This window comes from Chiloscyllium plagiosum, unplaced genomic scaffold, assembly GCF_037043375.1.
Source record: "Chiloscyllium plagiosum isolate Xiang-an unplaced genomic scaffold, Cpla_swu_hap1 HiC_scaffold_2, whole genome shotgun sequence".
Classification (NCBI taxonomy): domain Eukaryota; kingdom Metazoa; phylum Chordata; class Chondrichthyes; order Orectolobiformes; family Hemiscylliidae; genus Chiloscyllium; species Chiloscyllium plagiosum.
Window position 1 is genome coordinate 113,314,199 of NW_028270140.1, and position 144,179 is coordinate 113,458,377.

General features: G+C 41.7%; 1 protein-coding gene across 1 annotated transcript; it reads right to left on the reverse strand.

Annotated features, from left to right (window-relative positions):
• Positions 1-6,902: 6,902 nt before the first annotated feature.
• Positions 6,903-114,084, reverse strand: LOC148151964 (uncharacterized). The gene is made up of 2 exons (XM_087994001.1): positions 113,262-114,084; positions 6,903-7,042 (listed from the first exon to the last, which is right to left on the reverse strand). Exons 1-2 carry the CDS (start codon positions 114,082-114,084, stop codon positions 6,903-6,905), a joined length of 963 nt encoding a protein of 320 aa, XP_087850127.1.
• Positions 114,085-144,179: the final 30,095 nt, after the last annotated feature.

Below are 144,179 nucleotides of genomic sequence, written 5' to 3' on the forward strand. Positions count from 1 at the left end.
CTGATCCTACAGGGAAAACAGAGCCAGCCTATTCAGTCTTTCCTTATAGCTCAAACTCTCCAAACCTGGCAACATCCTTGTAAATCTTTTCTGAACTCTTTCACGTCTCACAACATCCTTCCTATAGGAAGGAGACCAGAATTGTACATAATATTCCAAAAGTGGCCTAACCAATATCCTGAAACATGACTTCCCAACTCCAATACTCAATGTTCTGACCAATAAAGGAAAGCATTCTAAATGGCTTCTTCACTATCCTATCTACCTGTAATTCCACTTTCAAGGAATAATGAACCTGCACTCCAAAGAATAATTTAGATTAATTCTGATTGATACAATGGTGGTGGTGTAGATCATTATGACATAATACTGATAAGCAAATGACTTTGGCTTCCTTGTGTGACACATTGATGAAAAGGCTAACAATGTTAACTGCTGACAGAGACACAGCTTTGTTATTGGACTGCAAGTATTGTATGGCCCTCACAAATATGCAGAAATAGTTCAGCCTACACGGGGAAAACCTGCTCAAAATTGCTTGTAGTAAATTGCTCAACAATTTAACCCATTCATGTTCAGTATCAGTCGTAGATAAAGAGACACAACATCTGTGTGTTTTAGGCAGTCCATATACACATGGACCTAGTGAACCATGACAATGAACTCTATCATATCTGTCTCTCACCCAACAGCTCATGCTCTTACAAAAGCAAAAAGCATGCTTTACAGATTGTTTCAAGCAATTTGAACAACAGGTTTATGAATATGTATTTGGACAATTCATTAAGAATAGTACGCATTTTGTTGAGGATGAAAATTCTTGTCCCATTATTAGGTTTGCAGATGTGTATCTCAATGCTAGGCCTTGAGGCTTCACAATGTTTCCAGACATTCACATCACATGTGAAAGTTGGACAAGCCATTATCAATTCCACAATATGCACATGTTAGATCAGCTAGACTCAATTTCAAGGATTCAGCAAATTTGGCAAATTTGGGTTTGTGGTGGCATAGTCCATTAGATATTGGCTGAAGGTAGAAGAACACATTCCTCGCTTTCAGAGAGTACATGCTCAGCCAGCTTGATTAAATATTTAGTGTTATTTTCCACTTAAGTGAGTATAGTATGTAGAAGCGATTCATGCAGGTACTGTTTACATTTTGGCTATATATTCAGGCAATACAGTAGAATAAACTAATCAAATTGAAAACATGAAGGAAATTTGCACATTTCAAACCAAATATAAATGAATGCCCTTTTATCAACTTGTTCAATCTCATCTCCCATAAGTACTTCTCAGTCATAGGACTGTATTTCATATTAACATTACCAATATGCTTAGAAATGAAAACTGTAACAACCTTGGGCTTAGTACATTCTTGGAGAAAATTGATATTTGCCTTACCTGTTCCTCACTTAAATTGTATACACCGAAGGAACATTAACACAAATTTTACCAGTTACAACTTAGGAAAATAAGCGTCAGCTGTTCTTTGATTAATTTTTAGGACAATGGTTAATCAAAGTAAACCTGCCTGGTTTAAATTTAAACAAAGTTTGTCTATTAAAAGTCATTCATCATTTAATTTATGCATTTTCCATGGCAATACCACTACAGATCAGAGTGTACTTGCCAACCAAGGAACACTCTTTTCTCATATAGTAAAATGTTGTTACATTGGTTTTCTTACAATTGTCCAGATGAGTGCTGGACACAAAGCTTCAACAAAGTGTATCCTTTTACAGCATCATTAAGTGAAATTGTTAGCTAACACAAAACATATTAAATTCTGAAAATCAGAAACCAAACTTTAACTTAAAAGTTAGACTTCACCAAAATATAAAATTCAGTTCTATTTTGTTAACATTTATTGAAAAACGGATACAATAATGGTTAATCGTTATGAATCTTTATATGCTTTCTGTGAAAGTTGTGGAATTATCTTAGGTTACGACTTTCAGAGTCCTCATTAAATTGCACAACAGATCCTCAAAATAATATCAGAACACTCATGACTATTCTTCGCAAGCTCATTATTTCATGTCTTAACAAAAATAAATGATGGGATAACAAATGGTGCCAGTGTTAAACACAGGCAGCATCTTGTTAACAGACATGATAAGTTTGTGAAGAGCAAATGTAGGCCAAATGTTAGGAAGTGCTTCTTTACATAGAAAATGATCAACAGATGGAATGCTTTCTGACTGAACTAGCTGAGACAAGCATGTTGGACTTATTTAAGATGCTGGAATGAGATGATAGAGTTTGTCCCCTACAAGTGTGAGATCAAATGAAGAGAAATGTCTCATTCATCCATACTCTTTTAAGAATAACATCATATAAAGACATATTTTCAACAACACCCCCTCTCTCCTCAAGCATTGGGACATCTATGAGGAGTTGAATGTTGGGAGATGGGGTCAGAGGTTGGAAAATGCATAAAGTCTCCCAAATAAATGACCTTTATTTTTTGGCCAACAACAAAGATATGGATTTTGCTATGGATTTCAATGAAAACTGTTTACAAATGTCTACTGATGTCTTTGGCATGGGTTTCCCCTTTCCTGATGGTAACTTTAAATTTGGTGCCAAGTCAAGAAGCCTCTTGGCATGCATCAGCAGTGATGTCAGCAAGCAAGTAAGCAGCCAATCACATTAAAATATTTACACAGAGTAAAGCAGGAAGTTAAAAGCATGTTAACATCAACTAAAAGTGAAGCATATTTCAAGTAGCAAAATAAATGCTTCGATTGAGATAGAAACTAGAATAACAACTTCAAAAAAATTAAAAGGGAGAATTTGTACACCCATTGAAATATGAGAAGTTATTTTATCATAACAGTGAAATTTGATATTCCACAAACATAAAATTAGCTCAGTCACTGTCATTAACAAAATAGAACTGCCTTATCCACTTCCATTCTTATCTGTCTAACTGTAGCCAGAGAATAACTATCAATAGATTCTCTTCCTATTCCTGCACAGTTACCCGGTGTTCCAGAAATCCATCCTCAAGCCCCTACTCTTTTTCACCTATATTCATTGTCATCACCCGCTTTACACAACTTCTGAAAATATAAACATTTCCAAACCTAGAACAAAGAACAAAGAACAGTACAGCACAGGAACAGGCCCTTTGACCCACCAAACCTGTGCCAACACATGATTCCTTTCTAAACTAAAATTCTTTTTCCTCTACATGGTCTATATCCCACTGTTGCCTGCCATTCGTTATATATATAATATATATATATATATCAAGATTACTCTTAAACATTGCTATTATCACTGCCTCCAACACCTCCTCTGGCAGCACATTCCAGACACTTACCACCTTCTGAGTAAAAAACGTGCCTCTCATATCTCCTTTAAACTTTCCTCCTTTTACCATAAACCTATGTCCCTGAGAAATTAACAAGTCTACCCTGGGAAAAAGACTCTGACTGTCCATTCCATCCATGGTTTTGTAAACTTCTACCAGGTCTCCCGTCATCCTGTGACATTCAAGTGAGAATAAACCAAGTTTCCCTCATAGCTAATACCCTCCAAACCAGGTAATATCCTTGTAAACTGTTTCTAAAGCCACATCCTTCTGGCAATGTGGCAACCAAAACTGTACAGAATATTCCAATGTCAACTAATTAAAGTTCTATCCAGCTGCAACATGGCTTGCCAGGTTTTATACTGTATCCGCAGACCAATGAAGGCAAGCATGCCCAATGCCTTCTTGACCACCTTATCAACCTTTGTTTCCTCTTTCAAGTAATTGTCAACCTGTACTCCTAGATCCCTCTGTATGTTGATGTTACTAAGGGTTCTCCATTTACTGTATACTTGCCTCCTGCATTAGATCTCCCAGAATGCATCACTTCACATTTTTCCAGATTAAACTCCATCTGCTATTTCTCCACCCAAGTCTCCAGTTTACCTGTATCCTGCTGTATCCTCTGGTATTCATTCTCACTATCAGCACAATCCCCAGATTTTGTGTTATCCACAAACTTACTAATTAGGCCACATACTTTCTCCACGAAATCATTTTTATATATTTCTATACATTACAAACATCAGAAGTCCCAATACTCCCTGCAGACCATCACGGGTCACAGGTCTCCTGTCTGAAAAACACCTTTCCACTGCTACTCTCGATCTTTTCTGACCAAACCAGTTCTGTAACCATCTTACCAGCTCAGCATGGATCTCATGTGACTTCATAAGGGACCTTGTCAAAAGCCTTGCTAAAGTTTATGGAGACAGCATCCCCTGCGCTGCCCTCATCAATCATCTTTGTCATCTTTGTCACTTCCTCAAAAAACTCAATCAAATTTGTGAGACATGACCTCTCCCACACAAAGCATACTGCCAATCGCTAATCAGTCCATATTTTTCCAGACGACAAAATTTTTCAAAATATAAGTAAAACCTACTCTGGCAACACAATTATTATGACATCTACTTTTACCTCATCAACAACTCTTTCAATCCCACAAATGTCTCTAAATTAATTGCATATTCAGAACACTGAAGCAATTGACTTAGATCTGCACCACAAATGGTATTCTTCTTTACCAACACCATCCCTCTTCTTTCCAACTGTTTGAGACAGATCCAGACTACTGCGATACTTGATCCCAAGATGGGCTTTTAACTGTACATCACATTGTCATTCAGACCACGTCTTTCCCTAACATCATCCATCTCTGCACCCATCTCAGCTCTTCTGCTGCTGAAGTATGGAGCCATGAATCTGATACTCATAGATATGACTATTCTAATGCTTTGCAGGCAAGCATCTCACATCATTAAGGCCACAGAACCATGGAAATGACAATGCACAGAAGGGGGCCATGCAACCATGATGGCCCAAAGACACCCAGACGCCTTTTCTAATCCCATCTTCCTGCACAGAGCTGTAGCCCTGCAGCTTACAACACTTAAGGTCCAGATCTAGGTACTTTGTGAAAGAGTTTAGAGTCTTTCCTTCCACCACCAACTCAGACAGTGAATTCCAAACACCCACCACCCTCTGCAGAAAAATATTTTTCCTCACGTTCCCTCTAATCCTTTTGCCACTTCTCTTGAATCTATGACGCCTCATTTTTGAACTGTCTGCTAAGGGAAACAAGTTCCTCCTGTTTACTCTATCTCTACTTCTTACAATTTTGTGTACCTCAATCAAGTCACCCCTCAGCCTTCTCTGTTTGAAAGAAAATAGTCCCAACCTCTCCTCGTAACTATAATTCTCTAGTCCTGGCAACATTCTAGTAGATCCTCTGTGCACTCTCTCCAGAGCAATTAAGGTCTTCCTGTAACGTGGTGACCAAAACTGCACACAATATTCCAGTTGTGGTCTCACCAGTGTCTTATACAGCTTTATCATTATATTGCATTCTTTGCCTCTGTCAATGAAGGAGAGCATTCTGTATATCTACTTTACAATCTTATCTACCTGTATGACTACTTTTAGTGATCTGTGCACTTCATCTCCCCTCTCGGTATATTCCTGTTTATAGTACATTCTCCTTTACTGTTCAACCTCCCCAAATGCATTACCTCACACATATCAGAGTTGAACACCATCTGCCACTTTCCTGCCTACTCGACCAACCTATCTATATCGTTTTGGAGCTTACAGCTATTTTCAATATGGCCAATTTTTGGATTGTTTGCAAATTTCCCAATTGTGCTTCCAGCATTCAAGTCCAAATCATTAGTGTACAAAACAAACAGCAATGGTCCCAACCAAGATTAGAGTAGTGCTGGAAAAGCACAGCGGATCAGGCAGCATCCGAGGAGCAGGAAAATCGACGTATCGGGCAGAAGCCCTTCATCAGGAATGAGGCTGGGAGCCTCTGTGGTGGAGAGATAAATGGGAGGGGTTTGGGGCTGTGGAGAAAGTAGCTAAGAATGCAATAGGTGGATGGAGGTGGGGATGAAAGTGATAGGTCAGAGAAGAGAGTGGAATGGATAGGTGGGAAGGAAGATTGACAGGTAGGACAGGTCATGAGGATGGTACTGAACTGGCAGGTTGGAACTGGGGTAAGGTGGGGGGAGGAGAAATGAGGAAACTGGTGAAGTCCACATTGATGCCCTGGGGTTGGAGAGTTCCAAGGCAGAAGATGAGCCATTCAGCTTTCCCCTAGCAATGGTCCCAACACTGAGCCCTGCGGAACACTACTTGAAATAGTTATCTCTTCATAAAGACAGCCATTGGCCTTTGTTTCCTGTTAATAAGCCAACATTGGATCCACTTTAACACATCATCCTGTATTCCATGGGCTTTTACCTTTTTGACCAGTCCTCCATGTGGGACCTTGTCAAATGACTTACTAAAATCTGTAGAGGAAACATCCATGGCAATACAAAAAAACCAGAAGAACTGCAGATGCTGAAACTCTGAAACGAAAGAATAAAGTTGGTGAAAAATCTAAGCAGGTCTGGCAGCATCCGTGGAGAGAAATTAGAGTTAATTTTTCGGGTCCACTGACTCTTCTTCAGAACTAGTGTTACCCTCACTGATCCTCCTTGTTACTTCCTCAAATAATTCAATCTTCCCTTAACGAAGCCATGCTGACTATCACTGACCAGCCCATGCCTTTCTAAGTGATAGTTTACTCGATCTCTCAGTATTGATTCTAACAATTTACCCACCGCCATAGTAAGACTAATTGGCCTGTAATTGATTGGCATTTTCTTTGTAACCTTTTTAAGCAATGGAACCACATTTGCATTCCTCCAGTTCTTACCTGTGTCTAGTGACGATTGGAAAATAATCCTCAGAGCATCTATTAGGTCCTCCCTGACCTCCTTCAACACTATAAGTTAAAACTCACACAACACCAGGTTATAGTCCAACAGGTTTAATTGGAAGCACACTAGCTTTCGGAGCGACGCTCCTCTCTAGGGAGCATCCAGCAGGCCTGGTGATTTATCCATCTTCAAGGATTCCAACTCCTCTAACACTTGCTCACTCAAGGTGATTATTTTCTCTAATATTTCACACTGCTCCTTTTGGATTACTATATCAACTTCATCCCTTTCTTTTGTGAATATGGAGAATAAAAATTGATTTAAAATTCTTCCCATACCCTCTGCTTCTCCACATAAGTTCCCCTCTTCATCTCTGGTAGGTCCCACTTTTGCCTTAACTATCCTTTTGCCCTTTATATACTTGTGAAACATCTTTGAATTTTCCTTTATCTTGCTTGCAAATATTTTTCAAAAAAGTCCTCCATTTTATTTCCTTATTTCTTTTTTTAAAATTTGATCCCTGTACTTTCTCTACTCTTCTAGGCTATTGCAGCATTGAGTTTTTTGTGACTATCATCAGCTTCCTTTTTCTGTTTAGTTTTCCTCTGTATTTTTCTAGACAATTATACGGGTCTTTAGTTGTCAGCATCCTTCTTATTTTTGGAGGGACCTGTCTGCTTTGTGCACTAAGGGTCTCACTTTTTAGTGTGTCCCACTGGGTTACACAAACTTACCCTTTAGCAGTCTTGTCCAGTCCACTTCAGCCAGATCTCTTCTCAGGTTTGTAAATTCACCTTCCCAGAGTTTTAAACTTTTACTCTATCCTTTCCATAACATTATTAAATCTAACTGAGCTGTAGTCACTATCCTGTGATATGATTGCCCACTGTCACTTCATTCACTTGCCCATCATTGTTTCCCAAAACTAAATCCAGAATTGCATTACTTCTCATTGAGCTTGTCATGTATTGTTTAAAGATGTTTCCTGGACAGAGACCTTGAATTTTTCATCATCAATGCCCCTTATATTGTTTAAAACTCTGTCTTCTACTATTATTGCCCTCTTTTCCTACAGGCAGAAATTTACATCCTTGCATCTCATGCTCACTAGTTAGGTATCTATAGTGTGACCCTGGTCGTGAGACTGTCCCTTTTTTATTCCTAAACTCCACCTGTAAAAGCCTCATTTGTTAACTCCATTAGTATATCATATCTTACCACAAGATAATTGATTTTTTAACCAGGATGAGGACATTGCTAGCTGGCTAAGCTAACATTTATTGCCCACCCATAATGGCCCGGACGGCAGTTAAGAATCAATGACGTGTTGTGGGTCTGCAGTCACTTGTAGGCCAGACCAGGTAAGGATGGCAATTTCCTTCCCTAAAGTGAACCAGATGAGTTTTCCTGACAGTCATCAACGGATTTGTCAACAGCATTCGACTCTTAATTTCACATTTTTATTCAATTCAAGTTACTCCATCTGCAGTGCGAGATTTGACACCGAGCCACCAGAACAATAAAATTATTTTAAAATTCTCATCCTTATTTAAAATTTATCGATGACTGGCCCCTCTTTCTTTCTGTAATCTCCTTCATTCCTAAAACCTTTGAAGTATTTTCACTGTTCTAATTCCAGTCCCTTCAGGATCCCTGATTTTAATCATTCCAGCATTGTTGACCATGCCATCAGCTGCTTTAGAATATTTTCCCTCAAATTCTCTTCCTCTCTAGCTCCCTGTCCACATTCCTTAAAATAAATTATTTGACCAAAATGTTGATCAATTGATATGTGGCTCAGTATCATAACACCTTTGTGAAGCACTTTGAAATTCTTTATTACATCAAATGTGTCATGTAAACACAAATTGTGAAGGTGTTTATCTATAATTCTAAAGTTAACATGCTGTTAAGATCTGGACGGACACCTCAGCACCACACTCTACCGCAAACCCACAGACAACCTCACAATGCTACACTTCTCCAGCTTCCACCCAAATCATATTAAAACAGCCATTCCCTATGGACAAGCCCTACGCATACACCGGATCTGCTCAGATGAGGAGGAACGTGACGGACACCTGGAAGTACTCAAGGATGCCCTCACAAGAACGGGGGACGATGCTCAACTCATCGACCGTCAGTTCCGACGGGCCACAGCAAGGAACCGTAATGAGCTCCTCAGGAGATAGACACATGCTGCAACTGACAGGGTACCCTTCGTTGTTCAGTACTTCCCAGGGGCTGAAAGATTACACCATGTTTTTCATGACCTGCAACACATTATCAATGAGGATGAGCATCGCACCAAGACCTTCCCCACACCTCCACTACTTGCCTTTAAACAACCGCCAAACCACAAACAGATTCGTAACTCATTGTTCGTAGCAAACTGCCCGGCTCTCAGGACAACTCCATACAACCCTGTCACAGGGGACGCTGCAAGACGTGTCAGATTGTGGACATAGATACCACTATTACGTGTTGGAACACCTCCCACCTTGTACATGGCAGGTACTCATGTGACTCAGCCAACGTTGTCTATCTTATACGTTGCAGGCAGAGATGCCCAGAGGCATGGTCCATTGGGGAAACCGAGCAAAGGCTACGACAACGGATGAATGGGCACCGCACAACAATCAACAGACAGGAGGTTTCCCTCCCAGTTGGGGAACACTTCAGTGGTCCAGGACATTCAGCCTCGGACCTTCGGGTGACCATCCTCCAAGGTGGACTTCAGGACAGGCAGCAGAGGAAAGTGGCCAAGCAGAGGCTGATAGCTAAGTTTGGTACCCATAGGGAGGGCCTCAACTGGGACCTTGGGTTCATGTCACATTACAGGTTATCACCATTGCACTACACACACACACAGATATTCCTACAGACACACACTCTCACATACACACAGACACAGGTACACACAGATGCACACACAGACACCCACACACACCCTTATAGACACACACACTCCCACATTCTCACATGCACCCCCTCACAGACTTAAGACACTCTGCACTCACTAAACACACATACACACACACTTTCTCACACTCACAAACCCCAACCCAGACAGACACACACAGACAGACAAAGACCCACATGCACACATATATTTTGTGGGGTGAATTTGTACTTGCAGAGTTACATTGCACTTTGTTCAAAAACTGCATACATTCATGTAGAACTCTGAGCTCAAAAACTGCATGAATTTATGTAAAACTCTGTTATCTCACTTTTTAGATTAGAATCAATCTAAACATCATGGCATAGACAGAGAACACAGGGGACTAACACCTTCAACATATTGTCTAGCTATCACCATTGTTAACAGTTAACCCAAGAATGCAACTTTTAAAAAAAGGTTTTGTGAATTACACATGAAAGAAGTGAAACTATCACTGTATTCTAACAGATGAAAGGCTTAACAGACAATCAATTTTTCAATGTATAATTTCAGTTACATCACACTGCAAATTTTTGCTATAAATTCTGTGTTACGATCGAGCCCTCCACTATCACCTGATGAAGGAGCGTCGCTCCGAAAGCTAGTGTGCTTCCAATTAAACCTGTTGGACTACAACCTAGTGTTGTGTGATTTTTAAGTTTGCATCATGTTATCATTAACAATTTGGGAAACGCACAAGATTGAAATGCTCTGCTTTCCTTGCTGTGGCTGCATCACAAGCTTTGCCTTATTTCTCATATCAGAATTGCACACTATACATGTACAGTGTCCCTACTCTAATGTTCCTTAACCAATTTCTGTACTTTATCAATGTAAACTTTCCACTTGAAACCAGCAGAAGCATTTAATGCTTCAGAGACAATGGGGAATGGAGAAGAAAGAACTGTATTGTTCACTGTGGGAACACTCAGAAGTGGAATCATGCACCATTGGAAATCTGATAAATTATTTCCCATTTTGCCTTTTCATACCTCATTTCCTTCCTTTCACAACTGAATAAACCTAAAACCCAGGCCCAGTTTTCAAACAGTCATTCACTTCAGTGCAACAGAATCCACACAGCTTTATTACAGCTATTGATATATTGAGACTGAGGATTTCCTTTCCTATTAACAAATTGCCCAATTTCTTGGTCCATTATGCTGCAATGCTTCACATTTGCAGTAATTTGTGAACTAGGCATTAGATTCCAATATTGGCTTAAGGTTAATTTAAAAATATACATCTTCTAGATTTCTATGTCACTGTCATTGTTAAAACCCTATCATTTTTGAAACACCTAAAGCTCTTCCATCAGCATCAACTTGTATTTATTTAACTAGGCAAAAGTGAGGACTGCAAATGCTGGAAACCAGAGTTTAGATCAGAGTGGTGCTGGAAAAGCACAGCAGGTCAGGCAGCATCCAAGCAGCAGGAAAATTGACGTTTTAGGCAAAAGCCCTTCATTAGGATTAGAAGCCTCCAGGGTGGAGAGATAAATGGGGGGATGGCGGGGGTGGGGGCGCACGGGGGTGGGGTGGGCTGGGGAGAAGGTAGCAAAGAGTACAATAGATGAAAGGGGGTGGGGATAGAGGTGATAGGTCAGAGGGGAGGGTGGAGCGGATGGTTGGGAAGGGAGATTGGCAGGTAGGATAGATCATGAGGACAGTGCTGAGTTGGAAGGTTGGAACTGAGGTAAGGTGGGTGGAGGGGAAATTAGGAAACTGGTGAAGTTCACATTGATGCCCGGGGTAGAAGTGTTCCGAGGCGGAAGATGAAGCGTTCTTCCTCCAGCCGTCAGGTGTTGAGGGAGCAATGATGGAGGAGGCCCAGGACCTGCATGTCCTCGGCAGAGTGGGAGCAGGAGTTGAAATGTTGGGCCACGGGGCGGTGGGGTTGATTGGTGTGGGTGTCCCGGAGATGTTCCCTGAAGTGCTCTGCGAGGAGGCGTCCAGTCTCCCCAGTGTAGAGGAGACCGCATCAGGAGCAACGGATACAATAAATGACATTGGTGGATGTGCAGGTAAAACTTTGATGGATGTGGAAGGCTCCTTTGGGGCCTTGGATGGTGGTGAGGGAGGAGGTTTTGCAATTCCTGCTTTGGCAGAGGAGGGTGCCAGGACAGGAGGGTGGTTTGTTGGGGGGCGTGGACCTGACCAGGTAGTCACAGAGGGAATGGTCTTTGTGAAAAGTGGAAAAGGATGGGGAGGGAAATGTATCTCTGGTAGTGGAGTCGGTTTGGAGGTGGCGAAAATGTCAGCTGATGATATGGTTAAAGCGAAGGGTGGTAGGGTGGAAAGTGAGGACCAGGGGGCTCTGTCTTGTATTTATTTAAGTTGTCACAGCAACAATTTAATTTGCCTATTAAATTGGTATTGCCAAATATGAAATTGGAGTCCCCTATAAAACTGAATGCTTTTAGTATTCCTAATTAGTATTTCTTGTGTAACAAGATACTTCATTTAACTGTTACAGTCACAGCTAGCCTTCTATAAACATAAACAAAACAATTATCAAGCTCCGCAGTGAAGAGTAAAGTTGCCATAGTCTTACCATTGTGCTGCTCTCTCATTAGAGAGAGAGAGAGAGACGATTGGTGGCAGTTTAGCTGAGGGTCACCATGGCACAGTGGTTAGCACTGCTGCCTCACAGCGCCAGAGACCTGGGTTCAATTCCCGCCTCAGGCGACTAACTGTGTGGAGTTTGCACGTTCTCCCCGTGTCTGCGTGGGTTTCCTCCGGGTGCTCCGGTTTCCTCCCACAGTCCAAAGATGTGCAGGGTCAGGTGAATTGGCCATACTAAATTGCCTGTAGTGTTAGGTAAGGGGCAAAATGTAGGGGTAGGGGTGGGTTTTGCTTCGGCGGGTCGGTGTGGACTTGTTGGGCCGAAGGGCCTGTTTCCACACTGTAATCTAATCTAATGACTCAGGTGAGATTGAGAAGGAGAGTCCTTCAGGTAACCTCATTTATGCAGGAATTGAACCCTAACTGTTGGCATTGCTCTGCATCACAAAGGACCAACTAAAGCTTGGGGCAGATACTGCCAAGGCTCTGTGGAGAAAGACCACTGTCTTAGGTCCTCCTGATGAAGTTAAATGGGGGACTGTTCAATTATCAGACTCTCCTGTTGCCTCAAATGCCAGTAAATATAGTCCTTTACAAGTAAGAGATGCCTTTGGTTAGTTTGTTGGATGGAGTCAAACTCCATTGTTTACTTGGTTTCGCCATATTGTACAGAACCGAGCTGTGTTTGTGACTGTGTACGTAAAGATTTTGTTTATAATAAAGCATATTTTGAAATGAAAAAAACCCATCCAGTCAGCTAGCTAACTGATTTCCCAATCAATTATCAATGCGGTATTTTACAAAATAGGATGCTTTGGTCTTACAAGGAATGACTTTGACAGTAAGGCAACCAACTTTCCAATGGAAGTGGGTGAAAGGACAACAGTCATCCTGCCATTAATGAGTAGCTGCCCATGGTCATTGGCCAAGATGATTCAGGCAGGTGATTGGCAAAGCAAGGTATATTAGCAGTTACAGGTAAGAAGTAAGAGAGGGAAGGGATCCAGAGCAATCAACATCTTGGGAGAAGACTAACGGTTTGAGTGACAAACAATGACTGTTACCAGCAAAGACCAACCACAAAGATTTCAAAACATCATTGTAAACACTCCAACACTCCAAACCTTCGGGGTCCATGGCCTCCGCTTCTCCATTCTACAGAACAGCCGTGGGATCAGGAAAACGTTCTCATTTGTAACAGATCACATACTTCTTTGGGCGTTAGTTTGCTCAGTTGGTTGGATGGCTGGTTAGTAACACAGAGAGATGCCAACAGAGTGGGCTCACTTCCTGATACCAGCTGAGGTTATGATAAAGGACTGTCCTTCTCAAATGCTTCCATAACCTGAGGTGCAGTGACCCTCAGGTTAAACCATCACCAGTGTGCTTGTCTCTCTCTCTCTCTCTAATGAGAGAGCAGACCTATAGTGTGGTAAGAGTATGGTGACTTTGCTCTTTATATTTCTTTTCTTTGTCTAATTAAATATATATCAAATTAAACTTGCTTCTGAGCAAGCTCGATAAACTATCTGACAATTGCTTACAAGTGGTCGCAAATTCCCAAAATCTGACAACATTAATAATATTTTTTAGATAATGGCATTGTATTATCAAATTGTTTATGAGATGTCTATCTAAGATAAATTAAAACAGCCAAATACTTTTGGTGACAATATGTCCCTAAGGTAAAACCATTAGTTTAATTATAACAAATAAGCAGGAAAAAACAGTCTGATTAGAATCAAGAGAGAACACAAAAATATATTGAAACAAAAAAAGTAAATTGCCAACTGATTTATAGATTGACTGGGCAATTAATATTTTTAAATGATTCCGAACTTATGGAGACAGCACTGATGTTAACTGTAAGGCCTATAGGGAGTAATGGTTTGGTCTGCTATTGTATGAGAAAATAGGAGATTCATTTGTCTCATGTGTCAGTGATGTTTAAGTACTAAGGTAGCTTAAGGAAGCCTATTATCATTTTATTCCCAATTTTGCTATCATATGGATGGAACACTGGCAGAATGTTGTCCAGATGATGACATAATCTCAGCTGAGTTATTTAAAGTACCAAGGAATTTAGAGTTAAAAGTAAGTGGGGGGTGAATGTGAGAATGAATTCAGGATAGTCTCAGTTTGTAATCTTGGTTTAACAATATTTCCCTTGATGGAGTCAGGAGGAAAATTGTCTTTCTCCAACAAGAGGAAGCAGAAAACTGCAAATTGTGTGCTTTGCACAGTTTCAGGTCTGTTAAGAGCAACGATTGCTTATCTCTTTGTTAAGTAACTGAAGTTGTTAGGATGGTGTAGTGGCACTACTGCCATTTTAACCAGATGAATTCCCTACAGAGTCAGCAAGTGGAAAAAGGAGCTACAGCAAAAAATAAGCTCAAAAAGGTAAATGCTGTTTTAAGTAAACTTGTGAAGATGTGAGGATCAGGATTGCTCCTCAGGGGACATACATGTCTTGGGTGTACTCTACCTGGAGCATAAAGCTCTCTTCATTTCTTTCTTAAAGTGTGGAGAAAAACGTGTTCCTGCCTGTTCATTTGTATCACATGTTCATCATTTCCTGCCAAATTCATGAAGGAGGCTGACTGAGCTTATATGGATGGGTCCCAGGGGTTAAAACAAAAATCAAAATTGCTGGAAAAGCTCAACAGGTCCAGCAGCATCTGTGGAGAGAAATAAGAGTTAACATTTCAGATCAAGTTTCCTCAGAGTTAAAACTTCTGGTGTGTCATATTGTAAAAGGTCCTGTGGTTTTCTGTCTGTTTCAGCTCCAGATTTCATAATTTCTACCTCAAGTTAAAAAATTAGCTATTAAACAATCAGACAATTCAAGTAGGTGCACGGACCTGCTTTCTCATGCTTTCTTGCAATTTTTCAGTGTTCTCCATTTGTCTCCAATAGCACAATTGTCACTAACATTGCATGAGTACTACCTCTGCAGAAATGCCAGGATACATTTCGATCTTGTTTGACAATGTTTTGACTTTTAATGATATACTAATTGGGAAAATATAATGTAGCAAATATCCCATTAATCATCTGCCTCATGTGTTTGTATGCCATTAACTAGTGGTCTTAGATATCTCCTTGGCAGATCCCAAGAAAGACCAAGTGCCAAAGAGGTTCATTTTCACTTTTGTAACTGTTAGTGATCCATGGCCATGATTCTGGAAGAAGCAGGAGATCTCTGTCACACAAAGTCAAAATCGACTCCATTCCATTGTCGTTATGCTTTAATTTTAATTTAATGAGATAATAAATGGGGAATTAAGGAATTAAAATCAGTACATCTGTGAGTTTAAAACATTTATCTTATAATTATATAATGACCCTAGACAGGCTATCAGACTAATTTTGAAAGCATGTTTCTCTGTAAACCACTCAGATCAGTGATTTATGTCTTGTAACATTTCTGACCACATGTAATTAGTAAAAGAAATGATTACTGCACATTTATCCTATAAATTTCACAAGGCTTTTGTTGATCCTAAATCATTATTTTATTTCACTGGACTGTTTGCAGATTTATAATGTGGTGTTGAGGTTTCTAATGCATTTAAAATTAGACCCAACATTTTTGACCAATTTTGAAGCTTTGATTTAGGGAGAAGATATTGATAAGACCCTATGGCTGCAAGTGACAGTTCTTTGATTAAAAAGGGGCCAATAACTCAGAATTAATTTGTCATTAATGAGCTCCCAAAATCTTCTTCTTGATGGTTACATTCTCATGTAATACTCAATTAAAATCAGAGATGTTTGAGTTTCACCTTACTACAATAATAAACTTCACTTTGAAATATTTATAAATATTATATTCCGATTGTTTGTTTCTCTCTCTTTTAGTTGCAGTCAAACTCATTTTGTTCTTTTGGCATTTTTAACTTAAATTCAAATCTCAAACTTGAGCTTTTATTTTCAATTGTCGATTGCCTTTCAGAAGTAGCATTTTCATATAGTACGACAATTTTTATTGTTTCTTTTAGCTTGGACTTCTACTAAGTTGGAAAATATTCAGGCAGGAATTATTGCATCTAAAATTGGCACTCATAGTATGTTTGTCTAAACTTAAACTTTTCTAAATTGTTGCTGGATGCTGGAAGCCTGTGTTACCTCACACACTGCATGGGAGAGGTATGAGTGATTAGCTAATGGGAGAGGTCAGCATCTAACTGTGTATTGTATGGTGGATTTGGTCATGTACTTGCCTAAATTCTTGGCAAAATTCATGGACAAGACTGACCCTTTGCGGAACAGCGTAATAACAGTTTCTACCAGGTCCACTGACCTAGATATAACTGTTACTCATTTTACTGGGGACCAATCCTATAACAGAATGGGTTTCCTCATGTGCTCCAGACAGTCCCTGGTGGCAAACCAGAGTCCATTCACAAGTCGATTTGTACACAAGTGGAAACACAATGTAGGGCATTTTCAAGGAGCAGTTTGTAAATACAGGAAATGTTTATATGTCATGTCTTTAAAGTTAGACTCATGTAAGATCGCATTCATAAGTCGGATATTCGTAAAACAGGAAATCCATTGTAGTGTCGCCAACTGAAAGTCCATGACTGCAGGTCTGGAATATGAGACTTTGCTGCAGTGGGACTACCACATCAGGCTGAAAGACCAGGCTGTGAGTGTCTCAGAGGCCATTTGGAGAAATGGGAGTCTTACATTAAGTCCTTGCCCTCCACTTATTGAAACTGGTGCTACACCCACTTTCCAGCAGACAGTCTCAAGAGTAAGGGAGTGCTTACCCATCCAGAATGTCCAGCAATTTCTGCTATCCATGTTCTTCCTCCCTGGGGGCTGCTTGCCTGCAGTTGCTATTCCTTGCTTCGGGTCATGCCAAGAATCATTCAACTACCAGCCAACCCGATTGATCGACAGCTCTCAGTGGTGGAACCACCTTTACTTGAGAGGAGGATGTTCTACTCTCACCTCATGAAGGACTATATCTTATTACAGCAGAGCAGCTGCATTTGCAGTCATTGTGGGTATGGACCAACTTTCTAAATGGGGAGAGTCAGAGGTTGGTTGGTGAGGAATATGTCCCCCTGTAAAATGTACACCCAACCATTTTTTAAACATCTGTGGAGATCCTTCTGAATAATGAAATACTTTCTCAGATTCATTTCCTGAAAAGCTTTCCAATAATGCTTCACCTTGCCAAGAACCTGTCTTTTTATCTTGGGAATGTACAAAGCATCCTTGGCCATCAGCATAAATTGAAGTTAATGCTAGGGTCAGACCAATTAGAATAAATACAATAAGCTTGAAGGATCTCTCTAATTGGGAGCTCAGCTGCTCCAGGACGGAAAATATCAACTCCTGCAGGATTTAAAGGTTACAAGGGAAGAACACCACATCCACTTTTACTGTGAGAAACCAAATCACTGTTGTCTAAATGCTGGCAAGGTCTAGGACAGCTGTTGAAGTGCTGTTACAAAAGTAAGATGCAGAGGTCTATTTTAGAATGGACATATAGAAGATTCTACAGAAAACGTTTGAGCTGTTAGATAAATAGTGTGTGTAGTCAGTGCCAATACAAGCATCCCTGAGGCTGCCATTCCGATGCTGAGAATCCAGCCATTCCAACATCCTGTCCATGTTCTCCTGAAGCATATTACTATTGTCCTTATTTCTAAATTGTGTTTCATCTTCAGATTTTAAAATTGTTCTCTTTAATCTCTAAGGTCCAAGTCATTAATATATTTCAAACACATGGTCCTAGCAATGAGCCTTGGGAGAATCTATGATAATCCACCCTCTAGTCCAAAAAAATTGATCATAACTCTGTTTTATGTCATTTAGCCAATTTTGTACCCAGAATGCTTTTGTCCATTTTATCCCATGAACTTCAAATTGCGGACAAGCAAAATACTTAACACAAACTGAACATTAACATCAAATGGGATTTTCACTCACCAATTCTATGTTGCTCTCCTTGAGCAGTCTATGCTTGGACATATGATGTTAATATGTTGCCTGAATTATTGTTTCTATATGCTTCTCACTATCTATATTAAACTGACTTATCTATAATTGTCAGGTTTATTGTTTCATTTATTGAACCGATATAGCATTTGCAATTGTCAAAGCTTGGGTACCATTATTGTATGTAAGCAAGGTTGAATAATTACAGACAACATTTTTATAATTTCCACTGTTACTACGCTCAGCAATCTAGAACGCATCTGGACTATCTAGACCAGGCAACTTAAGTACTATAAACTATGTCAGCCTTCCAAGGAATTCCGCTTTATCTGTTTTTTATCTTATCCAGTGTCCCTATAACCTCCTTATTTATAATAGGTTTGTCAAACTTCTCTTCAGAGAGTCATAGAAGTTGTTGTGGTTCTGTTCGCCGAGCTGGGAATTTGTGTTGCAGACGTTTCGTCCCCTGTCAGGGTGACATCCTCAGTGCTTGGGAGCCTCCTGTATTATACCACTATATACCCTGAGGAAACATCACAGAAGCGCTTCACAGGAGGCTCCCAAGCACTGAGGATGTCACCTAGACAGGGGACGAAACGTCTACAACACAAATTCCCAGCTCGGCGAACAGAACCACAACAAAGAGCACCCGAGCTACAAATCTTCTCACAAACTTTGAAGTCATAGAAGTCTATAGAACAGAACAAGGCCATTTGACCCAACAAGTGTTCAGGGATAGACAGGACTGGCAGCTTAAATGTTTCAGGATACAAATGCTACAGGAAGGACAGAAAGGGAGGCAAGAGAGGAGGGGAGTGGTATTTTTGATAAGGGATAGCATTGCAGCTGTACTGAGGGAAGATATTCCTGGAAATACATCGAGGGAAGTTATTTGGGTTGAACTGAAAAATAAGAAAGGGATGATCACCTTATTGGGATTATATTATAGACACCCTAATAGTCAGAGGGAAATTGAGAAACAAACTTGTAAGGAGATCTCAGTTATCTGTAAGAATAATAGGGTGGTTATGGTCAGGGATTTTAACTTTCTAAACAGACTGAGACTGCCAAAGTGTTAAGGGTTTAGATGAAGAGAAATTTGTTAAGTGTGTACAAGAAAATTTTCCGATTCAATGTGTGGATGTGGATGTAGCGAAGATGCAAAACTTGCCCTACTCTTGGGAAATAAGGCAGGGCAGGTGACTGAAGTGTCAATGGGGGAGCACTTTGGGGCCAGCAACCATAATTCTATTTGTTTTAAAATAGTGATGGAAAAGGATAGACCAGATCTAAAAGTTGAAGTTTTAAATTGGAGGAAGGACAATTTTGACGGCATTAGGCAAGAACTTTCAAGAGCTGATTGGAGGCAGATGCTCGCAGGTAAAGGGACGGCTGGAAAATGGGAAGCCTTCAGAAATGAGATAATGAGAGTCCAGAGACAGTGCATTCATGTTAGGGTGAAAGGAAAGGCTGGTATGTGTAGGGAATGCTGGATGATTAGAGAAATTGAGGGTTTGGTTAAGAAAAAGGAGGAGGCATATCTCAGGTATAGACAAAATAGAAAGTGTGACTCCTTAGAAGAGTATAAAGGCAATTGGAGTATACTTAAGAGGGAAATCAGGAGGGTAAAAGGGGACATGAGATAGCTTTGGCAAATGGGTTAAGGTAAATCCAAAGGATTTTTACAAGTACATTAAGGACAAAAGGGTAACTAGGGAGAGAATAGGGCCCCTCAAAGATCAGCAAGGCAACTTTTGTGTGGAGCTGCAAGAGATGGAGGAGATACGAAATGAGTATTTTGCATCAATATTTACTGTGGAAAAGGACATGAAAGATATAGAATGTGGGGAAAAATGTCCATATTACAGAGGAGGAAGTGTTGGATGTCTAAAAATACATAAACGTGGATAAGTCCCTAGGACCTGATCAGGTGTATCCTAGAACTCTGTGGGAAGCTAGGGAAATGATTGCTGGGCCTCTTGCTGAGAAATTTGTATCATCGATAGTCACAGGTGAGGTGCCGGAAGACTGGAGGTTGGCTAACATGGTGCCACTGTTTAAGAAGGGTAGTAGGGAGAAGCCAGGGAACAATAGACCAGTGAGCCTGACCTCGGTGGTGGGCAAGTTGTTGGAGGGAATCCTAAGGGACAGAATGTATATGTATTTGGAAAGGCAAGGACTGATTAGGGATAGTCAACATAGCTTTGTACATGGGAAATCATGTCTCACAAACTTGATTGAGTATTTTGAAGAAGTAACAAAGAGGATTGAGAGGGCACAGCAGTGGACTTGATCTATGTGTACTTCAGTAAGGCGTTCAACAAGGTTCCCCATGGGAGACTGATTAGCAAGTTTAGATCTCATGGAATACAGGGAGAACTAGCTATTTGGATACAGAACTGACTCAACGGTAGAAGACAGAGGGTGGTGGAGGATTGTTTTTCAGACTGGAGGCCTGTGACCAGTGGAGTCCCACAAGAATCGGTGCTGGGTCCACTACTTTTCGTCATTTATATAAATGATTTTGACATATGCATAAGAAGTATAGTTAGTAAGTTTGCAGATGACACCAAAATTGGAGGTGTAGTGGATAGCGAGGAAGGTTACCTCAGATTACAACAGAATCTTGACCAGATGGGCCAATGGGCTGAGAAGTGTCAGATGGAGTTTCATTTAGATAAATGTGAGGTGCTGCATTTTGGGAAAGCAAATCTTAGTAGGACTTATATCCTAAATGGTAAGATCGTGGGGAATGCTGCTAAACAAAGAGACCTTGAAGTTCAGGTTCATAGCTCCTTGAAAGTGGAGTTGCAAATATATAGGATAGTGAAGAAGGTGTTTGGTATGTTTTCCTTTATTGGTCAGAGTATTGAGTACAGGAGTTGGGAGGTCATGTTACGTCAGTACAGGACATTGGTTAGGCCACTTTTGGAATATTGCGTGTAATTCTGGTCCCCTTTGTATCAGAAAGATGTTGTGAAACTTGAACGGGTTCAGAAAAGATGTACAAGGATGTACCAGGGTTGGAGGATTTGAGCTATAAGGAGAGGTTGAATAGGCTAGGGCTGTTTTCCCTAGAGCGTTAGAGGCTGAGGGGTGACCTAATAGAGGTTTATAAAATCATGAGAGACATGGATAGGATAAATAGTTAAAGGCTCTTCCCTGGGGTGGGGATGTCCAGAACTAGAGGGCATAGCTATAGGGTGAGAAGGGAAAGCTATAAAAGAGACCTAAGGGGCAACCTTTTCACGCAGAGGGTGGTGCATGTATGAAATGAGTTGCGAGAGGAAGTGGTACAATTGCAACATTTAAAAGGCATCTGGATGAGTAGATAAAGAGGAAAGGTTTTGAGGGCTATGGGCCGGGTGCTGGCAGGTGGGACTAGATTGGGTTTTGATATTTGGTCAGCATAGACGAGTTGGATCGAAGGGTCTGTTTCCGTGCTGTACACCTCTATGAGTCCCTGTGACAAATAGTTAGCTACCTAACTATTCTAATCCCATTTTCAACAATTGGCCAATAGCCTTTATGCTTTGGCATCTGAAGTGCACATCTGAATACTTCTTAAAAGTTATGAGGGGTTCTGCCTCTATCACCCTTATGGTGAGTTTCAGGTTCCCATCACCTCTGGGTGAAAATATTTCTCCTCACACCCCCTCAAAACAGCCCTTCCTTTACCTTGAATTTATGCCCCTGATCATTGATCCCTCCTCCAAGGGAAGAATTCCCTTCCTGTCTACCCCGTCTATGCCCGTCATAATTTCATGTGTCTAAATCATGTCCCCCTCAGTCTTCTCTGCTCTGAGGAAAACAGCCCAGTCTGTCCAATCTCTCTTCATAACTAAAACTCTCCAGCTCAGGCAACACCCTGATAAATCTCCTCTGCACCCTCTCCAGTGCTATCATATCCCACCTATAATGTGGATTCCAGTACTGCACAAAGAGCTCCAACTGTGACCTAACCAACATTTTATACAGTTTCAATATAATTTCCCTGCTCTTAAACTCTATGCCTCAGCTAATAAAGGCAAGTATCCCATATGTATTCTTCACCACAGTATCCATATGAAGGAACTGGTGGACATGGACTCCAAGGTGCCTTTGATCCTCAGGGCCTACTATTCATCCCTTGTCTTTTTTGTCCTGCCCAAGTGCATTACCTCATACTTATCCTCATTGAATTCTATTTGCCACTAATCAGCCTACCCGACCGGCCCATCCATATCCTCCTATAATCAAAGGCTATCATCCCCATTACTGACCACCCTGCCAATTTTTGCATCACCTAAGAAGTTACTGATCAACCCTCCCATATTCAAGGCTAAATTCATAATAAACACTTCTTCACTGATTTATTGCTTGCCTTAGTTGCCCTTTGAGAAGGTAATGGTGAGGTGCCTCCTTGAACTGTTTCAGTCCATGTGCTGCAGTATGCTGTTAGTTAGGGAATAGCAGGATTTCATTCAAGCGGCACTGAAGGAATGGTGATATATTACAAATAGTGAGTGGCTTGGAGGGAATTGTGCATTTAATGCCTTGGTGGTGCCTTCTGTCTCTACCAATATTTCCCCACTTTGGTCCCTAATTGTGCACACTGTTCCACTGACAATTCTTTTATTGATAATGTGCATATGGAAAGTCTTTAGATTGTCTTTTATGGTACTCATATTTTAATGAGGACAATTTATGATGTTGCATGATATCATGATATGTCTTCTTTCCTGCATCATGCTGCTGGCCAATTTTTTGTGATCCGGAGAACTCTAGTTTTGGTTGTACTCCCTTTGCCCCTTGTGGGAACGTGGCAAGAGCCATCCTCTCCTTAACGGTACCCATTTTGCTTTCCAGCACTTGACTCTTATAAACCCTGCAAGATCACTTTCTAATTCACAAAAATGATCTTGTTCCAGTTGTATATTTTTATTCTTGACCGCTTCTTGCCTTTTCCATCACTTCTTTAATCCAGTTCTATGATGACTTTTTCCAAGATAGAAAACCGTGACATTTTCCAATTGACCTTTTTCATTCCTCAGGACCAGATTTAGAAATGCTTCATCATACCTTTTTTGAAATTAAACACACTGATTGAAGAATTCTCCAAAGCACACTTCAGAAATTTTCCTCTTCTCTACATTTAGCACAATTACTTCTCCATTCAATATGGTAATGTCTCCTATTGCACTGCTCAATAATTGCAAACTTTCCTTCCCTGTATTTCAGTGCAAGTAAAAATATTTCCTTTACTGTTTCTTCCAAACCAAATCAATTCTTTGACTCCTCAAGGACAATTTGTTTTACTTAACACTCTATTTTCCTTAATCTGCTACCTTAACAAACCTGTGCTTCAAACCTAGCATAGATTGGATTTTCTTTCTATTTTTTGAACAACTTCTGTTGATCAGTTGCTGTATTATTTCCGACTCAGTCTCTTCCAGTTCTCTGCAGACCTTGTTTTTGCTTTGTGTCACCATAACTCATTGTCAAACCCACACAGCACAGCCTGCAATGATATTGACCACACTTCAATTCAGATGGATCTTGTCCATCTTAAAGAGATTGATCTTCCAACAGACAATTCTCAATTTCTGTGGAATCTGAAGCCATCTCTTCAGCATCATGTCTTCTGCCACACAGCTCCAGCTTTACTTTATTCTTACTAACACACGTCACTGCAAGTAGTCGAGAGATTATCCCTTGTGAGACTTATTTTTTGATTCCTTCCCAACCTTGTTAAATGCTGACAGCTAGACCTAAACACTTTTCCTTCCTACCACAATAAGTTTCCCTCCAAGTCACACCATTTTGATTTGAAAGTGTATTGCCATTCCTTCCCTGTTCCAGTTGAAGTACTGGAACTTCCTTCCTAACAACACTGTGAGCATATCTACATCCCAAGGACTGCAGCAGTCCAAAATGTTTGCTCATGACCTTCTTCCCAAGGGAAATGAGGGATGCACAGTAAATGCTGACCAAGCCAGTGATACACAGTGTAATGATGAATACAAGAAATGTTGTTTGTCTCCCACATTGGCCATGACCTCTAACTCTCCCCCTTCTCCTACAGAATGTTCTGCAGCTTTTCCATGATGTTCCTTTCCCTGTAAACTGGGAGACAACATAAGCTTCATCTTGACAATAGTAAACCTGCCTGTCTGGCCACCCGTTGAACTGCTATGATCCCACACTTTGCTGAACTCCTGTACATTTCTTTGCATCAGTTTCAGACTCAGGACTACACTCCTTCAAGATGTTAGCCCCCAACCACCCCCATCCTCCACCCCTCTGCCTTCCCACACTTCATGAATATTTACCGCTGACTGCCTGTTTGTAGTGACACAATCCCAAAGCATATTTGAATTGCCCTTGTCTTTTTATCTTTTCAGGAGCTCACCTATTTGGCTGTGTGGTGTCTGCCTCCTGGAACCTACAGTCCAGGAAACATACAGCCACCCGTATGCCCTGCAGGCAATTCAGCTGCCCCTCAAACTCAGAAACCCTCACCTAGAGACACCCCCTGAATGCATGAGCCTCCTGAACATAGGAGGCATTTGGAAGTTACCCTGTGCTACACCATCTGCAGGATATAGTTGCCCTTCCACTTGAATATCAAAACAATTAACACCTCCTCGAGGGGATGCAATGGATCTTCTGATTCCATCGGAATAGATGCAACTGAAGATTACTAGCTTACCTGTCAGTGATTTTCACAACTGAACTTCCAAGCCTGGCTTGCCCTGGACACAGGAAACCAGCTAGGAATCCATTCAGTGCAGGTTCACTCAGGGGGCCTTTTTGTGACAGTAGCTGCCGTATTCAGTAAGAGAAATGTTTGAAGTTCTCACAGCTGCTGAGACAAGGTAGGTGCATTAGCTAAGTGGCTGAGGCAGTAAGATTGCAGGTGGATGAAAGGTCAGGTTATGAAGCAGTGCAGATGGCAGGGAAATCAGTGACAGAGGGGGTCAGGTTTTGGTTTGGGAGGGTGGGTGTTCTGTGTCGAGGATGTTTGGGATGTTTGAGGAGGCAGGATTGGCAGTGGCAAATTTCATTCTTAAAACAAAAGTTGAAGGAAGTTTTAATTCCTGTAACTTTTCCTGGCTAACTACTCAGGTAAGTAAGTTGGAATTATTGAAATGTCCAACCCTATTTCAGAGCTGAGGACTTTTCTAGAATGTTCCAAACACCAGGTAATTGCCTATTATAAATTTAAAGATGCCAGGCAATTATTGCATTGTCAGTGAGTTGAATTTCCAGGATGTATGCATCTAGCAAGGTAAACCTTGTTGCTGACTATGCAGAGACCAAAAGGTCTGGTATATTGCAATTATTTAGTTAATTGCTGTTAAGTCTGTCTAAACTACACTGTGCTTGCCTATTTGCTCCTTGAAGTCAGGCAATCTAGGGTGTTATTTTCTGTATTCTTGCAAACACACTGTTTTTAATAGAATACAGACACTGAAAATGATATTTGACTTTCAGGTTTTAGTCTGATCTGAATCAGAGGTCTTATATTGCACCCCAATTCAGGCTTCTTCCCAAAAGAAAGTATGACTTTCTGCTCAAAATGTTGGAAAGTGACAAGGATAAACCCTATCTTCTCATCCTGAGATATCATTACAAGACCTGTTTCAAATTAAATTAAATCAAATTCCAAAGGAAGACTCAACTGAGGGTTAGACAGGCAATATTGTATGTATCCACTTAAGGCATGTCTTTGAAAATTACTTACTCCCAGCATGACTCAACAGTGTTTGCAAGCTGCAGCATGTGGAATCATTTTTTGTTCAGGGTCTTTTTCACTTTCCCAACCACTCTGCTCAAAACATAAGGCATAAGAAACACTTTGACATAAAACCAATTAGCTCATCTTGATGGTAATCACTTTGTCCTTGCTTATCTCCCTCAGGCTTACATTTACTGGGCTGGATCCAGACATCTGCTGGTGTTACTTTAATCCATTCTATGTGATTTTGTACAGTGGACTAATAAAGCTACAAAACATCTGGAAAACTAAAAAAAAAACTTTAACTGTCTTTTCACTATAATGTATTCATTCTGAGAAGGAATGATCAGATCATAAAAATGTACAAAATCAGAGCAGGAGCAGAGACTAATCAGCGTTTCAAACCTGCTCCAGCTTTCAACATGATCATGGCGGATCTTCCATCTCAGAATCTCCGTGTCCCTGCTTTTACCCCAAACCCTTTGATCCCTTTAGTTATAAGAACTGTATTATCTCTTTCTTGAAAATATTCAATATTTTGTGCTCAACCAATTTTCTGTGGCAGAGAATTCTATAAGCTCACCAGTCTCTAGGTGAAGTAATTTCTCCTCATCTCAGTCCTAGATAGTCTAGCTCATACTTTTAGACTGTAACCCATGGTAACCATGAACTCTCTGGTCATTCGTAACATCCTTCCTGCAGTTACCTTGTCTGCTCCTGTTAGAGTTTGCTTTGAGATCCCCCTCATTCTTCTAAACTCCAGTAAATATAGTCCGAGCCAATATAAGCACTCTTCAGGCTGCAGTCCTGCCATCCCAGAAGTCAAACTGGTAAACTGTTGTTGTGCTCCCTCCATAGACAGAACAAATCTTCCTCAGATAAAAAAAAACCAACATTGCACACACAATGATCTAGCTGTGATTTCACCAAGACCTTGTACAATTACAGTAAGACATGGAATGTCTGGTCCTGTGCTAAAAATTTCTCCATAAATTTCACCATCTGTATTCACATTTCCTTTTTGCTTTAGAAATTAGTAAAGACAGGAATTTTGGTCTCTTATTGATTGAAATTAAAAAATGAATTGTTCATTTTACAAACAGCATAATCTTCAATGTTGGGCATTTGGGACCTAACCTTTCGTGTGGTGGTAAAATTAATAATAAAACAAAAAAATTGTGAAATACTCAGCAGCCCAAGCAGCACGTGTACAGAGAGAAATAGAGGCCAGAATTTCACTGGGGAATTTGAGTGATTTTGGAAGCAGTGTAGGTGAGTCAGAAAATGACCATAAACCCATCTCAAAAGTTTATTAATAGCAACATTTGTGGATGAGGGACATTAGGCATTGAAGTAGCAGGGCATGAAATTAGATAATTAATTGTAAATTCAGGCTTTTCTAATTTTCCTGATAACATTTAGACCACAGGGCTTCAGAACCTTGTCTGATTAAGCACGGCAGCAAGAAAGTGGGGCTAAGTTCCACCTTTCTCTGAAACCTAGCAGTGGCAGGAACAGTGGGACATGGAGGGAACTGTTAGACATTGACAGAAGATAGGGAACAAGGTGCCAGGACTGTGGGGTCCTGTTGCCAGTCTCACATAGATGCAGTGATAACTGGTCTGAAGAAGGACTCTGAGAGCAAGAAAAGGACACATGGATTGAAGGCCAAGGAATAAGAGAGACCACGTCCCATGTGGTACATCTACTCAGAAAATAGGTGCAGGAGTAGGCCATTTGGCCATTTGAGTCTGCACCACCATTCAATATGATCATGGCTAATCATGCCATCTCAGTATCCCACTCCCTCTTCCTCTCCATACCCCTTGGTCCCTTCAGCTGCAAGGACCATGGCCAGCTCCCTCTCAAATATATCTAATGTACTGGCACCAACAGTTTCCTGTGGGAGACAGTTCCACAGGTTCACAGCGCTTTTAATGAAGAATTTCTTCCCCATCTTAGTACTGAATGGCTTACCCCTTATTCTTAGACTGTGACGCCTAGTACTAGACTTCCCCAACATCAGGAATGTTCTTCCCGCATCTAGCCTGTCCAGTCCCATCAGGATTTTAGGTTTCTTTGAGATTGCCCCTCACTGTTCTAAATTCCAGTGAGTGCATACCCAATTGACCTAGTCTTTACTCATCTATCAGTCTTATTATCCTGGGAATCAGTCTGGTTAGCTTTCGTTGGACTCCCTCAATAACAAGAATGTCCTTCCTCAGACTAGGGGACCAAAACTCATCAAGACCAGCAAGAAAGCCAGCTTAGGGGTGAGCATGGCACAGAGGGCACAAAGGGACACCCCTCGAAGTGAAGAGTGATTGCATGCAAATAGTCAACCAGGCTCCAAGGAGAAGCCAGTGATCTTGATCAGCATTTGGAGCTCCCATCCTATCAATGCATAACCGATGTGCAAACACTGAAGTTGCATTATTTAGGAACCCAACACACATACTTCCAAATGAGAGATGCAAGCCTTACTGGGGTCCAACCTAGCTTACTGTATCAGGTGCTCCCAATGTGGTCTTCGGAGATTCCGGAGAACCAACATAAACTAAGGGAACATTTCGCTGAGCATCCCAGCTGGGGCCACAAGGGCCGACCTGTCTTCCCAGTCGCCACCCATTTTAATTTCCCTTCCCACATGACCATCCTTGGCCTCTTCCATTGCCACAACAAATCAGACTGCAAGTGGGACGAACAGCACCTCATCTTCTGCCTAGGCAGCCTACAGCCCAAAGAACTCAACATTGAGCTCACCAATTTCAAATAACCTCCCATCCCTTCCATCTCCCTTCCCAGCCCCTCCCCCTCTATTCAATTCCTCTCATTGATCATTCCTTCTAACCACCAACCAGATCCATTGCTCCCATTGATCTACCAACCTCCTCCACCACCCCCTTAATCTGCAGCTACCCTTACACCCATCACCAGTGCTGAAGAAGGGTTATGCCTGAAACATTGACTTCTCTACCTCCTGATGCTGCCTGGCTTCCTGTGTTCTTCCAGCTTTCTGCCTGTCTACAATGGATTGACTAGAGCAGGGCAGATATGATATTTTTCTAATCAATCTGTTTGGAGATGTTATTTCACATCTGGTGGGAATTGACTGGGCCCCCTGGTCCAGAGCAAGGGACAATGCCACTTTACCTGTAGGCCTATCATGGTCGTATACTTAAGCAATTCCATACATCTGTCCTTGTGAACTGTCAGAAAATCTTTGTTGAGATAATGAAGACAATTTAAATTACTGCCTCCTCGAACAATGAGGGTGGAGAGAAGATTACTGAGCAGGTAACGTAAGATGGGGGACTGTGTTGTTTATGGCGAAGTACAAGGAAGTATATACAATGGAATCTAGTGATGACCTAATACAGAGCCATTTTCTAAAACCCTGGGTCTCAGAATAGAGTCATAGAGATGTACAGCACGGAAACAGACCTTTCAGTACAACTCGTCCATGCCGACAAGATATCCTGAATTAATCTAGTCCCATTTTCCAGCACTTGGCCCATATATCTCTAAATTCTTCCTTTTCATATAACCATCCTGATACCTTTTTAAAGTTGTAATTGTACAAGTCTTCACCACTTCCTCTGGCAGCTCATTTCAAACGTGCACTGTTGCATGAAAAAGTTGAGGAGAAAGTGAGGTCTGCAGATGCTGGAGATCAGAGCTGAAAATGTGTTGCTGGAAAAGAGGAGCAGGTCAGGCAGCATCCAGGGAACAGGAGAATCGACGTTTCGGGCATAAGCCCTTCTTCAGGAAACTGAAGAAAAAGTTTGCATGAAAAAGTTGCCCCTTAGGTCCCTTTTAAATCTTTCCCCTCTCACCCTAAACCTATTCTTTCTAATTCTGGACTCCCCTACTCCAGGGAAAAGGCCTTATCTATTTAGCCTATTCATGCCCCTTATGATTTTATAAACCTCTATAATGCCACCCCTCAGCCTCCACCTTCTGGAAAAATTCCAATGAAGCCTTGCCTTTAACCTGTTGTCCCCTTCATATTGCAATCCATCACCCAGCAGCGAGTGCACAGTGAGCAAAACTGAGAAAGGTTGTAGATAAGATTGATAGGACATCAAGATTTGGAATGAGAATCAGAAACGGTGATTTACTGAGCTTAACAATAGAAAAGAAACTTTACATCTAAATTGTGTAATAACCCCAAGTGCAGCTCTTCTTAACTTTCGAGTGCTATCATCACACTTGCGGCTGAGCTAAAAGCAGATTGCTGATCAATTTAAATCTGGTGGTTGTCCCCTGGCTGCCTTAACATGGAGACTCCCAGAAAACTGAAGAACCCCAATTCAGATACATGACCTTTATCTGTTATGGAGGAAACTTGAGATATCAATGTCAGTAGTCCATCAGGAGGGTGGAAGAACACAGGAAGCCAAGCAGCATCAGGAGGTGGAGAAGTTGACGTTTTGGGCATCGTTGTCAGTGGCAAAGAAGTGGAAGACAGTCATCCTTCCAGCCTTGCCAGGAATAATTGTACCTCTGCGCTGATCTTAGATAGACATGGAGCCTGATGGAGACTCTAGTTGCCTCATGCCAATCTTCTCTAACCATTTCTGGATAAACAGAGCTAATAGTATACACTGCTGTGTGCTATCTGCCATCCACTGAGTGGTTTGTTGGATTAGAGTCTCCATGAGGGTCACCAGTCTCTGCAGAGGAAACATAGAGCATACATCTATAACAGAAATAGCAGCAAGCATGACATCATTGTCACCACATGAGTGTGCAAAGTCTCTGGAGCATATATCAAACTATAATCCGTGTTTGGGTAGTTTAACCAATTTATGTATTAAAAACACTTTACCCAAACACACTTGTCCATGACGCGGACAATGGAAATCAGAATTCAGTTTGTGATTCAACTCAATTTTATTAACAAAATATTCCTTATTAAAATCACCATGTGAGCATTTCCCAAAATCCCACAATTTAACCTTTATCTAATTCTATCAATCTGAGGAGGTCTGAGATAGGCCATTAGAATCTCCTTCCTCTCCAATGTATGCCTAGCTCACTTCCACAAAGGTGGGGCTCACAGATTAGGGAGGATCTTCTCCTGAGTTTTCTTGGATTGCTGCACGTTCATCTATGACGAGTCTTGATGCAACGAAGACAGGCAAGAATGGTAAGGTGAAGATGCTTTGAATGACAAGAGCAGAGGAGCTTCTCATCAAAATGAAGAAGGAAGCTTACTTAAGGTTGAGGAAGTTAGGATGTGGCACAGCTTTAGAGGATTTGGGGTAGCTAGGAAAGACCTCAAAAATGGATTGAGGAGAGCTAGGAGGGGGCATGAAAAAGCCTTGGTAGGAAGGATTAGGGAAAACTCAATGGCATCCTACACATACTGAGGAAGAAGAGAAGGATCAGAGAGATGGTAAGGCCGATCAGGGATAGGGGAGGGAACTTGTGCCTGGAGTCTGAAGAGGTAGGGAGACCCTAAATGAGTTTTTTGCTTCAGTATTCACTGGACAGAGGGACCTTGTTGATAGAGAGAACACCATGGACCAGGTTAATAAGCTTGAACAGATTGATATTAAGGAAATGGATGTGCTGAAAATTCTGGGAAGCATCAAGATAGATAAGATCCCAGGGCCGGACCAGATATATCCAGGTTACTATGGGAAGTGAGGAGTGAGATTGCTGCACCTCTGGTGTTGATCTTGGTATCCTCACTCTTCATGGGAGCAGTACCGGCTGATTGGAGGGAGGTGAATGTTGTTCCTCTGTTCAAGAAAGGGAATAGGGAAATCCCTGGGAATTACAGACCAGTCAGCCTTATGTGGTAAGCAATGTACTGGAAAGGATTATGAGAGATAGGATTTATGACTATTTGGAAATACATAGTTTGATTAAAGATAGTCAGCATGGCTTTGTGAGGAGCAGGTCATGCCTCACAAGCCTTATTGAGTTATTTGAGCACGTGACAAGACACATTGACGAAGGTTGAGCAGTGGATGTGATGCATATAGATTGCAGTAAGACATTTGATAAGGTTCCCCATGGTTGGCTCATGCAGAAAATTAAGAGGTATGGGATAGAGGGAAATGTGGCTGTCTGGATACAGATTTGTTAACTAAAAGAAGACAGCGAGCGGTAGTGGTTGCAAATTATTCCACCTAGAGGTCAGTGACCAGTGGTGTCCCACAGGATTCTGCCCATGACACAAATGTCAGTGGTGTTGTATATAGTGTTGAGGGCGGATGCAGGCTATGACAAGACATTAACAGGATGCTGAGCTGCGAAATTGCAGATCGAGTTCAAACTGGAGAAATGCGAAGTGATTCATTTTGGAAGGTAAAATTTGAATGCTGAATACAGGGTTAAAGACTCTTGGCAGTGTGGAGGAAAAGTGGTATCTTGGAGTCCACATACATAGATTCCGCAAAGTTGCCATCCAAGTTGATAGGGTTGTGAAGAAGGCGTATGGTGTTTTGCCTTTCATTAACAGGGGGAATTGAGTTTAAGAGCTGCAAGGTTTTGCTGTAGCTCTATAAAACCCTGGTTAGACCACACTTGGAATATTATGTCCAGTTCTAGTTGCCTCATTATAGGAAGGATGTAGATGCTTTAGAGAGGGTGCAGAGGAGATTTACCAGATGCTGCCTGGATTGGAGGGTTTGTCTTATGAAGAGAGATTGAGTGATCTATGGGTTTTCACACTGGAGAGAAGAAGGAAGAGAGGTAACTTGATAGACGTGCCCAGGGTAATGAGATAGGCAGAGACTTTTTCCCAGGGCATAAATGGCTGTCATGAGGGTTCATAATTTTAAGGTGATTGGTGGAAGTTATAGGGGAGATGTCAGAGGTAGGTTCTTTACACAGAGAGTGGTGGGTGCATGGAATGCACTGGTAGTAGAGTCAGAGACATTAGGGGCCTTTAAGCGACTGCTGAATAAGCTCATGGACAGCAGTAAATTGAGGAGTATGTAGATTAAGTTGATCTTAGATTAAGATAAATGCTTAGCACAACATCGTGGGCTGTACTGTGTTGTACTGCTCTATGTTCTATGTTCTATGTTCTAAGTCTTCACTAAGTTTTCGCTGACAGGCTTCCAGGTGTGTGTTTTTTATCCCAGCTCACCCCTGACTTTCTTGAATGTTCTGTGGTCTTTGGCCAATGAGGTCATGAGCTGGATTCATAGTATGAAATGAGGTCATGCTAATACCCCTCATTGTTGCCATGTCGGGAAGGTGTAAAGTGAACGTTCTCAGACACTGGCTGGCAGTCAAAGGTGCTAGAATGTCTGATCGATATTTCCCTAGTACACAACCCTCAAGCTGGTTGTTGCTGGTTCCACCGGGACGTTTGTGACCTCTTTGAACTTGGTTTCCACTGTTGTCTGTAGCCAATAGCGACTGGCTGTTACCTAATGTAGTTTGACCAATTTTCTGTCAGGCCCAATTTCTCAGGCTGTGGGTCAATTTAGAATGTCCAATTTTGGACTCATGGTCATGTGACCACAAAATGCTCTCTAATTCTTGGTGCAGCTACAGTAGTTAGTGTGTTGATGGCCCTCTGGGACTCAGCCTGAGCCTGGCCTCTGACTGTCACATTCAAAGCCTTTATATGTTATAACATCTGTTATTCCTTCTCCTTCTCAGAAATGGTTAGCTGAGCCCTGGTCTCTCAAGCTCTGCCTGTCTCAGTTTGACCCTGAACTGTGTGCGAGAATATTCAGCATTAAGATCCAGAGTCTTCTCATTAACTCATTCCATCTTCTCTTTCTGTGGTGCCCTACTTGTCCAGCATTGGTCACCATGCATACACAAGACACTATGCCCATGTGGACCCTTTCATGTCTGCACACATTCTCTCACCATGTCTTACTGTCAACAATTGCACAGCCAGATTGGTGCCCAGTTAATTTCCATACCTCTTCATGAAGTCAGAAAGAGCAGGTAAGGAGCCTGTCAGCCAGCTTGGCCTCTCTTTGTTATTTATCATCTCCTCCTACAAACACAAGGAAACCTGCTAATTTTGCTACCAAAATAAATACAGTGGGCATAGTGGTCTGTGATGGGGGCACATTACTTGTCACCTGCGTACAATCATTCTGGAGAAACTTCCATGTGGGTCATCAAAGATTAACAGGCACCTCTCATCAGAAAGTAACCTGTCTTCTTATACGTTGATACCTCACCCCATTGCCAGCGACTGACTGGTTGCTCCCTCTCCAAATTTACTGCATTACCATATAAATGTCCTTTAAGATACTTAATGGCATCTATGAAAAGCAACATTTACTGCATACAGTTAAACATAAAAACATATTTCACAGTGAAAACATTCAGTCTTTGCAATACAAAGCAGAAATATTTTAATCAATATAAATCTGCAAGATGACATGAAACATACATCAGACCTTATTATACGATGTTAGTGTTCATGGCCATTCCTGTAATATGTTTTCACATAGCTTGTAATTAATTGTCGCATTTAGATGTTGATTTTATTAGTTTTTTTAATCTATAACTAAAAGTAGTTTCTGATTCTTAAAAGTCAATCCTTTTTCTTTTTCCTGTCAGTTTGCTAAATTGCTGCTTATGTGCCTTGGTACTGGAGGGTCTGAAGTGCACTACATCCAAAACAATCAGGTGGGCTGCTTTGGTATGGATGGCATCAGGTCTCTTAAGTTTTGTGAGATCCATCCAGGCAAGTATCCTGACAGTCCTGACTTGTGTCTTGTCAATGGTGAACAATCCAGGAGTGACTCTAAGGCGGCTGACTTTCTCTGCAATATCTGTTCCGGTTTGCTGATTTAGATGGACCCTCGCCACACCCTGTTCTGAGAAAGAGGACCCCTATTTTGTCCTGACAGCCTGGATCAGATTGTGCAGGGAGGCATCACTGAACTGTGTGGCCACTTGTGGTTTTCCTTCATGCATTCCTGCTGAAAAATAATTGAAATAGGTAAGAAAAACAATTTTGACTATTTGGAAAGTCTAAGACTAGCCAGAGTCTAAGCCAGAGTAAAAAAAAAATTAGACACGTTTTGGAAACTTTATTTCTATGCACGAAAGGTGGCAGAATGTTGGAATTGCCTCCCACAAAATGCAATCAGAGCTAGATCTATTGTTGATTCTAAAAGTAAGATTGATAGACTTTTGCTCACCAAAGGTATTAAAGGATACCAGCCACAGGGTATCATATGGAGTCAGGTTGCAGGTCAACCATGATCTCACTAAAAGGCAGAACAGGCTTGAGGGAGCAACTCATGTTTTTCTGTTCTTATGTTCATAAATCTTGTGCGATTATAGGTGCTCCCAATCTATATGTGTCCCAGCTGTCTTGAATGTACAAACAAATCCGACTCATGTGTAGTTAAAGCTATGCTCATGTCCCTTCCTGAATGCTTTCTTTAAGGACTGTATTTAATTACTACTCTTAATTACCATTGCCACATAAATGTACTTTAAGATACTTGTACATCTATGAAAAGCAACATTTACTGCACACAGTTAAATATAAAAGAATATATAACTGTGAAAACATTCAGTCTTTGCAATACAAAGCAAAAATATTTGTATCAATGTAAATCTGCAAGGTAACATGAAACATACATCAGACCCTTTTTTACAATGTTAGTGTTCATGGCCATTCCTGTAATATGTTTTCACATAGCTTGTAATCAATTAAGTCACATGTAGGTGCTGATCTTATTAGTACTTTTCATCTATTACTAAAAGTATTTTCTGATTCTTATAGGTTAATCCTTTTTCTTGCTATAATACATGGTCTTGCCCATAGAGGGTGGAAAGAGAGACTTCCTAAACTTACTTATACGTTAAATTCTCTCACTTAGAGTTCCTTAAAAATTGACATTTTGTTGGGCTGACAACATGGACGCCATTGATCACATAAAGCCAATTGAGCATAATTTCTGGAAGATTCTTGCACCGTTCACCTGGAATGTCACACTCCTCACATTGTATTAACATCGCAGCCAAGCCAACATAAAAGAATACAAAATGAGATGTCCACCTTGGACAGTTCTGAACAAAGGTGACCATCAAAGGTGAAACACACATCAGGTTTCAACCTGAATATCAAACTCACACCTGGCGAAGTTAACTACACCACAGCCCCTAGTCGCATGACCGAAACTATACAATACTCTGTATGCTGGAGATCTGCAATACCAATACACACTGCAAGAAAAACTGGACAGCATCTGCAGAGACAGAAACAGAGTTGATGCATTGAGTACAATAACTCTTCCCTGGAACTGAAAGGGACTGGAAAAAGAAGAGACAAGCAAGACAGTTGTTGGCAAAGTGGGAGTAGGAGTGAATGGAAGAGATGGTAGGAGTGCCCGGAGCAAAAGAAAAAAGGAGTGCAAATGATAATAAAGAAGGGATCTAAAAACAAATTTTTAATGTTTTAATGATAGTTGTGAATAGTAGAAAATAGATCAGTTATGCTGAGAGCAAAGTCTGCTGAGCGTGTTCTCATACACAGGACGAGGAGATTGGATCCCATCATTTCCAGCATGGAGATAAGATCCAATTCTATTACTTCTGAACCCAATCATATTGTGTCATTTGAAGGCCGATGTTGCAACTTCAAATAGGCGTAAGTAGTAAACACCTCATAGCTGAGTACTGCACTAAGAGGTATGAAAAACAGGATCACATAGGAATAAAAGGAGCAGGAGTAGGTCATTCAGAGCACTCTGCCGTTAAAGATCATCCACCTCATCAACATCTTTCCACACTATTGCTATAATCTTTCATGTCTTAAGTACATATCAATATTATTTTGAACATGCTCAAAGATTGAGCTTCCATAGCTGTCTACGGTAGAGACTTCTATCGAGATGGATCGTATGCAGTCGCGGTCTTCCACAGCAGTCCAATAATCTGTCCTTCAACAGATTACTGGAATTGCTGATGCCTTTCCTAGGAGTGTCGTAGTAACTTCATGGAGCACACACCTACTGTCCTCTTGTCTCTTTCTTGCTATACCTCATTTTACTTGATCTCCGCCCCCCCCCATGCTGCTGCTTTCAGCATAGCTAATGTCAAGGACTGTCACACCATGATAAGACAAGACGACTCTTATACAATAATGGGTTAGGATCTCTGAGGTGTTCCAACCATCTCTAGCCTCAGCTTGGAAGGACCCAGATTCATAAATGGTCACTCATTACCTTGATCACATTCATAACTACTAGCATACCATACACCTTCCCCTGTTCCAAGGCTGTAGTTGTAACTATAGCAGGTTGAAGATTTTGGTAAGGATGTTTTTGTTGAGATAAAGTGCATATTGTTTCTCACTGAAGAACATGTAGGAGAGTTGCTCCTTGTCCAAGATGGAATAAACATCATGCACCTCTACCATTTAGTGAGTGTTCCTTCTCTGTGGGGTCTCTGCTCACCCTCTCACTCCCGCTTTATTCTAAAAGGAATGTCTGCAACTGCACTTCTCTTTGAAGAAAATTTTCAGGTGATGTGCGCTTCACTGGCTAGGCCAACATTTATTTCCCATTTCTATTTGCCCTTAAGAAGGCAGTGATCAGATGTCTCTTTGAGCTGCTTTAATCTATTTGCTTAGGTACACCCACATTGATCTATGCAGCAGTCTTGGGATCAGCAAAAATACTTCACTATCCGCAGCACCCACCCTGCACCTGGAAACTACAATAAGAAGCAACAAACATATGGAGAAAACATGCAACAGAAGAAATAAATCAGTAGTTGATGAACCTTTCTAAAAACACTGGTGGACACTCTTTTCTTTTGCTGAACTTGTGTTCTAGGTGTACAGGGTTAGGACAGGGCTCTAACTGAACTACAAAATACCAATCAGTTACACACTGATTAACATCATGATCTGACTGCTGTTCACATTTCAAGTGGACATCCATTCTGCAAAAGCTTACACCTTCACCAATACAGGCTCTGATGCAATTCACGCCAGAAGATTTTATGCATGGCATGGACACCATTTTGGAGTTCTAAGAGCACTCATTGAACCCCACATATGGACATTAATGATCCCAATTTCACACCCAATATTTCATTCTTCAGGTGAAAAGTTTCAAAGTGAAACATACAAAAACATATCTCTGCGTGGATACCTTATGTGTCTATTTTGACAACATTTTTAACAGGATATACAAAACCAACGCACAGTTCTGCAAGTCACATTAGAAAATTCAAACGTCACGTTTACTATGAGAAAAATGACAATAAATATTCATTACTTTCATCCACAAACATATTAAATGAAGAGAACTTTTTTAAAGTAGTGAAAAAGAAGTTTATTGACATACTGCCTGTTGACATCCATCAGTTTTATGGAGATCTCATGTCATTAAGCAGCTTAGCATTAAGTAAATCACCACTCACAAGTCATTATTTCAGTTTATATCACTCTTTAAGAGCAGTCATCAATGGATATTTCCAGCAGTGGCTCATGGGAGAAATATACATTTGGTAATAAACCTGATGCATAACATTGTCCCATGTGTTCAATAAAATAACAGTTCTTGACTTTACTTTATCTATCTTCCCATAGGCATACTTTTAATTTAAAAGTGGTGAAACCAAAGTAACGATGAAGTTCCAATTGCCATGGCATGTACGTCAGTGCATTACTGTTAAAAATTTATAGCATGCACCCCCCTTTATATTAATAATCTTTCAGCAAAATGTTTTGAACTATAAATTTTATGATCAAACCTATCAGATCACCAGAGGATATAGGCAATGCCATCAAAGTACAGTGTTGAAGACTGCTTCCTAAGAAGCATTTTTCAAATGAAGTACAAACCTATATTTCATTGTGGAGTAAGGAAAGGAATATATTTTAAACATGAATGAATATATATCTGCGCTTCCAAATTACATCCCAGATTTGATTCCAGCCTCGGATGACTGCCTGTGTGGAGTTTGCACATTCTCCCCGTGTCTGCGTGGTTTTCCTCCGGGTGCTCCGGTTTCCTCCCACAGTCCAAAGATGTGCAGGTTAGGTGAATTGGCCATGCTAAATTGCCCATAGTGTTAGGTGCATTAGTCAGAGGGAAATGGGTCTGGGTGGGTTACTCTTTGGAGGGTCGGTGTGGACTGGTTGGGCCAAAGGGCCTGTTTCCACACTGTAGGGAATCTAATCTAATCTACGTTGACTCAGAAAGGGTTAAAAGAGGTCATAACTGAAGAAGCAAGAAACAACATTTCAAAGAAACAATGCAAGAACCAAACAAAAATCACAGTAAGTTTAATTACATTAAAAAACAAATTGATGGAAATCAAATGATTAAAAGAAGAGAACGTCATTTAGCTACAAACGACACTGTTATGCAGGTAAAAGCAAAAAGTTGAAAAGTAGACAACAAAGCCAGATTTAAATATAAGTTTCTTGTAAGAAATCTTTTCTGCTACAGGTTTTGGAACAATGTGCACTATTCTATACATTTAGGAATTTTAATTCAATCATAATAACTGTGGTGAGTATTAATTTCACCAGATTGTGGTTAGCTATGAAAGGAGTTGCTAAAAATGAATGGTATTCTCATCACTGAAACTTTGGGCTGGATTTTCCCACAGACTTCAGAACCTCCGCGCAAGGACCAAATGTAGGTCCTGAGCCCGCATATGATAGAAGAAATACCAGGCAAATGATTTTCCCAAAGGTTGCCTCCCAGTAGGGAGCATCCACACTTGCCAGTCTGTTACAAATAAAAAGGCAATCTTTCAAAGCTGCTGGGCCAATCAAAGGGCTTTAGGCTTTGGCAACCCCATCCAGAAGTGGGTGCTGCTGAGCCAGGAAGGACATGTTGAGTTTACTTCAAAATAGGCATAACTTTAAACCATAAATTCAGAGATAAACCAAACAGATAGACTTCAAAGATTAAATTTAGGTGACTCATGTGGCAGAAATGTTTGGGCCATGTTGCAACTCTGCCCTGTTTGGTGGAAAGGCCAATCCAGTACTAATGCCCCTCCACCCAGTTTGCTATGGTGAGGCTGTCTCCACGGAAGCTTTGGTCTTCCCACGTGACAATAGGCTGCTCTGCTGATGGCAAGATAGAGCAATTGCCCCTAATCAGGTCTCATTTATCTGAATTGGTCGCTACCTCCTTTCAAGTGGTCAGCCAATCAGCATCCAGCTCCATTTCCAAGATGCTTTCCAAGCACCAGGAAAGCCTTGATGAGCCGGTGCAACATGGCTCCCCACTATTTTCCCAATCCCCAGCCACTAAACTTTCCACTCCAGAGCAGGAAACTTTCGCTCATTTTATCAAACTCGTTTGTTACAGGACTAGTTATACCATTCAGGATCAACTTACAAATGGGTTTATGCATATTCTTGTGGAATCAGAAAATCCCTACAGGAGGGAAAGAGGCTATTCAGCCCATCGATTGTGCACCAACACTCCAAAAGCATCCCACCCGGACCCAGCCATCCTACTCTATCTCTGTTACCATACATTTACCATGGCTGATCCACCGACCCTACCCATGTCTAGACACTATCGAAAATTTAGCAAATCCAATCCACCTAATCAGCATGTCTTTGGACTGTGGGAGGAAACTGGAGCACCCAGTCAAACCCACACAGACACAGGGAGAATATCCAAACTCCACACAGTTGTCAAGGCTGGAATCAAACTGGGGCTTTGGGTACTGTGAGGCAGCAGTGCTAACCACTGAGCCATCATGCCAGCTTATTCTTAACTCTGCTACAAAAAACCTTACATAAATAATAAATACTATAGGCTGAATCTTGTTTTTCTTGGATAAATGCAAGTCATGCAATTTCCATGGAGAGAGTCTTGCCACAAGGCACTGTGAGTTTTCTTACCCTCCTCTCATCAAAGTCCCCTTATTAATTATCCATCCCATCCCAGTAGCATTTTTCATATCTGCCTACTTATTTGCTTAGCACACTTTCCCACCTGCATAAACAATAATAATTGAGCTACCTGCTTACAGCTCTCATACACCTTCCTCTGTCTCATTTGGGTGGAAAATGGCCCACAATAGGACAGAAAAAAATCAAGATGGATGGCTTGCTCGCAGTCATTCAACTCCTCTCTTCTTAGCAGGAGAAGATCCTGACACTACTTTCTCGAACAGGACCTGAAATGGCATCAGACAGTGCCCCGACTTCCAGTGTCCAGACCCCCTGAATGAAGGTAAACCTGTTGACTTGACTAACAACTACATAAAACGTGGAGTGAGTTGACCTCGACATTGAGATTGGCCATGCTGCAGATCTCATCTGACTCTGCTACACATTCCTTCCATCACCCACATCAGGCAGACTCTTAAAGGTTTCCCTATATCTTATATGCTAGTTCCCAGAAGAATTCAAACAACAGAGCACCTGGGCCTATCATCAAATTGTTCAAATGAAGTTTGTTTTATTTAACTTATGAAATTATGTCCACATTATGACTCATTACCAAAGAAGTCAGAGAGATTATTAATGTACATTTATAGAAATTCTTTTGCGAAACGAACAAAGCCACCCACAGCTGTTCCAGAGATGTGAAACCTTGGGATAGTAAGATTTTATTGTGCCTCACAAATCAGAGCTCACTAAGCAAAAACTGGCCAAGCGACTCATACTTACATCGATATCTTTTTCACCCTTCTGATTAATCCACCAATCATTTCAAACAAGCAATAAATGCAGCTGTGTGGTGAGGAAATCAGAATGCGTAGCCACTGGGCTCTTGAAAACTGTGAAGAAGCTGTTTCGACTGACAAAAGGGGTTCACACAAAGATTTAGTAGGTATTCAGGGTAACCAGCAAGGCATGGCAGCTTTCACATGTTTCAATTTCAAATCTTGGCCTCTGTAAACTTTGTAATTGAAAGTTATAATTACCATTATATAACTGTATGAAATTACAAAGATGGGGTTGGATAGTTTAAAAAATGTCACTTAGTGGCTGAAAAGCAAAATAGGCAACTAATGATGAAGAACAGGATTTGTATATAGTCAAGGTTAGAGTGGTGCTGGAAAAGCACAGCAGGTCAGGCAGCACCTGAGGAGCAAGACAATTGACGTTTTGGGCAAAAGCCCTTCATCAGGAATGAGACAGGGAGCATCTGGGGTGGAGATATAAATGGGAGGGGGGTGGGTCTGGGGAGAAGGTAGCTATGAGTGCAATAGATGGAGGTAGGTGGGGATGAAGTTGATAGGTTGGAGAGGAGGGTGGAGCAGATAGGCAGGAAGGACAGGTCATGAAGACGGTGTTGAGCTGGCAGGTTGGAACTGGGGTAAGGTGGGGGGGGCATGGAAATGAGGAAACTGATGAAGTCTACATTGATGCCCTGGGGTTGATGTGTTCCGAGGCAGAAGATGAGGCGTTCGTCATCATTGTTGGAGATGGAGAGGTCCAGGAAGGGGAGGGAGGTGTCAGAGATGATCTAGGTGAATTTAAGGTCGAGGTGGAATGTGTTGTGAAGTCGTCATTGATGAACAGATCTGCAGTCCTCACTTTTGCCTAGGATTTGTACATAGTAAGTCCTATTAAATGTTGCAATTGTACCAGCCTCCACCACATCTTCTGGCAACTCTATCCATACACGTAGCACCCTCTGCATGAAAGAATTGCCCCTTAGGTCTCTTTTATATCTTTCCCCTCTCACCCTAAACCTATGCCCTCTAGTTCTGGACTCCCTGACCCCAGGGAAAAGACTTTGTCTATTTATCCTATCCATGCCCCTCATAATTTTGTAAAACTCTATAAGGTCACCCCTCAGTCTCCGACGCTCCAGGGAAAACAGCCCCAGCCTGTTCAGCCACTCCATATAGCTCATATCCTCCAAGCCTGGCAACATCCTTGTAAATCTTTTCTGAATTCTTTCAAGTTTCACAACATCTTTCCGATAGGAAGGAGACCAGAATTGCATGCAATATTCCATCAGTGGCCTAACCAATGTCCTGCACAGCTGCAACATGACCTCCCAACTCCTGTACTCAATACTCTGACCAATAAAAGAAAGCATACCAAACGCCTTCTTCACTATCCTATCTATCTGTGACTCCACTTTCAAGGAGCTATGTACCTGCACTTTAAGGTCTCTTTATTCAGCAACATTCCCTAGGACCTTACCATTAAGTATATAAGTCCTGCTAAGATTTGCTTTCCCAAAATGAAACACCTCGTATTTATCTAAATTAAACTACATCTTCCACTTCTTAGCCCATTTGCCCATCTGGTCCAGATCCTGTTGTACTCTGAGGTAACTCTCTTCGCTGTCCACTACACCTCCAATTTTGGTGTCATCTGCAAACTTACTAACTGTACCTCTTCTGCTCGCATCCAAATCATCTATGTAAATGACAAAAAGTAGAGGACCCAGCACCGATCCTTGTGGCACTCCACTGGTCACAGGCCTCCAGTCTGAAAAACAACCCTCCATCACCACCCTCAGTCTTCTACCTTTGAGCCAGTTCTGTATCAAAATGGCTGGTTTTCCCTGTATTCCATGAGATCTAACCTTGCTAATCAGTCTCCCATGGGGAACCTTGTTGAACGCCTTTCTGAAGTCCATATAGATCACATCTTCCACTCTGCCCTCATCAATCTTCTTTCTTACTTCTTCAAAAAAACTCAATCAAGTTTGTGAGACATGATTTCCCACACACAAAGCCATGTTGACTATCCCTAATCAGTCCTTGCCTTTCCAAATACATGTACATCCTGTCCCTCAGGATTCCCTCCAACAACTTGCCCACCACCGAGGTCAGGCTCACCGGTCTATAGTTCCCTGGCTTGTCTTTACCGCCCTTCTTAAACAGAGGCCAACCTCCAGTCTTCCGGCACCTCACCTGTGACTATCAATGATGCAAATATCTCAGCAAGAGGCCCAGCAATCACTTCTCTAGCTTCCCACAGAGTTCGTGGGTACACCTGATCAGGTCCTGGGGATCTATCCACTTTAGCCATTTCAAGACATCCAGCAGTTCCTCTGTAATCTGGATATTTTGCAAGATGTCACCATTTATTTCCCTTCAGTTGGTAATATTTAACTCCTCTGATCTTCCTGCTCTATTTCTCCAGTTATCCATACCTCATAGGCTGCTTCCCCACAATGATCGCAATAGCACAAAATCTCCATGATTTGCTCACAGAAGCCTTTATCTTTGCAAGGTGGGGCTGCATCAAAACATATGACAAAGATTCAGCCTATTCCATATCCATCCCAAACCATGGTAGAGAATTGCCAATTTTATGAAGGCTTGGAATATGTTTCCAGCACTCATCTACAGGGATCTCTGATTAAGAGATCCAATCACATGGTTTGTGTCATGATGGGCTGCAATAAATTGGGCTCTTCTTTGAGCACGTTAGTTTTACTGTACTACTTTCTTACACGTTGCATGAGGACCGGGGGAGTGAGGCTTTGTTTTTTTTTGTCAGGGATATGCATGTCACAAACTGGACCAAAACCTTTTGTCCATTCCTAATTTCCCACAAGGCAGTTGAAAGTCAGTCACATTGCTGTTTGTCCGGCACATATAGGCTAGATAAGGTAATGATGACAGGTTTCCTTCCCTCACAGACATTAATGAGCAATGAGTTTTTGCAACAATAAACAGCAGCTGCACATGGCCACCTTTCGACAAGAGTTTTCTTGTTTCAGAATTTTTATTGAATTCAAATTGCACAATGTCATAATAGAATTCAAACCCTGGTTCCAGAACATTAGCCTGCAGTTCTGGATTACCAGTCCAATGACATTACCACGACACCACCAGCTTCCCTCACATTCACAAAGCCTGCACTAATTCCTTGTTTTCAGAACTCAGAACACAGTTAGATGTTGCACTTTAAAATATTTAGAACTTTGCTATCTCTAAATCTGAAGATGGTAATGTTCTTTTTGGCTTTTTCTGTTCTGAAGTGGAACCATTCTTTCAGGTGGGAGTATAATCTGTGAGGAGGACACAAAGAGACTGGAAAGAATACAGACTGATTACATAAGTGAACAACAAAACAGCAAATAGAGTACAATAAAAGCAAATTATGCAGATACTGAGATCTGAACTAAAAACAGAAAGTGGAGAAACTCAGCAGGTCAACCAGTAGCTGTGAACCGATGAAAGGTTACTCAAACTCAAACAGAAAATGTGTAATTTATCAGAATCAAGTTCGCAGTTAATTTCCATCTAACTGAAAAATCCATGCTTTCAGGTATGCAATTACATATTTTGTTTTATTCACTTATGAGATGTTGGCTGGGCCAACACTTGCTGCCCTTAAAAAGATGATGATGAGCTGCCTTCTTGAACTGCTACAACCCATGTGCTTTGGTAATGAAGAGACTGAATGTATATGGTGGCAATCAAGTGAGCTGCTTTGTCTTGGATGGTGTCAAGCTTCTTGAGTATTGTTGGAGCAGAATCCATCCAGGCAAGTATGGATTATTCCATCACATTGCTGACTTGTGCCTTGCAGATGGTGGACAGGCTTTGGGGAGTCAGGGGGTCAGGTACTTGCTGCAGGAATCCTCACCACTGACCTGTTTTTGCTGCTACTGTATATATATATGGCAAGTCCAATTCAGAATGTGGTCAATGGTAGCTACCATAATGTTGATAGTGGGGAACTCAGTGATGGTAATGCCATTGCATGTCAAGAGATGATGGTTGAATTGACTCTTTGTGTATATGGCAATGCCTGACACTAGTGTTTCACAAATGCTATTGCCACTTCTCAGCCCAAGCCTGAAAATTGTCCAGGTCTTACTGCGTTTGGACAAGAACAGCTCCAGAATCTGAGGAGTCAAGAATGGTACTACAACTAATGCGGTTTATAAGAGTCACTTATCTGGCAAACTTGACTTTTCTATGAAATCAGAATAAGTACTTGGTGGGCTTATCTTTAAAATGATATCGAGTCATAGAGATGTATAGCATGGAAACAGACCCTTCAGTCCAACCCGTCCATGCCAACCAGATATCCCAACCCAATCTCGTCCCACCTGCCAGCACCCGGCCCATATCCCTCCAAACCCTTCCTATTCATATACTCATCCAAATGCCTCTTAAATGTTGCAATTTTACCAGCCTCCACCACTTCATCTCGCAGCTCATTCCATACACGTACCACCCTCTGTGTGAAAAAGTTGCCCCTTATGTCTCTTTTATACCTTCCCCTCTCACCCTAAACCTATGCACTCTAGTTCTGGACTCCCCCACCCCAGGGAAAAGACTTTGCCTATTTATCCTATCCATGCCCCTCATAATTTTGTAAACCTCTATAAGGTCACCCCTCAGTCTCCGACGCTCCAGGGAAAACAGCCCCAGCCTGTTCAGCCACTCCATATAGCTCAAATCCTCCAACCCTGGCAACATCCTTGTAAATCTTTTCTGAACTCTTTCAAGTTTCATGACATCTTTCCGATTGGAAGGAGACCAGAATTGCATGCAATATTCCAACAGTGGCCTCACCAATGTCCTGCACAGCTGCAACATGACCTCCCAACTCCTGTACTCAATACTCTGACCAATAAAGGATAGCATACCAAACGCCTTCTTCACTATCCTATCTACCTGCAACTCCACTTTCAAGGAGTTATGAACCTGCACTCCAAGGTCTCTTTGTTCAGTAACATCCCTAGGACCTTACCATTAAGTGTATAAGTCCTGCTAAGATTTGCTTTCCCAAATGCAGCACCTTGCATTTATCTGAATTAAACTCCATCTGCCACTTCTCAGCCCATTGGCCCATCTGGTCAAGATCCTGTTATAATCTGAGGTAACCCTCTTCACAGTCCACTACACCTCCAATTTTGGTTATGTTTAATTAAAGTCCTCAGAGGCATTTTGATAAAATGAAGAAAAGAAATCAAAGGATGCCAGTGTGATATCTAAACAGGTACAGTCAGAAAAAAACCCAAACTCAGCTCAGGGAAGAGGTAACCAGTGCAATACATGATCCACCCTGAAGGAAAACAGTAAGTAATGAGTACCCTACAGGGAGATAACTGCCTTGAGCTAGGGATATTGATGTGGAATGAAAAAGGGAAGCTTCAGGAATACTAAACAAGAAAACCAAAGAACTATGGTTGCTGAAAATCAGAAACTAAAACTGAAATTGGTGGGAAAACTCAGCAGGTCTGGCAGCATCTGTGAAGAGAAAACAGCATTAACTTTTTGAGTCCAATGAACCTTCAGGATTCTGAAGAAGGGTCACTGGACCCAAAGCATTAACTTTGCATTCTCCCCACAGATGCTACCAGACCTGCTGAGCTTTTCTAATAATTTCTCTTTTAGCCTGAGGAATACCTTGCTTTAAATAGGAAGAAGCAAGGTAGTGCTAAAATTTTGCATACTTTTGTGAAAGAATGTATGAAATAGCAGACATGTTGGCAATGTAAGACCATATGATGGAAATACAGGAAGTTGGAACTCATACAGAAATTCCATAATTTTGGTTGAGCTAACAAAATTGAGGCATTCCTGAGTATTACGGGGAGAAATACTTTTAATCTTCAGTAGTCTGGTGCAGTCGGGCAAGCATGTTTCAAAACTTATCCAGAAATGATTATTCCTGATGAAGGGCTTTTACTCGAAACGTCGATTTCGAAGCTCCTTGGATGCAGCCTGAACTGCTGTGCTCTTCCAGCACCACTAATCCAGATTGACAGAAAGGAATCTAGACTTAAAAGAAAACTCAGGAAATAGCATCCAAAGAAGCTCAACAGCTAATCTCAAGCATGCGAGTTCAAAAAATGGGATCTGAGCAATGAGCACCAACGCAGACTCAAAACTGCCAAGGGTGTGGAAAAACAGATCACGGAGCAGCAAATTGCTACTGCAAAGCATGTTGTATACAGAAGCTGTGGTCAAAAAGAGTACATTGAATTGCTGTGTTTGAGGGAGAAGCATGAACAACAGACAGGAAAAGTAAAGAAACCAAAAACTAGGGAGAAAAACTACATGGTACAAAAAAGGCTAAATAAAGGCCTATACTTACAGTCTGAAGAGGAGATATTATTAAACATTCCGGCAATTGCTGATGACACCAACTGATCCCTTACTAAAAGGTAAGGATGGAGGTGGAGCCTGCAGTGGTGATTTTGGTGAGACCTTAAAGTTTGTGTCAGAAGCAGCTGAGTTACATTAAACTGCAAATCTGCAAAACGTATACAAAAAATGTAGACAGGCGATTTGGTGCCTTTAAGGAGTTTTCAAACTGAATGTTCAGTTATGCAGTCAGTCTGAATGTTTGTCCTATGGGCGAAGTTTAGAGTGGTGCTGGAAAAGCACAGCAGGTCAGGCAACATCCGGGCAGCAGGAGAATTGACATTTCAGGCAAAAGCCCTTCATCAGGAATGAGGCTGGGAGTCTCATGGGTGGAGAGATAAATGGGAGGGTGGGTGGGGTTGGGGAGAAGGTAGCTGAGAGTGCAATAATGCATCGGGAGCAATGGATACAATAAATGACATTGGTGGATGTGCAGGTGAAAATTTGATGGATGTGGAAAGCTCCTTTGCGGCCTTGGATGGAGGTAAGGGGGGAGGTGTGGTCGCAGGTTTTGCAATTCCTGTTGTGGCAGGGGAAGGTGCCAGGAGGGGATGTGAGTTGTTGGGCAGTGTGGACCTGACCAGGTAGTTGTGGAGGGAATAGTCTTTGCGGAAAGTGGATAGGGGTGGGAAGGGAAATATATCCCTAGTGATGGGGTCCATTTGTAGGTGGCGGAAATGTCGGTGGATGATGCAATTTATGTGGAGATTGGTGGGTTGGGAAGGTGAGGACTGGGGGGGTTCTAGCATTTTTGCAGGAGGTAGGGTGGGAGGAGGTGTAATCCAGGTAGCTGTGGGAGTCGCTAGATTTGTAGAAAATGTCAGTGTTGAGTCGGTAACTGTTGATGGAGATGGAGAGGTCCAGGAAGGGGAGGGAGGTGTCAGAGATGGTCAGGGTGAATTTAAGGTTGGGCTGGAATGTGTTGGTGAAGTTGATGAACATGTCATTTACTGTGTCCATTGCTCACGATGTGGTCTCCTCTACATTGGGGAGACCAGATGCCTTCTTGTTGAGTGCTTCAGAGAACATCTCCTGCACCAATCAACCCCACAACCCCATGGCAGAACATTTCAACTCCCCCTCCCACTCCACCGAGGACATTCAGGTCCTGGGCCTTCTCCATCACCACTCCCTCACCACCCAATGCCTGGAGAAAGAACGCCTCATCTTCCGCCTTGGGACCCTCCAACCCCATGGCATCAATGTGGACTTCACCAGTTTCCTCATTTCCCGTCCCCCCCCACCTTACCCCAGTTCCAACCTTCCAGCTCAGCACCATTCTCATGACCTGACCCACCTGTCAATCTTCCTTCCTACCTATCCGCTCCGCCCTCCTCTCTGACCTATCAACTTTCCCCACCTCCATCCACCTAGCCCCACAACAATCTCATTTATTTCTCCGCCCCCGAGGATCCCAGCCTCATTCTTGATTAAGGGTTTTTGCCTGAAACATCGATTTTCCTGCTCCTTGGATGCTGCCTGACCTGCTGTGTTTTTCCAGCACCAGTCTAATCTTGACTCTAATCTCCAGCATCTGCAGTACCCACTTTCACCTGTTTGCCCTATGGAAATTTGATAGCTTTATTGGAAAGAACATAGTTGGAGAAAATCAAGCTCAACTGAGCTGAAGTAAATCACTTATCAGTTTCTGAGGCCAAGCTATTGCAAATTTTAAAGAAACATGCCATATTTTCAAAGGGAATCTGGGAAGCATGGACAACATCTCTGCCAAATTGAAAACCCAGGATCAGAATCAAGCAAAACACTGCAAAGGCTAGATCAGTGTTATGCAATCAAGTCAATGATGGAGGTAGAGTTAGAGAAGCAGATCAAGATGGGAGTCCTTGAACCCATAAGTGTGAGTAATTGAGCTATACTTATTCTACCAGTGATGAAGAAAAATGTACCAGTGTGTACCTGTGGTGGTGTTAAGGTCATTATTACTCTGGTATTATGTGCTGGGTAGTGTCCTTTGCGTTTAATCATTGGCCTATTTGCCAGATGAGCTGGAGGTCTGTTTTCAGGAGAAATGAACATCATCCAGCCCATCTCCAGATATGCATCGATCCTGTGTCACAGAAATACCTAACAACTGTAACACACAAAGGACTCATTAAATCCAAGAAATTTACATTTGAATTACATCTGCATCTGCATTACATGTGATGGATCAGATTTTAAGTGGATTGGAGGGAGTCCATTGTTACCTATATGATATTTTAGAAATTAAAAAAGAACAATTTAGATGCTACTCTGCAGAGACTTGAATATTGTGACCTAAAAGTAAGGAAAGACAAGTGTGATTTTTAAAAAAAATCTTCTTTGAATATTTAAGCATGCCATTGATGCTTAACAACCGTTCAGGTCACTTTCAAAATGTAAAGCCATAATTAAGGCATCAGCACCAAAATTATAAACCAGCTATGGTCAGTTTTGGGCTTGCTAAATTACTATGGCAGGTGTGTCCCAAAACCTGCAACCATCCACAAGCTGCTGGACAACTCACTATGTCAAAACAAGAATTGCAAGTGGGAAAATCTGTGCAAGGGAAATCATGTGTCACAAACTTGATTGAGTTTTTTTGAAAAAGTAACATGGAGATTGATGAAGGTGGAGTGGTAGGCGTGATCTGTATGGACTCAGTAAGGCATTCGACAAGGTTCCCCATGGGAGACTTGTTAGATCTCATGGAATACAAGGAGAACTAGCCATTTAGATACAGAACTGGCTCGAAGGTAGAAGGTCTTCAATGTGGTGGTGGAGGATTGTTTTTCTGACTGGAAGCCTATGACCAGTGGAGTATCACAAGAATCAGTGATGGGTCCACTACTTTCATCATTTAAATAAATGATTTGGATATGAACATAGGAGGTATAGTTAGTAAATTTGCAGATGACACCAAAATTGGAGGTGTAGTGGACAGCGAAGAAGATTACCTCAGATTACAACAGGATCTTGATCAGATGGGTCAATGGGCTGAGGAATGGCAGATGGAGTTTAATTTAGATAAATGCAAGGTGCTGCATTTTGGGAAAGCAAAGCTTAGCAGGAGTTATACACTTAATGGTAGGGTCCTTGGGAATGTTGCTGAACAAAAAGACCTTGGAGTTCAGGTTCATAGTTGCTTGAAAGTGGAGTAGCAGGTAGAAAGGAGAGTGAAGAAGGCGTTTGGTATGCTTTCCTTTATTGGTCAGAACATTGAGCACAGGAGTTGGGAAGTCATGTTGCAGCTGTGCAGGACATTGGTTAGGCCACTGTTGGAATATTGCATGCAATTCTGGTCCCTTCCAATCGGAAGGATGTTGTGAAACTTGAAAGGGTTCAGAAAAGATTTACAAGAATGTTGCCAGGCTTGGAGGATTTGAGCTATAGGGAGAGGCTGAACAGGCTGGGGCTGTTTTCCCTGGAGCTTTGAAGATTGAGGGGTGACCTCTTGAAACATTTGAAACACCAGAGGTTCGATTCAATGAGAAAAAACACGATGCCTGAAGTGGGCTAACAGCCATACAAGAATTGACATCCTCTGGAACATCTTACCTACTGACTGCTGTATTTGTGACTGTAAATATTGTGAATGTTTTCATTGCAGAAACCTCTGATGTAAAGGAGGAAGGATCTTGTGTAGGTTTGCTGGACTATCACTTTAATAATCTGATCACATGACATAATAACTCCTAAATGGAGCTCCTGTTGTTTAACACTTTAGCCTCCTGGTCCTTCTTGAACTTCACTATACTCATCTTCAGAATGAACCTGAAACCTACCATATTCTCAAATAGCAATCAGCTGTTGGCTAAAAGGCAACACCCAAAATGGGTAGTATTTTTGACTGAGTCAATTTAAATATTAGAAGCTTTGGCTGACTGAATATGAGGTATTCCTGATGAAGGGCTTTTGCCCGAAACATTGATTTTACTGCTCCTCGGATGCTGCCTGAACTGCTGTGCTTTTCCAGCACCACTCTAATCTAGACTTTGAATATGAGAAGTGTACAGAAAGGTGCACTGATATGTTTCACATATCCCAGGCAATGCATAATGTCTCCACACGTTTGAATGTTTGTCCACAAGAAGCAATTGTCTAGATCAGGCCTTGGGACAGGGGTCTTATTATAGCCCAATAACCATGGTGAGATTCACAGTGGTCAGGGGCTGGGAGCTATTCCAAGAGCAGCACTGGGGCACATGACATCTGCTGTGGACTCTGGACTAGGAATACTCAGGATGGGCCTCACCATGGTGGTCATACCAGTTGGATAGGAGGTTGGGGAGGAAATATACTCAACCTTCCCCTTGAACAGCAGGTTTCATGAAATAGATATTGAGTACAAACTTCAAAGAAAATTATGCCTATCTGCATCACTGAACTGTATTAACAGATCACCTGAAAGCAACAATTCAATGGCACGGAATGACCCTTCTGACTGTCATGCAGCTTATAAGGAACCAATGTAGAGTATGCGGACCCAGACTATCCTGTAGAGAGCAAGATGTGGGCAACCAAGGGCCACAGTGGCGATGAGCAATTGGCCAGAAATAAAATCTATATGCATGGCCGAAGCTTTCTCCAATTGAGGCAATGCAAAAGGATGCCTCAGGAGGACGTCCTCCAAGGTGGACTTCAGGACAGGCAGCAGTGAAAAGTGCCCAAGCAGAGGCTGATAGCTAAGTTCGGTACCCATAGGGAGGGCCTCAACCGGGACCTTGGGTTCATGTCACATTACAGGTGACCACCATTGCACTATACACACGCACAGATACTCCTACACACACACATACACACACATACACACACGCACTCCTATACACACACATACACACGGACACACATTTACACAGACACTCACACACACCCTTACAGACACACACACTCCCACACTCACACAGGCATCCTCTCAGAGACTTAGATCACTCTACACTCATGCACACACATATACACTCTCTCTCACAGACACTCACAAACCTCCACCCCAGACACACACACACACTCCCACACTCACACATGCACCCCCTCACAGACTTAAGACACTCTGCACTCATGACACACACATATACGCTCTCTCTCACACTCACAACCCCCAACCCTGACAGACACACACACAGACAGACACAAAGACCCACATGCACACATCTTTTTTGTGGGGTGAATTTGTACTTGCAGAGTTACATTGTATTTTGCTCAAAAACTGCATAAATTCATTTAAAACTCTGAACTCAAAAACTGCATGAATTCATGTAAAACTCTGTTATCTCACTTTTTAGATTAGAATCAATCTAAACATCATGGTATAGACAGAGAACACAGGGGGCTAACACCTTCAACATATTGTCTAGCTAACACCAATTATTACAGCTAACCTGATAATGCAACTTTAAAAAAAGGTTTTGTGATTTACACATGAAAGAAGTGAAACTATCATGGCATTCAAACAGATGAAAGACTCAACAGACAATCAAGGTATTTTTCAATGTATAATTTCAGTTACATCACACTGTAACTTTTTGCTATAAATTCTGTGCCTTACAATTGTGTCCTCCACAACCACCTGATGAAGGAGCGGCGCTCCGAACGCTAGTGCTTCCAACTAAACCTTTTGAACTATAACCTGGTATTGTGTGATTTTTAACTTTAGGCATCTGTGGTACATGTAACAGGGCAACCAGCACCAACTATTGTCAGCAATCAGACTAAAGAATCCTTAATGAAGTTAAAAAGCTTCGCAAGTTAAAACCAAGCTGTATAAAACAAGACAAATAAATTAGACTGAAATCATGCGTAGAGAAGGTGGACTGAAGATTTGGAAAGAGGGATAGAATTTAAAGAGGAAGAAAAGAGGCTGAAAATTCAGAAAGTATTAAGAATATCAGATTTGAATTGGTTATTCGAAAGAGCATAGAATCAAATCATAGAATCCCTACCGTGTGGAAGCAAACCATTCGACCCATCAAGTTCACACCAACCCTCCAAAGAGCATCCCACCCATACCTTAATTCCTACTCTATCCTTGTAACCCTGTATTTTCCATTGCTAATCCACCTAGCCTGTACATTCCTGGACACCATGGGCAATTTAGCATAGCCAATCCACCTAACCCACGCACCTTTGGACTGTGAGAGAAAATCAATGCGCCTGGAGGAAACACATGTAGACACTAGGAGAATGTGCAAACTCCACACAGTCATCCAAGGCTGGAATCAAACCCGGGACCCTGGCGCTGTGAGGAAGCAGCACCAAACACTGAGCCACCATGCCATCCCAGTGGTCAGACTTAGTCCCACAACCTTCTTAAGGTTTCTCATTCTGAAAAACTGTCCAACTTTCTCTAAAACTATTAATGGAGTCATTTCTCACAACTTTTTCAGAAATGGCGTTCTAGATCCAAACAACTATTGAGGGGAAAAAGATCTATTCTCTTCTTCTAAAGCTTTTGAAAATGGTTTTATATCTATGACATTATTATTATTGTTTATTGAGTGTAATGACAGAGGTAATTGTCTCCTTCATCAACTTTACCAAACTTTCTCATCAGGTTTAAAGTATCTAACAGGTCACCTTTAAACCTTCTCCTCTGATATTTTTTCCGATTTTGCCAACTTCTCCTCATAACTGTAGTCCGTAGTCTCTAGTAATATTCTGATAAATCTCCCCTGTACCCTTCCCATGGTACATATATCTTTCCTGAAGTACAATACCTTAAATTGATCCACATTACTCAGGAACACATCAAAGCAACAATTTATCAAGTTCTGCCATCATCCTTTCCTCTATATATCACAGTTCAAATAATACCAATTCAATAACCACTTTATTGGCTGACCTTGAAAAATTTATATAAATGAACACAAACACTCAATATTTTTCAAAATAATACTATTTAAAATATTAAGACTTTATGTTATTGTGTAGAGTAATGGAGTATCAGCATGGAGGAGAATCTCTCTAAAGGAGCCTTATTGAATGTGTCTAACTACTATATTATAACTAACGGGTTTTTATGGAATGCACCTAGGACTCAAGAAACATTTTTGGGAGACAAATTGCAGTTAGATATTGTATTCATGATACAACATGGTAGCAACAGAAAAGGCAGCAACATGTATTAAAACAAGTGTTTAGTGCAACTATTGAAATCAATCTTTTGGTCAAGAAGGAAACAAAAATGTCTTTCAAAACTTAGCAAGGAAATGGAATTTACAGGCATAGCAGGAAGCTCGAAAATGGACACAGAGTCTCGAGTGGAATAAGAAAAAACCCAAAACAACAGGCAGCACAGATTACAACTACATTTGAAAGAGTAGTTTCAGAGCTCAAATGAGGCATGGAGACTAATATGCCAATGTCAAAGCCATCCTAGATGATCAATGGACTGTTCCAGACTCAGGAACAGAAGATTTGGATAGAAAGATTTACAAAGGGTTGAACAGTTTCCAACTTGGATAAGAAAGGGCAAAAGGACAAGGTCAGGACATAAGTACAGTGAGAACCATCGCATATGATAATATTTGCAAGAGACAGCATTGACAAGAACGCTGCAATAAAAATGAAATAGTGTTGAGGGAATTGATGCACACTTCAGTGAGAGGAAAAGTTTAGTAAAGGTCAGTATGAAGAAAGATTTTACCAGAGAACATAGAATTCTGGGGAAAGCATAGATTCATTCATAACTGATTTTTACAGGTTGGCAGGAAATTGCAAATATGAGAGGTGAAGGGCAGAGGTAATTCATGTCTGGACTGTAGACAGAGTTTCAGATTTAGCTTTGTCAGACCTTTTACAAGCCAGGGAGGATTTAACACTGGAAAGAAAAGCAGTACATATCATTAAACAAGTGGAACTTCAGAAATAAAATGGCATGGTGTTTTGAAGGGAAACCAAATGCCATGGAAGAAATCAAGTGAGTCAATTCAGTACATAAGATTCAGAGAAGAAAGCATTTGAAAAGTCCAACCTGCTAAAATGGAGAAAAATGCGCCAACCACCATCTTGAAGTGTCCAGGATGTGGTTGGAACAAGCAACACCTGCCCAGCAGGTGAGAGCACAATGCCACAATTACAGAACACAGGAAATAAATTCAGAACACCTGTCAAACCAAACCCGAGTCCAGAAGTGAAAACGGCATAATATCAGAAAAAAAATTCTTGTAAGAATATTCCATGATCTGGAAATAAATTTTGGATTTGGAAGTGAATGGTCTCATCACAGAGATTAAATCTGAGAAAATGTTTCAGTGTCATAGGACCAGTTTAAATGGTTTTAAAAAAATTAAGTTGCAACTATCCTCTATTACAGGGACCTGAAGGAATATTATTGAAATTAAAAGACCAACTTACAGTAAAGTTCAGGTGGAAGAGAAATCACAGAAACTTGTCCATTATCCACAATCAAGACTGTTCTCTATTATGTAGGAATGCATGCTTTAAGCTGACATTAATTCACAAGCTCAACAAGATTGCATTGATAGGCCAAGGAAGTGAATTTCAAAATAAATTCCTAAGATTGTTTACAGGTGTGGGTAAATTGAAGACAGGTACCACATTACTCTCGGAGATAATGCAAGCCACTCTACTTGTCCACATGAAGTGTCACACCCACTCTTGGATAGAGTTAAAGAAGAAACCTATTGTATGCTTAGACAAGGAATAATTTCATTAGTTACAGGACTGACAAGACAGTGTTCAGGAATGGTCAGAATGGAATTAAAATCTAATGTTTCAATAATAATTTGCAAAGATATAAATCAATTGAAAAAAAGCTGCAAAATGTAAGATTTCTTCAATGGATTTGGTAGATTAAAAAAAAACAAGTAAAGATATCCTATTCACTGAACTGGACATGAACAGTGGATTTGAACAATTACCTTTGAATGAAGACTCCAGAAGGCTGACTACCTCTGTTAGAACTTCTGGGTGTTATTGCTCAAACAAGTTAATCTTTGGAATGCCATCCACAGCAGAAATTTTCAGATTAGATGGGCCAGTCGGCTGAGGAATAACAGATGGAGCTAATTTAGATAAATGTGGGATGCTGCATTTTGGAAAGGAATGTCAGGGCAGGACTTACACACTTAATGGGAGGGTCCAGGGGAGTGTTGCTGAACAAAGACACCTTGGAGGGCAGGTTCATGGTTCCTTGAAATTGGAGTCTCAGGTAAATAGGATAGTGAAGAAGGTGTTTGATATGCTTTCCTTTATTTGTCAGAGCAATGAGTATAGGAGTTGGGTGTCATGTTGCATATGTACAGGACATTGTTAAACCACTTTTGGAATATTATGTGCAATCCTGGTCTCCCTTCCATAGGAAGGATGTTGTGAAATGTGAAAGAGGGTTCAGCAAAGGCTTACAAGAATGTTTCCAGGGTTGGAGGATTTGAGCTATAAGGAGAGGCTGAATTGGCTGGGGCTATTTTCACTGGCGTGTCAGAGGTTTATGGGTAACTTTATAGAGGTTTATAAAATCATGAGGAGCAAGGACAGGGTAAATAGACAAAATCATTTCCCTGTATTAGGGGAGTTCAGAACTAGAAGGCTTAAGTTTAGGGTGAGAGAGGAAAGATTTAAAAGGGACCTAAGGGGCAACTTTTTCACATAAAGGGTGGTGCATGGATGGAATGACCTGCCAGAGGATTGGTGGAGGCTGGTACAATTACAACATTCAAAAGACATCTGGATGGGTATATGAATAGGAAGGGTTCAGAGGGATATGGGCCAAGTGCTGGCAAATGGGTCTAGATTAGATTAGGATATATGCTCGGCATGGACGAGTTGGACCAAAGGGTCTGTTTCCGTGCTCTACATCTTTATGACTCTATAAACATGTCAAACAGCTTGAAAGACATTGATGAAATAATGCCACATTGATGACTTGCTGTTACATAAGCCAAATATATGGCTTACATGGCTTACTATTTGTTAGTTTCATTTTTGAGTGTGTGAATGTTATTTGGTTGTCTGATAAGTTTTTCACATGGATTTAAATGCGGCCTTTAAAAACCATTGAGGTGGACAAGTTTAGTGCTTTAAAATATAAAGATAGAAGAAAAAATGGGCTGTTGCCTAACAACATTTTGTTATATTACACAGGTAAACATAGACAAAAACTAGGTTTTTTTTCAGAAGAATAGAACCATTCAGAAGTTCAGTGAGTATGCAGGTAAAGAATCACGACATTCGGAGAGAAAAGGCACATACGATCAACAGTACAATTTAATAGTTTCCAAAATAGTCGGGGCAGAAGAAAAATATGTTCTGAGTGACTTGGAAAATAGGTAGAGAAAAGTCTCACAAACTGAAGGTTTAAGGTATCAACAAAGAAGACTTCCTGTACGGTTGTTCCATGCATGAGTTTAAACAATATATGTTAAGGATAAATTAAACTCTTGGCAGTTTGTTAAGTGGTCCCTTAAGAGACATTAACTAAATAAGACAGAATTGAGTAAATGCAGTTTACCAGACAGAAACCAAGTACAATTGAATCAGCTTAACAAGAAATTTTAAAATGGAAATAAGATGGCCATTCACAGAAGTTGAATATCAGAAAGGTTGTTGAGAGTGAAAAGATTGAATCTTTATTTATGATGTTTATAATAAGAACTTTTCACATAGTTCTAGCATAGTGCAAAATATCTTTTTCCTCTTTTGCATAGTAAACTTTGATATTCTTTTTTAAAAAGTACATTGTCAATCACTTGTGAATATGTTCAGTCATTATTATTATTATTATTATTCTCGAAAAACATCTGCAATATTAGGCTATAGACCATCATTACAGAATGCATTATCACCATCACAGTTATTGATGGAGAGATGACTGAAAATGTAACATCTATCCCTGTCCCAAATGCTAGAGCTAAACATTATTAAGGATGACTATAACAGTGGAAAAGGTATGAAGAAAAGTAAAGAGAAAATGAGTTTTTTTAAAATATGCAGAACATTAAAGTCATTAGAGCTCCAGACAAGAAAATATATGATGATTTTTAAAAAATAGAGCTATTGAAATAATCTAGGTGGAAACAGATTGAGGGATAATCAGTAGAACATGTAACAAATTGATATCATTAAATAAAAAACCCGTAGAAACCAGTAGCAAGTCAGATCTATTCCATGGAAGAAGAAAGAGAAGAGAGTTTTATAACCACCCAGGAGAGAAATCCTCAGAATAATAAAAGAAGGATACAAAGCATCCAAAATCTCAGGTTAAGACTAGACCAGATCATGGAGACTGTTAAAACCAAACAAAAGATAATCCTGCGATGCTTACAACTTTTGTGAAGAAATGTTCACAAAGGGGGTAAAAACTTGCAAGGACATGTAGAGTGAAATGAAATATCAGTATAAGGTATATTAATTATGACTTGCAATGGTGTAATGGTGTCAGTGTCACATGATTCTATTGACAGAATTGGAGGGGAGTAGAAACTCCACAGAGCATATCTATTATCCTGTAACCAAAGAATTTTCTGAAAAGCATCTAGGAATCAAAGTAAATTTGGGAGACTAATTGCATTTACATGCACAAAATAAAATACCTTTCTCCTGAAGTGCATCACTTCACACTTCTCCAATTAAACTTCCATGCATCTGTCCATTTCACTATCAAACCTACATTTACCTTAAAACCATCATTATTCTTACCACCGATTATTACTTTGCCAAGTTGCATGTCATGTGCAAACTTTAGAGTGCTACTTCATACGCCTGAGTCTAGGTCGTTTATAAAATTTGGAAAGAAGTTTTAAATCTCCAATAACGACCAACCTCTGAAGGAATGAAACTTCAAACTTGTGAACTAGAATTGTCTGATCTAAAGAGGTTATTTGGCACTGAACAACAATAATTCTTTTATTCATTTGTAGGATGTGGGCATCACAGGCTGGCCAGCATTTATTGCCTGTCCCTAGTTGCCCTTGAAGACATTTTGTAGTGATTGAAACAACTGAATAGCTTGAGAGGACAATTGAGAGTCAACCACATTGTGGGGGTCTAGAGTCATGTGTATGTCAGAACAAATGAGGACGGCAGATTTCCTTCCCTGAGGATATTAATGAACCAGATAGGTTTTTCCAACAATCGGCAATGGTTACATGATCATCAATACATGAAATTAAATTCAAATTCCACCTTCTGCCATGGCAGGATTCAAACCTGATCCCCCATTAACTGAGTTTTTGGATTAACAGTCTAGCATTAATACCACGAGCCAATCACCTCCTCCGTTCAAAGGTAACTTTGTTAAAATGTTATGTACTCTTGAATGCACCAGCTCTAACACTTTCTTTTGTCTTTAGAGACTGCATTGTTTTTCTTTCAGTTCCCAGTCAATCAGAAACATTGCAACAATCTATGTGCAAGGATGCGGCACAGTGATAATGTCACTAGATGAATAATCCAGATCCATTGGCTAATGTTCTGGGGACATGGGATTGAATTTCACAATGGCCGATGGTTAAATGTTAATTCTATAAAGTTTTAAAAATCTGCAGTTAAAAGCTGGTCTAATGATGATCATGTAGCTTTTGTCAATTGTCATGAAAACATATCTCGTTCACTAATGTCTTTCAGTCATCCATACCTGGTCAGGCCTCCATGTGACTTGAGATCTGCAGCACTTTGGTTGACTCTTAACTGCCCTCTGAAACATCCCGAGCAAGCCATTCAATACCAGAGCAATTAGGGATGGGCAAGACACGTCCCATGAATGACTTGGAAAAGGTACAGTAACACTGATAGTAACCTTTTGATTTCCGTGTTTAAATAAGGAATACTGATATTTGGGAAGCTTGACTCGTTCGATCCTGCCATCAAAGACTGGATCCAGTATGTAAAAAGAATACATTATTTCTTACAATAAAAGATATTGGGGCAGATGAAAAACAACCAGCAATTCTTCTGACAGCTTGAGGACCCATAGCTTTCTTGGCTATTCGGACCCTAACATTTCTTGAGGCACCCGATCCTAAAAACTTTCAAGAGTTGGTGGATTTAGTTAAGGAATATTATGATCCCAAGTCTCCTCTAATTCTGAGACACTATTGGTTTTATTCAACAGTTTGAGAACCAAGGGAATCCGCGTCAGGATTTTTGATGAGGCTAAGACAACAGGCAAAGGCATGTGACTTTGGTTTAGCCATTAATGAAATGCTGAAAGACCATTTGGTATGTGAGATTAATGATGTAAACATATAAATGCGCCTAATAGCTGAAGCCCAACTGGACTTGAGACAGGCACGACAACTTGTTTTATCATTAGAAAATGCAGCAAATAGAACATATAATTTACAGTGTATTCCAATGGAGCATATGAGTTATAGGGTATGCTTGGGGGACACTACTTGAGTGAAAGCAATTGCATAGCCTTACTCAGCACATACACTGAATAGGAGGACTCAAGGTTAGCCCAAAGCAAAACAGTTAAACAAAGCCAAGCCTCGGCAAAGAGGTTAATCTTTTCTTCAGGATCTGGGCCAGCAGGCCATTTTAGCTGCTGCTGATATGCAGACTTGAGACAGCAAAAGAGTCCCACTAGACCAAAACTGAGTAAGAGAACTCATAGGCCAGTATCCAGGAGAGTCCAGACCCTGGAAAGCCCACCCATATCTGGCTTGGAACAGTTAAATTGCTTAGCAAAATCCAAATCAAAACCAATTAAAATAAAAGTCTGATTAAATGATCACCAGGCTGTAATGGAGATTGAAACCAACGTGGCTGTATTAGTGATTGCAGAACCAGTCTTTAACAAAATTCACTCTAACTCCAATAATTAAGTTTGTATAAGACCTCAGCCCAGACTGAGAATCTCCACTGGGGAAACTTTACAAATTAATGGTCCAACTTCAGTTCTGGTCTTGTACGAGAAGCAGCTGGTTTAGTTACCACTGATTGTAGTAAAAGACTCTGGCCAAGCTTGATGGGGTGAAATTGTTTGAGAAACCTGAACTGGAGGGGCACAAGTGTCCTGGGTGGGAGATTTATTTGTGTGGTTTGGGAGGGTTTAAACTAGTTTGACAGGGGGGTGGGAACCAGAGCTACATATCTGAGAGGGGTGTGGTTGTAGATGGAGCAGTGTCAGGATGTAGTGAATCTATCGGGAAGGTTTTTCACGTGGTGAAACAAAGGGATCGGTTGAAGTGTGTCTGCAAGAAGTGTCAGAAATAAGAGTGATGAACTCAGAACATGGATCAGTACTTGGGACTATGATGTTGTGGCCATAACGGCGATGTGGGTTTCACAGGGACAGGAATGATTGCTTGATGTTCCAGGGCTTAGAATGTTTAAAAAGAATAGGGAGGGTGGAAAAAGAAGAGGGGGTGTAGCATTGCTCATCAGAGAGTATATCACAGCTACAGAAATGAAGGTTGTCAAGGAAGGTTTGTCTACCGAGTCAGTATGGGTGGAAGTTAGGAACAACAAGGGAACAGCCATCGCATTGGGGGTTTTCTACAGACCCCCTAATAGCAGGAGAGAGATTGAAGAACACATAGGCCGGCAGATTCTGGAAAAATGCAGAGGTAGCAGAGTTGTTGTTCTGGGTGACTTCAACTTTCCCAATATTGACTGGAACCCCCTTAGTGCAGATGGTTTGAATGGAGCTGTTTTGTTAGGTGTGTTCAGGAGGGTTTCCTTACTCAGAATGTGGACAAGCCAACAGGGGAGAGGTCATTTTGGATTTGGTGCTCAGCAATGAGCCAGGACAGGTGTCAGATCTTGTGGTGGGAGAAGACTTTGGTGACAGTGACCACAACTGCCTCACATTTACCATAGCCTTGGAGAGTGAAAGGAGCAGTTACCAAGGGAAGATATTTAATTGGGGAAGAGAAAATTATGATGGTATCAGACAGGAGTTGGGAAGTACAGACTGGGAGCAATTGTTCCACAGAAATGGCACAACAGACATGTAGAGACTATTTAAGGAACAATTGTTGCGAGTGATGCACAAATTTGTTCTTCTGAGACAGGCAAGAAGGGGTAAGATTAAGAAGCCTTGGATGACAAGAACAGAGGAGCTTCTCATCAAAAGGAAGAAGCCTGCTTACGTAAGGTGGAGGAAGCAAGGATCTCGCACAGCTTTAGAAGATTACAGGCTTACTAGAAAGGAGCTCAGAAATGACTGAGGAGACCCAAGAGGGGGCACAAGAAAGGCTTGGCAGGAAGGATTAGTGAGAACCCAAAAGCATTTTACTCATATGTGAGGAATAAGAGAATGATCAAGCAGGAGGTAGGGCTGGTCAGGGATAGTGTAGGGAACTTGTGCGTGGTGTCTGAGCAGATAGGGGGAGGCCTAAATCAGATTTTTGCTTCGATTTTCACTAAGGAAAGGGACTTTGTTGTGAATGAGAATTTCGAGGAGCTGGGAAACAGGCTTGAACAGATCAAGATTGATGGAATTGATGTGCTGAAACTTTTGGCAAACATTAAGATTGGTGTAGTATATGGACTTCAGCAAGGCATTTGATAAGCTTTCCCATGACTCATTCATAATGTCAGGAGATATGGAACACAGGTAGATTTGGCTGTCTGGATTCAGAATTGGTAGGCTGGCAGAAGGCAGAGAGTGGTTATAGATGGAAAGTATGCTGTCTGGAGGTCAGTGGTGAGTGGTGTTGCACAGGGCTCTGTTCTTGGGCCTCTGCTGTTTGTAGTTTTCATAAATGACTTGGATGAGGATGTTGAGGGGTGGGTTAGTAAATTTGCTGATGACATAAAAGTTGGAGGTGCCATTGATAGTATCGAGGGCTGCAGCTGGACATAAACAGGATGCAAAGCTGGGCTGAGAAATAGCAGATGGAGTTCAACCTGGATAAATGCGAAGTGATGTATTTTGGAAGGTTGAACTTGAATGCTGAATATAGGATTAAAGACAGGATTCTTGGCAGTGTGGAGGAACAGAAGGATCTTGATGTTCAAGTACATAGATCCCTCAAAGTTGCCACCCAAGTGGATAGGGTTGTTCAGAAAGCATTTGTTTTGGTTTTCATTAAGAGAGGGATTGAGTTTAAGAGCCTCGAGATTTTGCTGCAGCTCTACAAAACCCTGGTGAGACCACACTTGGAATATTATGTCCAGTTTTGATCGCCCTATTATAGGAAAGATACAGAGGCTTTGGAGAGGGTGCAAAGAAGGTTTATCAGGATGCTGCCTGGACTGGAGGGCTTGTCTTATGAGGAGAGGTTGACTAAGCTCGGACTTTTCTCTCTGGAGAGAAGGAGGAAGAAAGGTGACCTGATCGGGGTATACAAGATAATGAGAGGCATGGATAAAGACAATAGCCAGAAACTTTTCCCCAGCGCAGGATTGACTGGCATGAGGGGTCATTGACTGGCATGAGGGGTATAGAGGAGACGTCAGAGGTACGTTCTTAATGCAGAGAGTTGTGAATGCATTGCCAGTGGTGGTGATGGAAGCAGAGTCATTAGGGACATTTAAGCAACTGCTGGACATGCACATGGACAGCAGTGAATTGAGGGGTGCATAGGTTAGGTTATTTTATTTTAGATTAGGAATAATCCTCGGCACAACATCGTGGGCCGAAGGGGTTATTCTGGGCTATACTTTTCTATGTTCTTTGTTGTAAAAATTCACCTTGATGGGCTCAACATTTTTAAGTTAGAAAATGGCTGCCTGAGTGAAGTTCTAACCAAACACCTGGAGTTTTTCAGGAAGGTCTAGAGCCTAGCAAAGGAGCCAAGGCACCTTGCATATTGACCAGAATGCCATTTGCCTTACGGGCCAAAGGTTCAGGCAGAAATCAGAAGGCTGAACAGTGAAGGAATCAGCAAACCAGTCCAGTTTGTGATATGGGCAGCACTCGTCATACTGATTGTGAAGCCTGATGGGTCAGTTCACCTTTGTGGGGACTTTAAACAAATGGTAAACCACTTTTCACAGCTGGATAAAAACACGATTCCTCACAGAGAGGATTTTTACACAAAGTTGGCGGGGTCTATCCTTCACAAAGCTGGACATGAGCAGTTGTGGTTAGATCAGGATGCCCAGAAGTATGCTACAATTGATAGCCAGAAGGGTTTGTACTAATATACAAGACTGCCATTTGAGGCATCATCAGCTTGTGCAATTTTTCAGCGGAAAATAGAGAGCATTTTACAAGGTCTACCCCAAGGTGCCATTTATCCGTATAAAATCATAGAATCCCTACATTGCGGAAGCAGGCCATTCAGCCCAGTGAGCCCATACCAACCCTCCAAAGAGTAGCCTATTCAGACCCAGCCCCTACCCTATCACTGTAACCCTGCATTTTCCCATGGCTAACCTACACATTCCTGGATGCTATGGGCAATTTAGAATGGCCAATCCACCTAACTTGCATATCTTTGGACTGTGGGAGGAAACCGCAGCACCCAGAGGAAACCCACACAGACACAGGGAGAATGTGCAAACCCCATACACACAGCTCGAGGCTGGAATCAAACTTGGGTCCCTGATACTGTGAGGCAGCAATACTAACCACTGAGCCACCATGACACCCTGTTGATGTGCTAATAACTGAGAATCAATGAAGACCTTTTAGAGATCTTGGACATAGTCCTTAGATGTTTTTCTAAGGTGGGCATATGCCTTAGTAGGGGAAAATGTGTGTTCTCAGCATCCCAAGTGACCTACTTGGGCTACTTAGTTCACAAAACTGGCTTGTACACATGGGAAGATAAAGTGGGAGCAATCAAAGGTGCCCCGGCTCTTACATCTGTACCAGAGCTTAGATCTTTTCTTGGATTGGTAAATTATTACAGAAAGTTCCTTGTAACCAGGCCTCCTCCCAGCACCTTACATCTGCTATCAAAAAAGGGTCAGCCTTGGAAACGGTCTTGTCGCCAAGACATAACCTTTAGGGAAGTGAAGAGCAGTTATCATCATCGAAGGTGGCACATTATAATTCCAAGTGAGATCTGGTGCATAGATTGCCTCCCTGCATGGTATCAGTGTAGTGTTGACTGATAGATGTCCCAAAGGAGAGGAATGCCCAACAGCATATGCTTCTTGGGCATTGCCAGATGGGGAGCGCAAATACACCACGTGAGAAAGGAAAGTTTGGCAGTCATCTTTAGTATAAGAAAGTTCCAACAATATCTTTATGGATGTAAAATTGTAATAATAACAGACCACAGACCCCTGCTAATCAAACAGACCAAGGCTGTGCCGCCCCCATAGCTTCAGGTCAAATTCAGCAGTGGGTTCTCATTCTAAGCACGGACAATTGCAAGTTGGAACACCGTCAGGGAGGCCACATAGCAAATGTGGATGCTTTGAGCTTCCATCTGTGATACACCACTGGTGATACCACTATTATGATGTTGAAAGCATGGACTGTACCTTTAAGCGAGAGTGAATGCTGTTCTGAACTGAGAGCTTACAAGCACCTGTAGATGGCAGTCCCAGAGTATACTGGAAAATTGAAAATATGTAGTATTTGGCTGTGAAATGGATACCTGAGTTGGTTGCTGTTTTGACAACAATTCAAATTTAACCAGTTTAAAACATGCCCCTGGGTACTAAAACCTAATACAGTTTGAATTTATTGTTTTGCCAACATCAAACCAATGAAACAATCCAATGTTGAAGACTTAAAAATGTTGACATTTTGAAAATTTCAGAGAGAGCAACTGTCAGCGAGAGGGACACAAGAAATCAGAAAACGTTCTGTATCAAAGGGACCTTTTCATATGAAACATATTCATAGTAAAAGCAAAGAAAATCACCCAGGGAGATCTTCAGCCGCAAGAGATCAGACACTGAAGATGTTAGCCGCTGTGTGGTTTTGAAATTAAGTTGATGTAATTTTAATAAATGCCTTACTGGAATAGCGTATTGTTACAGAGTTGGAGGAAGATAATAAACAGTTCAGAGGAAGGGAGGCTTAGAGTTGTGAATAGTCATTGTTTCATCTTCACTTTTAGAGTTAAAAATAAATTGATGCTATTTTCTTTAAGTAGTAGAATTTGAGGGGTTCTCTGCCACTCATATTTGAACAGACCATGAGGCAAGGTGAGCTCTTCTGGGTATTTGGTTTAATTAACAGAGGGGTTCACCGCTGTATCATAACAGTTGGAAGCTTATTCGGGTTTCAGGATGATATGCATTTGATTTAAAGTGCTGTATACCTAAGCTATCCATGATTTGCTTAAACAGCTGAGCAGTAAAATTAGACCCTTGGTCTGACTTATTCTCTCTGCGTAGCCCATACCATGTGAAGAAAGCTACTAACTCCTTCACCACCCTTTTTGCCTTAACACTCCGTAACGGAATTGCCTCTGGAAATCTGGTAGACACATCCATTATGGTTAACAAGTATTAGTTCCCACTTTTAGTTTTAAGGAGGGCACCTACATAATCAATCATAACCCGCATGAAAAGTTCTTCAAATGCGGGAATTGACCACAAAGGTGCTGTTTTTATTACCTCCTGTGGCTTACCTCCCATTTGATATATATAACATGCATGGCAAAATGTAACCACATCCTTGTGCAGTCCAGGCAAATAGAAGTGTTTTTGTACCTTAGCCTGGGTCTTCCATACCCTTAGGTAATTTATGTTTACACATAACACTTCCTGTCTGTATGTAACCGGCAACACAATCTGGTGCACTTCAACCCATTTCTCCTCTGCACTAACCTGCCGTGGTCTCCATTTTCATTTTAGGCTTCTATCTTTAAGGTAATAATCCTCAGGAATACATTCCGATTCCTTTTCTGAGTATACATCTATATCTTTTGTTGTCTCGTCTTTCTGACAACACAACAAGATACATCACTGATGGTTCCAGCACTAGATTCTACTCTGGTTTTAAACTTTCTGGACACCCTCCCGGTCACAGCTGGCAATAGCAGACTGTGTACGCAAAAAGATCCAGTCCTGGCAAAACCGAAACAACTGGCGGTGATGCGGGAAACCAAAGGGTTGTCACAACCTGAACTATCACCTTTCTGGACCCAGTGAGACCCGATCACATAGAGGACATCATATTATTACAGAGAGCAAAGTGATTGTTTTGAGCAAAGGTTGCGACCAGATACTGGTTGAACTCCACTGGAGTCATCCAAGGTGTCCAAAATGAAGATGCTGGCGAGATGTTATGTCTGGTGGCCAGGATTGGATACTGATACAGCTGCATTGGAGGGTCAGTGCCCAGAGTGCAAACAAGGACAAAAATTACTGTCAGCAGCGCCCCCCCACCAGCACTGACACTTTAGTGGGAATAGCCAGGTAAACCCTGAACTCGGTTACACGTGTGCACGCTCTTTCATGGGCTGAATGTTCTTAGTCATTGTGGACTCCCACTTAAAGTGGTTGGACATGCATAGAGTTCATTTGTCAAGGACAGGAGCAATGGTAGATAGGTTGCAAGTTGAAACTTTATTGCTGGAACAGCACAGCAGGTCAGGCAGCATCCAGGGAACAGGAGATTCGACGTTTCGGGCACAGGCCCTTCTTCAGGAATGAGCAGAGAGTGTTCGGCAGGAGAAGATAAAAGGTAGGGAGGAGGGACTTGGAGGAGGGGCGTTGGAAATGTGATAGGTGGAAAGAGGTCAAGGTGAGGGTGATAGGTCGGAGTAGGATGGAGGCGGAGAGGTCAAGAAGAAGACTGCAGGTCAGGAAGGCGGTGCCGGGCTGGAGGGATCCGGCTGAGACAAGGTGGGGGGAGGGGGGATGAAGAAACTGGTGAAGTCCAAGTTCATCCCCTGCGGTTGGAGGGTTCCCAGTCGGAAGATAAGACGCTCCTCCTCCGACCGTCGGGTTGTTGTGGTTTGGCGGTGGATGAGTCCAATGACCTGCATATCCTCGGTGGAGTGGGAGGAGGAGTTGAAATGCTGTGCTACAGGTTGGTTGGGTTGGTTCGTCCGGGTGGCCCAGAGGTGCTCTCTGAATCGCTCCGCAAGTAGGCGGCCTGTCTCCCCAATATAGAGGAGGCCACACCGGCTGCAGCGGATGCAGTAGATGATGTGGGTGGAGGTGCAGGTGAATCTGTAGGTGAGGACCAGTGGGGTTCTGTCCTGGTGGCGGTTGGAGGGGCGGGGCTCAAGGGCAGAGGAGCGGGAAGTGGAGGAGATGTGGTGGAGGGCACCGTCGACCACGTCGGGGGGGAAATTGCGGTCCTTGAAGAAGGAGGCCATCTGTGTTGTACGTATTTTGAACTGGTCCTCCTGGGAGCAGATACGGCGGAGACGAAGGAATTGGGAGAATGGGATGGCGTTTTTACAGGGGCAGGATGGGAGGAGGTGTAGTCCAGGTAGCTGTGGGAGTCGGTTGGTTTGTAGTAGATGTCCGTGTTGATTCGGTCGCCTGAGATAGAAACAGAAAGGTCTAGGAAGGGGAGGGAGGAGTCCGAGACTGTCCAGGTGAATTTGAGGTCGGGGTGGAAGGTGTTAGTGTAGTGGATGAACTGTTCAACCTCCTCGTGGGAGCACGAGGTAGCGCCGATACAGTCATCAATTTAGCGAAGGAAAAGATGGGGGGTGGGGCCAGTGTAGTTGCGGAAGATGGATTGTTCCACATACCCTACGAAGAGGCAGGCATAGCTGGGGCCCATGCGGGTGCCCATGGCTACTCCTTTTGTTTGGAGAAAGTGGGAGGATTGGAAAGAAAAGTTGTTCAGGGTGAGGACCAGTTCGGTCAGTCGAAGGAGGGTGTCGGTGGAAGGGTACTGGGTGGTACGGCGGGAAAGGAAGAAGCGGAGTGCTTTGAGTCCTTCGTGATGGGGGATGGAGGTGTACAGGGACTGGATGTCCATGGTGAAGATGAGGCATTGGGGACCGGGGAAGCGGAAATCCTGGAGGAGGTGGAGGGCTTGGGTGGTGTCACGAACGTACGTGGGGAGTTCTTGGACTAATGGGGACAGGACCGTGTCGAGGTATGCCGAGATGAGTTCGGTTGGGCAGGAGCAGGCTGAGACGATGGGTCGTCCGGGGCAGTCAGGTTTGTGGATTTTGGGCAGGAGGTAGAAACGGGCGGTGCGGGGTTGTGGGGCTATGAGGTTGGAGGCGGTGGATGGGAGGTCCCCTTTTCCCATCCTTCGTCTCCGCCGCATCTGCTCCCAGGAGGACCAGTTCAAAATACGTACAACACAGATGGCCTCCTTCTTCAAGGACCGCAATTTCCCCCCCGACGTGGTCGACGGTGCCCTCCACCGCATCTCCTCCACTTCCCGCTCCTCCGCCCTTGAGCCCCGCCCCTCCAACCGCCACCAGGACAGAACCCCACTGGTCCTCACCTACCACCCCACCAATCTCCATGTACAGCGCATCATCCACCGTCACTTCCGCCACCTCCAAACAGACCCCAGCACCAAGGATATATTTCCCTCCCCTCCCCTATCAGCTTTCCGTAGAGAATACTCCCTCCGCGACTCCCTTGTCAGATCCACACCCCCCACCGACCCAACCTCCACTCCCGGCACCTTCCCTTGCAACCGCAGGAGGTGCAACACTTGCGCCCACACCTCCCCCCTCACTTCTCTCCAAGGCCCCAAAGGAAACTTCCATATCCGCCACAGATTCACCTGCACCTCCACCCACATCATCTACTGCATCCGCTGCAGCCGGTGTGGCCTCCTCTATATTGGGGAGACAGGCCGACAACCCGACGGTCGGAGGAGGAGCGTCTTATCTTCCGACTGGGAACCCTCCAACCGCAGGGGATGAACTTGGACTTCACCAGTTTCTTCATCCCCCCTCCCCCCACCTTGTCTCAGCCGGATCCCTCCAGCCCGGCACCGCCTTCCTGACCTACAGTCTTCTTCTTGACCTCTCCGCCTCCATCCTACTCCGACCTATCACCCTCACCTTGACCTCTTTCCACCTATCACATTTCCAACGCCCCTCCTCCAAGTTCCTCCTCCCTACCTTTTATCTTCTCCTGCTGAACACTCTCTGCTCATTCCTGAAGAAGGGCCTGTGCCCGAAACGTCGAATCTCCTGTTCCCTGGATGCTGCCTGACCTGCTGTGCTGTTCCAGCAATAAAGTTTCAACTTTGATCTCCAGCATCTGCAGACCTCACTTTCTCCTCGTAGATAGGTTGTAAGCATCATTTTCAATACACAGGCTCCCAGAAGTGTTGGTGATAGACAACAAGCCATCTTTTACCAGTAGGGAGTTTGAGTGTATCTTAAACTGGACTGGAATTCAACATATAAGGACAATTTCACACTGAGTTTAGAGAAGATTTGTAGCTTAGGTTGAAGTCTGGATGTAGGTTTGCTCGCTGAGCTGGAAGGTTCATTTCCTGACGTTTCATCACCCTACTAGATAACACCTTCAGTGGGCCTTTGGGCGAAGCACTGTTGATAATTCCTTCTTTCTATTTATATGTTTGGGTTTCTTTAGGATGGTGATGTCATTTCCAGTGGTGACATCGTTTCCTGTGGGATGTCATTTCTGTTCTTTTTCTCAGGGGGTAGTAGATGGGGTCTAACTCGATGTATTTGTTGATAGAGTTCCAGTTGGAATGCCATGCTTCTAGGAATTTTTGTGCGAGAAGACACGCACGGGAATTCCTAGAAGCATGGCATTCCAACAGGAATTCTATTAACAAACACATCGAGCGAGACCACCTTCTACCACACCCTGATGAAACAAACAGGAAATGACACCACCAGAGCAAATGATGTCACCACTGGAAATAACATCACAATCCCAAAGAAACCCAAATGTATAAACAGAAAGCAGGAATTATCAATAGCGCTTCATCTGGAGGCCCACTGAAAATGTTACCTAGTAGGGTGATGAAACATCAGGAAATGAATCTTCCAGCTCAGCGAGCAAACCTACATCCACAGCTTCATACTATCCATCGCCCAGTGATCTGACAGAAAGAGCAGTCCAAACTTTGAAGGCAGGCTTAAAGAAACAGCCTACAGCTTAACTAAATACCAAACTATCCCAGTTCCTGTTCAATTTTAGGACCCCTCCATCATGTAACTGGAGTGATAGTTCCAGCAGATTTGCTAATGGGGAGAAGACTTCTCACCAGGTTAAATCTGATATTCCCAGACATGGGTGGAGGGTGAAATGGCATCAAGAAAGTCAATGCCAGGCACAAGTGTACTCTAAGCCAGAGAGACAATTTACCTCGGGGATGAAGTTTGGTGCTGAAACTACAGAAATAACCCTGCATGGGTAAGAGGCATGGTTGATGTGAGGTCAGGTCTCAGGTGACATACAAAGTTCAGGTAGGAGAAGTGGTCCTGAACAAGCACGTGGGCCACAGGAAAGCTCCAAACTCACTAAGGAGCAGGATCAAAACATAATCGGCCCCTCAGCACAACCGAAAAGACTGTCAGAACCCATGGGTTCTCCCCCCGCCTCGTCTAGTCTCGAGAAAACCTCAGAGTCTGAGATGGACAAGGTGGATGTTGCAACCTTGACTCCTTTACCGCCTGAAGGAGAGGTGTTCCGGCAAAGAGGCGGCCTATGGTCCAGTACACACCGCCCTTATACCAGGCTGAATGGGTGGAACTGGACCTGGTGCAAAAATGCCCCAGGACAAGTTAAAACAATAAGAACAGGTCTATGTCCCTGGATACAGAGGGGGAGGCATTTAGTGATTGCAATGAGGTCAGCCAGATGGACCTCATAGAATATAATTTCCATGATTGAGACTGTTAGTCTGGTCCAATTAGGGAGCCATGGCTGACAGATATAAACAGGAGTGTCAGAGGTTCTGTTCACTCTGTGAGCTGGCTCTGAGGGAGGTGGATCAGAGTCAAGTACCATGCACATGTAAATAAATGGTGACATGATGACAGGGTACTGGCCACTGTAGAGTTATTTTAACCCCCTTCCCAGTAGTAAGATGTCATGAAACTTTACAGGTCCTTAGTGACAAACTTTATTTTAGTTTCCTGACAATACAACTCCACCCAAAATAAGGAAAGTGTTCAACAATGCACAGGTATAAAAGCGCATAAACTGTGAAACATATATTGGCCATTTTGTCCACTGCCATCTCTTATGACACTAGGCACAAAACTTTCAGTTTTGAAAGCTTATTTTACTCACAGCATTTTGAATCCCACAGTCAATTTTCTAAGTTGCATGTCTTTTGAAGAGTCATTGCAAAATGCGATGCCAAAATTAAGTTCACCCACAGCAGGCAAGGATAAATATTATATCTTGTTACTTCCAGCTGCCCAAATTGGCCAACAAAGTTAGATCAATTTACAGTCAGAGTTGTATCAATCACCAACACATTTGACATCCCTGGTGTAGGTTTAAATAACAACCAAAGATTGTGAGAAGTATTAACTGTTACCAGATCGTGCTCAGATGTTTCTTGTATATTGCACATTTTCTTCTTGTACATTCCCTGTATTTTGTTTAGTTTTCTACATACCTACATGAATGGGAACACATCAAGTAATTGAAATGTAAAGCTTTGTTAAAAAATACAGCTTAGCAAGCCACCAAACACAAAGTTTTGAGATCATTAATTTATGAGTTCAATATTAAGTACTAGCCAGTACGAGTGATTTGGAAAACTGAGCTCAATTGGGAAACTTGAAAAAGAACATTGAAAAAACATCTGATTTTGGTTAGGCTTATCACATTGGGCACTATTTGCTTCTTTCCCTTCAGCAACTCCTTGCAAAATTTTAATGTGCGTTCCATGAATATCCATTGTAATGAGCAGTGTAGTTTTGAAAGACATAGTATAAGAAGTTTAAATCGACACAATTTTAAGTGATAAATGTTACATTTTGAGTAAAGACTATCAAAATGGTCAAGAGGTCAGTCGCCTTTAACCATTAGTTGACAATTATCCCAGCTAACCTCTGAAAAGAGGCTTTTATTTCTGCAACAACCTATAGCTAAAAATATCAGCAAAAGAAGTGCTGACAAGGCTGTTAAATAGATGAAGCTCAGCTTCCACAATTCACAGTAAGGCAATTAAGGTTTGGTGCTCCAAACATCTGGATGCTATGGATCCTGTGGGAAACAGGCTGAGGCGAAGGAAACCATCTTATGGGCTGTGTTGGTAAATTTTCATTGACGTTCTCCAGCACCTTTCAAGACATAAATAGAGAAATAACATCTGGCTTGTGGCCACTGTCTCTGGTCTCTAATTTTTCTTTCGGATCTTGAAGTCCTCTCCAGCTGTGCATGCTGTGAGTAACATATGCTTCCACTAAGTGAAATAATCATGTGATTCTTATTAAAGGTCATACTGTCTGGTCTCAAGAAGCTGCTGAACATGAAACACTGAACTGCTTTAATCCTCATAGCTGCGCATGAGCTTTAGTTTTTCCTGTTTTTAGTCATTTTAATTGATTTGTTTCCTGCTCTGCTGTGTTTTAAAGGTGAACAATCAGGAAAGTTAAAGACATATCATTTCATAGGTCTTGTTTCAAAGGAGCTATTACATTTTGAATAAATAGATAACCCAACAGTCAAAAAATTAAGTAATATCACTTTTTATACCAAATGTTTTGTTTAAAATGAGTTGTCTCAAATAGTATAAGTAGAAAAATATAAAGTCATTGAGTTTGTGCAAAATTCTTCATTTCAGCGATAACTACTTTATATTCCTAAGAATCAGTTTTTTATTAGAAAAAATTGTAATCCTTTTTAAAGATCCCAAAACACTCGACAGGGAGAGTTGTTGGGCTCAAAGCTGAAGATGGATGTCACCCAAAGGCATGATCAATGAGGCAAGTGAAGGTGAAGAAAGATCATGGTAGCTGAAGATTCTGCCATCTATGATGGAACAAAGGGTGGAAAGCCTACAGGAGACCAGTTCAGAAAACTGAATCAGGAGCATAAGGAAGAAATCATTGGAATCAGATGATTCAAGGCCATGCGAGAATGAAGGAAAACATTTATGTTCATATAATGCTATTCACAATCCCAGGAGGTTCCAAAATGCTTTGACTGTAATGAATATGCTTGATTGAAGATACTGTTGTAGGGTAGAAAAATAGTGGTGAAATAATGAGCACATATTACGTTTTGTTGATATTAATTGAGGGATAAATATTAGTCACCAAGCTGAACTTTGAAATTGTGCCAAAGGAACAAATTATCCATGTCCAAGAGGACAGATGAAATCTCAGTTTATTGGTTCATACTGGCATCTTTGCAGTGCAGTGTTTCCTTAGTAATACACTGAAGTACCGGCCCATGTAAGAATATTGCATTTATATGATACTTTTCACAGCCAAAGGACATCCCAAAGCTCTTTGCTTTAAATGAAACAGTTTTTGAATGTAATTACCTTTGCAATGTAGAAAACACAGCAGTCAATTTTCATACAGTGAACTCCCACAAACATGAGATGATAATGAGTACAGAGAGATAAATATTGGCCACTGGTACACATTCATTGCTCTTTACTGAAGTAGTACCAGGTGAGCTTTTACACAAACCTAAAATGGTTAGACAGAGCTCAATTTAACATCTTATCCAAAGAAGAGAAACTTCAACTGGACAGCACTGGATTGGCAACTTTTAGCTTTTGGACTTGGTTCCTGTATCAGCCAAAGTTTTCTAACTCATAGAAGGTTGCTAAGTAAGCCTTGGGTGGTATAAGGTGCAAGTTCAAAGAGAAAGTCTGCTAACGTATTGTGGTAATGATTGCACCAGCAACAAATGTGATATTTCCAGTGTCACTCAAACCTCTGGAATTAATATTTTCAAAAGGTTTACAACAACATGTGTATGAAGCAGTTGCAGTTCATATATCCATTTTAGTAGCACGTGGCACAATCCAATTAGTAAATATTAGATTAAGGACTGATACAATTAAAGAATGGGCATCATTTTCTGCCTTGGTTCTGATAATGAGATTTCTCAAACAGGTATGAATATGGAGTAGGAGAATTCTCAATCATTAAATTTTGTCTATTACTTCACATTTCCAGCACTGGGAAATGTTATTTGCAAACACATATAGAACAGGGGTGCCCCTTACCTATGGATACTTAACAATGTCCCCATGTGGAGTCTGATCCATAGAAAGGACCAAATTTCTGCACACAGATATATAACTTCAGGGTTGGTGGGGTGGTAGGGTAAATGGTGGCGTGGTGGTGGGGGCTTTCGGGGGGTGGAGTGGCTCCAATAGGTTACCCCATGATCCTGTGGCATGATGGATTTGTAAGGGGGAAGGGTGACAGTTTCATCATGAGCAAACTTGAGGCATCAAGAGGTAGCAGTCTTTTACGGTCAGTTCTTCTGTAATGCAATGGTCACGTTTTTGTGCAAGCCTATGCTATAGAAAAGTCATGCTTTAGAAACAGCACTTAAAGTGCTAGTGATTTAATTGCATTACGACCAACCCATGTTTTAAAAGTTTGTGCTTTTAAAATGACATACCCAATTTGTCAGTCATGTTACAGTGAATTTGCATTGATGAAAAGCACATTACAGCAGAAGAACCTATATTTGCCTTCTCCTTGAAGCTGGTCCTCACTTAACCAACTGAGTAGTTGAAAATTTAACCTGTCACAGTTCAATCTGAGTCTGAAGTTTTAACTTTTGTAACATACTTAAAATGCCAGCACACTTTTTGGCTGGGTGTCAAGCCCTTATCCAACCATACATGAAAGTCTATGGTCAATGATTGAAACCGGCCCCTTAATGTACTCAGATTTTTTACCAATTTAATATCCCACCTTCCCCAATCCCATCCACTTAAAACTCCTCCACATCATCTAAAATGGATTTGAAATCAGAGAATTGACAATAGCATCTGACCCACCATCCTGTTTTCCAACTGTCAAGGTCTGTGAGTTAAAGAGTGAAGAATGGGTTTAAAGCAAAATTAACACCTCAAAATAGCAATTAAAATTTAATGAAACCCCCATTATAGAAATTGCTATTCATTCATCTAAAACACAGAAGCACATATTACCTATAGTACTGGAAGCAAGGGAATGGAATGAGAAGGATGGTTGAAAGTAAAAGAAAAGTCTCATTCTCCAGCAGAACAATCCATTAAGTTTCACATCAATGTGATCCCAACATTAAAAGCATAGAAACATCAACACAACAAATGACAGCTTTGCATTGATAGATATTAGAAGAAAGTCATCATGGCTTGTAAAACCTCCGCAGATCAAAGAGAAGCTAGATAGGATTCTGTTAGGAAGTGAAACTCTGGAAACATATCAGGATTACAGGTAGATTATCAATATTAGATTAGATTTGATTAGATTACTTACAGTGTGGAAACAGGCCCTTCGGCCCAACGAATCCACACCGATCCTCTGAAGAGCAACCCACCCAGACCCATTCCCCTACATTTACCCTTTCTCCTAACACTACTGGCAATTTAGCATGGCCAATTCACCTGTGGGAGAAAATGACGATGTTCTGTAAAGTAGATACCACAGTATCTTTGGGCACAAAAGATTTTGTACGAAATTTCTCTGCATAACAATAATGACTGCGCATTTCCAAACCAAAACATTTATTCTCTGCATATCCATATGAAATATTTCTATGAATTTGGGCCCTAAAGTTCAAATAGGCAGTTCCCATTGTTTTGATGCTACCAGAATTATGAGCTAACAGCGTTATAAGTTGATGCCTGTGGGATGCATAGACACTTCTGAGGTGGGTGACACTGTTTGCTGCTTTAGTGAGCGTGTGCTGTGTGGGTGGGAACATCCAGACACAGAATTTAGAGTGGACAGATCACAATATGCTGAAGCTCAGAACTCCAGCTTATGAAGTCTCTTACACTCACACAGCCGCTGCGTTGATTGACAGGAAGCACTCTCCACAATGTTATTGAACGGACCATCAACTACTTTCAAGTTGGTTGGTGATCACGTTATACTGGTTGTTGCTGAAAATGTGACAGCATTTGGTGTATTCCTGGGTTCTTTAAAGATGCTGAAGTCTTCAAAAAGTGTTAGGCATGTACTGAGGGAGTTTACCCTGATTTCAAGTGTTCTGCACAGTAAAAGAACTAATAACATTTCAAAATTACTAAATATTCAAAAGGAGACAAAAGGGGGTAAAAGGAGGAGAAAAAATAAATATAATAACAATCACTCAAGAAAAGGTGCTAAGGAAACTAATCGGGCTAAATTCCTCTGGACCTGATGCAATGTATTGTAGGATATGAAAGAAAGAGCTGCAAAATTGTGGATGCATAGGTAGTAATCTTTCTGCAATCCCTAGATTTTGGAAAAATCCCAGAGGAGTAGAAAAATGCAAATGTAACTGTTTTATTTAGAAAGGTGAAGGAGACTAAGAAGAGGTAAGTATAGATCAGTTAATGTATATAATTGGGAAACTATTAGAGTCTATTACAAAGCATTAAAAACAGAACATTTAGAAATGCATATGATTAGAGTCTGCATGGAGTCATGAAGGGGAAATTACACCTGATAACTTGATTAGAACTATTTGAGGAGATATCAAGAAGATAAATGGAATATAGTGGATGTCATATATTTGCATTTTCAGAAGATGTTTGATATGACACCAAACGTTAATCAATCAGAAATAAGATTGGAGCCCATGGAATTGGAACTAGTATATTAATATGGATAGAAGATTGACTACTTAATAAAAAAGAGTTGGGATGAGGGGGGCATTTTCAGAATGGCAATGATTAATTAATGGTATACCACAGAAAAGAGTGCTGGGGTTACAATTATTCACAAAATATCTTAATGACTTTGATGAGGAAAGTGAAGGTACTATCATCAAGTTTGCAGAAGAGGAGAAAGATTTAAAAGGGATCTAAGGGACAACTTTATTTATGCAGAGGATGCTGTGTGTATGGAATGAGCTGCCAAAGGAGGCGGTGGAGACTAGAACAATTGCAACATTTAAAAAGCATCTAGAGGGTACATGAAAAGGCAGGGTTTAGAAGGATATAGGTCAAATGCTGGTAAATGGGACCAGATTAATTTAGGATACCTAGTCGGCAAGGACGAATTGGACCGAAGGATCTATTTCTGTGTTGTACATCTCCATGACTCTATGATTCTATGACACAAAAATAGATGGGAAGGCAAGAGGTGAGGAATTCACAAAGAGGCTACAGAGGAATATAGACAAGCTAAGTGAAAGTGCAAAAACTTTATTGATCGAATATACTGGGGAAATGTGAGATTATACACTTTGGCAGGAAGAATAGAGGAGTCGACTATTATTTAAATGGAGAAAGACTACAGAAAGCTACAGCCCAGAGCAATTTGGATACCAATGCACATGAATCAGTAAAAGCCATTATACATATTCAGTGGGTAACAGGGAAAGTAAATAGAATGTTGGCCTTTATTTCAAAGGGGGAAGATTATAAAAGTAGAAACATTTTGCCAACTGGAATACTTTCAACAGTTTTGGACCCCTTATTTTAGGAAAGGTATACTGGCATTGGACGCAGTCCAGAGAAAATTCATTAGACTGATACCAGGTATGGGAGGGATTGTCTTATGAGGAGAGGTTGAACAGTTTGGGACTGTACTCATTAGAATATAGAAGAATGAGATGCAACCTTAATTAAACATGCAAGATTCTTACAGGAGTTGACAAGGTAGATGCAGAAAGCTGTTCCTGTTGTGGGAGAGTCTCGGACCAGGGAACATAATCTCAGAATAAGGGATGGCACATTTAAAACAGAGATGAGGAGGAATTTCTTCTCTCAGAGGCAAGTGAGTCTGTGGAATTCTTTACCACAGAGGACTATCAAGTCTCAGTCATTTAGTCTATTCAAGGCTGAGAATGTCATATTTTTAATCAGAAAGGGAATCCAGGATTATGGAGAAAGGCAAGAAAGTGGAGTTGACGATTATCAGGTCAGCCATGATCTCCTTAAGTGGTGGAGCAGATCTGATGGGCTGAATGGCCTACATCTGTTTCTCTGTCATTGAATCACAGTGATTGAGTCATGCAACATATAATGAGACCCTTTAATCCAACTAGCCCACGTCAACCATGTTCCCAAACTAAATCAGTCCAACTGGACCATATCCTTCCAAACCTTACCTTTACATGTCCTTATCCAAATGTCTTTTAAATGCTGTAACTGTACCTGCATTCCACAACTTCCTCTAAAATTTCATTCTACACGTGAAGCATCCTCTGTGTAAAAAGGTTGCCCCTCATGTCCTTTTTAAAACTTTCTCCACTCACCTTATAAATGTGCCCCCTAGTTTTGATATAGTGTATATTTGAGGATAGCCAATGTAGGCACAAGGTGTGTACTGTCTATTAATTTAATGTTTTAATTTTGGTTGTTTGTTATGATCACTTGGTGTTTAATGTAGACGATTAATTGTGTAATTGTTAATAAAGCAAAGTAATGGTGGTGGATAACTGCAACAAATTCCTGATGAAGGGTTATTGCCCAAAATGTCGACTTTCCTGCTCCTCGGATGCTGCCTGACCTGCTGTACTTTTCCAGCACCACACTAATCTTGACTCTGATCTCCAGCATCTGCAGTACTCACTTTTGCCTAACTGTAACAAATGGTACATCAAATGATGTTACTGTCTTTGGACAACCAACCAGAACGGCTCCTAGCTCTATGTTCCAAATAGTGGTGAATATCCATGCTTGGTGATCCAGTCCTTTGAGCCTTCCACTTAATTCCATGACCTCTACAACATTAGTGGTTCACTGCTAGAGGTTTCAAAACATCAATGAGTGATGTAAAAGCTCAGAAAATACATTCCCACACTTAATTCAAAATAGCCAAATGCCTCATCATCTAATTAGTGACATGCATGAGTATCTGAACAAGATTCCCATTGTCCCTATGTGCTATCTAAGTATTGGGATGCTTTTAGTCAGCATTCATCTCTTTTTTAAGACAATGCTGCCAACGTTTGCAACAGTTAGATGGAAATGGTAGATTTGCAAGCACCAATGGCAAAATGTAAATAATCTTTGAAAGCACTTGTATCCTGAACTCTGTATGCATTACAAATGAGCAAAGGTATGATTGCAAATGAAATGTAGTGGCAGTTTGCAAATGCATACTGCATGTTATAATATCCAGCAAACCTGGATCTCCCACTTTCGCCCATCAAACTGACTCTGAGTTCACTCATCCTGGGCACTCTACAGCCATTTATCAGTTTCATTTCACATCCAGAGAACAGCAAGTGACGACAGGCAATGCCACTCAAGGTGGGCTCTGCTTGCTCGCCAGTTCGGCCTCCCTCTACCTTCCTCCCCACACACCGCAGCCTCCTTCATATTCCCCTTTACCTTGAAAAATCCTGACAGAACATTTCCACCTACTCCTCTCCCTGTGGAGTCCCATCACATTGAACTTTGCCTCAAACTGTCCTCTTGAAGTTAGGAAGATAGGTTGACAAAGTGAGGACTATTTACCTTGCAAAGAAGGAGACGAAATTCAATGACTGTATTTGCAAACAGGAGGGCTCTGGACAGAGTAAAGAATGTTCACAGTCATGAAAAGATCAAAAGTGAGAGGAAAAGAATGTAATTGGGAAAAAAAAAGCAAAAATGATCAGAGGAAAAGCTTTTTCATGCAGTAGGTGATTAGCAGTCTGGAATGTACTATCAGCAATTTCAGTTGAAGCATTCAGAAGTTAAGTCAATTCTTGCCTGAAAGGGAAGCAATTGCAGGGTAATGGTAAATGGCACTAAGTAAATTGGCCTTTTGGAAGCTCAGTGCTGACACAATGGACCATTCAGCATTTTTATTCAGCATTAAAAATATTCCATGATTGTTCGATAGTTGTATTATATCTTGCCTCAAGAAAGTGCAAGATTGTGATTGATTTTATTGTGGGTGCAGTCAAAGCTGGAATGTTGCTGTGGGAGTACAAAAATAAACTTTGGCCTTCTGCTGATATTTTCAAACCATCTGAGATCATTCCCTAAAACTATACATTGTGCCTCCACTACCAAACATAACTCTAGTCCCCAATTCATAAAAGAGCCTAACAGTTTCTCACTCTTTCCAATGATTTTAGATCCAAGTCAAATTACTCCCCAGAAATGACAAAAAAATACTGTCTCCTGTTCTCAATTAATAGACAGCTCAGGCAAGAATGTCTGCAAGGCTTTATCAATCTCCTGGAATAACCTCATACCCTTTTGAAAAAGCAGCAACACGATGTCAAGCATAGTTTGTTGCACTCACAGATGTTACAAATATCCTGGGAGAAAGCAATTGTGCACATGTGTGTCCAGGACCACCTGCACACGACAAGATTTTAAATAATAGGATGTGATTTCACTTCATGGGTTTGCAGATGGTCTGGATGCAAGTAACCAATTACTGTTTTAATATAGTTGCCAAGTTCCCAGGTCTTCCCATGACTCATACCTTCCAGCTGGCTCTGTATTGATATGATGATTTACAACACATTGGATGACAGCGAATGATTGCCAAGTAAATCTTAATCTTGGTAGTTTGTGGATTTGGGCTGGATACATCCTCCCTAACAGCTACCTAGAAATATAAAAATGGATAGCAAGAATTTCTACAGGTATCTGAAAAGAATAAGTGTAAATAAAGCAAATGTTAGTCCTGCAAAGACTGAAAATGAAAAGTAGGTAATAAGGAAATGGTGGAAGAAGTGAACAAATATTTTTCACCTGTCTTCAATATAGTGGATACAATAATCATCCCACAGGTACCTGTAAATCAGAAGGTGGAAGGAAGAGAAGAACTTAAGGAAAATACAATCACTAGGGAAATAGTATTGAGAAAAATGATGGAGCTTCAAACTGACAAGTTCCGGTTCCCAAAGGACTTCATCCTGGGGGTTTAAAAGAGAAAGCTCATGAAGTGTCGGTTGTATCGGTATTAAGTTTCTAAAACTCACTCAGATTAAAGTGATAGAAATATAACTCCTCTGTTCAAGAAGTACAGGAGGCAGAAAACATGAGACTATGGGTGTAATCTTAAAAGGGTGGAAGTGGCTTGGGCTCTGGCAAGACGAGTGGCAGAATCGGATGAGAATTTCAGAGAGATGTATCCTGCGCCACCTTTTATACTTTGACAAACAGTGCTGTGTGATTCTCACTAGGCAGCTGCAAGATGCCATTTCAGGGGGATTATTATGTGTTTAGCACTTTGTTGATGGCACAATATTCAACTTATTCAATATTCAATATGAATATTTGGTTTCCTACCTTTGCAAATGAACTAAGTCACCCAGACGTTGAGGAAACCTGACCAGGAAACCAGAGTAGGTACCTGAAAAAATTCAGCTCACTGCTCTAAATACTCTGAATGACCTTCATGTTGTCCCTCCACCAAACTGCATCTCAGGGCATGATCTGCAGGCCACAGTCACATGCACCCCTTGTCCATGGATGTTAGCATTCAACATTCACCAACCAGTCATGACCATCATGGCTCCTCTTGGATAAAATCAGGAAGATTAGGAAGCACAGACTTGCAGTGCATGACACACTAGCACCTAACACGAGAAGACTTCAGCAGGAAAGTTTTGTACACAGAAACACCTATCCAGCTGACAGCTGCGTATCAGGGCTGCTCACTTACTCTCTCAGCACTGGCCCACTTATTGCCGATTTGCTTCAATCAGGCAGCTTGTCTTACTGCTCAGCAGTCCTCAGTTGCATTTTGCTGTATGACAGTTTGTCAATCTCACACCCGCTCCTCATGCCAGCAGTTTATGGAGCTGCATGTGCAGCTAGCAAACAGCGATGTATCAAAGTCCTAAGGAAGTAGGCCTCACTGAAGTCCATGAAGACACCATTAGTCAGAGGTCCTGGCATAGTCAAAGACAGCCTGTGATAGCAGCCTAGGAGATTGGCCACAGTCAGTTGTCTGGTCAGGATGATCTCACTCAGGGGGGTCCATGCTTCAGTGGAGATCATAGTCATTCCTGTGGGTCCCATAGCAGCCAGTCCAGGTTAAGAACTAATGCAGAGGAAGAAATGTACAGCCACCAGTCAGTGGGGAAAGCTGTTTATAGACAGCCCAGCACCAGGGTGACTATGCAGAGGGAGATTTGACCATCAACAATTAACTGTTTTGTGTAATTCTGGATAATCGTAGATGACAGGTCATTAACCTGATGTCAACTCTGCTTGGTTTCTGAGTAACTGAACGGTGCGTGTACATGTGTGATCAATACAATGAGAAGCCTTTAGACTTCTGAAAGGACATCATTGGTACTCAATAAAAATACCTGGAGACAATTATTTTCTTCCAACAGTTTCCGTAAGCCACTGTCCTTAATCAGTGACTTAGAGACTTTGCAGTCAATGTATCAATCACCCTGTGCCTCCTACGAAAACGTGAAGCAATCTGTAGAAAAGAGGCTGCAGTACAAAACATCGTGGCAAGACAAAAGGATCATCTCAGTGAACCCTGCGGTCTGGTCCCATTGAATTTCCCAGTTTTCTTTTCCCTTTATGTATAAAACCAATATAGCATACTCAAAATGGCGGTGAATAAATCCCTATTTTCTGGATATGGAGCCACTGAATTAATTGTGGGCTACGTCTTGGAATGACCGAACCAGGGCAGTTGCAGATGAGAAGTACCCAGACCCCTGTCTGTTTGAGGAATGTCTCAGTGGAAACATCACACAGAACAAGTTTAAGTAACTTGTTTTAAAAGTGCAACAAATTCCTTCCACAATCCTTAGTTTTATAACATAACTTTTTTTTCCATTTTCGTCCACAATCAAAAATATTTTTAAAAACCACCTTTACAAAGCCAGTGGCATATGGCAGATTTTTCCCATGTGTCATAGAAGTCCAAAATCAGGATTGGGCGGGGGATGGGGGGGTGGGGGGGGGGGGTGGGGGGGCGGTAGTTGGGGCTTATATTTGCCAAGAAGACAACCAGGCTCACAAGCTTCGAAGAAGTGGCCCCTTAATTAGACATGCAGTCAGGGCCCCAATTCTGCCAGTCTCCTCCGAAAACTAGCAGCTCTTAGAGCCATGGCCACCCCATCATCTCAACTTGGAGATGCCCTCACTAGGTTGTAAGACATTCATTAAATAATTGACAGCTAGACAGGTACATGATTGGTGCTGAAGGAGAACTCCATGATTGAATAGGTCTCAGTCATGATTGTAGTCTTTTGTGAATGCACACTCCATTTTGCAGAATGGAGCTTCTTGCTCCAGTGGACCTTAAGCCTGCCTCAGGAAGGCCACTTTCTCTGAACTGAATCATAGTACGGTCTTGGTACAGAAGAAAATCATTCTCCTCATTGTGTCTGCACTAGCCTCTGAAAGTTTTACTTTAATGCCAATTGCCTGCCTTTTCCATATAACCCTGAACTTTGTTTCCACTTAAATAACCATTCACAGACTACTTAATTACCTCAATTGAACCTGAATCCACCACACTTCCAGACAGTGCCCTCCAGCTTGTAATAACTCACTGTGGGAGAAAGTTTTTTTTCTCTCATCCAACATTTTCTCCTTTTGAAACACTTTAGAATTATACCCTGGTTCTTGATCCATTTATGAGTGGGAACAATTTCTCCCTATCCACTCTGAGCAGACTCATTATGGTTTTGAAAATTCTATTAATTCTCATCTTAGCCTTCTCCTCTGCATGGAAAAAAGTTTGAAATTCTCCAACATCTCCTTATAATTTAAGTGTTTGATCCTTGGCACTGTTCTTGTAAATTTCTTCTGCACTTTTTCCAATTCCATCCTATAATGTAACACCAAAAACTCCAGCCAAGATCAAACAAGTGCCTTATAAATTCACTATATCTTCCAGATTTTGTATTCTATACCATTATTTATGAAGGCTAGAACACTGAATGATTGGGTGGTGAAAACAGATGCATTGTATTCATTTTACACTTCAGCCATATCTTTAATATCAAAGCGTAAATCTCCTTTTGGTCCACACTTCTCCTTTTATCATTGATGTGGTTATAAAAGATTTTGGAATTCCCTTTTTCATTAGATGCCAGTCTTTTTCTTATATTCTCGCTTTGATTCTCATGTTTGCTTTTCCACCTCTCTTCTGAACTTTTACTAACCAACTTGGTTCTCAACTGTGTTTATGACCAGACCAAGGTAAAAACAATGACTGTAGATGCTGGAAACCAGATTCTGGATTAGTGGTGCTGGAAGAGCACAGCGGTTCAGGCAGCATCCAAGGAGTTTCGAAATCGAAGCTCCTTGGATGCTGCCTGAACTGCTGTTCTCTTCCAGCACCCCTAATCCAGAACCTGATATAAACACATTTTTTTTCTTTAACTTAATTTCTGTCTTTGAGCTGGCCACCTCACATGGTGGGATATGATTCACCACTGGTTAAATGCTGATGAGGTCATAATATTGACCTGAATGGGGCTTCAGCATTGTTAATTAGTTGACCATCTCCATGTTTCAGGCAGTCAAATACACTTCGCAGGCCTGCCCTAGAAAAACTCCCATGGTGAGAGTGAATTGTGGAGCCATTCATATACCTCCCACTTATTTTCCTGCTCCTTCTGCCTCAGGACCACATCATGCAAACTGGAACATTCAACTCCAGTTCTGTTCCTTTAAAGAAAATCAGGGCAGGGCAATGAAGCTAAGATAGCAGAACAGTCCCAATAATCCATTTATTTATTGAGGTGCTTTCTTATTTTTGTCTCTTTCCTTTTATGTGTCTTTCTGGTTTACTAAATTTTCTGACATGGAAAATTATCCATTTTTAAAGGAATTTTACATAATTTTCAGAGCCAGCCAAGGTTCTTTTGGCAATACTTCTTGCCTTTGAGTCAGAATGCCCCATTTCAGGACTTTGAGCATAAACCTCAAGGCTGATACTCTAATGCAATTCTATGGGGGTGCTGCACTGTCTGAGATACCACCTTTTCCACATGATATTAAATTGAGGTTCCACTTGCCTATTCAAGTGAATATAAAAACTCCCAAGGCATTACAGTATTTCAAAGAACAGCAGAAAATGTATCCCAGCTTTTCTAGCCAACATTTGCCCCTTAATCAACATCAGGTCAACAAATTCTGTTTTTTTATCACTTTAATGTTTGTATCAATGTGATGAGTGCAAATTAGCTGCTGCATTTCCTACTTTACGGTAGTGACTACATATATTAATCATGTAATATTAATTAGCTGTCTACCACTTTGAGATGTTCAGCACCATAAAAGCTGCAATATAAATGCAATTCTTTTTTTAATGAGACACACCAGTTTTGATTCTTAACCATTTGGCTTGGGATTTGCAAAACCAGAGATTCTCTGGTGGGCTGACTTGAACTCAGGAGAGTTTGTGACACTTGAATAATTATTTAGAAATTAGATGTATGTTCAAAGTGCTTTGGAGCTATAAACTCCAATTCCTTTAATTGTAACTTTAAAATCTGGCTATTTAATAACGTGAAATCACAGTGCAAGAATCAGTAGTTACTGCAGTCGCATAATTGCCATGTAGTTTAAATGAATTTTTTGTAATATAAGTTCTGCTTATTTGCAGATTTCAAATAAAAATAAAATTGACTTTGTACAACATAAACTAACTTGGTACATCTCAAACAATGCGTGAAATCACAGTGCAAGAATCAGTAGTTACTGCAGTCGCATAATTGCCATGTAGTTTAAATGAATATTTTGTAATATAAGTTCTGCTTATTTGCAGATTTCAAATAAAAATAAAATTGACTTTGTACAACATAAACTAACTTGGTACATCTCAAAAAATTGTTTTCGTTGGTATGTCAAAACCAATGCATGAAATTTTCATAAACATAATTTGCAGATGCATTGGATCAAACTGCAGATGATTTGTCTCACATTTTGGAAATTTATATTGGAACCAAAATTTCTTTCCATCTCACTTTGCTTCTGTCAAAACAAAAAACAAAATAAATAAAATCTATTCCACAAAGAGTTACAAATATTCAACAGCTCAACCATCCAAAATGGAAATTAGCATGTCTCATTACTACTTGCAATAAGAGGTTCCAATATCATACTTCTGCAAGGATGTTCATAATAACCACAATTCACAGAAAATGGTTGGTGCAGCATCCAAAATATAACACTTCAAAATGTTGGCTCAGAGAAGTGAAAAACAGTCTTATGATGGAAAAGAAGAAATGTAATGCTCCAAATGGCATGTGACTTTATATTTGGCAGCTATGATGTTCTCCATTTTATTAAGTGCCTATGTGATCTGAATTATAATCACAATTATCTTTACAAATTTTATTGTTACTCAAAATCTGTTCTCAGAAAAAAATGTAGTTAAAATACTTTAAAAGTTTATCTACCTAAATTAATAATTGAGGTTATTGGTTTTCGTGAATTATGTGGTCAATTTTTTCCTTCACAAATTAAGGATATTAATTTCAGTTTTATAGAGTTGCACAAGCATTAATCAGTTTTCTGGAAGCCTAGTATCCTCTTGAGAAAGGGCATTGTGCCTCTAACACTTTCTGGCACACCCCGTGTGGCATGCAACCTTGAGAAAGGCAAAGGTAGCTCAGAGTGTGCTGTAAGCCCCTGGAGAAATGCTATCCTGGCTGCGCACAGGCTTCCCTGCTGGCTGATCTGATGCCAGAATGCTTCATTTTCACAATGCAGGTCCATGAAGCTAGGAAGAACAATCACTGAGCCACAGAATGCGTTCTGAAAACATTATTTTTCAAGATTCTGTTAGAATTTCCTGGATTTGATGTTTTCTCGGAGAGGAGGCAGAGATTTAGATGGTCTGACCACATAATGGCCACAACAGAGAAAGGACCTGCAGTTGCGGACTTTCTGGGTTTCCAGCACAACAGGGAGATAGAGCAGAGGCTGCTGAGTGGAGAACCTTAGTGCTATGTCTCTGCCAATCTGATACTGGTTTCCTCTTGTATGCCAGTGCTGCCAGAATCTCGCATATTTTGGCTTCTAATAGAACCATCTGCGATGCCTAGGATAAATTCACTGCCATCTGATACTTTTGGCCTTTATGAACCTAAGTTCTATTATAAGAGGAAGGATGACTATTCAATGTCTTTAACAGCAAGATCAACTCAATAGTAATCAAAGGCAAAAGGGTTTATTAATATTACTTCATTGTTAGTTATATTGCATGTGAGATATATGATTGCCTCTTGTGAGGCTTTACTTGGGATTAAGGCTGAAAATGTGTTGCTGGAAAAGCGCAGCAGGTCAGGCAGCATCCAGGGAACAGGAGAATCGACGTTTCTGGCATAAACCCTTCTTCAGGAATGTTATTTGGGATTAACTCTAGCTACATGCTAGTCACTAAGAACATTGACTGAAGCACTCTGCACCCTCTGGTGAACACCTGTAGAAATATGGCCAGCTTTTTCCAGGAACAGTTCTTAAAATCTCCAGTTGATTGGAGCTTGTCTTATAATGTTAGTAAACTCTTTCAGGTATTAAGACATCCGCCATGTTCCTTGAAGGTGTGACTCTGCAGCACATTTGTGTTTGGTTTGACAGATTCCCCACCTGGACGTCAGCTTGATCAATAGCCCTAGCCTCCAGTCAGGTAGGAAGCACTTCAGAAGGAACCACAGCCATAGGGGCGGCACAGTGGCTCAGTGGTTAGCAGTGCTGCCTCACAGCACCAGGTTCCCAGGTTCAATTCCAGCCTCGGGTGATTGTCTGTGTGGAGTTTGCACATTCTCCCCGTGTCTGCATGGGTTTCCTTCGGGTGCTCTGATTTCCTCCCACAGTCCACAGGTGAATTGGCCAAGGTAATTTGCCCATAGCATTAGGCACATTAGTCAGAGGGAAACAGGTCTGGGTGGGTTACTCTTTTCACACTGTAGGGATTCTAAAAAAAAGTCTAAAATGCCCAACAGTCTGACACTCAAGCAGGGTATTGGGGGTGGGGGTGCTCATGTGAGAAACTTGCATTAGTTCTCTCACATTCTTCTCAGAAACTGTTCTTGCTTCCTGTAGCTGTTAGCTTTCCTATGACCTGGGATCCCTTGCTCGTTATTGATCAGAAGTTGTCGGCTTTTGGCAAGGTGTGTGGGTTGGGCCCAGATAAGTGATCTTAAAGTTTTAACATCTGAGCTAACTCAATCTCCCTGCTTTTGAGGGATAAGTTTCAGAACTGAGTACCTAAACCAATTCTCATTTTTAGTGTCAGCCATGGCTCAATTTGTGGCATTCTGGGTCAAAATGTTGTCAGTTTAAGTCCACACCAATTATGTTTTGCCAGGGAGTCACAGGATCACCATTAAATACAGAAAACCAATTTCATAGTTTCAAGATGAAAAACATTGAGGGCAAATATATTGCCTCACTGGGATTAGAAACTCAATGGTTCAGTACTTCACTTTAAACTCGCCATAGTCCCAGAGGACCACAGTGTTTCTCCTTCATTAGAGACAGATATAACTGGTGGTGATGGTTTAACCTGAGTGTCAACATGCCTCAAGCAAGGAGTGAAATTGAGAATGTGGGATCTTCATCTTGATCTCAGCCAGTGTGGGAATTAAACTTGCACTGATAGTGTCACTCTGCATTGCAAACCAGCCACCCAGTCAACTGAGCTACTCAACCCGACTTGATATTAGCTTTACCTACTTCACCATTTCTAATCTTTATTAAAATTAAGAAGCCAATCAGTAGCTTGGATCCTCTTTGGAGTATTCTTCCTGAGCTAATAAGGGAGATAGAAAAATAATGACATCCTATCATTTATTCATCACAATTGTCTTCCATGACAAAGACCCTCACTCCCCATAATCTTATTCCCTTCCTTCTCCTGGACACCCAGTGTTATGTAAGCAGGTGAAGGGAAAGGAGGATGAAAAGGTGATTTCTCAAGATTTTAGAAATTTATAAATGTAGTACAGCACTAGTAGATAAATTTGAATAACCCTTAGTAATTTATCTGCCATCCTATGAAGGTTTATTTCATCCTGTTCCATGTATTCACTGCATTGTAAGACACAATACATAAACTAAATAGGTGAGAATTTCCCAAAGGTCCAGATCCATCTTTTTTTTTCTGATTTTGATTTCAGTTGTTCTTGGTTTCAGCAAATAATAACTACAAGTATCTAATCATTTGAAATTGACCTATTTTACTTCATCTTAGGTAAGAATGTGCAGGTCCTGTTGTCAGTTTATTTCTCCAGCAGCTGATTTAGCACTTGGTACTTCACACATTCTCCTGTAAAGGTCAAACTTCATTGCAAGATATAGATCTATCCCTCCCTAGACTCTGAGTAATTAATAATCAGCATTTTTACTCCCAACCTACAGTCCAAATCTAGTCAATGTGCATTGATACAGTCTATCAAACACATATTACTGATTATATTTTATGCAGATTTCAGTACATCTGAATTGGCACAAATTAAGCAATAGCATTCTGCAGCTGTGCCCTTATTAAAATCTATTAAAATTAAACCCTGTAGCTAACATTATTTGACCCAGTTTTGTTTCACCAAATAAATTTTCTTTGTTCTCAGCTATATGCTAAATGAAGTGTGACATGACAGAAAGGAATTCCAGATACTGGGGAGTTAATAAGAAACACTTCTTATTCATTTTGATCCATGTCTCCTGTCTCTGTAATTGTCAGCTTAAACTATTCATCGAAGCTGGTGAAGATACCGAGTAGCTTTCAAGATAAAAGATAGGATGGATCCAGACAGCAGCACCTATATACAACTCCAGAGAGCTACTAAAGATTTTATATGGCTACATAATGAAAACTTTAAGTAATGTACAAAATATTGTATGCATGAGTGTTGAAAGATGTAGGAACAGTAAACATGCAACAAAATGAAATAAAGGGCTCTGTATAGGAAAATTGCTGGCCAAAAATCTGGAAAGGTACAGGTAAGATTTTTATTTTGCTATCATCAATGCACAGTTACAAATGTCCTCAAAATCATGTGGTGGGTAATCATGCCAAGTTAGTATTGTGTTGACATCCAACCTACAACCAAAGAAAGGTTATCGCATAGCAAGAGGCCATTCAACCAATTGTGGTTGCACCAGCTGAATAAACTAGTTATTCATTCTAACCCCACTCACCAGCGCTCGGTCTTGCAGATTATAACACTTCAGGTGCAGATCTAGCTTCCTTTCAAGTAGGTTGAGGGTTTTCACTTCAATCAAAAACTGTGTAGTGAATTCCAGACACCCTTGTTGGGTGAAAAAGGTTTTTATGCATGCCCCCTCTAATCCTTCAAACAATCACCTTCAATCAGTGCCCTCTCTCCTGGTAACTGGCTACTATACTAAAGCAACCAGGTCTTCCTGATCCATTTTATCAAAACCCCTAATGATTTTGCACACCTGAATTATATCACCCTTCGGCCTCCTCTGTCCTAAAACAAATCAACCATAAACCGTCAAATCTTTCCTCATTTCTCCAATTTTCAAGCCAGGACAACATTTTTTATAAATCTCCTGGTAATCTCTCTGGAGCAATTATGACCTTCAGTAGACAAAACTTCAGCTGTGGACTAACCAACAACACAGCCTCGCTTTTATAGTCAAAACTTTTCCCAATGAAAGAAAGCATCCCAAATACCTTCTTTACATAAAATGATTCTGATTTCATCCTAAATTTAAATAAACTGGCATCTAAGTCACCAGTGCTGTTTTTGGAAAGAAGTTGGAAGAACTGCAAAAGTTTGCATGTGGTTAAATGATTCATTTTTCTTAATTTCTTTATTCTCTTGTGGATGTGACTGTCGCTGGCTAAGAAGTGCAGTGGCTAATAACAGGCCCCACTACACTTGGTTGTTGTAAAAATCTTTAGAGTAGGACCATATCTGGCCTGGCCTATATGTGACTATTGACCACAACAATGTGGCAGACTCTTAACTGCCCTCTGGGCAATTGGAAAGGGTATTAAATGCTGGTCTATCCATCAAGCCCTCATACTATAAATGAATAAAAGAAAAAGCTCTCTCGGCAGTTAAGAATGAGCAATAAATGTGGCCTAGCCAGCAACGGACAGGTCCCATAAACAAACATATTTTAAAAATCACAGTAACTAACAAATTAAGCAAATGAATAATGAAATGATATCAAAAAATGCTGTATTTCTAAAATTTTTAACAATGTCATTGAAAGGCTGCAGGTCATTCTGAAAAGGGGAAGATAAATAGACAGAGATCCTGTTAAGTATTGGTATCAACAACTTAGGGATGAGGTCCTGCAAGCAGAATTTAGGGAGCTATAAAATAAATTAAAGAACAGGAGCCAAAAGGTAGTAATCTCTGGATTACTTCAGCATCATGAGTAAAGAAATAAGAGGTTAGCCAGATGTATGTGTGACTGGAGAGATGCTGAAGAAAAGAGAGTTTTAGATTCCTGGGACATTGAGACCATTTTTGGGGACGGTGGAATGTGTACAAGATTGCACCTGAACCAGAATGGGTGAAGGTTTGTTAATGCTGTTGGCAAGGGATTAAACTAACTTGCCAGGGGAGTGGGATCTGGTTCATCAGGAGGAGATGCACAGCCAAAATTAGATAAGGCAGTCATGAAGTCACCCAAAGAGTGATGGAAATCTGGAACTCACTGCCTGTAAGAGTGGCAGAGGCAGAAATCCTCTTAATGTTAAAGTAGTATTTAAATGTGCACTGGCAATGCCAAAGGGATACAAAGTTATAAGCCAAATGCTGTAAAATGGCATTAGATTAGATTATTTTTTAGATTTTTTTTAGATTACATTACAGTGTGGAAACAGGCCCGTTGGCCCAACAAGTCCATTCCGACCCGCCGAAGCGCAACCCACCCATACCCCTACATTTTACCCCTTACCTAACACTGCGGGCAATTTAGCATGGCCAATTCACCTGACCTACACATATTTGGACTCTGGGAGGAAACCGGAGCACCCGGAGGAAACCCACGCAGACACGGGGAGAACATCAGTCGCCTGAGGCAGGAATTGAACCCAGGTCTCTGGCGCTGTGAGGCAGCAGTGCTAACCACTGTGCCACCCAATCAGTTAGGTGGTTGTTTTTAATCTGGTCAGACTGAATGGACAACAGGCCTTTTCTGTGCTCTGTGCTTAACACAATCAGCTGCAGAACATTGTCGGCGTTATGGTCATATAGGGCTCCTGTGTTTAGTGAAGATAAAGAATCAGGACGAATGCGTCATTTTAACATTGGAAAAATGAAATTGGTGGAGTGCCACAAGGATCAGTCCTAGGGCTTCAGTTTAGATTAGATTACATTACAGTGTGGAAACAGGCCCTTCGGCTCAACAAGTCCACACCGACCCGCCGAAGCACAACCCACCCATACCCCTACATTTACCCCTTACCTAACACTACGGGCAATTTAGCATGGCCAATTCACCTAACCTGCACATCTTTGGACTATGGGAGGAAACCGGAGCACCCGGAGGAAACCCATGCAGACACGGGGAGAACGTGCAAACTCCACACAGTCAATCACCTGAGGCGGGAATTGAACCCATGTCTCTGGCACTGTGAGGCAGCAGTGCTAACCACTGTGCCACCGTGCCACCCATGCCGTTTACTATCTACAGTAATGGCTTGAAGGAGAGGGTAGAATTCCAATGTATCCAAATTTGCTGATGATACAAAAATAGGCTTTGACATTGTGTTGCACAGTGGATATAAGGAATCTGTGAGGCGATTTAGATAGGTTGAGCGAGTAGGCAAAAATGTAACAGGTGAAGTTTAATGTAGGGAAATGTGAGGCCATGCACTTTGGTAGGAAGAATCAAACGGCGGATGATTATTTAAATGGAGAGAGGCTCCATGAAAGGACAGTATAGAGGGACATGGATGTTCTTGTCCATGAAACTCAAAAGGTTATCATGTAGGTGCAATGAGTGATGAAGAATGCATTCACAATTTTGGCCTTAATTACTCGGAAGAGTCGGAGTTTAAAAATAGGGGCATCTTGTTACAACTGCACAGGGTGTTGATGAGGCTGTACCTGGAGTATTATGTACAGTGTTTGGTCCCTGCTTTCAAGATATAGTGGCATTGGAGGTTGTTCAGAATAGATTCATTTGGCTAATTCCTGAATGAAGGATTGACTTATCAAGAATAGCTAAACCGGTTAGGAGTTTATTAATTAGAGAAATGTACGTTGATCTTGTTGAACATTACAAGGCTTTAAGGGGGCTTCACATGGCAGATATTGAGAATATATTTTCATTAATGGGTGAATCTTGAACTAGAGATGTAGTTACAGAACATTACAGAATGAAGAGGCATTAATTTCAAGCTGAAACAAAGGAATTTTTTCTCTCAGTGGGTGGTAAATGTCTGAAATTCTCTACTACAGGGACCTGCGGATGTTAGAACCCAGAAAGTATGTAAAGAGGAGGGAAATAGTATTTTTGAAATATCAAGGAGTTGATACGTATAACCAGCTGGCTTGACAGCAGAGTTGAAACCTGGGGCAGATCAACCACAATCTTATTGAATTAGATGAATGTCCAACTCCTGCTCCCATTTCTCATGTTCTTATACTCAAACCTATTTTTTAGTTTTTCATCCAGATTTTGTTATTCTGGCATTGAAGGATGTTCAGAGAAAGTTACTAGGCTAATATCAGGATGGAGGGATTGTCTTATGAGGAGATAAGGAATAGGTTGAGTCTGTACTCATTGAGATCTAGAAGAATGAGAGGCATCACTATCAAAGAATATCAGATTCTTAGAGGACTTAACGGGTATATGGCGAAATGTTATTAACCTTGTAGGAGAGTCTAGATCCAGAGAGTTTAATCTCTGAACAAGAGGTCACTCATATAAGACAGAGATGAGGAGGAATTTCTCTTTCGGAGAGTAGTGAATCTATGGAATTCTACATCACAGAGGACTATTGAGGCTGGGTCACTGAGTATATTCAAGGCTGAGATAGACAGATTTTTAATCAGTAAGGAAATTGGAGTTTATGGGAAAGGGCCAGAGAACAGAATTGAGGATTATCAAATCAACTGTTGAATGCTAGAATAGATGTGATGGGTCAAATGGCCAAATTCTGCTCTTGCATCTTATAGTGTATTTGGAAAGGATCAATGCTCACTGTTCATTTCATTTACACCTGCACAGATTTTCAATCTGCTTTTGTACTGCAACTTGTGGTAATTAGAGTCATTGGAAGGAGTCACAGAATCATAGAGCACAGAAGAGGCCTTGAGGTCCATTCAGTCTGCACCAATCTATTTATACTTTCGAGCACTGAGCTCATAACTTAGCCAACCTAACTTTTTTTTTGTCTATCCCCAACTGACCAGAGGGTAGTTTAGAGTTAATCACCTTACTGTCGGTCTGGAGTCACATATACGCCAGACCTGGTAAGGACACAAATTTACTTCTCGAAAGGACATAGTAAGCAATGGGCTTTTCCCCAACATTGGTTCTATAGTCATTATTAGGCCCTTAATTCCAGATTTTTTTTAAAATTCAAACTCTTGGCCATGGCAAGATTTGAACCTGAGTCCGCAGAAAAGTTACCTCAGTCTCTGGATTAGTAATCTCACAATAATATCATTAGGCCATTGCCTCCTCCCTTAAGGGTGAAGTGGATAAAGTTCTAACAGAACTGGATAGATTTGATACAGGGAAGCTGCTTTCCCCGGATGGGGAGTCTAGACCAGTCTGAACCAGTCTCAGGATATGGGGTAGGCCATACAGGACAATGAGGAGGAAAACATTCTTCTCTCAAAGTGTCATGAAGCCTGTGGAATTCTGTACCACAGAATTCTGTAGGTGGCAAGTCACTGAATATATTCAGAAAAGAATTAGATAAACTTTTAGATTTTGAAGACATAACGAGGTACGCATCGAGATAACCATAAAATAGCAGTGTAGGTTAGAAGGGTCAAAAGTCCTTCTGCTGCTCCTAGTTTCTATGTTTCCATTTTCAAAATCTTTTTTTCAGAAAAAGCCTAAAATGGCTGCTGCAATCACCTGAAAAGCTCAGGGAACCCACCAGCTGCCTTGAAACCACCATTTTAATCACATTGCACTGAAACTCAATTACCTTAAATAACTTTACATAATGGAGATGAAAAGTTACCTGAGGATTGTTTAGCTTGGAAAAGATAATTGCGCCAAATTGGATATTAACAAACAAACCACATTTCACTATCTTGTGGAGCAATTAGAGCAAGGATACCGAAATCTCTTCTTTCTCTCTTTTAATCATAATCTCAGCAAACTAACAATTTGGAAAAAACTTCCATCGACTGAGAAATCAAGGATCTGACACTAAGACAATCAAAACTGGGAAATCATGATTCATCATTCCTGAGGAAATGGAACAATAGCTTAGTAGTGAGTCTCAGGCTTTACTCTCATACCTCAAAACTATATAAAAAGCTGTATACTGCAGCTACCTTTATCTTCTTGTCTGTACTAGATGTGCCTCCACATTCTTTGTAACCTATGGTTTGTCTGTGTGTTTGTTGTCATATTTTATTATATTTCAGAATAAAACTCCATTCATTCACTGAAGAAAACGTTGCACACATGTCCATTTAGTGTTCAATCACAAAAACAGGATGATGCAAACTTATACAAGCTATTCAAGCAGCTGTCCTGATGCCTGTTTCCAATGAAAGTCAATGAGAACACTTCACACCACAACTGCCGATTTTCCATCTTTCCAGGAAAGTAAGAAAGGTGACTCTTCGGGAGCAAGGCGTATTGCCCTTGCATATATCACTATGACATCTGACCATAATATGGAAACGTAAGTTAGTGGACTATCCAACTGTTTGCACATGTTCTGCCATTCAACTAGATCATAGTTGATCTGCACCTGCTTTTTGTACTCTTCTTTAAAAGGTCTTATGGCCCATTGTTAGTGTCCTCTGGGCTGGAAGATCTGAGTTTATATCCCACCTCAGAGATGTGGCATTACATGTCTAAGTAAGTTGGTTAAATAAAAAAATCAATTTAACTTCCTCTGCTCCTCATATTTATCTAACAAAATTGTCCTAGTATCCATAGTCTTTTGGGGCAGATGGTTGGAGATTTTCATTTCTAATTGTTATGTGATAACATGATTCCTGATTTCAGTCCTAAATGGCCTGGTTCTAATTTTAACATTGGGTTGCATTATATCAGGTGCTGTAGTCCCCATATATCCACAGTCCATCAACCAGCTCCCCTAGAGGTTGGACGGGAGAGCCCTCCCAGGAAAGAATGGCTGCCCCACAGTTATTTAATGGTTGACAGAAAGCTGCCAAACAATCACATGCCAGCAGCTCTTGATGGAGCCATTAGTACCATGGTGAATATCCTGGCCTCTGCCAGTACTGCACTCAGACAATGAGGAAGTGAACTACAATGGATCAGAATATTTGAGAATTGGCAGGCGAAAGTTCAAAGGGAGTGGGGTACAGGAGAGGGCATCCCTTATAGAGGGTCAAATCTTGGGGTGCCTTCCAATGGACCAGTTAAGTGGAAACTCTTGTCCACTTAGTGCTCGGTCACAAAGTGAACATTGGCAGGTTGGCTGCCTTCCATGGACTTCTCATGCCTCACATACAGGTAGTGGCATGATGGGGCCCTTCATTGATATTAATTGACCCTTTACCAGCCTAAATTAGCCCATAATAGCAGCCTGCACCATGGTTTCCCTGCTGCTAGAATAATTGCATTTGGAGGTGAAAATGGCTAGCTAAATGACAGGTTGCCCACTACACTTAATGTTTTAATCTGCCCACTGCCTATTCCCAGCTTCCAAACCAATAGCAAGGCCATGTTAAATCTAGTCCAAAATCTCCTTGTGTTCGTCAGTGGAAATGACTTTTCTACATCGACCCTACTAAATACTTCACAGTTTTTAGCATCAAATCACTTGGTAATCTTTTATAACTGAGGGAGTGGAAATCAGCTTTATACAACCTGTTCACAAAACCTAATATTCTATATCCTAATGTCTTTTTGGTGAATCCACTTCCTTCAGGGCCATATCTCAACTCAATTCTTTCTCTCTTTGCCCAGTCTCTTCCCAATTACATCCATGATTCCTCTGACACTTTACCTCAGTTTCAGAATTTCCAATTCATGGGCTTCAGCTGCCTCTTCTTTACGATGGACCTGCAATTCCTTTACACAACCATCCCTCATCATGATAGTCTCAGGGTTCTTTATTTATTCCTGGAACAATCCCCATCCTCCACTACCTTCCTCTGCCTGGCTGAGTTCATCCTCACCCTGAACAACTTCTCCTCGCATTTTCTTCAGGTCGAAGGAGCAACTATGGGTACCCACGTGCTGTTTCCCTCCCTCATCCGGAACTGGAAAAGTTTACCTATTTTGCTTTCAATTTCCACTCCACTCTCATTTTTATCTGAACCACCTCTGATTCCTCCCTTCCCTTCTGCGACATCTCTGTTTCTATTTCTGGGGATAGGCTAGCCACTAATATCTGCTACAAACCTACTGACTCCCTCAGTTACCCTGACTATATATCCTCACACCATGCTTCCTGTAAAGACACTATTCTGTTCTCCTAGTTCGTCCTTCTCCATTACATTTGTCCCAACCATGCCAACTTTGACAAGGGGGCCTTCCTCAACCAAAGATTTCCTGGCACTGTGGTTGACATGGCCCTCAGCTTTGTCTGACCCATCTCCCATACTTCAGCCCACTTCATCCGTCCTCTTCCCTCAAGCAATAAAAGTAGGAACCCCATGTCTTCACCTACCATCCCACCAGCATCCGCATCCAGAGGATCATTAGCTGCCATTTTGGTCACCTCCATCAGGATGCCACAATCATATACATATTCCCCTTCTCTCTCTTGTCAGCCTTCTACAGGGACCATTCCTTCTGGAACACCCTGGTCAACTCCTTGTTCACACCCAACATCTCCCTACAGCTCCACGACGCCTTCCCTTATCACCACAGAAGGTGTAACACCTGCCCATTTGCTTCCTCCCTCCTCAGTATCCAAGGACCCAAATACACGTTTCAGGTGAAGTAGCATTTCAACACACCACCTTGTTCCCTAAACAACATCTCTGTCTCAGGCTTGCAGCAGTGCTCTGGCAAAGCTCAGGGCAAGCTGAAAGAACAGCAGCTTATTTCTACAGCCTTCTGGACTCAATATCTAATTCAACAATTTTAGAGCTTGAGTACCTTTCCCCATGCTTTTCAAATCGTCACACACCAGGCATTGTCATCACATAGGCTCCTGCCTCAAACTACCCTTTGTCAATTATTTCTCTTAATCTGGAATTTAACAGAACTTTTTTCTGTCCAACGGTTTTTTTCTCTTTCGGCTGTATCTCCTCCTATCATTTTGTCACCAACCAACTCCCCCCCCCCACCGCCCCCAGCAATTTCTGTTTCTCTGGCAATGTATCCTTCCCGAGGTGTGGTGACCAAGATCTAATGCAATATTCCAGATGGGATATGACCAAAGGCCTTTACTGAAACATAGCTTCTTCCCTTTTATATTTCAACCCTTTTGATACAAACAGCAGATACAATTAATTTTGATTACTTTTTGATGCTCACAAACTCTCAATCATTTTGTCAGCCTTTAGACTACTGGTCCAGTCACATTAGTACCTTCCCAGTGAGCAAAATGAAGTAAAGTATAAAATAAATGTTCCTAGCAAGTAGAAACATTGCTCATAAAATGATGTTGTTTGAGGATATCAAGACCAAAATGTCACTTTTGGTTGGGACTGGAAGAAGGCTAACTCTTCATCAGTCTGGTGTGCCTCAGCTTGATTAATATATATTGTAGATCCATCAGCCTATCTATTGTATTACTAAGTTCTGCATCCTTCTGTAATTATAAAAACAAATAGCTGCCACTTAACAGAAAATCTGAATCATCGCAAACTAAAGTGGCTTCAAAGTTTGAAACAGCTGCTCCTTTGTGAAAAATAAGCATCTTTAAATCTGTTGCAATTCACAAGATTTACCAGTCAGGTTTTACAAGAGTGACCTCTAGTGTTTATAACATCAAATATGAATGTCACCAAATTAAAACAATAGGCACTAAGAATCAACACAACTAACCATCAGGATTCACGATTAGTTTTATGTTAAATTCTAAATTTCATTAGGGTTCAAAGTATTAAATACCAATCCACACAACAATCACCATACAGGAGCGTTCCCTCCCAGTTGGTCAGGGACATTCAGCTTCGGACCTTTGGCGGACTTCGGGACAGACAACCACACAAAGTGGCCTCTTAGCCAAGTTTGGTACCCATGGGGACAGCCTCAACCAGGACCTTGGGTTCATGTCACACTGCAGGTGACCCCACTGCGCTATACACACACTGTCTTTCTCTCTCTCTCTTACACACACACACCATCATATCTACACACACTCTTACATACTCACACACTCATGCAGACTCTTTCTCATACACATGCAATACATACACATCCCACCATCAGACCCACACACATCCTCTCACAGGCTTATACCCCATCACACTCATGCACACACTTTACCAAGCTTGCACACACGCAAACATAGACTTTCTCACGTGCACACTCTTTCTTTCTCTCTCTCTCTCTCTCTCTCTTGCACACACACATGCACACATATAAGTCTATGGGGTGAATTTGTATTTGCAGAATTATATTTGCAGATACATTCTATATTGCTCAAAAATGTACAGCTTGCAGACAGTCAATGCAAACAGTCAATCCACATAATATTTTGTAAATTCCACTTTGGAACTAGAACCAGTCTGCCTCAAGACTGGGATACAGAGCGACTCTGACCTCACACCTTTAAGGCATTGTCTGAACTGAGATGTCACTTTTTTTATAAAACCTCAAATTATCTTGAGAATGTGACTTGAAAGAAGTTCTGGGATTTACAAATTAATGAAGTGAAACCTGTAACCCATTCTAAAAGATGAAAGGCTTAACAACAATCTAGGTTTGTTAAATATATAATTTTATTTTCATGACACTATAATCCTTTGCTATAAATTCTGTGGCTTATGGTCCTGCTTCACAACCACCTGATGAAGGAGCAGCGCTCTGAAAGCTAATGCTTCCAAATAAACCTGTTGGACTGTAATCTGGTGTTGTGTGATTTTTAACTTTGTACACCCCAGTCCAGCACCGGCTCCTCCACATCATGGCCCTTATTCTTAGACTGTGACCCCTAGCTCTGGACTTTCCTAACATTGGGAACATTCTTCCCACATCTAGCCTGTCCAGTCCCATCAGGATTTTATATTTTTTTATGAAATGCCCCCCTCATTCTTCTAAATTCCAGCAAATACAAGCCCAGTCGATCCAGTTTTCTGTCATATGTCAGTCCTGCTATCCTGAGAATCAGTCTGGTGAACCTTCGCTGGATTCCCTCAATAGCAAGAATGTCCTTCCTCAGACTAGGAGATCAAAACTGTGCACAATACTCAAGATGTGGCCTCACCAAGGCACTGTATAACTGCACCAAGACATCCTTATTCTGGTACTCAGATCCACTCGCTATAAAGGAGAGCGTGCCATTAGGTGTCTTTACTGCCTGCTGCATCTGCTTACCAACCTTCAATGACTGTTCCACCATGACACCCAGGTCACGTTGTACCTCACCTTTTCCTAAGCTGCCACCATTCAGATAATAAATTGTCTTTCTGTTTTTGTGGCTAAAGTGGATAACCTCACATTTATCCATGTTATGCCTCATTTACCAAGTATTTGCCCACTCAGCCAGCCTGTCCAGGTCACCCTGCAGCCTCCAAACATCCTCCTCATAGTGCACACTCCCACCCAGCTTAGTGTCATCTGCAAATTCAAAGGTATTGCTTTCAAGTCCTTCATCCAAATTATTTATGGATATTGTGAACAGCTGGGATCCCAGCACTGGCCCTGCGGTACCCCGCTCATCACTGTCTGTCACTCTGAAAATGAACATTTATTCCAACTCTGTGCTTCCTGTCCGTCAACCAGTTCACTATCCACATCAATGCATTACTTCTAATTCCATGAGTTTTTAGTTAGCTTACTAATTTCTTGTGTGGGACTTGTCAAAAGCCTTTTGGAAGTCCAGACACACAACATCCACTGATTCACCCTTGTCCTCTACTAGTCACACCCTCAAAAAACTCCAGAAGATTTTTTAAACATGAATTCCATTTAGCGAATCCATGTTGATCCTTTCACCGTTTTCCAAATCATCAGTTATTATATCGTAATAATTGACTCCAACACTTCCCCACTCTGATGTCAGACTAAGTCGCCTATAATTTCCCATTTTCTCTCTCCCTCCTTTTTTAAGAAATCCTGCTACATTAGATACCCTCCAGTTGATTGGAACTCTTCCAGAGTCGATAAATGCTGGGAAATGATCACCAATGTACATATTATTTCTAGGGCTACTTCCTTAAGTACTCTGAGATGCAGAGCATCAACCCCTGGGTATTTATTGGTTTTTAATCCCATCAATTTTCCCAATACCATTTCTTCACTAATAAGGATTTCTTACAGTTCCACCTTCATGCTTGACCTTTTGTTCCCTAGCATTTCCATAAGATTATTTGAGTCCTCTTTAGTAAAGGCAGATCCAAGCTCTTTGTTCAAATGATTTGCCATCTCTTTATTGTCCATTATAAATTCACCTGATTAAAACCACTGTTGTATAGGCCAGCATTTGTTATCTATCGCTAATTGCACAGAGAGCAGTCAGAGTCAACCATAATGCTGTGGGTGTGGAGTCACATGTAGGGCCAGATCAGGTAAGGATGACTGATTTCTCTTCCGAAAGGACATTAGTAAACCATATGAGTTTTTTTGACAATTGAAAATGGTTTTATGATCATCATTAGACTCTTAATTGCAGATTTTTCTTGAATTGATTCAAACCCAGGTCCCCAGAACATTATTTGGTCCCCAGAACATTAATAGTCTAGCAATAATTAAACTAGGTCATCACCTCACCCAGCTTGGCAAATTGAAAATTCCTGGACATGTACCAAAGAATAAATGCAGAGAAACAACAGTGAGTCAACTTACTGCGGTTTGGTCATTGTATAAAATCCACATAAACTCTAGAGAGGCAGCAGCAAAAAGAAAAGGCAGAAGAAGATAAACAAGCAGGAGTCTGGAAGGACACAGCAAACCAGGCAGCATCAGGAGGTGGAGAAGTCAATGTGTAGGGTGTAACCCTTCTTCAGGATGGCCCCAATCCTGAAGAAGGGTTACACCCAAAACATTGTCACCCCAGTCCTGAAGGAGGGACACACCCGAAATGTTGACTTTTCCACTTCCTAATGTTGCCTGGCTTGCTGTGTTCTTCCAGCCTCCTGCTTGTCTACCTTGGATTCCAGTATCTTCACTGTTTTTGTCTCTCAGCAATGCTCAAGAAAACATTTTATTGTTTTAGTTTAGGTGGGAGAGACAGAATTGAATCGCTGTGCACCAAATTAGTTTGCAAAGCACCAATGCTGGTGGTACTGCAAAGACTTCCTCAAGTTTACATAGCAGGCTGGTCTTCCTGCATTACCCATGTGATGTAGCTGGGCTAGTGTGACACATAAGTCATCAGAACAGATGTAGTGGAGACAGAGAAGCTGGTAGAAGGAAGGTATGAGAATGTATGGTCCAGGTAACTGAAGGAGTTGGTGAATTTGTAATGGATATCAGTAGCCAGCCAAACCCAGAAATGGAAACAGAGATGAAAGGGAAGGGAAGAAGGAATAAAGAGATGTATCAGATGAGAAAATGCAAGCATATGCATGTCATCACTAGATTCATATTCTCTTCCCTTCTCTCTTGTCAGCATTTGTCTTCAAGAAACTTTCCTTCCAAAATTATGAATATTATCACAATCTTTAAATTCTTCTATTTTCTTCTGTTAGGTTTGGTCTTCAAATTTTTCAAACAACCTTTTTATCACCTTAAATATACTTAACCTTTCTAATGCTGCCACCTTAGTGTAAGTTAATATTCTGGCCCTGCAGTGGTTGATTTGGGAGGTCAGGTCGCATGGAATCCAGAGAGAGCCAGCAAATTGGATACACAATTGGCTTGATGGAAGGAATAGCAATAGTGGAAGCTTGTTTTTTGGACTGGAGGCCTGTGACTAATGGTGTGCCTCAGGGATCGGTGCTGGGCACATTGCTGTTTGTTATCTATATCAATGATTGGATGAGAATGTACAAGGCATTATTAGTAAGTTTGTAGATGGCACGAAAATAGGCAGCATTGTGGACAGTGAGGAAGGTTATCAGAAATTGCAACAGCATCTTGATCAGCTGAGGAAGTGGGTCAAGAAATGGTAAATGTAGTTTAATACAGATAACTATGAGGTGTTGCCCACCTTGCCCAAACAGATTTCTAACTCTAATCACAGATGTTCCACTGATCCACCTTCTCTCAAGACTATATAACTCCCCAGTGTGACTAGTTTTTTTATTCTCTTCCAAACCTACACTATTTCTTGTGCCCCTCTCCCTCCACCACCTTACTAACACTGAAGTGAACATTTTATGCTGCTTCTGCCCTGCTGCTGCTTTTAAGCATTCTGCTGACTTTTAAGAGATCTAAACAGGTACCTAAACCTCTAACACAATGGCAGAAATAAATTTAATTCAGTTCTTCAATTACAATGTTGTTGTATTGTATTATTGTGACAATTACAGAGAGGCAGGAAGTGAGGTTCTTTGAGGAGTGGACTATTAGTGTTTTGTCAATTTGCAGTGTGGCACATTAGAACAAAAATTTTAAATCTAAGCAAAGGACGTTGTCCGTTAACCACATATTTGTAAGATATTTTAAATATCTATTTTGATGCTTGGTTTCAGCCCCAAATGATAATTATCTCCTCCTTATAGAATTAATTTGTTATGATTATTTTGTCATCATGAAGGTGAGGGATCATCGTGCTCAGAACTGAATAACTAATTTCTTGAAAAAATGGGTGGCACAGTGGTCAGCACTGCTGCCTCACAGCATAAGAGACCCGGGCTCAATTCCTGCCTCAGGCGACTCTCTGTGTGGAGTTTGCACATTCTCCCCTTGTCTGTGTGGGTTTACTCCAGGTGCTCTGGTTTCCCCCCACAGTCCAAAAATGTGCAGGTCAGGTGAAGTGGCCATGCTAAATTGCATGTAGTATTAGGTGTAGGGTAATGGGTCTGGGTGGGTTGGTCTTCGGAGGGTTGGTGTGGACTTGTTGGGCCAAAGGGCCTGTTTCTACACTGTAAGTAATCTAATCTAATCCTCATTCTCTATTTGTTTTGGTGTCAATTTGTATTTTCGCTAGTAAAGGTAGCAGTATACAAGTGGAATTCTCAGGCATATAGAAAATAGCAATTTGATAGAATAGCTCAACTAATATTTTGAAAACTAAATTTGGGTAGCCATGACGTTGAAATAATTGAATGCTTGATTCATAAGTAAAAAGTTAAGATTGAACCCCATGTTCTGCTTATTGCTCAGATTCTTTTTGATATATCAATCAGGATCAGTTCTATTAGCACAGAAGTAGGTAACAGAAGCTGTCTAAACTCAAAAGAATCAGAGAGAGGGAAGATAATGACATATCTTATGCTTCCATGAGGAAAGTAGGAAAGAAATTCTAAATTTTAAAGGCTATAAATTACATTGTCATATAATTTTAGCACATTAAATGTTAAGTGATTACAAAAGCTTAAAATTGGAGCAAATAATCATGTTACAAAATTAGTCCATATGTCTACCAACCCCTTGGGGTTTTCAGGGAAAGGTGGGCACCGCAGGGTGTAGTCTTTTATTTCCTTCTTCAATTCTATTTTGATTTAATCGCTACCCTCCCCTTCACTTTTTTGTTCATGTAGGTATTGCCCTTAAAGAGAAGGGCACTGTCTGTCATTGGTCATTTGGGTGTTTTTTTTTCCTGGTGATGGAATATGTATAAATGTTTCTATACTCATTGTGTCTTCACTGCGTCCTACACTTACACACACATGATACGGGTGCTGGGGAGAAATATGCATACTGCTGTTTGGTCGTAGTGTGGGGGATTTAACAAAAAGAGTAAATAAACAGGGGATTTAGAATCCCCCCAGTTCAGGGGACTGACAAAAAAAAGTCCATCTGAATTCATTTTAAGTATGCCTATATTTCCCGTCTACCACGTTTAGAAGATTCAACAATGCATGAAATTAGCTTTAAATCCGATTGTGTGGTGTAATGTAGTGGAATGGTAATAAAGTTAACATAGGAAGAAATTAAGTTGCCAAAAAGCATAGTTGCAATAAAGTAAAATTTTTGGAAAACAGATCTGAATAGCTTTTTAAGTAACCTCAGCTCAGCATTCATTAAACATGTAATCTAGAAAGAATCATAATCCTGCAGTATTTCCTGCTGCTATGAATAAGAACAGAATGGGGTGTATATTGTTTCAAGACAATTGTTGTTCCATACTGAATGAGTACGGGTAATACAATTGATCACGACATTATCTAGGCTCTTCCTTCCTCTCTCTGAGTCTTTATTGGAAAATCTATTTATTCCATTCATATTGCTAAAATGAAATCTGATTTGAATCCATTATGCACTTTGCTCAATATTGTGAACAGAGGAATTTTGCTATTGAGCTGATCATATGCCAAAAGAGGTTCATAACCAAAAATATTTCTTTGCGGATAGAAAGGACATATATGCTCTGTGGTTATTTCAACTCATCAAAATAGGTGGCATCTGCATGCTGGTTCGTGACTCAGGGCAATACCCTGACCAATCGGAGTCAATCTGTCTAATTTAAAATTTAAACAAAACCTGGCACTTAACTGTCAAACATTATTAATTAGTGCATTCTCCATGGACCTGCCTCTACCAATTGGAGTCCACTTACCACTGAATCAGCGGTTACCCCTGATGCAAGAGAAATTTGGTTTTCCCCTCAAATTTGTGTTCTTGCAAATTGTCCTGATGAGTACAAGTTGAAAAGCTTCGAAAAAATGTTGTTTTCAGCAATAACACATTTCTATACTTCAGAATGAGCATTTTTTTCATATTTTTAAGTAAGATATTTACCTTTCCTTTCATTGCTACCAGAGGGGAAAGATATAAAAGAGACCTAAGGGGCAACCTTTTCACACAGAGGGTGGTACGTGTATGGAATGGGCTACCAGAGGAAGTGGTGGAGGTTGGTACAACTGCAACATTTAAGAGGCATTTGGATGGGTATATGAATAGGAAGGGTTTGGAGGGATATGGGCCGGGTGCTGGCAGGTGGGACTAGATTGGGTTGGGATATCTGGTTGGCATGGACGGGTTGGACTGAAGGGCCTGTTTCCATGCTGTACATCTCTATGACTCTATGACTCTAAATAACAGTATCTACCTATGATACTGTTCAGCTAGATGAGGAACTTGACCTGTTCTTGTAGACACACTACATACACGGTGACCCAGATATGCTTAGGGTCAATGATAACATTCAGGATATTGATGGTAGGAGTTTCAACAACAAGAGTGCTGTTGAATGTCAAAAGGAGTTGGTTATATTCTCTCCTGCCGGAGATGATCATTGCCTGTCACTTGTATGACAGGCGTATTACCTGTCATTTAGCAGCCCAAACTTCAATGTTCTCAAACTTTTGCTGCATGTATGCACTGATTATTTCAGTGTCTGAGAATTTATGAATGGAACTGAATACTACCTAGCCATTAGCACTTCTGATGATATGGTGAAGAGAAAGTAATTGGTGAAGCAGCTAAAATGATTGGCCCTGAAACTGTAAGAGATGTTTATCCTGCAGCAATATCCTGAGGTTGAGAGTAAATATGTCATAAAATATGACTTGACATACAAGTTCACGTGTCATTAACAAAGATATGACATAAACGCCAGCATGATATAAAATTTGTGTATTAAGACCTTACAAATTGAACATAGGTTCTTTGCGTAGATTAGACTTCCTTTGATTTCCTGTGCTTCGTTTGCTTTATTAAAATTCATGTCTGTATGAAAAACAATTCAGAATGATAATCTGTGCTGTTGCCTGACTGTTACAAAACAGCTGTAGCAACAAAAAAATTTAGCGACAACAAATGTACTCATTCCAGCACAAGATCTGCCAGCAATCTTCAAAAACTAAACCTGGTTTTTCCATTTGTTAGTGTAAAATGTTTCCAAATGTACCCAGAGATTTCAACCTCTGTAACCTTCCACACAGAGAGTCTCACTCTTTCTCTAATGTATTGCTCTCCAATGGCTTAGAAATTGGAACAAAGCCTAACTTTACATGGGGTAATTCAAGTCAAATTTACCACCAACCCTGCTTTGCCTTACTTTACTGAAAAGAGGATTCAATTTCTAATACAACAACATTCAGAATTGATGAATGAAGATTCTGCCAAACTGATCTGGCTCACTTCAAAAAAAAGAAGAAAATAGATCTAACAGCTGTGTCACATGATTCTAAATCAACTTTAGTGAGTGGCATCAGCATAGCTTACACTTGGTTGTAAAATGCCGTGTTATTTTAATATCCTTTGCACCTAGCAGTTCAACGGAAAGTACAATTTATGTGTCAGGCTGTCACATGCCTTCATGCCAGTTAGAAATAAATTATTATCGTCATTTTATACAACCTAACTTGTTTTGCCGAACCAATCCCATGTAAATTTAAGGATAATTAAAACTTACATGCTCAGGGAAGCATGAGCCAGTCATTATGTGAACTATTTCTTTTTTACACCATTGTATAATACTGAAAAAAAACTGTTAGAAGACTTTTGATTTCCGAACCTATGGAATTATACCAGATAATTATTCAATTGGACTTAAACGTCTAAACATAAGAAACTTTGATCCTAAAATCAATAACCCACCAACCCACACAGAGTATTTCAATGAAGTATCCCTAAAGACAAAAACATTGGCCCAGAATTTGCTGAAAAACGTAACAGCATGTTAACAGCAAATCATGAACTTATTATCTCCACGGCTTTCTGGCTGATCTGTGCCTCTCAGTCATTAACTTTACAAAATTAACATCTCCCACTGAGTTTCATGATATTTTATTTGGTGATTAAACCCAACAACAGTCGTGTGAAAACTACTAATTAATAACATAACTGCACTGTTAACATTGTTATAATTGTTAATAATTGCAAATCAACATCTCTGCCTACAAAATAAAAGAAAATTTCAGTGTCTCACTCCTTCAAGGAGTGAATTATTATTAGAAGTTAGAAAATGTAAAATTTTAATCTGTTTATATTGTTGATTTCTGTCTTCCTTTTTCTCTGCTTGAGGAATATTTGATGGAAGTGATAGAGCTGTCAGCCATCAGCTGGAGACCGGTGACAGCACTGTGTCATCTCATTTTGGGAAGTGCCACTTGGTCATCGAGCTGACATTTCAGGCCTTCCCTGTGAGTAATAGACAATAGACAATAGACAATAGGTGCAGGAGTAGGCCATTCTGCCCTTTGAGCCAGCAGCACCATTCATTATGATCATGGCTGATCATCCTCAATCAGTATCCTATTCCTGCCTTATCCCCATAATCCTTGATTCCACTATCCTTAAGAGCTCTACTCAACTCTTTCTTGAAAGTATCCAGAGACTTGGCGTCCACGGCCTCCTGGGACAGAGCATTCCACACACCCACCACTCTCTGGGTGAAGAAGTTTCTCATCAACTCTGTCCTAAGTGGCCTACCCCTTATTTTTAAACTGTGTCCTCTAGTTTGGGACTCACCCATCAGCGGAAACATGCTTCCTGCCTCCAGAGTGTCCAATCCTTTAATAATCTTATACGTCTCAATCAGATCCCCTCTCAGCCTTCTATACACAAGGGTATACAAGCCCAGTCGCTCCAATCTTTCAGCGTAAGATAGTCCCACCATTCCAGGAATTGACCTCGTGAGCCTACGCTGCACTCCCTCAATAGCCACAATGTCTTTCCCCAAATTTGGAGACCAAAACTGCGCAAAATATTCCAGGTGCAGTCTTACCAGGGCCCTGTACAGCTGCAGAAGGACCTCTTTGCTTTTATACTCAATTCCTCTTGTTATGAAGGCCAGCATGCCATTAGTTTTCTTCACTGCCTGCTGTACCTGCATGCTTACCTTGATTGACTGGTGTACAAGAACACCTAGATCTCATTGTACTGCCCCGTTACCTAACTTGACTCCATTTAGGTAGTAATCTGCCTTCCTGTTCTTGCCACCAAAGTGAATAACCACACAGTTATCCACATTAAACTGCATCTGCCATGCATCCGTCCACTCACCTAGCCTGTCCAGGTCACCCTGTGTTCTCCTAACATCCTCCTCACATTTCACCCTGCCACCCAGTTTTGTGTCAGCAGCAAATTTGCTAATATTACTTTTAATACCTTCATCTATATCATTAATGCACATTGTAAAAAGCTGCGGTCCCAGCACTGATCCCTGCGGCACACCACTGGTCACCGCCTGCCATTCCAAAAGGGAGCCGTTTATCACTACTCTTTGTTTCCTGTCAGCCAACCAATTTTCAATCCATGTCAGTATTTTGCCCCTAATACCATGTGCTCTAATTTTGCTCACTAACCTCCTATGTGGGACTTTATCAAAGGCTTTCTGCAAGTCCAGGTATACTACATTCACTGGATCTCCCTTGTCCATCTTCAGAGTTACATCTCAAAAAATTCCAGAAGATTAGTCAAGCATGATTTCCCCTTCATAAATCCATGCTGACTCTGACCTATCCTGTTACCGCTATCCAGATGTGTTGCAATTTCATCCTTTATAATTGACTCCAGCATTTTTCCCACCACTGAGGTCAGACTAACTGGTCTGTAATTCTCTATTTTCTCTCTCCCTCCTTTCTTAAAAAGTGGGACAACATTAGCCAACCTCCAATCCTCAGGAACTGATCCTGAATCTATCGAACTCTGGAAAATAATCACCAATGCATCCACGATTTCTAGAGCCACTTCCTTCAGTACCCTGGGATGTAGACCATCAGGTCCCAGGGACTTATCAGCCTTCAGACCTAACAGTCTCTCCAACACCATTTCCTGCCTAATATAAATTCCGTTCAATTCAGGTCCTTCAGCCACTACTACATCTGGGAGATTGCTCGTGTCTTCCCCTGTGAAGACAGATCTGAAGTACCAATTCAACTCTTCTGCTATTTCTTTGTTCCCCATAATATATTCCCCCGTTTCTGTCTTCAAGGGCCCAATTTCAGTCTTAACCGTTTTTTTTCTTCTTCCTAAAGAAGCCTTTACATTTTTGGCCAGTTTTATCTTCATACCTTTTTTATTGCGTATTTCCTTTTTAGTTATCCTCTGTTGTTCTTTAAAAGCTTCCCAGTCTTCCGATTTCCCACTCATCTTTGCTAGGTTATACTTTTTCCCTTTTGTCTTTATATGGTCCTTAACTTCCCTCATCAGCCACAGCCACTCCTGCCTCCCCTTGGAATCTTTCTTCATTTTTGGAATGACCTGATCCTGCATCTTCTGTATTATACCCAGAAATACCTGCCATTGTTGTTCCACTGTCATCCCTACTAGGGTATTGCACCATTGAACTTTGGTCAGCTCCTCCCTCATAGCTCCATCGTTCTCCTTATTCAACTGAAATATTGTCACTTCCAATTCTACCCTCTCCCTTTCAAACTACAGATTAAAGCTTATTGTATTGTGGTCACTACCTCCTAATGGCTCCTTTACTTTGAGGTCCCTGATCAAATCCGGTTTGTTGCACAACACCAGATCCAGAATTGCATTCTCCCTGGTAGGCTCCAGCACAAGCTGTTCTCAAAATCCATCTCGGAGGGACTCCACAAACTCCCTTTCTTGGGGTGCAGTACCAACCTGATTCTCCCAGACTACCTGCATACTGAAATCCCCCATAACAATCTTTGCGACAGGCCAATTTCAGCTCCTTATTCAACTTACACACTATATCCAGGCTACTGTTTGGGGGCCTGTAGATAACTCCCATTAGGATCTTTCTACCCTTAGAATTTCTCAGCTCTATCCATACTGACTCTACATCCCCTGATTCTAGGTCCCCCCGCGCAAGGGACTGAATATCATTCCTTACCAACAGGGCCACCCCACTCCCTCTGCCCGTCAGTCTGTCCTTACGATAGCATGTATAGCCTTAAATATTCATTTCCCAGGCCCTGTCCACTTGAAGCCACGTCTCAGTTATCCCCACAACATTGTAACCACCAATTTCCAAATGAGCCTCAATCAGTCATATCATATTTTTAATTTGTTACTCCCCTCACCCTTCCTATCAATCCCTATTTCACTTGACCTTACGGCATGATCCTTTTTTGAATTTTCTGCTCCATTGATTCCGTTGTCTTTCTTGACCTCTCTTGTTTTAACTTTCCCTTTAACTTCCTTCTTAAACTTCCAGTTTGTCCCCTCCCCCTTGCTATTTAGTTTAAACGCAGCTGTGTTGCAGTGGCAAATCTACCTGCCAGAATGCTGGTCCCCCACCTATTAAGGTCCCTCTTGCATAATTTATCCTTACCGCTAAAAATACCCCAGTGATCCAAGAATTTAAATCCTTGCTCCCTGCACCAGTTCCCCAGCCACACATTCAAGTCCATTATCACCCTGTTCCTGTCCTCTCCAGCCTGAGGAACTGGAAGCAAACCGGAGATAACCACCCTGGATGTCCTGCTTTTCAGCCTTCTTCCGAGTTCTCCGAAATCCCGCTGTAGTATGTTCCTTCTCTTCCTCCTGATGTCATTTGTGCCGACATGCACCACCACGCCTAGCTCTTCACCTTCGCCCTTGAGGATTTCCTGCACTCTGTCTGCGATGTCCTTAATCCTGGCACCAGAAAGGCAACGTACCATCCTTAAATCCCGCCTGTTGCCGCAGAAACCCCTTTCAGTCCCTCTCACTATGGAGTCCCCTATTACCACTGCTCTGTGTGACGTCTGACTCCTCGGCTCTGCCTCCACGCCAATTTCTGATTGGCAGACCTGACCGCCTCTCGGACTGGCAGTGACGTCTGTCTCTATGGTTTCCAAGAGATTCAACCTGTTCCTGACAGGTACTTCCCCTGGGGTCTCTTGCACTTGTCTCATCTCTGCCTTCCTCATCGTCTTCTCCCTTCTACTCTCTTCTGGTATGGTCGGTGTAATAACCTCGCTGAAGGTCCTGTCCAGAAAGATCTCGTTCTCTCGGATGAGCCTGAGGTCATCGAGTTCTTTCTTCAGTGCTGCAATATGCTCTGTCAGAAGCTGAACGTGTACACACTTTCCACAGTTATACGAGCCAGCTACACCAGAGTCCCTGACCTCCCACATCATGCACGCAGTACACTGAATCAGCTCAGCAGTCATGTCTTCACCCTCTTCGACTGTGGTGTAATCACTTCTCTCAACTTCTTTGTCGAAGACTCCTGATCCAAAGATTTGCTCTTTTCTCAACAGAAACTTCCCTCGACCCCCATGTTTTGTTGCAAGTCTGTGGACTTTTAATTTAGGTTAGTGGAGGAGGGTGGGAGGGAGCCCTACTGTGTAGGACCTGGGGCCTAGAACACACCTACTTAAATAACACTCACTCACCTTCCCGACAGCCTCTGTGCTCCAACTTCACTTCTGCCCAGCTCCCGCCGCTCTCTGCTGCGGGTAAGAATCCTGGGGATAGGAGTTCACCCTTCTTCTAAGTTTTTTTTCTATGCATTTCACCATCTTTCAATCTCACTGGTTAATCAAGTTCATGATTTGTCCCGTCGGCCACCAGATTCCCAGACTTCTGTTGTCATTGTTATTGACTTGAACTTGCTTTGTTTGAAAAGGAAACCTCCTGCTGATTATCCTGCGCCACCTTGGCTCGATGTTGAACATCACTTGGAGGAAGCACTGAGGGTGACAAGGGTGCAGAAGAGGGAGTCAAGAGTGTGGTGCTGGAAAAGCACAGCAGGTCAGACTGCATCTGAGGACCAGGAGAATTCCTGATGAAGGGCTTTTGCCTGAAATGTCAATTCTCCTGCTTTTCAGACGCTGCCTGACCTGCTGTGCATTTCCAGCACCACACTCTCAACTCGATTCTCCAGCATGTGCAATCCTCACTTTCGCCTTGCAGAATAGGGAGGTCACTTCAAAATTCATGACAAGAGTGGCCCAGCAGCACCACTACTGACCAAGTCCTAAAGGACATTGCTGCTGGTCTGGATCTGCAGCAGGTGGTGAGAGAATTGACAAGAGATTAAAATATACCTGACCTCATTCTTTCCAAATCTGCAGATGCATCTGTCCATGACAATACCAGTAATAGTGGTCACTGTACAGTCCTTGAGGAGACAAAGTTCCATCTTCACTTTGAGAATAACCTCCATCGTGTTGTGTAGCAATATTACATGTGAAAAGAATAGATTTTGAACAGATCTAGCAACTCAAGTCTGGATATCCGCAAAGTTCTGTTGGCTACAAGCAACAACACAATTGTACTCAAAAACAATCTACAATCTCATGGCCCAGCATTAATCCCTACTCTAGCATTACCATCAAGCTAGAAGATCAACCTAGTTCAAGAATAGTACAGGAGAGCATGCCAGGAGCAGTACCAGATCTATCTAAAAATGAGAAACCAACTTGAAGCTACAAAACAGGACTACCAATGTGCCAAATGACAACTGTAGCAAATACAGATCGAGCTAAGTGACTTCACATCTAATGGATCAGATCTAAGGTCTGCAGTCCTGACACATCCAGTCGTGAATAGTGGTGGATAATCAAAGACCTTGTTGGAGATGAAGGTTGCACAAACATCTCCATCCTCATAAACAGAGGCGCCTGATCATCAGTGCAAAAGACAAGGCTAAACCATTTACCCCAAAATTAATCTAGAAGTACTGAGTGGATACTCCATCTTGACTTCCATCAGAGATCGCCAGAAGCATTGATGCTAGTCTTCAGAAAATTCAACTCACTCAGTGTGATGTCAAGATACAGTTGGAGAGATTAGATACAGCAAAGGCTATGGCCTTGATAACATTCAGCAGTAGGACTGAAGACTTGTGCTTCAGGACTTGCTGCAACCAGAGGCAAACTGTTCCACTAGAGCTACAACCGTGGCATTTATATGGTAATGTAAAAAAATGTCGAGGAATGTCAAGTACTCAAAAGCAGCTCAAATGTAACCCAGCAAATTAATGCCCAATCAATACACTTTCGATCACCAGTAAGATAGTGTAAGAAGTCATTAACAACACTATCAAGTAGCACCTGTTCAGCCATAACCTGCTCAGTGACAACCAGTTTAGGTACGGGCAGGGTCACTCAGCTCCTGACTTCATTTTAGACTTGGACAACTGAATTGCAGAGGTGAAGTGAAAGTCACAGCCCTTAACACCAAAGCAATGTTTGAACGAGTATAGCATCAAAGAGCCCCAGTAAAACTAGAGCCGATGGGAATTAAAGGAACACTCAGGGCAAATTGAAGCTATAAATAGCACAAAGAACAATGGTTGTTTTTGTTGGAGATCAGTCATCTCAGCTTCAGGACATCCCTGAAGGAAATCCTTAGGTTAATGTCCCAGGGAAAAAGTGAGGACTGCAGATGCTGGAGATCAGAGCTGAAAATGTGTTGCTGGAAAAGCGCAGCAGGTCAGGCAGCATGCCTGTTAATGTGCCAGGCCCAACCAACTTCAGTTCCTTCCTTAATGACCTTCTGTTTGTCATGAGGTCAGAAGTTGGGATGTTTGCTGATGATTGCACAATGTTCAGCATCATTCGTGTTGTCTCAGATTCTGAAGCTGTTCATATTCAAATGCAACAAGAACTGGACAATGTCCAGGTTTGGGATTTCCAGTGGCAGATAGCATTTGTGCCAACTAGGTGCCAGCCAATGATCATCGCCAATAAGAGAAAATCTTACTAATAATCTAACTAATTTAAAATAAACCCCTTGACATTCAATGGCTTTAACATCACCAACACTCATTGTCAACATCCTGAGGGTTAACCTTGACCAGACACTGAACTGGACCAACCATATAAATACTGTGGCTATATGAACAGGTCAGAGGATACGAGTCCTGCACCAGCAACTTACACCCTGACTCCCCAAAGGTTGTCCACCATCTACAATGCACAAGTCAGGAGTGTGATGGAATATTCCCCACCTGACTGGATGAGTGCAGCTCCAACAATGCCCAAGTAGTTTAACACCATCCAAGAAAGCGCAACCCCCACTTGACTGACCCCACATCCACAAACATCCACTCCCTGTACCACTGACGCTCATTACAAACCGTCTGTACAATCTGTAAGATGGACTGCCAAAAGTCACCAAAGATCCTTAGACAGCACATTCCAAACCCATGACCACTTCCATCTAGAAGGACAAAGGCAGCAGATACATGGGAACAACATCACTTGTAGTTTTCCTCCACCCACTCACCATCCTGACTTGGAAATATATCACCATTCCTTCACTATTGCTGGGTCTAAATTCTGGATTTCCCTCCTATATGACATGTTGGGCTACCTACAGCAGGTGGACTGCCCTCTGAAAATAACGATTATGTCCTCTGGTCCTAGAATTTCCCACAGGAGAAACAGCTTCTTTATATCTTGTCGAGTCCCCTAATTATCTGATTTGTTTTAATAAGGTTACATCTCATTCTTCTAGACTCCAATGAGTACAAGTCCAATCAATACAACATCTCCTCATTAGAAAATCTTTACAACCCTGGGCTCAACCTGATGAACCTTCTCAGGATGCCTTCAATTTTTTTCTTATTTACACAAAACAAAATTGCTCACAATTTTCCAGGAGTGACCACATTTCTTTTGTAATAAAGGCCAACATTCCATTTGCCATCCCTATTACCCACTGAACATGGACGCTAGCTCTTTGTGATCCATTCACAGGAAAACACACTGTACTGCAACTTTCTGCAGTCTTTCTGGGTGAAAAAGCAGAGTGCACTCTGAACAGTTCTAAAAGGCCACTCACACCACCTTCTCTTTGCAACTGGGAATGGACAATAAATGTTGGCTCAGCTAATGACAACCACCCCCATGAAGGAATTTTTAAAAAAGGTGAGGTAATGGGATTGTAATTATGAGGATGTATCCACCATACCATCTGTGTGCTGTGAGCATTGTGGCTTTGTGAATGCTGTACCATTACTTACTGGTGAAGGAGAATCCAATTGATGATTGTCAATATTTGCCTGGATGCTCACTGGCTTTGTAAAGATGGCGCGGTGCTAGTGATGTCAATCTTTCATCAGATATTCAATGAGTAGCAAGTTCTTCTGGGAACAGTGGGTGTCCGAATGGGGCTAGAATCAGGCATAGGGGCTGGGAGGGTAATAAATGAGGTGCACTTAGTAAGATACGGTGAGACATCTCACAGGGAGAAATATGTAATATTCAGCCCATAATACCTTGCAAAGAATTTCAGGGAAGATTTATCTTCTTATTCAATGGAATGAACAGCTTATCCTATGAAGGAAGGTAAATGGGGGAGCTAGGCCTCTGTTTATTGCAAGTTAGAGTAGTCAGAGGTAATATTATTGAAATATGTAAGATCTCGAGGGGCCTCAAGATAGAATGGATACTGAGAGAATGGATGGATACTGGAAGTGACCAAGCTTAAACATAAGAGGCCTCCTTTTAAGATAGAGATGAAGAGCTATTATTATGACCATGAAACTAGGAGAAAAGGAGACCATTTAGCCCATAAAGTCACTCCATCTTCAAATAAGATCATGGCTAATCAAATAATCCTCAACTCCACTCTCATGTTTTTTACCATTACCCTGTTATTCCTTTACTGATTAAAAATCCATTTATTTCAACCTTGAATATACTTAATGACTTCAGCTCTTTAACCTTTTGCAGTAGAAGTGTTTGCAGAATCACTGCCCTCTGAAAATAACGAATTATGTCCTCTGGTCTGAGACTTTCCCACAGGAGAAAGAGCTTCTTTATATCTTGTCAAGTCCCCTAAGAATCTATTTTGTTTTAATAAGATTACCTCTCATTCTTCTAGACTCCAATGAGTCCGCATTAGAAAATCCTTACAACTCTGGGCTCAACCTGATGAACCTTCTCAGGATGCCTTTAATTTTTTTCTTATTTACATAAAACAAAATTGCTCTCAATTTTCCAGGAGCGACTACATTCCTTATTCCTTTTGTAATAAAGGCTACCATTCCATTTGCTATCCCTATTACCCACTGAACATGGACGCTAGCTCTTTGTGATCCATTCACAGGAAAACACACTGTACTGCAACTTTCTGCAGTCTTTCTGGGTGAAAAGGCAGAGTGCACGCTGAACAGGAGTGGACACAGGGCTGCTGAGTAAGTGAGGTAATATATTTGGGCCGGCGCTTTATCCGAATCACTACTTAGGTAGTATCTCCCACCCATCCTCCCCCTCTAACCCAAAAAAAGTTCTGTGCACCAATTCACTAAGGTTACTAGTTTTTTTGATTTCAGAACAGTGGAAATGGATGTTAGCGCAGTTGCATGCTCCTTCTGTAGGGTGTGGGAGGTAAGGGTCACCACTCAAGCCCCCAATTACTTCATTTGCAGGAACTGCATCCAATTCTCGTGTCTTGGAAACCACATTAGGGAACTGGAGCTGGAGCTGCATGAACTTTGGATCATTTGGGAGGTGGAGGGGGTAATCGAGAGGAGTTACAGAGATGTAGTCTCATCTCAGGCATAGGAAAAGGTAGATGGGTGACAGTTAGGGATGGAAAGGGAACAGGCAAACAGAGAAGGGGTCCTGTAACCTTTCTCCTCAAGAATAATTTTGAATATTTTTTGTATATGATTTTGAATATTGTTGGTGGGGATGACCTACTAGAGGAAAGCCATAGTGGCCAGGTCTCTGGCACTGAGCCTGGCTCTGTGGCTCAGAAGGGAAGGGGGGGAGAATAGAAAAATGCGAGTGGTAGGAGACTCAATAGTTAGAGGGGCAGACAGGAGATTCTGTTTTGCAAACAGGACTCCTGGATGGTATGTTGCCACCTTGGTGCCACAATTTCAGGCTATCACCGATCGAATCTACAAGATTCTGAAGTGGGAGGGTGAGCAGAAGTCCTGGTGCATATTGGCATCAATAATATAGCTAGGCAAAGGGATGAGGATCTAAAAAGAGATTTCAGGGAGTGTGGTTGGAAGCTAAAAAGCAGGACCAGTATAGTAGTAATCTCAGGATTACTACCAGTGCCACGCGCTAGTGAGGCAAGGAACAGGGAGCGAGTGCAGCTAAACACGTGGCTACAGGGCTGGTGCAGGAGGGAGGGCTTTAGATACATAGATCATTGGTATACCTTCTGGGGAAGGTGGGACCTGTACATGAAGGACGGGTTGCACTCAAACTTGAGGGGCGCCAATGTTCTGGGTGGGAGATTTGCTACAGCACTTGGTAGGGTTTAAACTAGTTTGTCAGGGGATAGGAACCAGAGCCACAGATCAAAAGAGAGGGTAGTTGTTGAATGGGCAGAAATAAAATGCAGAGAGTCTGTCAGGAAGGATACACAGCTGTTTGGGCAAAGGGATGAGCTAAAGTGTGCCTGTTTCAATGCAAGGAGTGTCAGGAATAAGAGTGATGAACTTAGAGCATGGATCAGTACTTGGAATTACAATGCTGTGGCCATAATGGAGACATGGATTTCACAGGGATAGGAATGGTTGCTGATTGTTCCAGGGTTTGATCTTTAAAAAAAATAAAGAGGGGGGATAAAAGAGAACGGAGAGCAGCATTGTTAATTAGAGAGTGCATCACAGCTGCAAAAAAGGAGGTTGTTGAGGAGAGTTTGTCTACTGAGTCAGTATGGGTGGAAGTCAGTAACAAGAAAGGAGCAGTCTCTTTACTGGGTGCTTTCTATACACTCCCAAATAACAGCAGAGAGATGGAAGAACAGATTGGACAGCAGATCTTGGAAAGGTGCCGATGTAACAGATGTTGTTATGAGTGACTTCAACTTCCCCAAATTTGATTGGAACCTCTTTAGTGCAGATGGTCTGGATGGAGCCGATTTTATCAGGTGCGTCCAGGAAGGATTTCTCACTCAATGTGTAGATAGGCCGAATAGGGGGGAGGCAATGAGCCAGGCCAGGTGTCAGATCTCTTGTTGAGAGAGCATTTTGGTGACAGTGACCACAACTGCCTCACCTTTACCACTGCCATGTAGAGACATCGGAACGGGCAGTATGGTAAGGTATTTAATTGGGGGAGGGGAAATTATACTGCTATTAGACAGGAGCTGTGGAGTGTAAATTGGGAGCAATTGTTCTACGAGAAATGCACAACAGAAATGTTTAACGAGCACTTGTTGCGAGCATTGGATAACTTTGTCACACTGAGACAGGCAAGGAATGGTAAGGTGAAGGAATCTTGGATGACAAGAGAAGAGAAGTTTCTCATCAAGAAGAGGAAGGAAGCTTACTTAAGATTGAGGAAGCAAGGATCTGGCACAGCTTCAGAGGATTACAGGGTAGCTAGGAAAGAACTTAAAGATGGCCTGAGCAGAGCTAGGAGGGAGCATGAATAAGCCTTAGTGGGAAGGATTAGGGAAAACTCAAAGGCATTTTACACTTATGTGAGGAAGAAGAGAATGATCAGAAAGAGGGGAGGCCCGATCAGGGATAGTGGAGGGAACTTGTGCCTGGAGTCTGAAGAGGTAGGGGAGGCCCTAAATGAGTTTTTTGCTTCAGTATTCATTAGAGAGAGGGACCTTGTTGATAGTGAGAACACCATGGAGCAGGTTAATAGGCTTGAACAGATTGATATTAAGGAAGTGGATTTGCTGGAAATTCTGGGAAGCATCAAGATAGGTAGGTCCCCAGGGCTGGACCAGATGTATTCAAGGTTACTATGGGAAGTGAGGAATGAGATTGCTGCACCTCTGGTGATGATCTTTGTATCCTCACTTTCCATGGAAGTAGTACCAAATGATTGGAGAGAGGCGAATGTTGTTCCTCTGTTCAAGAAAGGGATTAGGGAGATCCCTGGGAATTACAGACTAGTCAGTCTTACATCTGTCATAGGCAACATACTGGAAAGAATTCTGAGAAACATACTTCAGTTAAAGATAGTCAGCATTGCTTTGTGAGGGGCAGGTCATGCCTCACAAGCCTTATTGAGTTCTTTGGGGATGTGACAAGACACATTGACCAAGTTCGAGCAGTGGATGTGGTGTATATGGATTTCAGTAAGAAATTTGATAAGGTAGGCTCATTCAGAAAGTTAGAAGGTATGGGATACAGGAACATTTGGCTGTCTGGATACAGAATTGGCTGGTTGAAAGAAGACAGTTGATGGTCGTGGATGGAAAGTATTCTGCCTGGAGGTCAGTGATCAGTGGTGTCCCACAGGGATCTGTTCTTGGGTCTGTGCTCTTGGTAGTTTTTATAAATGACTTGGAGGAAGATGTGGAGCAATGTGTTAATACATTTGCGGATGTCAAAAAAGGTCGGTGGTATTGTACATTGTGTCGAGGGCTGTTACAGGCACAAGACATTGATAGGAGAGAAGTGGCAGATGGAGTTCAACCTGGAGAAATGCGAAGTGATTCATTTTGGAAGGTCGAATCTGATTACAGGGTTAAAGGCAGGATTTTTGGTTGCGTGGAGGAAGAGTGGTTTCATGGGGACCATGAGCATAGATCCCTCAAAGTTGCCATCCAAGTTGATAGGGTTGTTAAGAAGGCGTATGGTATTTTGGCTTTCATTAACAGGGGGATTGAGTTTGAGAGCCACGAGGTTTTGCTGCAGCTGTATAAAACCCTGGTTAGACCATACTTGGAATATTTTCTGTCCACTTCTAGTCGCCTCATTATAGGAAGGATGTAGATGCTTGAGAGAGGGTGCAGAGGAGATTTACTAGATGCTGCCTGAATTGGAGGGTTTGTCTTATGAAAAGAGGTAGTGTGAGCTAGGGCTTTTCACAGTGCAGAGAAGGAAGAGAGGTAACTTGATAGCTGTCTACAAGTTACTGAGAGGTATAGATTGAGTAGATAGCCGGAGACTTTTCCCCAGGGCAGGAATGGCTGTCATGAGGGTTCATAATTTTAAGGTGATTGGAGGAAGGTATAGACAGGTGCCAGACGTAGGTTCTTTACGCAGAGAATGGTGGGTGCATGGAATGCACTGCCACCGATAGTAGTAGAGTCAGAAACATGGGAAATTTAAGCAACAGCTGGACAACACATGGATGGTAGTAAATTGAGGGAGGTGTAGGTTAGGCTGATTTTAGATTGAGATAAATTCTTGGCACAACATCATGGGTCGAAGGGCCTGTACTGTGCTATACTGAACTATGTTCTAATGAGACAATGGCCTATTCAGTAAGCATCAGCTCCGGTCATGTCACAGGTGATACACAAGTTTTTTTTGCAGTCCCTTGATTGGAGATGATGTAATCAAGTAGATGCCAGTGCTTGGAAAGACGCTGTTCCTACAAGACCTTGTATTTGTCTCTCTGAGGCAGCAAGGCATTAAACCATGATCTAGGATTATAATCAGCAGCAGGGAACCATTGTGGTTGAATTACCCACACTCCTCCACCACCACACCCCCCACTCCAGTCAATTATGTCTCCCCCAGTGCCCAGAGACCAGTGTCCTATCCAACTTTCATGTTGAAGTCACCACAGAGGATCAGCTTGTCATCTTTTGGGACTAAAGCCAGGGACTGTTTAAATTTGAAGTAAAATCCTCAATGGCTTCATCTCTGGCATCCAGGGTTTGGGGCTTATTCACTGAGTAGTGGGGAGACTCTGGGATGGCAAAGCAAGCCCTGTGAAGGAGCACTTCTTTCTGACATACCCTTCCACAAGAGGGTGTAACCGACACCCTCCTTGAGCTGACTTGTCTCTGTCTGCTGCATCTCACTTTGGGCAGCGATGTTAATATTGAAATGTCTGAGCTTCCAGGCAATGATGTCATGACTGAGGGTTGTCCCTGAGGATCACACACCAGCCACCACATGGGCTTGGCAGAGCAAGGCCTTGGTCCACTGGTAAGAATATCCAAGACAACTGGAGACCAGGATACGTTGTGTGAGGCTCGGAATACAGACACATCTACTCCAACTGACGTCAACACCATCCAAACAACATTGCTTTGATGTTAACCAAACCATTATTGTAAACAAAAACTCAATTTATTCTTTGAATGATTTCACTGGCTTCAACTCGAGTGATACAGTAGCAGTTTTTCCTCCTGCTTCATGCTGGTTGGTTAAGGTGAGTCTCAGGAAGCTTACAACTACATTTACTGTTTTGGGTTAAAATTAAACAAAATCCATGACTGTTCAAATCAGAAGTCAGCATTTTCAAGGTTGAATGGGGTCACATTTCAGATTTTTAGAAACTGATTTAGTCCTATACAGCTGTTGAATCAAGACAAAAATGATCATTGAAAGATATTGGAATTTAATTTTCTAGTTGTCCTATAAACTAAAAAGAAAATAGCAAGATTAAACCATTTTGAAATGTCTCTAATAAATTAATTTGTTCTTTCTAAAAATTTTCACTGCAGTCTGACATAGCAAGCAGTACTTTGCAGGAGCAGCTAGAGAATGAGAAAGGCTCTCGGCAAGTCAACATTCTATCCATGATATTCAAGAAACAATGTTTCAAATTGAACATTAGTGACAGCCAACAACTGAAATGTCCGTACTTCAAAAGTAGATCCTCTTGGAAATCTGCCATCTCCTGCAACCACAACTCCAACTTCAGAGGAGGGCAAAGACCACAATGGCAATGTCTGTAAAGGCGACTGTGGCTATGAGCTTTTATGCGTCTGGTCCCTTTTGTCTGGTGCTGGAAATATTAGCAACATGTTACTGGTTGCAGTACACTGCTGCCTTTGGAAGGCAACTGATGGTCTCTATACAAAGAAATAAGCTCACTTAATACCTTCTTGTCAGAGAGAAGTAGGTGGAACAAGAATAAAAGTTTGTAGGATTTACAGGTTTCCAGGTTTCCATTGGTATTGTGCATAACACTTTGCCTGTGCCTTATATCAACCCCATCATGTACCAGAACTCCGTCTCTAGTTGTGTGCCTATTAGTAGTTCAGTGCTCAGTAGTTTGGAAGTAGTCATTCTGTTGTAGTCCACACTACCAGCTATATTTCAAGCATGGTGGTAAAACAAAGGCAGGCCTCTGGGAAACCAGGGGTATCTATTAATGGTATAGTTCATGGCTCTGGTGTACAGCAAAAACGTACATGTGCTGCATCCATACATTGGGAGTACAGAGAAGGGAAAACTCCTTTCCACTCAAGCCCTCCATAAACAAACTAATTCAAGAGCAAATCCAATCACCATTCACCGATATTCACTTCGGTCTTTCCTTAATCATTACATCAACTTCTTGCTCAAAATTCAAAACTAAAAGCAAAAGCAAACTGCACAATTCAATTAAAATGTTTCAATTAAGTCAAGCCATATTACAAAGAAAATAAACTAATCACCTTATGAATTCTTTGAGTGCCGTGTCTTACAAATGCCTTTTACTGGCCTATTGCATTTATACAGTACTGTTGTCAGGGTATGCCAGTTCCCTATTGGTGTGGCATGTGGCTTGGTGGTTATCACTGCTGCCTCACTGCACCAGGAACCCAGGTTCGATTCCTGCCTTGGGTGACTGTGTAGAGTTTGCCCTGTGTTTGCATGAGTTTCTACTGGGCACTCCAGTTTCTTCCCACAGTCCAAAGATGTGCAGGATATGAAGATTGGCCATGCTAAATTGGCCTATAATGTCCAGGGATGTGCTGGTTGGGTGGAATAGTCATGGTAAATGTGGGGTTACAGGGATAGCGTGGTGATCTGGATATGGATGGGATGTTCTTCGGTGGCTTAGTGGAGACTCAATGGACTGAATAGCCTCTTGCTGCACTGAAGAGATTCTATAATTCTATTGCTGAGCTGATACTCATGATGAAAGTTGCTTCCACCATCCTCTTTAAGTATAAGAAACTGCAGGGCCTGCTTCGTCTAGTGTGATAGAGGAAAACCATTTCTTGGTCTAACTGGAAAAGTTTCTGTCGTGAGCAATAGTTTGTTGCAACTAGTACCTGGTCACATTGAAATGGTAGACATTGCAGAGACTTTGAGGAGGACCAAATGTTTGATATTTGCAAAGGACCTTTAATAAATTGATTATTTTCTTACTAATAACAGAATGAAAATTAAACTCTTTAATGTCCAGAATTAGGCATAATCTTTATCATTGTCCTTGTAAAGCTAGAAATGGTATAACTCAGGATTATTATTGGTCTAAACACATTGAAAATTGAGTAAAAGAGTCAAAGTTGGGTAAAGTGACAACAAATCATAAAGGACTGAAAGAGCATCTCAATCTGCTTCACAACCACACATTTTTGTTGGAGGCGTAGACATTCTTGTTAAGTAAACGAACATGGTTAAAGACAAAACAACTGCAGAATCTAAACTAGACAGGCAGGAGGCTGGAAGAACACGGCAAGCCAGGCAGCATCAGGAGGTGGAGAAGTCGACGTTTCGGGTGTAACCCTTCTTCAGGTCTGGGGGTGGGTGTAGGGGAAGTTGCAGATAAAGTTGCAGTTGGCAGGGGCAGGGTGGTGAAGTGGGGTTAGGTGAAGACATGCAGAGGGTACGACCTGGTTGGTAGATGGGAGGAATGAATCCGGTTGGTGGCAGGGATGAGTGGAAGGGAGGGGGAGGGGCTGAGAAGGGAGTCAGGGGATGGGAAGGGAGGTTATTTGAAATTGGAGGACTCAATGTTGAGTCCTCTGGGCTGAAGGAAGATGAGATATTGTTCCTCCATTGTTGTGGCAATGGAGGAGGCCAAGGGTGGTAATGTCAGAAAGTGAATGGGAAGAGGTATTGAAATGGGTGGTGACTGGGAGGTCCGGTCAGCCCCTGTGGACCTTTCTGAGATGCTTGGCAAACTGTTCCTTAAGTTTACACTTGGTCTCCCCGATGTAGAGAAGACCACATTGGGAGCACCTGATACAGTAAACTAAGTTGGAAGAGAGACAGATGAACCTCTGTCTCACCTGGAAGGACTGTTTGGGGCTCTGGATGGAGGTTAGGGAGAGTGGTGTACCTGCAGGTTTTGCATCTTTTCCAGTCACAAGGGAAGGTACCTGGGGGTTCGGGGAGGTCAGTGGGGGAGTTGCACAACCCAAGGATTATTGAAGGGAATGGTCCTTGTGGAAGGCAGAGAGGGGTGGGGAGGGGAAGATGTTCTTGGTGGTAGGGTTCAGTTGGAGTTGGCAGAAGTGTTTAAGGATGGTGCATTGGATGCAGAGACTCGTGGGGTGATAGGTGAAGACAAGGGGGACTCTGTCTTTATTGCGTTGGGAGGGGATGGTTTAGAGCAGTGGAACAGGGAATGGAGGTGGTGCAGCGGAGGCCTGTCTGGATGACAGAGGGAGGAAAAGCACATTGTTAGAAATAGGTTGACATCTGGGATGCTTGGGAGGGGAATATCTCCTCATACGAGCAGATGCGACAGAGGCGGAGGAATTTGGAGAATGGGATGGAGTTCTTGCAGGCTACTGGGTGGGAGAGGTGTAGTCCACGTAGTTATGATAGTCTGTGGGTTAGTAGTAAATATCCATCTGGAGACTGTCACCAGAGTTGGAAATGGATGGAGAGAGATGTGTCCAAGATGGACCAAGTGAATTTGAGGGTAGGTTGAAAGTTGTGGGTGATGTTGATGAACTGCTTCAGTTCAGCCTGGGTGCAGGGTGCTGCACTGATGCAGTCATCGATGTAACAACGGAAGAGTTGGGGCACAGTGTCTGTGTACGTCCTGAAGCAGGACTGTTTGATATGGCCGACATAGAGGCAGGCATAGCTAGGGCCATCTGGGTGCCCATGGCCACCCCCTGGATTTGGAGGAAATGGGAGAAGTTAAAGGAAAGGTTGTTGAGGGTGAGGACCAGTTCGGCGAAGCAGAGGAGGGTATTAGTGGAGGGGGACTGGATGGGTCTGCTGGAGAGGAAGAAAGTTGAAACTTTATAGCTGGAACAGCACAGCAGGTCAGGCAGCATCCAGGGAACAGGAGATTCGACGTTTCGGGCACAGGCCCTTCTTTGGCCTGTGCCCGAAACGTCGAATCTCCTGTTCCCTGGATGCTGCCTGACCTGCTGTGCTGTTCCAGCTATAAAGTTTCAACTTTGATCTCCAGCATCTGCAGACCTCACTTTCTCCTTGGAGAGGAAGAAACACAAGACCTGGAGGGCATCTTGTGGGGTTTGGACGTGTATAAGAACGGCATCTCCATAGTGAAGGTAGAGCGCTGGGGGCATAGCAGTCAATTTGCATGGCAATATATTACAAGCTATAAAATATCACTGACCAGAGAGTGGTGAAGAATTTCTATGAAGGTTCTCCTAAATTCCAAATGTACCTTTGAAAGACCAGAGGAGTTAAAAAAATAACTGAAATGCTTGATGCTGCAAGAATCCTGCCAGTTTGTCCACCAAGGTTACTACAGCGAACTGGGACAACAATTCTGAAAATTCAGAGCTAATCTGTTTCCGTTGTGTAGAATGAGGGGTGGAAGTTTGGTTAGGGCATCACGAAACTCTCTAATCTCATTGAACAATGGCATAAGTGCTTTTGGATCTGCTAGAATAGAGAGATAGTACTCCACTCTACTTAATACAGCATTTTAGAAGCGTATTTTAAAGTAGATAATTATTCTGTGAATGGAAGAGATGCAGGCCATAATGTGATCATCTGTAGTACTGTCAAAACTGCTGGAAAACTCACCAGTATATAGTTAATTTTTAGTTTTATTTTAATTTGAATATCTGCATTTAAAATATATGACGTTTTTTTATGTAAACAGCACTACAAACCACATAATTTTATTTGGTCTCATGGCAACATTGTACTAATCTATAGTTTGTTTTACGTTTGTAGTGCATTGCCCTGAACTAGGCCAAGTTTTTACTCTGTCATGCTCATTTCAACAATGGAATAATTCAGTTGCGAGCCAGAACTATAAACTTTGGCAATAGCGTACAATGGACAGCATTCTCTCAATTGGACTCAATAGCAGGAAAATAGGTAGTCAATATCCTGCAAGATTACAAAGTGTGAAGCAATTAAGTGTTCCCTTTCATTGCAAAATAACATCCATGGCAATGTTACTGCCAAGCAGAACATATCAGAAATAGTTTTTGAGTTTTTATTTGCAATCTGGTCAAGTATATGCAGGTCACATTTATGCACACATTATTGCTTGTAAAGGTTATGAATTATATTAGTGGTAAGTATATATTCATAAAGGTTGTACAACACACATGATTAATTATAGAAGGATTCTTGAAACATAATGTATCATCACCTTTGGGTTTATGCTGATTTTATTTTGCAATGATATTCACATTGCCTGTCATTGATGTGTTCACTTGTAACTTTTATTTGTGTTGGGGCATCTTGAAGTTATGAAAGCCGTTTGTCCTTCAAGAGGTTAGAGAACAATCAATAATCTATTGAGGGATGAGTATACAATAATCTAGTCTTGTAATTCATCTGATCAATTGATCAATCTCTGAACACCAATTCAAGGAATGAGACCATAATAACGAGGAAAGCAGCTTATTAAAGCAAAGCACGACCTTATTATTTTGATGCTGTACCAAATAAGGTATCATGTCAGGGAAGAATTTGAAGAGCCTCATGGGAAAAGAGAAATCCATAATCCCAAAAATCTCTCTAAGAATAATGAGAAAAATAATAAGGTTCATTCATGTGCACATGCATGGTTCAAAGCCTCCTATTTCTTTCTTTATTATTACAACATAGTGAACTGTAATTAAATTGTATACAATTTAACAGATTCTTCAACTGGCAGGGCACATGTGTGAAATGTCCACAGCCAAAGATTCATTATTCCACAGACATTCTGCTATAGCTGGTTGGTAAATTGTACTTGCAATGTAATTAATCCCCTTTCTTGTATTTTATTTGCCAGTGCATTAACTGTGTGTTCTTGAATACCATCTTTGGGAAAGAAAGCATTTTTATGATACATGCATTTTGAAACCGCTGTTCGTTTCTACAGGATTTTTCCCAAAACCAAGCCCAAATCATGTTTTTTTAGGGCAAGTAGAAATAAATTCTGTGCTTTAAAATAAATTACTTCAGCATGTGTGCCAGGAAGCTAACACAGCAACTTTATGAGAACATTGTAGGCAAATGCTTTCTGTATTCAACCCCTCAATTTTCAACAGCTCTACACAAATAATAGTGCAATGTAACCAAGTTTAAAGCTAGCCTAAACCGTGGGTAAATTGCAATTCCTGAAATATTCATTTTAAAACTTGCAGCAAATCAATTCAGTTTCTCTTAGCCATTCAGTTACAAAGTGTGATCTTTCCATTCATTAAGAGGCATCATCTACTGAATGGCACAAATACTATCAAGGGTAATTGAAATGCAGTCTGACCAACATTGAAAAAGGTGGTCAATTAGAACAATAACGTCATCTGAATTAGATGATAATATCTCTTATTGGGATTAGATTACTTACAGTGTGGAAACAGGCCCTTCAGCCCAACAAGCCCACACCGACCCTCCAAAGAGCAACCTACCCAGACCCATTCCCCTAACACCACAGGCAATTTAGCATGGCCAATTCACCTAACCTGCACATTTTTGGACTGTGGGAGGAAACCCACGCAGAATATGCAAACTCTTACACAGATAGTGGGAACTGAACCCGGGTCGCTGGTGCTGTGAGGCAGCAGTGCTAACCACTGTGCCACCGTGCCATCCATAAGGATACTAAGTCATTTACTGCATTGAGAAAGTAGGAGTTTGAAGAGCCAATTGAGTATGTATGAGTTAAAATCTATAATTTGGTAAATCACGCACAAGGCATCAAATTTAATGAGATTTATTTAATTACAGGATGAACTGTAAAACAGAGGAAGATTCAGGTCAAGTAAGTCATAAACTACTTAAATAGTTTTAAAATGGTGATTACATACAGCTTTATGAATTGGGTAAACGTGGGATTAAGGCTCTGAAACATTTATCAATGGCCGAATCTCACTGACTTTAACATTCGTGTAAATAGGACAGCAACTGGAAATAACTATATTCAGAAGAAGTCTGTACTTATATAGTAGTAAAACAGCTCAAGATGTAACATTGATTTCCAAATTCAACTCTGGACTTTTCAAATATAGGTTCAAGTTTCTTTCTCCAGCCATTTGTTAACACAATTTCAGAATTTTAGAATCTCATTACTGATGAAAAGCTTACAGCTACTTTTGCTAGAAACACCATAAGAAATATTTATAAAATGTTTATAAATTGAATAAGGAGAATTAACCAAATAGTCATTTAAAATTTTGTGTACTCTATCTTTCATGTCTTTAATTTTATCCACATTCTCAATGTGTTGCAGTCTCAACTCTTCCTCAGTCCTTAACACTGTGGAAGTCCTTACCTTCTTCAGTCTTTTTTCCATCTTCAGTCTTCAGATATTAAAAACACAATGTGGGAGCATAACATTGTTCTAAATGCATGTACCATTGTTCTACAGTTGCCAAAACCAACACACAGTTTAAGTGGAGCAGCTTTGGCAAAAGTAAAGAAACATGATCACAGATAATATAAATCGTATAATTAAGTGTTGACCTTCTCAGGCACCATACAGTATTTCAAAATCCACTCACAGCAGGTAAATCCTCTAAAGAGAGCAAACATACAAATTAACCTTCTACAACTGATCTTCTTGAGACAGGTTTGATCGGTTTGGATATTGCACTGGGATGTGGCTCCTTCTCTGGTTTCTAATTGTTGTACAGTTCCAAATCCAAAAATTCATCATTTCTGTTGCAGTAACTGCAATTGTAGTGAAGACTGTTTTTTTAAAGAGGTGGTGGTACTTAAGCTTAGTCCAAGTGACCTTGAATATCTCTAATGCTTGGCACTGGAAATCATAACAAGAAATAGTACTTAGAATATTCAAGCTATGATCACGATTAATTGTTGGAGTAGTTGATTGCTAATATTTTTGGATGCGTCCATTACCATCAGCAACAGAAGTAGATTGCAAAATGCAAAAGGGAAGAAATCTGCCCAAAGTCAACTTACGATAATGTATCTTCCAGGAGAAAGTGAGGACTGTAGATGCTGGAGATCAGAGCTGAAAATGTGTTGCTGGAAAAGTGCAGCATCAGGCAGCATCCAATGTAGAGGGAGGAAGAGAGCTTTTTCAAGGAAGGCATCCTTGCAAGAGGATTCGCAGTAGGTTAAAATCTTCTAGGAGAAAAGGAGGAGATGCTGGAGATCAGAGCTGAAAATGTGTTGTTGAAAAAGTGCAGCAGGTCAGGCAGCATCCAATGTAGAGGAATGACAATCCACGTTGGATGCTGCCTGACTTGCTGCGCTTTTCCAGCAACACATTTTCAGCTTACGATAATGTATCTCAATCAAAGAAAATAACAATGAACTTTAAAACCTTCCTCTTTTCTACTCATTTGCTTTAATTCTCTCCTTCAAAATTGGAATAGAATGAGTCTTTTAATTTAGTTTTGAATATTAGTGAGTGCCACAGACCTATCTGATTTATTATATACAAGAAAGTCCTTCCATAAGTTATAGAGGCATCCAACAAGGAAACAGACCCTTTGGTCCAACTCATCGCATCAACCAGACATCCCAATCTGATCTAGTCCCATTTAGAACATAGAATATAGAACAATACAGTGCAGAACAAGTCCTTTGGCCCTCAATGTTGCACCGACCTGTGAACTATTCTCAGCTCATCCCCCCACACTATCCAATCACCATCCATGTGCCAGTATTTGGCCCATATCCCTCTAAACCCTTCCTATTCGTATACCCATCCAGGTGCCTTTTAAATATTGTAATTGTACCAGCTTCCATCACTTCCTCTGGCAGTTTGTCCATGCAAGCATGACTCTCTGTATGATAAAGTTGCCCCTTAGGTCCCTTTTATATCTTTGCCCTCTTATTTTAAACTTATTCCCTCTAGTTTTGTACTCCCTAATCCTGGGAAAAAGACCTTGGCTATTTACCCTGTCCATGTATCTCATGATTCTACAAACCACTATAAGGTCACTCCTCAACCCCCAACACACCAGGGAAAAAAGGCCCCAGCCTATTCAACCTCTCTCAATAGCTCAAACACTTCAGACCTGGCAACATTCTTGTAGATCTTTTTTGCACCCTCTCAGGTTTGACAATATCCTTCCTCTCGAAGGATGACCAGAACCGTACACAGTTTTCCAAAAGTAGCCTAACTAATGTCCTGCACAGCCACAGCATGACCCTCACAACTCCTATATTCCATGGTATGACCAATGAAGAAATGTGTGCCAAAGGCCTTCTTCACCACCCTACCTTCAATTCCACTTTCAAGGAATTATGCCCCTGTACCCCGAAGTCTCTGTTCAGCAACACTCCCAGGGCCCTACCATTAACTGTATAAGTTCTGACCTGGTTTGCCTTTGCAAAATGCAATACCTTACATTTATCGAAATTAAACTCCATCTGCTACTCTTTGGCCTATTGGCCCATCTGATCATATCTCAGAGTATATATACTCTGAGATAATCTTTTTCACTATCCACTACACCACGCGTTTTGGTGTCATCTGTAAATTTACTCCTATATATACGTACACATTTTACTTTAAAGTATAAACATGAACTTTTATTTTTATGAAGATAAAAGCAGCCTGACTAAGACAACAACAATTAATATATAATGTTTTATGCTGTTAACGAATGAGACATTTTTGATATGGATAAAAAGACCATACCAGAATTTTAAAAAAAGTAAATATACTGGAACACAGGTTAGATAAGGTAACATTGAAAGAGAAAAGATTAGTGGCCTTATTTCAGTGTAGTAATTATAGTGAAACTGTCAGCACTTGTTGGCGCTACTCCACTGAAATTGACAGTAATGTCAGGAGGTTAAACAAGTGCAGAGTAACAAAGAAATCTTGAAATTGCTACTTGTGAGCCCACACTCTATCATATTGGACTTTTGGTACAACCTCTAGTGGTTTGTGGTTGTTGTAGTTTGCTGTTACCAATTCCCGTTTCTATGCTGTCTGCTCTTCAGTGGTAGAAGTTAAACAAGTAATGAGTCTTAACAAGAAGATGAACATATCTTACCAATAGGGTATAATATACTGCATAATGGCAGTAAGCACAATAAAATTAACTAGTTAGGCATAATTACAATTATGAAGAGTCAGAGATGATCCATTTTTTTCCATTAAGACTTCATGCTAGACTGCCTGTCATCCAAAGACTATGTAATACAATCAGATTGGGTAGTGCTTAATGCAACGCCTGCATCAACTCTTCCACAACCATTGTCATTTACAACACATTCCACAATTGGGCATTGCAAAAGTGCAGATTCCCTTGTAGTCATAAATTGACAAAAAGCTCCAGTTTAACATGATTTCATCCTCTCTAAAAATGCTAGAAAAGATCCCACTGAAATGTTACTGGGTTTTTAAAAAAGGTACTAACTTTAAAATTACTGACAGGCACCTTTATTCACCCGGAAAAGCAATTTTATATTTGTAGAACATCAAATTTCTCCACATTTCAATGTTTAAAAGACATTTGGATGGGTATATGAATAGGAAGGGTTTGGAGGGATATGGGCCAGGTGCTGGCAGGTGGGACTAGATTGGGTTGGGATATCTGGTCGGCATGGACGGTTGGACTGAAGGGTTTGTTTCCATGCTGTACATCTCTATGACTCTATAGTTGCATAATTTTCAAATCACGTTTGAAAAGCTTTTTTTTAGAAGTTTGTCTCTTAGTTTTTAAATAGTCGTACATTTATTTGTTGTTGCAAATGAAAAGCAAAGGATTTTTAGAGTTTTAACTTCTTGAGTTGCTGTGTTTGAATAGTTCAATTTGATTGGTTGCCTACTTGCTTGCTTGCATCACTGTTGTGGTGTAGTAAGACTGCAAACACACCCACTCCCACCCCTAAGATTACTAGGGACGTGAGCAGGGTGGATAGCAAGTAGCTGTTCCCCTTACTTGAAGGGCCAATAACAAAGGGGCATCAGTTCAAGTTGAACGGCAGAAGATTTAGAGGGAATTTGAGGAAAATGTTTTTCACTCAGACTGTAATGAGAATCTAGAATGCACTGAAGGGCAGTAGAGGAGGGAAATCTCACAACCTGTAAAAAGATATGAGCTCTTAGACAAGCACATAATGTTCAAGGCTATAGGCCAAGTGCTGGAAAGTGGCAACAGTGCAAATTTAGAGTAGCTTTTGTCAGTGTAGACTAAAGAGGCTAAAGGACCTCTTCTGTATTGTATGATTCTATGAATTCTCCCACCCAACAGCCCCCTCCCACACTCCACAAAATGAAGGCTTTTTGCTAAACTTCAATTATTATATGCAAATAAATCATTCAACCTGTAATCTGTAGTGATAAATCTTTGTATGAGCTCAGTACTATGGTCATTTTAAAGTATTAAGAATGCAGCTATTGTTCTAACAGCATGGTATTTCAGAGAAAAGTAGACATCTGATGCCCCCTGCTGGATTGCTTCTAAATAGTTCTGATATAAGATGTCTGTTACTCATTCAGTTTCAGCAAGTCATGGAAATCTTTTTTTATCCAGATGTCTCAATCGAATACAGAGCTCATACAATACTGAGCAGAGATACATGACAAAAGCAACAAAGTCAAAAACTGTTTTTCTTGTGTGTTTTTATGTAGGGCGGCACGGTGGCACAGTGGTTAGCACTGCTGCCTCACTGCGCCAGAGACCCAGGTTCAATTCCCGCCTCAGGCGACTCTCTGTGTGGAGTTTGCACATTCTCCCCGTGTCTACGTGGGTTTCCTCTGGTTGCTCCGGTTTCCTCCCACAATCCAAAAATGTGCAGGTTAGGTGAATTGACCATGCTAAATTGTCCGTAGTGTTAGGTGAAGGGGTAAGTGTAGGAGTATGGGTCTGGGTGGTATACGCTTCGGCGGGTCGGTGTGGACTTGTTGGGCCGAAGGGCCTGTTTCCACACTGTAAGTAATCTAATCTAATCTAATCTTAAAAAAAGTGGTTGACCATAGCCTCAGCTTCTGGCACCTTTTGTGATGTAATTGCATGTTGAGGCACCCAGGGAGGGGTAGGAAGTGGTGTGGAAAAACTGGAAAAGCAGTACCAGAAGTCATTCACTAGCCAGTTGGTATCACCAGGATTTTGACCCAATGCCATAAGACCGAGGAACAAAATGAGGTAATTAGGCCCATTGAGTCTGCTCCAACGTTCCATCATGGTAGATATGTTCCTCAAACCCCATTCTCCTGTCTTGACCACATAAACCTTGAATAGCAAAGATTTACTTTGCACATGGTTAAATTGATTATCTTCACTTCTGGGATGTGGGTATTGCTGGCTGGACAGCATTTATTGCCTGCTCCTAGTTGCCCTTGGGAGGGTGGTTGTGGGCTGCCTTCCTGAACCACTGCTGTCCATGTGCTATAGGGAGGCCACAATGCCCTTAAGGAGGGAATTCCAGGATTTTGACCCAATGCCATTGTATATTTCCAAGTCAGGATGGTGAGTGGCTTGGAGGGGAACTTGCAGTTGTTGGTGTTCCCATGTATCTAATGCTTTAGTTCTTCCAGATGGCAGTGGTTGTTGGTTTGGAAGGTGTATCTAAGGATCTTTGGTGAATTTCTGCAGTGCATCTTGTAGAGAGTACACACTGCTGCTATTGAGTGTCAGTGGTGCAGGGAGTGGATGCTTGTGGATGTGATGCCAATCAAGCGGGATTTTTTTTCCTGGATTGTGTCAAGTTTTTTGAATGTTGTTGGAGATGCTTCCAACCAGGCAAGTGGGGGGCATTCCATCACCCTCCTAACTGTGCCTTAAAGATGGTGGACAGGATATGTGGAGTCAGAAAGTAAGTTACTTACTGCAGTATTCCTAGCTTCTGACCTGCTTTAATAGCCACCGTGTTTATGTGATGAGTCCAGTTGAGTTTTTGGTCAATAGTAAGCCCCCAGGATGTTGATAGTGAGGGATTCAGTGGTGGTGACACTATTGAATGTCAAGAGTAATGGGTTAGATTGTTTCTTATTGGAGATGGCCATTGCCTGACATTTGTGTGGCACAAATGTTTCTTGTCATGAGTCAGCCCAAACCTGGATATAGTCCAAATCTTGTTGCATTTGAACATGGACTGCTCCAGTATCTGAGGAGTGTTTGCAGGTACTGAATATAGTGCAATAATCAGCGAACATCCCCACTTCTGATCTTATGATGGAGGGAAGGTCTTTGTGAAGAGATTTACAAAACCAGTACAACAGATATCACAACACTCCAGAGCAAGAGCCAGATCCGGTCTTAATTTTCACTGCTAGCTATAAGGAATGCAAGGCTCATTCCAGCAACCAGGAAGGTCCAAGTCAATAAAATGCCTGTTGTTGGAATTCCCTCCAGTCAGTCCTGCCACCTCAGATATTAAATGCTTATATTTGGCATTAACAGAAGTGCCAGGCAGCCCAGATAGGAACAAGAGGATTGGCTGCCTGGCAGAAATAAGAGAACAGAGATAAACGGGTCTTTTTCAGGATGGTAACTGATGACTAGTGGAGTTCCGCAGGGGTCCACATTATACATTAATGATCTGGATGAAGGAAATAGGGCACAGTTGCTAAGTGTGCAGACAACACAAAGATAGGTGCAGGGGAAGGTAGAGCTGAGGAAACGGGAGAATGCAGGAGGACTTGGATATATTAGGTAAGTGGGAAATGAAGTGGCAGATTCCTAGTTCAGAATTCTCTTAAGGTTAACAAACCCGCTCATTTGGCAGTTAGAAAGGCAAGTGCAATGTTAGCATTCATTTCAAGAGGGCTAAAATACACACCCGAGATGTACTGCTGAGGCTTTTTTAAGGCTCTGGTCAGGCTGCATTTGGAACACTGTGAGCAGTTTTGGGCCCCATATCTACAGAAGGATGCATTGGTATTGAAGCTTCACAAGAATGATCCCGAGGCGAAGGGCTTGCCATATGAGGAGCAATTGAGAACTCTGGGTCTGTGCTCAATGGAGTTTAGAAGGATGAGGGGGAATCAGATTGAAACTTATAGAGTACTGAGAGGCCTGGATAGAGTGAATGTGAAGATGAGGTTTCCACCCATAGGAGAGACGAGGATCTGAGAACACAGCCTCAGGGTGAAGGACCGACCCGTTACAACTGAGATGAGGTGGAGTTTGTTCAGCCAGAGACTGGTGAATCTGTGGAACTCATTGCCACAGAGGGATGGGGAGGCCAAGCCATTGAGCATTTTTAAGACAGAGATAGATAGGTTCATGATTATTAAGAGGATTAAGGTTTACAGGGAGAAGGTAGGAGAATGGGGTTGAGAAATATCATCCATAATCGATTGGTGGAGTAGACTTTATGGGCTGAATGGCTAATTCTGCTCACACACCTCAAGGTCTTAAGAATTTGTAGCCAGACTAAGTAGCCCAGGTCCTGCCGTAAGGCATCTTATTTAATTTATAATATAAAATTGCTGTGATGGTCAAAAGTTCAATTCTACTTATTATTTACGTTATAGCCCTAGCTAGTGCTAGTGCAGATGACTCACCAAGGCAAGAAGGTTCAGGCATTGGAAGGAGTGGTTCAGAGTGTGGGACTGAGGTGCCAAGGAATGCAGTTAATAACTTTGTCTCCTCTCTCGTCATTCACTGGAATGAACACTAGGATTCACATCACCATGAAAAAGGTGGACAAAATAAAAAGCACAGTGGTAATAAAAGGCATAGGGACATACTCACCATTGGTTAATGCACCACTCAATTACTGTTCTGTGTTTGTCATTTTACTGTACTACATACTCTGACAATTTAAGAATATAGGAAGGTCAATGTTTGTATAAATTATCTCAGGAAACTGTTGTATGAAGAGCTGGAAACAGGTTGTTGCTCTTGATAAGGAGGTTTGGCAGGTTTAGCAAGAGTCATGTTCATCAGCCATTAAAGTAGCTTGTAGTTGTTACTCATGTCTCTAAATACCCAATACAGTACTGTAAAGAAGCATGACCCACTGTCTGGTGGCCACTAGAGGGTGAAATGAACTTACAGCACTCTGCAACAATTCCTGAAGCTAAAAATCTACATTTTACCCAAAGGACAAAAAATAGACTTCCCCTAATGTTTAGCTCTGGAACCATCTGTGCTGGGAATGTTTTGGGCCACCATTTTCCCAAAACACATGCAACCTGAGTGGGTAGGTTTCTGATAGCTATGTGATGGTATAGAACATGAATATTCCTGGAAAACAAAACAATTATTTCAAAGCTTTTCATCTTGTACTCTTTAGGACAATTCACACAAACAAAGGGGAAAGCCAACATTTATGCTATATGAGAGAAGAATGCTGATTGGTTAGGAAGTGTCCTTTGATTGGTAGTGGTATTGCCATGGAGAATACAGTTGTTAGTGATGATTGACAGTTAACTACCAGATATCGTTTAAGTTTGAAAGTGGGCAAGTTGTCTCTGATTTATCAAGGTATTGTCTGTGCTGTACACAGGGTCCCGATGCTCCAGCTTGCCAATTGAAAATTTTGCACTTTCTTGTTTTCTTTGTTTCCACTTGTTGAGCAGACTCCCATCTTCAAGTGCCTAATGAAACAAATGGACAATGGCAATAGGCTGCCTAACTTGAGGTGAGTAACTGTTGGTCAGTGCGTCAAGATGGTTCCTCTCATCATCACAGACAGCCCATGTCACCCATATCTTCGGTGGTTTCCAACCAGAAGTTTTATTTTTTTAAAAACAAAGTTGAAACTTTCTGTAGAGCCAGGAAGAGGAGGCATAGGTCACAGAGCTCCAAAGAATAACTAATAATCCTTTAACTATGTTATAATTATCTTATTTCTTACTTATTTTTTGGACACTGTAAACAATGTTAATACTTTTCCTTTTCTTCCTGTTCTGTATCCAAAATTTGTACCGAGGTACTTGTACCTAAGATGGTGCCATTAGAGGCAGCCATTGCAAAATCTTTTCACTGTACTCCTGTATGTCTGTACTGGAGTACACACAACAATAAAGGATATTCTGTTCTATTCTATTCTTGTCAGTCCAGAGTGCCCAGACTAAAATACATTCAAAGGCTACTACGAGTGAAGTTTTGTTTTTTTCATAGGGCAAACTGTTTGTGGAGCTACATCTTGTATTTGGACATTGCCTTTAAAAGGGTTCACTATTAGGAACTCCATGTGTCATGTGATCCCTCCTGTAGTGCAATGGTAATGTCCCTAGCCAGGGGCTGGGATGACCAGGCTCATGTCCCATCTGTTCCAGAGGCGTGTCATAAAATCTCTGAACATGTTCATTAGAAAAGAGGTTAAATTTTTCAAAATCATGCCCAACTTTATGACCAGCTCTCTATCAGACCATAACTTATAGAAACAGAATTAGGCCATTGGGCTGATCAAGTCTGCTCTGCCATTCAATCATGGCTGACATGTTTCTCAATCCCATTCAATAAAATACCTCTCTCTGTCTAAAATACACTCAATACTTTTTCCTCCACAGCCCTCTGCGGCAATACATTCTACTGATTAACAACCCACTGGCTGAAGAAATTCTTCCTCATCTCAGTTCTAAAGGATCATCCCTTCACTCTGAAGCTCTGCCTTTGGGTTCCTGACCCTTCTACTAGTGGAGAGTCTTCTTATCCACTCCATCCAGGCTTCTCAGTATTCTATAAATTTCAACCATAACCCCTCCCCCCCCCCCCCCCCCCCCCCACCACCAATCCTATTAAACTCCATTGAGAACAGACCCAGAGACTTTCACCCCTCTTCAGATGGCAAACAAATATCTCAATTTTTTTATCCTTAACATTGTTGAAGAGTGTTGAAAATGAAGTTTGCAAACAAATCCCTATGAGAGGCCATTTCAACTCACTTAGGAAAGGCAAGTGATCACGGTATATGTTCGATCAAGAGCAAATGAGGGAAGGTCAAAACGTATTGTGAACGTGTCCACAAAATTCTCTTGATTAAATTGGGACATACCATCCCTCTGACAGAACATAAAATGTTTAAATGGTGTTAAGACCTATGACTTCTAGATTCTGAAACAGAAAGTAAATCATTGAGAATTAATAGAATTAACAGTCAGGATTAATGGCCTAAGAGCAAAAAAAACCCCAGAAGATATGGACCACATTAGAAGACTAATGTAGTTTCAGATTGAACTTTGAATTCATCAACTCGACATTTTGACAGAAGCCTACAGATACATAGAACAATTCATGTACATTTGCAGAGAAACCAAAGGAGTAGCCATGGGCACCCGCATGGGCCCCAGCTATGCCTGCCTCTTCATCGGATATGTGGAACAGTCCATCTTCCGCAGCTACACTGGCACCATCCCCCACCTTTTCCCCCGCTACATCGATGATTGTATTGGCGCTACCTCGTGCTCCCACGAGGAGGTTGAACTGTTCATCCACTTTACCAACACCTTCCACCCTGACCTCAAATTTACCTGGACCGTCTCAGACTCCTCCCTCCCCTTCCTAGACCTCTCCATTTCTATCTCGGGTGACCGACTCAACACAGACATTTACTACAAACCGACCGACTCCCACAGCTATCTAGATTACACCTCCTCCCACTCTGCCCACTGTAAAAACACCATCCCATATTGCCAATTCCTTCGCCTCCACCACATCTGCTCCCAGGAGGACCAATTCCACTACCGAACAACCCAGATGGCCTCCTTCTTCAAAGACCGCAATTTCCCCTCCGATGTGGTCAACGATGCTTTCCACCACATCTCCTCCACTTCCCGCACCTCCACCCTTGAATCCCGCCCCTCCAATCGCCACCAGGACAGAACCCCACTGGTCCTCACCTTCCACCCCACCAACCTCCACATACATCGTATCATCCTCTGTCATTTCCGCCACCTCCAAACAGACCCCACCACCAGGGATATATTTCCCTCCCCACCTCTATCTGCGTTCCAGAGAGACCACTCCCTCTGCGACTCCCTCATCAGGTCCACACCATCCACCGACCCCAATGGATCCTTCCATATCCATCGCAAATTCACCTGCACCTCCACACACATCATTTACTGTATCCGCTGCACACGTTGTGGTCTCCTCTACATTGGGGAGACAGGCCGCCTACTTGCGGAACGTTTCAGGGAACACCTCTAGGACACCCGCACCAACCAACCCAACCGCTCCATAGCTGAACACTTTAACTCCCCCTCCCACTCTGCCAAGGACATGGAGGTCTTTGGCCTCCTCCATCGCCAGACACAACGCCTGGAGGAAGAGCGCCTCATCTTCTGCCTAGGAACCCTCCAACCACAGGAGATGAATGTAGATTTCTCCAGCTTCCTCATTTCCCCTCCCCCCACCTTATCTCAGTCCCAACCCCCAGATTCAGCACGGCCCTCTTGACTTGCAATCTTCTTCCCGACCTCTCCGCCCCCACCCCCTCTCCGGCCTATCACCCTCACCCTCACCTCCTTCCACCTATCGTATTCCCAGCGCCCCTCCCCCAAATTCCCTCCCCCTCACCTTTTATGTCAGCCTGCTTGGCACACCAGCCTCATTCCTGAAGAAGGGCTTATGCTTGAAACATCGATTCTCGAAGCTATAATGTACCCTACTACTCTAAAACTTTCAGCATGCAATGGTTTGCCAATTCCATATACAGGATCAATAGTACTCGAGTGCAAGTGCAATCAAGCTGTCTCCACTCCTATTTACATCTTAGACCTCACTGGGCCAGCAATTACAGGTATACCTGCAGGATATATCCTCTCCCTACGTCACCCAACACCAGCCTGCTCAGCTAAAACTGCCAGGCTTCCCATGTGGTATATGGAATTTAATGCCCCTTCCAAGCCAAGTTTCGTGGCAGATCTTGATGCATTCCACCTCTGCCCTGATTAAATCCTTGATCGTGAGCTCAGGCCCATTCACCCTGCCTGTCCCTTCCACTACATCACCACCAACTGAGACCCACTCAAAGACCACATCCCACCACATTGATATTCAGCCAGTAGCAGATGGGGGGACTTAGCATGTGGCCAGCCTGCAACATGAAACCCTGTTTGAGTTGCTGGTGGGATGCTGGTCAGGAGTGTTGAGAAGAAATGGGAGTTCCATGTTCATCTGCACTTGGTGCCTTAAGAATAGACTGGATATTAGGAAGGGGAGACCTGCTGAGATCTCCCCAACCATCATCTGATCTTTGCTGCTGACTTTCCTCTCCACTTTCCCTGCCATCCCCACCCCATGACTCCCTGAGGGTAGGTTTGGCTTCTTGAACAATCCTGGGTCCGTGATGCCAGCACTGATGGCTTTGCAAACTGGCACCTTGGTCCTTGTGAAGGCCAACCACTCCACAGTTAGTTGTTCAATTGGCACAAGGTCAAGCACACCTAACCCCTTGCAAAGTTTCACAGTTCCACACAGTTGGGGTGTGGAGAGGTGGCTGGAAGCCCATAAAATGGATTTTACATGCTGTCCCTTACTTTAAACCCATCAACATGTCTGTGTTTCTGACTGGTCTCCAGAGATCTCATTAAGGACTACATGCCACTTTTAGAATACTGCGTTCAATTCTGGTTTCCATGCTATAGGAAGGATGTTGTGAAACTTGAAAGGGTTGAGAAAAGATTTACAAGGATGTTGCCAGGGTTGGAGGGTTTGAACTTCAGGGAGAAGCTGAATAGGCTGGGGCTGTTATCCCTGGAATGTCAGAGTTTGAGGGGTGATCTCATAGAAGTTTATAAAATCATGAGGAGCATGGATAGGGTGAATAAACAATGTCTTTTTCAAAGGGTTGGGGAGTCCAAAGCTAGAGGGCATATATGAGTGGGGCAAGATTTAAAAGGCATAACATTTTCACACAGAATGGGTGTGTGTGTGTGTGTTGGGGGGGGGGGGTGTGGGGGGTGTGTGTGTGTGTGTGGGGTGTGTGTGTGTGGGGTGGGGTGTGTGGGGTGGGGTGTGTGTGTGGGGTGTGTGTGGGGGGTGTGTGTGTGTGGGGGGGGTGTGTGTGGAGGGGTGTGTGTGGGGTGTGTGTGTGGGGTGTGTGTGTGTGTGTGGGGGGGGGGTGTGTGTGTGTGTGGGGTGTGTGTGTGGGGGGTGTGTGTGTGTGGGGTGTGTGTGTGTGGGGTGGGGTGTATGGGGTGGGGTGTGTGTGTGGGGTGTGTGTGGGGGTGTGTGTGTGGGGGGGGTGTGTGTGGAGGGGTGTGTGTGGGGTGTGTGTGTGGGGTGTGTGTGTGTGTGTGTGTGTGGGGTGTGTGTGTGTGTGTGTGTGGGGGGTGTGTGTGTGGGGGGTGTGTGTGTGTGGGGTGTGTGTGTGTGTGGGGTGTGTGTGTGTGGGGTGGGGTGTGTGGGGTGGGGTGTGTGTGTGGGGTGTGTGTGGGGGTGTGTGTGT

Excerpts from the sequence above, each read along its gene's own strand:
- LOC148151964 (XM_087994001.1), bottom strand. The coding sequence starts at position 114,084 with ATGACTGCTGAGCTGATTCAGTGTACTGCGTGCATGATGTGGGAGGTC. Across the intron at positions 7,043-113,261 it reads TCACTGGGGTATTTTTAGCG|AAAGGGATGAAGTTGATATA; the intron begins GTAAGGATAAAT and ends TATTCACAAAAG.